Source organism: Electrona antarctica, assembly GCF_951216825.1.
Source record: "Electrona antarctica genome assembly, chromosome: 22".
In the NCBI taxonomy this organism is placed as follows: Eukaryota; Metazoa; Chordata; class Actinopteri; order Myctophiformes; family Myctophidae; genus Electrona; species Electrona antarctica.
In genome coordinates this window covers 20263824-20408002 of record NC_136805.1, presented here as the reverse complement: position 1 = coordinate 20408002, position 144179 = coordinate 20263824, and the positions used below count along the sequence as shown (strand labels likewise).

At 41.9% G+C, this 144179-nt stretch overlaps 9 protein-coding genes and 1 long non-coding RNA gene across 12 annotated transcripts in view; 6 read left to right on the top strand and 4 right to left on the bottom strand.

Annotated features, from left to right (window-relative positions):
* LOC306914765 (carbonic anhydrase 12-like) overlaps positions 1–3586 on the top strand; it is a 4587-nt gene extending 1001 nt beyond the window's left edge. Inside the window, exons 2-5 of the mRNA XM_079491955.1 lie at positions 543–638; positions 727–805; positions 909–1072; positions 3141–3586. Coding sequence (XP_079348081.1) covers positions 543–638; positions 727–805; positions 909–1072; positions 3141–3317 — 516 coding nt within the window. The 3' untranslated portion in view covers positions 3318–3586. The remainder of the gene's footprint in view (positions 1–542; positions 639–726; positions 806–908; positions 1073–3140) is intronic.
* Positions 3587–6849: 3263 nt separating this feature from the next.
* On the bottom strand, positions 6850–17181 carry mmp25b (matrix metallopeptidase 25b; the record flags this gene model as incomplete). The annotated part of the gene is made up of 7 exons (XM_079492269.1): positions 6850–7525; positions 9837–10130; positions 12420–12572; positions 14323–14405; positions 14805–14868; positions 16345–16527; positions 16866–17181. The coding sequence occupies 7 exons, from the start codon at positions 17179–17181 to the stop codon at positions 7272–7274; spliced, it is 1347 nt and encodes a 448-aa protein (XP_079348395.1). The 3' UTR covers positions 6850–7271.
* A 535-nt stretch (positions 17182–17716) lies between these two features.
* Positions 17717–22274, bottom strand: LOC306915445. The gene is made up of 3 exons (XR_013788824.1): positions 22173–22274; positions 18021–18153; positions 17717–17855 (listed from the first exon to the last, which is right to left on the bottom strand). It is a non-coding gene; the product is annotated as an uncharacterized lncRNA (long non-coding RNA).
* A 6502-nt stretch (positions 22275–28776) lies between these two features.
* On the bottom strand, positions 28777–36779 carry LOC306915444 (paired box protein Pax-6-like). Its single transcript, XM_079492769.1, has 8 exons — positions 36695–36779; positions 35487–35703; positions 34285–34503; positions 31882–31964; positions 31207–31363; positions 30973–31046; positions 29576–29708; positions 28777–29369 (listed from the first exon to the last, which is right to left on the bottom strand). The coding sequence occupies exons 2-8, from the start codon at positions 35590–35592 to the stop codon at positions 29272–29274; spliced, it is 870 nt and encodes a 289-aa protein (XP_079348895.1). The 5' UTR covers positions 35593–35703; positions 36695–36779; the 3' UTR covers positions 28777–29271.
* Positions 36780–42695: 5916 nt separating this feature from the next.
* On the top strand, positions 42696–49164 carry LOC306915169 (serine protease 33). Its single transcript, XM_079492426.1, has 6 exons — positions 42696–43170; positions 43319–43431; positions 43819–43898; positions 44352–44623; positions 46189–46349; positions 48569–49164. Exons 1-6 carry the CDS (start codon positions 43134–43136, stop codon positions 48818–48820), a joined length of 915 nt encoding a protein of 304 aa, XP_079348552.1. The 5' UTR covers positions 42696–43133; the 3' UTR covers positions 48821–49164.
* Positions 49165–51096: 1932 nt separating this feature from the next.
* mapk7 (mitogen-activated protein kinase 7) lies at positions 51097–60493 on the bottom strand. Of its 3 annotated transcripts, none has more exons than XM_079492423.1 (7): positions 60363–60493; positions 58179–58462; positions 56988–57153; positions 54671–56199; positions 53444–54567; positions 52165–52298; positions 51097–51837 (listed from the first exon to the last, which is right to left on the bottom strand). In XM_079492423.1, the coding sequence occupies exons 2-7, from the start codon at positions 58456–58458 to the stop codon at positions 51690–51692; spliced, it is 3381 nt and encodes a 1126-aa protein (XP_079348549.1). In that variant the 5' UTR covers positions 58459–58462; positions 60363–60493; the 3' UTR covers positions 51097–51689. The 3 variants fall into 3 exon arrangements, with proteins under 3 accessions (XP_079348549.1, XP_079348550.1, XP_079348551.1); XM_079492424.1 differs by having other exon boundaries at positions 60302–60418; XM_079492425.1 differs by having other exon boundaries at positions 60260–60379.
* A 625-nt stretch (positions 60494–61118) lies between these two features.
* vkorc1 (vitamin K epoxide reductase complex, subunit 1) lies at positions 61119–64294 on the top strand. The gene is made up of 3 exons (XM_079492428.1): positions 61119–61437; positions 61923–62032; positions 62194–64294. The coding sequence occupies exons 1-3, from the start codon at positions 61250–61252 to the stop codon at positions 62403–62405; spliced, it is 510 nt and encodes a 169-aa protein (XP_079348554.1). The 5' UTR covers positions 61119–61249; the 3' UTR covers positions 62406–64294.
* A 10210-nt stretch (positions 64295–74504) lies between these two features.
* LOC306915022 (transmembrane protease serine 9-like) lies at positions 74505–83087 on the top strand (the record flags this gene model as incomplete). Its single annotated transcript, XM_079492268.1, has 17 exons — positions 74505–74559; positions 75195–75357; positions 76968–77236; positions 77360–77505; positions 77729–78113; positions 78229–78391; positions 78534–78802; positions 78914–79059; positions 79388–79694; positions 79895–80057; positions 80214–80482; positions 80598–80743; positions 81018–81432; positions 81577–81739; positions 81887–82155; positions 82265–82410; positions 82731–83087. 17 exons carry the CDS (start codon positions 74505–74507, stop codon positions 83085–83087), a joined length of 3831 nt encoding a protein of 1276 aa, XP_079348394.1.
* A 2795-nt stretch (positions 83088–85882) lies between these two features.
* Positions 85883–95775, top strand: LOC306915021 (transmembrane protease serine 9; the record flags this gene model as incomplete). The annotated part of the gene is made up of 14 exons (XM_079492267.1): positions 85883–85949; positions 88336–88498; positions 88605–88873; positions 89319–89464; positions 89570–89900; positions 90122–90284; positions 91132–91400; positions 92420–92565; positions 92747–93047; positions 93166–93328; positions 94453–94721; positions 94840–94985; positions 95245–95499; positions 95749–95775. 14 exons carry the CDS (start codon positions 85883–85885, stop codon positions 95773–95775), a joined length of 2715 nt encoding a protein of 904 aa, XP_079348393.1.
* Positions 95776–96555: 780 nt separating this feature from the next.
* On the top strand, positions 96556–130919 carry LOC306915020 (uncharacterized protein; the record flags this gene model as incomplete). Its single annotated transcript, XM_079492266.1, has 54 exons — positions 96556–96748; positions 96899–97002; positions 97896–98094; positions 98210–98372; positions 98700–98968; positions 99084–99229; positions 99593–99947; positions 100066–100228; positions 100548–100816; positions 100932–101077; positions 101436–101790; positions 101909–102071; positions 102396–102664; positions 102780–102925; positions 103325–103679; positions 103784–103879; positions 107685–107775; positions 108101–108369; positions 108485–108630; positions 109031–109385; positions 109504–109666; positions 109991–110259; positions 110375–110520; positions 110876–111230; positions 111349–111511; positions 111835–112103; positions 112219–112364; positions 112764–113118; positions 113237–113399; positions 113725–113993; positions 114109–114254; positions 114654–115008; positions 115127–115289; positions 115615–115883; positions 115999–116144; positions 116544–116898; positions 117017–117179; positions 117505–117773; positions 117889–118034; positions 118434–118788; positions 118907–119069; positions 119395–119663; positions 119779–119924; positions 120324–120678; positions 120797–120959; positions 121285–121553; positions 121669–121814; positions 122214–122520; positions 122668–122839; positions 122948–123237; positions 123389–123492; positions 124006–124155; positions 126603–126808; positions 128222–130919. The coding sequence occupies 54 exons, from the start codon at positions 96556–96558 to the stop codon at positions 130917–130919; spliced, it is 14355 nt and encodes a 4784-aa protein (XP_079348392.1).
* Positions 130920–144179: the final 13260 nt, after the last annotated feature.

Below are 144179 nucleotides of genomic sequence, written 5' to 3'. Positions count from 1 at the left end.
ATATGACGTGATGAATATATGTACCAATGCCAGGGTATAATTGGTTATCGATGGTGACGTAACGATGACTTGTAGGCCATTTATGGCCTACTTGTGTGCAACAAGCAAGTAGGCACTCGCAGTTCTAGTTATAATGTAAATAGCACGGCTTGGGTGACTAACGGTCAAGACATGCTCCTTCTGACGTCTTGAAAAAACTGTTATATCGGACAGCTATGCTTTCTGAACTAGTTTGGAGAGTTGGGACATCTGGAGGTGCAGATGTTCTGAGACCGCCCATCAGAACGTCTGACTAAGTAAATTCATAATTATATCTCCTCCCTTTCCATAAACCTCGGAAGGAGCATGTATTGCGCTTAAGTCGTCCGGTAAGTACTGGGAGCTGATGGTAGGTGTTTTTCGCTCCAGTGGCTCCACCTCAGCAATCCATCTCCCAGTGCTCTGTAGCGCATTGTAAAGGGAATAGAGACTCGTCCTTGTTCTTCAAAATAAACCACTCTGACCTGCATACTTACTTATTTCTTTATTTCCCTCCCTCTTAGTTGCACCTTGTCAATATCAAGGCCGCACATAATGGGGATGTAGGTCTCGCTCTCGATGACTCCACTGGACTTGCTGCTCTTGGGTTCCTTATAGAGGTAAAGAAGGGGATTTCCATTAACATCAGGTGTTAATAACGGGACCTGATACATGTGGTTTAATACAGTGTTTACTGCACTTTAACAGGAAATGTCAGGTAACGAAACTGCATCACCTGCAAGCTGGAAGACCTTGACCGACAACTTGGCCAGCATCACACTGAAAGGTAAGCATTTGTTTTTCATAATTTCCCTTCAAATTTGACCTTGTAATGAATTCAATGAAGGATCAGCTGCAGTTCCTTCACCAGTCAGTGCATCTGTCTACAGACCACAGTGCGGACATTGCTGCTGGCCTTTCCCTGGATGATCTGTTAAGTGGAGTGGATCGTACCAAGTACTACCGCTACCACGGCTCATTGACCACCCCCACATGTAATGAAGCTGTAGTTTGGACTGTGTTCAAGGAATCAATCAAAGTCAGCAAAGATCTGGTGAGTTTGATTTTACATGAATCTGTGTGAAGTTTGCATTTTCTCCCTGTGTCCCTAATGCATGTATAGTACCCTCACAAAAACATGCAGTAATCCTGGTCTTTTTACTGCCTCCCCCTGGTCAGCTCGGGTGCCTGATGATGGAGGGCAAAGGAACTGGTTGGAAGTGTTCCTTCCGCCCTGTCAGATGATAAGAAGCTCATTAACTCCTTGTGCAATGAAGGGAGCATGAGCTCAGTTCGGGGCGTTCCCCAGGTTGTCAGAGGGAGAGTAGGGCCCAGGATCACAGCAGTCATTGGCACCTGGTGAAAAAAATGGGCTACAAAATTTGTGCGATAAAATGTATTAAAAAAAAATCACACCCGTGTGAACTGAGTGGTGTAAGGTTTGATATAGCATGATCAGCTGTGGTCTGACGTAATGTCTGACGTAATGAAATTACGGATGTGATTTCACAACTGGCTTTTTTTGTGCAGAAAAAATGAGCATGGTTGCTACGGTCATCCAGTTCACCCGGGTGTGATTTAATTACGTCAGAAATTATTTTGAACATAGCAACCATGCTCATTTTTTCTGCACAAAAAAGCCAGTTGTAGGAGTGGTTTACACCACTCAATAATAATGCAACCGTTTTTAAATCATGACATTATGTTACAGCTCTGATAGGAGGTTCTGTAGTTGGCCGGGTCAGGACTAATGGAAATAAAAATCCGGCGACCCAAGGATCAATTAATAGATACAAAATAATTATATCTATTTTGTAATGCTAATTAGAAAGGACTGTAAATATATACCTTCAATAACCCAGCAGGGAGACCAAATACCGTGCTGTATTTACCTTAAAAATGAGTGGAGTGCCCTTTAAATCTTGAATGACAGTCACGGTACCATAAAAATAGAAAGATACCTTAAAGATGATTTGGAGACAGATGAAATAAAGTTCTGAGAGGAGTTTCAGGTTTTAACTGTAATTTTTGTTGGTAATAAAGTCAATTTACATAGAGAATGTGCTACATGGTTCAGATAATAATAATAATAATAATAATAATAGTACAATACATCAATATAATTTAGAGTATTCAATTGTTCCAATATGGATCCGAACTGAACCTAACTCTTCACAGTATGTTACTGGCATTAATAGTGCATCTGACGTCAGTTGTTGATAAAAAGTTCATTGGCTTGAGACAGTTCATATCCGCAATATCCCACAGTGGTGCTGGTTGTCGAGCACTCATTGGACCAGCACATGGATGATGAGACTGGTATCATTGATGTCACCTCAAACCGGGAGAGCGTGGACGCTGGCGTTGCCAGGCAACCTTTTGATAACTTTCCCTGCACTGTGAACTCTTAACAGAGAAATGCCCGGCTATCTACTTTCTCACTGGGCATCAAGGTCAAATACATGTAGTCTCAAATCAAAATAGGCCTCTCAGTATGCGAGTTAACTTGACTGGGGAAAGTCTAATAGAGACAGTAAATCTGAACTTGGCGTCAGGAAACCCATAATATAAGTATGATAAAATAATATAAAGGATAATATAGGGCTGAGATTATTAGGCACGTGGATGGTGACATGACATAAATAGGATAAGGAGAACAACCCGGAGTAAACAGGCAGTAGGCTAAGAGTAAAAGGATGATAAAAGGGCAAGATGACAAAATATGACCTATATGGAACACGGTCTGGGCCCAAAGTTCTATATGTGTTGACCAACAGAATATGATGGAGTGGCCAACTTGACATGACGTGTAAACAACATATCAGAATGTATCTAACAAGGACCCATCTTTGGGACGCAGAAATATATTAATTCAAAAGATCTTCAAAAATAACAGGAATGAAAATTTTACTTTCAAAAGAATTTAATAATTTCAAATCTTAAAAACTTTTGTGAAAATAGCAGATCTATAATGTGACCCATATTGTGATCTTAAATTGGCTATTTTCACTGGTTGGGTACCGGAGAGAGAGCAAATTTCTCTTTTGGGTCTCGGGATAATAGGTATGGGAAGTTGGAACCACTGCTGTAGTTGATGAACTGATGTGATGTCTTCCCTGCAGATTGACCTCTTCAGCACCATGGTGCATGTTGGCAACTCCACCTCATCAGAGCTGATGACCCTCAACTTCAGAGGCGTTCAGCCGGCACAGCCAGTAACAACCCAGGCCAGTGGATCATCCAAAACGTGTTTCTCTCTAGGCCTCTTGGCTCTTTGCCTACTGATCTGGAGTGCTTAGACCTTAGAGTTATAGGCGCTAACCTCATCATTTTAAAATCAACTGCCACCTGTGACATTGTTGTTGAACAACCAGTGGAGGAAAACAGTTTGTTTAAGTAATTGCTGCTATTTGCATACGCATATCCATCTCCCTTATTATTCCATGTCACCTACTGACTTGTCCTAGTTGCGTTGGGGTGGGAGGGTCTTACAAAGCTCTATAGTCTAGACAGTCTCTAGAGCTTTGTATGACCCTCCTACCCCCACACAACTGCACGATGCTCTTCTATGCATCACTGACCAGTGCTTCCACTCACCAGTGTGATGTTATCTTTTTTGTGACACCATTCTCTTTTAACTAGCAATAGCAGGATCCAACAATGATGACCTCACATATTGTATGTTTAAGTAAAGTGAACACTTCCATTAAAATGTATTTGATAAAATAACTTAATTATACATTTTTCAAATGTAACTTGGATTGCAGCATCACTATCACCCCGGGGGTTGTATTGAGATGCATTCTGGTCACAAGGTGGTCAAATGTAAATGTATTACAACTACAAAGTTGTTGTTTTTTATTTTAGGATTGTATTCATAGATATGTTTAATAAAATATATTAAAATCAATGATGTAGAACTTTGATTTCTGTTTGTGACCTATAGTAACATCACATTTAATCAATCTTGTTGCACTTTTCCATGTGGAATTGAGCCAGACACTTGATATGGGCTTGTCAGAGGTTAGCCTCTGACAAGCGTGTGAAGTGTTCCCAAAAGTTCAACAAATATGACAATAAAAGCCTGTTGTGTGTGTGTCAAAAGCAGGTGGATTCTATTTCAAATAATTGAAAGGTATACCCTGCACATTGTTTATCCAAAATATAGTGGTACTCTATTTTCGCCTAGTTTGGACTGATGGTAGGCTGATTCCATTCTTGGCTTTGCCATTCATTGTTCATTTACTATAGTTTATATTGTTAAGTGATTTCTATCAGCATGCTTGCGGTGTTCCATGAACGTATATTGACTACATGAGTGAAAGGGACAAGCTTGCCAAGTGTTTCAAGTGTCCAACAATAGAAGAAGTGAATAAACATTACTTTGCAAACATCTGCTTCCATGATTAATAAAGGGACACTGATGCACTTTGAAAAGCATCTAAGGGATAAAACCCTTATGGCATGAATTAATTGGACAGTTATTAATAGGTGCTAAAAATGATTGAGGTGGTGCCAACAGTGTTAATATTGAACAAAGTATATTCAGGGTTTTTTCACTCATGGCTGTCAATAAAGTGTGGGAAGATGGCAAATTAGAGGTACTCTTGTTTAAATGTACAGTAGGTTACAGTACACAAGGGTAATCAGCTCAGACTCTTTTGATATATTTCATGAGAGATGTTTCTAGTTCTGACTGGCTCAGTCACAGTTTTATTCGAATTCACAATTCACCAGCAATCCTATAGTGATGTAACCTGACTCCGCCAGATGGGGCAGCAGAGAGTACACTGGGTTGGTGTACTCTCTGCTGCCCCATCTGGCGGAGTCAGGTTAATAGTGATGTACCATCCTGTATTTGAAGTCATCTGCCTAAGTTCTCTTATTTGATTTTCAGAGAGTCCAGGTAGCATTGACTACTTGGTTCATGTTCATCACAGTGACCATCTATAGATTCTATTTCCAAAATGTGGAACGCCCTACCAACTGTCATTAAGACATGCGAATCCCTTGACTCCTTCAAAACCGCTCTCAAAGGGCACCTACGGATGGCTGCAATTCGAAACTGGCCCCCGTAAAATCTGAATCCCCCCCCCGCCCCCCCCCCCTTCTTTCCCCTCACTGTATATATTTCTTTTCCCTTTTTACCTCCTTTTTGATGAATTCCTGTTCTGTCTATAGAAGTGTCTATTTGTACGTCTCTAAATGTTTTGATGATTTGAACATGGTGGACCCTGTTGGAAACAAGTGTAATGCTTAATTGGGTCGTCCACTCACAGTTAACAGCCTTTGTATTGAGTTTGTGCTTGAAATGTACTGTAATTCTGCAAACTGTTAATAAATTCTTCAATCAATCAATCAGACAGTAATATGCAGAGAATGATGATGCACAGTTGGAAGGGATGGTTCTAATAGGGGCAGATATTGATCAACAGGAATGTTACGATCATAAGGCACTGATAACATCACTTGAGAATGAACAGCATGTACAGTACACTGAACAGGTTTGTTGAGCATAAAACCAACATTACAGTAGGACGTAACAGTATGACGTTTGACATTCATCAGAAGTTGAGATGGCTGTGGAGTGGTGTCAGGGACAAGATTAAAAAAAAGTAGACAAGGACCAGGATAAGACAGTATATTGTAAATAATTTGACATTTTAATGTTAAGTTTTCTCTCAACCTAGACATTTGAGACCAATTATCTTTTCTAAATTTTAGTTGGACATTTTCAACTAAAATATGAAGTATAACTTTCACCTGCAACGTGCACCTGATTGCTTTTGATTTAATTTAAGAAAGCGGTAAACTCTGAATGTAAGATACATTAATGAATACTGTAATGCAAAACAATAGTTAAAATATATCTTTTCACTCTCAAGTTGGCTGAACTCATAGAGAGATCAGCTGTGTCCTGATGATTTCTTATTTTATATGATTTATTTATTTTTTATTACACAAAAAATATTCTGAAATATGTGTTGAGGTCTTAAATTATGGACTGTGCTTTGTGGGGTTTAATTGAACCACACAGAGCATGGAAAAATATGACTTTCTGTAATTATGCACAGTAAAATACACTTAACCACGTGAACCATAACATCCCTATTCTCCGGGGCGACAAATAGTGTATCTACTTCTGTATAAGCTATACAGATAACAACAGTGAGCTTGAGTTGTTATGTGAGTGGTTCATTTAACTCTGTGAAAGTGTAAAAATGCACCTGGTTGTGGGACGACCCAGTGGCTCAACTGGTAAGAGTGCATACCACATAAGAAAGGCTATACAGTAAGTAGTCCTTCCTTCAGGTGTCCAAATGTGACCTGGGGCTCTTTGCTGTATGTCATTCCTTCCACACCTACGCATACATCTGATTTAATATTAACATGTTTTTCAGATCCATACTTTATTCAGTGTGCAATGTCGCGCACTGAAAATAGCCAAACCACAAGCTCACGTGTCGTACTTCTAGATCTATTTTCAGTAAACGACACCTGCATGCAAATAAAGCGGGCTTAAGTTGCCCTTGTTTAAATCCATGAAGGGGATGGGATTCTGTTCTATGTTCATTTTGTGCTTTAAACATATAGGTTGTCTTGAAAGTTCTCATTAGGCGGGGGAGTTATGAGTGCTATGTTTCAGGGTTGAATTTCAATACATCATCCTAAACACACTGTCATTAAATGCTTATTCTCGCAAAGGAGAAATTCAATTCTACAGTCTGTAGAGAACAGGAAGCTGTTCACTGCATTTCCTTCCCATAGGGTGATCAGGTTTTTAGTAGGCTGTTTAACAGCAACCATAACCAACACCACCCTCTAGTGGAATAACACACACACACACACACACACACACACACACACACACACACACACACACACACACACACACACACACACACACACACACACACACACACACACACACACACACACACACCCTACTTGAAATAGACATTAATACAAAGGTGGCAACGAAGAGCTACTGTAACAAATACATTATTGCCCCAATTTGCCCACATAAATGCACGGCAGGGTATTATTTATAGTTAATCCTGTCCGTGTGCCTGTCTGTCTGTCCGTCCGTCTGTTAGCTAAATCATTTTAAATTAAATTAAAAAACATGGATTTACATGAAACTTGTCCCGAATATGATTAACTTCCGGGGGTCAAAGGTCAAGGTCACAATCAAGGTAAATGGCAAATATCTCAGGCACGGCGAGACGTAGAACAGTCGACGTGTCTTTGTGTTATTCTCCAATGAACTCATTAAGTGCCCATAGAGCAGACAAGAGGAGCAGCCAACTGCTGTTGACAAATGAAGAGGATCCCGTGATGCTACAGCTACAGTCTTTGGATTTAGGTTTATCCGGAACATTGGTAGTTGCAGGCGCCGGACACCAGAGCCAATCCACGGCTGTGGATTTAGGAGTGACATTATCTTCGCCCATTTCACCTCCTTTCAGCACCAAATAGTAGTTGTCCTTAAATATGTGGGTCTCTCCTGGAGAACAAAAGCAGGGTTAATGTCATTATATAGATAACAGTGAAATGTAGACAGTAGTTATCCAAATAAACCTTATTTTATACTTTTAATGTTTGCCTATAATTGATTGATTGATTGAAGAATTTATTAACAGTTTGCAGAATTACAGTACATTTCAAGCACAAACTCAATACAAAGGCTGTTAACTGTGAGTGGACGACCCAATTAAGCATTACACTTGTTTCCAATAGGGTCCACCATGTTCAAATCATCAAAACATTTAGAGACGTACAAATAGACACTTCTATAGACAGAACAGGAATTCATCATAAAGGAGGTAAAAAGGGAAAAGAAACATATACAGTGAGGGGAAAAAAAGGGGTGGGCGGTGGGGGGGATTCACGTTCAGCTCCGTTAATTTGTTTGTTTTCCTTGGAGGAGCTGCGTTGGGTCCCCAAGTCGGCTCCGTGGCCGTACCTTGAGTTGGCTGTGTGGCCGTGACCGTCTCTTGTGTTGACCTTGCGTTGGGTCCCCAAGTTGGCTCAGTGGCCATACCTTGAGTTGGCTGTGTGGCCGCGACCGTCTCTTGTGTTGTCCTTGCGTTCGTGTTTGAGGGATTCCGATTTTACAGGGGCCAGTTTCGAATTGCAGCCGTCCGTAGGTGCCCTTTGAGAGCGGTTTTGAAAGAGTCAAGGGATTCGCATGTCTTAATGACAGTTGGTAGGGCGTTCCACATTTTGGTGGCATAGGAGCGAAAACAATTTAGTCCCTTGTTTGTGCCGAATCTGGGTTGTACATGGTTCGTTGCACTCCCTCTGGTGTTGTGGGTGTGGACTTCGTTAACATTAAGGAAGTATCTAGACAGGTACATGGGTATCTTGGTGGTGTATCGAATCTTGTGGACCAGACCCATTGCAAGATGCTGTACTCTGTCGTCGACCCTAAGCCATTCCAGCCTGTCGAAGTGGGCAGGGGTGAGGTGGGTTCGGGGGGCTAGGTCAAGTAGGAGCCTGACCAGTTTGTTTTGGGAAGTCTGGAGCCTGGTTTTAAGGGCCTTTGAGGTGCTGTGGTACCAGGAGGTGCATGCATAGTCAAAGAAACCCTGTACAAGGGCTCCTGTTAAGGTCTTCAAGGTGTTTTTGTTGACCAGTGAGGAGATCCTGTAAAGGAATCTTGTTCTATGGTTGACCTTTTTGATTACGTTGGTGGCCATTTTATCACCGGAAAGATTAGCCTCCAGGATGGAACCTAGGTAGGTAATTTCATCTTTACGTGTGATAACATTGTCACCCACTTTAACCAAGAAGCCATTTGCCTTGCTGAGATTACTATTAGAGCCAAAGAGAATGGATTCAGTTTTTCCCAGGTGTAAAGATAGTTTGTTATCAGCGAGCCAGGTGCAGATTCTACCGAGTTCAGAGCTGAGGGCATTTTCAACCTGCAGTTTGTCCCTGTCCGAGACCAGCAGTGCTGAGTCATCTGCGAACAGGAACAAGTTGCAGTCACAAGCTGAAGTCATGTCGTTTACATATATTATGAACAGTAGAGGCCCTAGTATGCTTCCTTGTGGAACGCCACAGCTCACTGGGAGGGGGGAGGACAGTGTTCCGTTCACTTCCACCATCTGTTCTCTCCCCTCCAGGTAGGATTGCATCCAGCTCACTGATGTGCTATCGAAACCAATTGCTTTTAGCTTGTTAACCAGTATGAAGTGGTTCACGGTGTCAAAAGCCTTTTGGAGGTCCAGCATGACCATGCCGCAGTATTTGCCAGCGTCCACCTCTTGTTTGATGTGGTCGCTCAAATAGAGAAGGCATGTGTCAGTGGAGTGGGATGTTCTGAAGCCAGATTGGAACTCGTACAATAATTTATTAGTGGCAAGATACTTTTCAACCTGTTCATAGACTATTTTTTCCATCACTTTCGAGATGGAACTAAGAATAGAAATAGGGCGGTAGTTGTGTCCAAAATGTCCAAAATCGGGATGCCAGGTTGAAAGTGATTTAAAAATGTCATGGTATTTTCATTCTGATCTTGGTCTTATCTTATGGGTCAACATAGGGGACAAGGCAGGGGTTCTCAACGTTTTTGGTTGGGGACTCCCGAAAATGCCACCACCACCAATACATAAATACTGAAACCAGATATAATCATTAAGGAAAGTTTATGCATGCACTATGTGTACTATGCAAACTCAAAATGCAAACTCCCAGCCATTCAGTTGCAAAAAATAATAATAATAATGTGGGGACCCCCCCAAAATAATTTCGGGATCCCCCGAGGGGTTGAGAACCCCTGGACTAGAGCTAGATGTCCTCTCTGGGTTTACCGGTGCCCCAGCTGATGATGTCATCCAGGTCAGAGGGAACTCCCTTCCAGCGGGAGACATCTCGGGGGTAGTCTGACTCAGGCTGCTTGGCCAAACGCTGGCTCCTGTGGCTCTCGTCAAACCTCCAGTACTCTCCTCCGCTGAACAAGTAGGTATGGCCATTGTGGGCCCAGATGAAGGCAGCATCGACCCTGTCCACTTGCTTCCCGCTCTTGGTCTTCATGCCCCAGTCATTCAGGGACCTTGGGTAGCCGTCCATGGCCTTGGTGTCTTTGAACACCCAGTACTGAGAACCTGGACAGAGCAGAGAAGAGGACAGGTTGTAATCCCTGTGCTTTCAGGGTCGTACAAATGTGATTTCAGATTGATTGAATACTATTATTAGTCAAAAATGTACGTGGCGAAAGGGATAACACAAAAACGTCCTGGGAACTTGTTTCCATTGTGGTCCTATCTATGTATTCAATTCATCAACATAGCATGAACATTTCACAAAAATACATGTCATCAACAAATACAAATGAGAAAAAGGGAACAGCAGCAGTGAATAACACTTCCTTTCTATGGGAAATTGCACCCCCTTGTGGTCTCCTGATAGATGTGTAGTGTGTTTTTTCTCAGTACTCCGAATTTCATTTTTCAAGATACACCAATGAATTGAACAGGTACAGTATATGAAACCCATTTAATGGATATGGGAGTTGTGGGACTGTTTTTTATGTTCGAAAGAACATTGGCTGTACGGGTCGGGTGCCATTCATTTTTGCATATTATTATTATGTTGGTTATTTTGTTGTATTATTGGACACTTGGTGGCAGGCTTTAGATGGGACAGGCAGGTGCAATAATTAGGGAAGGCACAGGTAGCACAAACAATTCTTACCATAGACAGAGCCATAATGTTAACTGTACTTCAATAAATACAACCAAACGGCAATATCGACTGGGCAATGGGCATCCTGATCTGTTCTGTTTTTGTGTCTACGCTGCGTCGGATCACTCCCTTGCCCTATAGCCGCAAGCAACTTAGATGCTATAAATGTTATCTGCATCTAAGTTGCAATACCCTCCATTCATGAAACAGAAAAGTCTGATTGTATTAAACAACTGTAGCACTGGCGCTTTAAGGGTAGTGCATAAAAGGTGTTGTCCAGGTTTGAGGCCTCATGTTTGGCCAGAAGCCTGATTTGAGTGTTTGTTGGGGACCTGGAGGCATGAGGTACAGCCTAGCTAGTACTTGGTATGAAAACCTCAAACAAATGTTGATGCTTTGATAATTCATTTTGTTTATATGGGAATATATTTTAATTAGTGTAATTTAATATTCCGAGTAAGTAAGTAATATTCCGAGTTTGGCAGGTATGATGTTTTCTGAGGGGGAGCTCGTAGGGGAATGGCTTTTAAGAGGGTTTTTGACATGGCATCTGTACTTCCAGAGCCTCCAGGTCCTTTCCTGGTTTAACCCCATCCCCATATATTGACTGGGGGTAGGTTTTGGTATTTTGTCCTATATTTTGCATAATGTAATGAATTTGTATTGAGGGGTAACCAGATGTATTGTGATCTATTGTAGGACAACTAATTAACCTACAACCTTTCATAGCCGCAATTTGCAATTGCAACACTAGATTTTCTTATGATGAAATAATGGGCTGAATCTACTGTAGAGTTGCAACACCCTAAACTCACAAATTGCAGAGCTGTGAGGCAAGCTTGAATTATCCTCTCCTTGATGCATGAACTCGAACTAACGGGAGGTCGAACCACAGGTCCCCGTCTTGGCATGGCCATTCTCCCCACCCACATAGTTTGTTGGTTTATTGTTGCAGACTTGCAGTGGAAAAGAAGTTGTTCTATTCTAACGACTGAAGCAGATTTATGAATGGCCAGCGGCAGTGATGCCTATATGTCCTCAGCAACTTTTGTTAGCTTTGTTTAATTGTTTTGTATTTGTTTATTCATACTGTAGATATATTGACTTTTGAGAGCTAATAACATGCCACTCCCAGTCTGCAATCCCCCCACAGGCGTGATCGTGAGGTTATCAGCGGTTATCAGCTCAGTAATTATGTAGAAAATAAAATTATACATTTACTTTGTTTCTCATGATGTTATTTGGAGTGGATATCGCACCAGAAGTCAAAGCACGGTGGTCTCAAGAAAAGTAATTTATGGCTTATATAACTAGTTGGTGTGCATGTAAAGCCCTAACCACACCAAAGGGTCACCATGTAACTCCTTGGGTCCAAACAGTTGCAAGGAGTTAACGCTAAAACTGTCTTAATCCTTGGCCATTGAATTCCATGCGTTGAATCACTAGGGTCAACGTGCAACAAGACATATCACACCGCAGGGACAACGCTAAAACCGTCTTGACCCTTTTGTGTGGTTAGGGCTTAAGAAGTGCGTGGTTGAAACCACACGGTAGTAGATTTAAGGTTGAACTCAGCCGATCAGCCCAAACTTTGCGGAATATATGTCCCACCAAAGTAACAAATAAACCCCTCTTGATTCAGGAGAGAGAGAGAGGGGGGAAGGGAGAGGGAGAGACTCTTCCACATGGAAATTAATCATCATCCTCACCAATAAAGAAGATGATACAACTGTCACTCTTCCTCTCGTAGACAGCATCAATCTTGTTGGTATCTGGTGGGAGGCCCATCCAGAAGTTTTTAATCAGAGCTGGATTGTCTGAGACCAAGGAGCCGTCTCGCTCTCTCCTCCAAAAGTACACACCTGGATAGGAAAAATGGAAGTGAATGACTGATTGACAATATCCCTATTCCCATACTGTGAATCTTTTTTATTTTATTTTTTTTGCATGGTATATTGAGAAATAATACCCATGATTGCTGGGATGTTTTTTTTGTTTCCCCCTCCCCCAATGTATTCAAATTTGACTAGTGCTAACCATTCCATTCATGCCAAGTGCTGATACAGTCACTGTTGATTGTTAGACCATTATACATGTACCCTTGCATTGAGGATAAATCCAACAAGAGTCGGAAACCTTCAACGCTTTAGTCAGCGACGTAACTAGACGTCAGTCGGCCCCGACGCAGGCTGGTCAGCGGGTATGTGCTAGCAGCAGCCACCACCAGGCTCTACCAAACTTTGTTCAACTAAACTGTCATTGCATCTCTGTATGTATTCATCATTTTATTTTACAGACGGCACGGGTGGGCGGCCGTGTGCCCCCCTTGCCTCTGGGCCCCAACGCAGTTGCATTGTCTGCATAGCGCTAGTAACGCCGCTGGCTTTAGTACAACTATTGTGTCACCATAATAATCGCTCAAGTTGGGTATCATCTGCGGCATGAAGGGCATCTCTAAAGCTGAGCAGGTCGCCGTGTGGATCCAGTCTTTCAGCAGATCTGCTCCCATCTCTCCAAGTCATTGGATGAGATGTACAACACTGAAGCCCTGGATAACACAACCATCTCTCCAAGTCATTGGATGAGATGTACGATACTGGATCAGTGGATAACACAACAAAGCCCAACAGACACAAAGAAGAGGGTAAAGCACGGCGGGGGTTGGATGCAGATCATAAGACGGGGATACAATCCGGGGAGTGCTATGGGTGAAATTCCCACCCACTCACCATGGAGCCAGGTTGCGGATGGAAAAGTGAATGTGCAGAATTTAAATGCACGTTGCATGTTCTGTGTGGAAGTGTGGATAAATGTGTTCATAAATGTTCTATTTATTTCAGTTATTTCAAATAACTACTGTAAGTAATCTTTGTAATCCAATGGATTCAGTGTCCTATAAATCCTATAAATCAAACCAAAATGAAAATATGGCTATTTCCGGTTTAAACAGCCATTTTGAAATTTGTAAATGTCAGAAATGGATTCGGCATCCTTAATAACCCCCAAAACCACTCCAATATTGTCAACATCGGCCAATCAGTTGCTGAAATATTGTCCATATAGGTGATTATGCTAATGAAAGCTTATTACCTGTATGCTAATTATGAAAATTGCCCAAAATATGCAAAAATACCTGGGGACCCATCTACTCTACTCTACTACTAAATTTCTAGCATAAAATGTTAGGGTATTCAAGATGCCCTGGTTCACAATGGGGCTCTATGGGCTGACAAGTAGACTAATGGCTTACTTAGTAAAGTTTAAAAACGCAGGTGACCAACATGTTTGGGCTCAGGGGCCTTCACTAGGGTGAACTAAATGTTACAACCTACAATTGAACACTCCAAAGAGGACCTGTTTCAGTTCCTGATAATTATGGACCCACACAGCAGTTCTTCGTGTCTTCATTCAAAATTGATCATTCTATGTATGAAAAGGACAAAAGAGATCTCTGGCAAAGCCTGCTTTTTAATGTTTTTTGTATAGAAGATAAATCCTTCCTCTGTCATGACGGCATGACTCTGGCTTGTGTCCATGAGGAACCCCATCCACAGAGATGGTGGGTGGCAACCTCCTGCCACACTTGCAATTAACACATTTTATTTGACCTACCCTTAAAAAAGAAGACTTCTCCCCTGACATTGGCAACCGCGTCAAAACCTCCCTCACAGCGATCCGGGAGTGAGGGGTCAAACCTACAGCACAAAAAGAACTGGTTAGTTGGATGAATGATCTATAAATGTATGTGTGTGCGTGCGTGTGTGAGTGAGTGAGTGAATGGCCAGTAGGCCAAGGAAGTACATTATTCACATAAATGTTGTATTTGTTTTAAATTGAACTGTTTTTCATAATGGAATTCAAACGTGGTCAGCTCAGGCTGAAACCTTGCCCGATATGGAGATGGCTGACGTCATAGGTGAGTGATGTCGCAGACTGACCACATTAAGTCAGAGATCCACATGGAAGCCAAATTATTACTAGACCCCTTGGCTGTTGTCTATTGTCTACATAGTTTATGCTTACATAGTTCCAATTAAAACAAATCACACAGGTTCATTGTAATTTAAGTTGTTTTTTTTCAGAGCTCAACTCACTTTGGGGGATCCGGATTCGGATCACCAGTTGCCGTTGGATATGTAGGCCTGCCGTCCTTCGCACCTAGAGCACAGCAGTGAGGAGAGGGTTAACTGTAAAAGGCAGTTGGATGTAAACCGTTGTTGTTGTGATACTTGAAAGCTATGTGAAACCTGCTCGGAGGATATGAAAGACAGGATACTCATCTGTCTTAAGATATGGAAGGAAACTGCCATGTGCAGTTGTTGCACACATGCTCCGTGTGATTGCATGTGTGCCATGTCTTAAATGCCAGGAAATATGACCATGTGACAGCACTTCTGCACTTTGCAGCACGCATGCACTACAGTTTTAAGGAATATTTATATATATATATATATATATATATATATATATATATATCAGTGGTTCACATATAATGGTACATTATATGTATTTGGACACGGACCCCTGTCTCAAAACATTATATTAAAAGATTTGCATAAATTGTCACAATTTAAATACAATAGCAGATCTACAGTGCTGCACTATGAGTATATCTTCTATTTTTGAATACCAAAAGCATAAAATGCCACAGATGCTTTCCTGGTTTTAATGGGTTAATACTGTCACAGTTGATAGGAGAATTCACCTTATGAACAGTGCGTGAAACCGTTCCAGATAGCTAATGTTCAGAAGATTTCCCCTTTCATTTTGTTAGTTAAGTATTTAGTGTACTTATTCTACCAAAAAAATAATAAACTCTTTTGAAAGGTCCAAAGTTTGCTGTTGGAAAGTAGGCCTATTGTCTGGGCTGGTCCAGTGACGCCATGGCAGTGAGTGGGACCCATGCCAAAAGACTGCGGCCCAAAGGTAATAACGCTTTAAAAAACACCTGTTTTGCTACATACATACATACATACATACGTATACATACTGACCAGCTAAATAATGTATGTTCACTCCTGGAGGTTGCTGTTTATACCAGGAGATGAATCTTGTTTTAGTTTCACTGATGAGAATGCACCTTTTGGGTGTGTCTAGATAGTAGTTCCGCTAAATTGTAGTGTTTGAAGTAGTCTAACAACCTGCAAAGCTCCCACTTCCATGTCCACCCCATTACTAACCCTATCCCTAGCACTAGTATTGGGATGTTGGACTTATGGGCAGTCCCTGGAGGGAGCAGGGCATTGTGAAGTTCACTTTCGTTTCAACTGCACAACACCCCCTAGTTTGGTGGCACTGATGTACCGTATGGGACATCAGCTACTCGTCCTACTCGACATCGCAGCTCCTCATTGAAATGTCACTTGCCGCAGGTCTGCTGCTAAATATCCTGCAAATTTCCCACAAAGCTATCAGGCCAGATACAAACATTTACCTGCCAGTGGATTTTACTCACCAAATGGGAAATCTACACACATTTAGTTAACATACTGACTAGAGTACAGACACAAGAAACACACTCAAATATGATGAAACGCCATACAGTACACCTGTGCATACACAGGATGCAACAACACATTATTAAACACACTTGCACAACGGGACAAGCCCCAGGCAGTTCAGTAGGACACTCACCATATAGCTGCTGGATGGCGAGCACGTCGTCCAGGGGCAGACGGTAGTTGGGAATGTTTCTCACCGGTCCCTGGTAGTAGGGCCTCATGATGGAGGGATCGGTGGAGGAGTGAGACAGGCCTAGGGCATGGCCAAACTCATGCACTGCCACTGTGAACAGGTCTGTGCCGCCACCGTCCTCTCCTGATGGCGTGAAATGGAACAATGTTAGTCGACTCTCTTGTTCAGTAAGTTTATCTGGATTTACTGTGTTTGGATATATACTATTTGTATACTTTTAATAGCTGTTATCCCTGACACCTTGTCAGATTCATTGTCAAACGATGTATATTTCCATCTGTCCTCATACCAAACTAGTTCACCAAACTATTCATGTAGCCATTGATTCATCCCTCCATCTGTCCAATTATTCATTTATATCCTTCCATCCATTTACCCAGCCATATATCATTCATTCATCCAGTCATCCATCCATCCAGTCATCCATCCATCCATTCACCATGACTTCAATCACCCTGTACCTTCATAGCTCCAGATCTCATCGTCGTCAAAGTGTGTGTCGCCTGCTACTTCGTCTCTGCCGGGAAAGAATGCATGGGCTAGCGTGCCGCCTCGTCCGTCAAAAGGGTACCCGTCCTCATGCAGCGAACGGATAAAAGACACTCTGATGTCCCCTCCAGGGATTGGCCGTCCCCTGTCACTCTGAGGCTGTTGTGTGAAGTGCAGGGGGGCTGCGTCACTCCAGGCTTTGAAGGCGTGAGTCAGGATAGTGTCCACCAAGTTTGGATTCAGTGAGGCTGAGAGGGAGGGTGAGGGGTATTTGTGGACACTATACATACGAAGAGTGTATTAATGATCTGGAGATTTTGTTAGAGCTGATGTGCACCAAATTATTAAAATAAATCTACACAGGTATTAGGAACCAGAAATTAATTAATTCCAAATTTGTTTTGTCTGAAAATCTTTGCCCAATGACATTCTATAAAAAAATGAACCTTGACTCGTGATTCAACGTAGATCGGCTAATTTAGCTATTTATTGTATGAAAGTACTGTATACTGGCTTAGGGCTAAGTTGTTAATTAAACTGAATGCTATTCTAAAAAGTTTACCATGTTTGGCTTTCATCTTGTCAAAAGAAAAAAATAACGCTACCTCTACTGAATTTATTTTAAAATCATTGTTTTGATCACAAGACCCCTTTTGTTCCCTTTACTTACCTGTTAATAGTATAAGTAGATACTAGGTTGTGAATGAAAAATTGTTTTTATGAGTGCATCAGTAATACACAGTAATAATAAGAAACAGTCAGATTCATAATGGTGTCTGTCAGCAGGGATATACTTCTAGTAAGACAGAAAACACACCTCCATGTGAGGTCTTTCTTATCCCACTGAATGCCTGCCAGGGCATATCGTTTCCTCCTCCTCCTCTTCCTCAAGTCCTGCTCGTTCCCGATGATGTCTGGCAGAGAGCACCGGGGCGTAGACATGAGCTTCACGGTGTCATCGTCTGTAAGGGCACAGTTTTAGTCAAGCCTTTCATGTAGTACAGTATTAAGCTAATCATCTGACCCCTCCAAAATAATTTGAGGACCCCCCCCTGGGGGTGGCAACCCTCAGTTTGGAAACCCCTGGCATACACCATATTTACAGACCCAAGATTTGTGATCTTTACCAAGCTCTCCGGTTTCCCTGATTCCGCCGAATCTCTGCATGTCACGGACAGCCTTCTTAATGCCCTCCATGGTCTGCAGTCTATTTGAGCGTGGGTCAGGAGGAGGGAGGTAGCCATACCTGCTCAACCAATCCTGGATGAACGAGGAGGTCAGTGGACAAACTGTGAGACGCTACAGTACACAATATACACATCACAAATATAAGTTCTAAATGTATCTCGGTGTGTCTCAAACATTACTTTGACCCCCAATAAGGGATGATTCAAGTATGTATAAAATAAGGTATAAACGTGATTTTCTTTTAATGCTATATTATTAACCAATTTTACTTGGGACCCTCTGGGACCCCCTGAAGAATCCCTGGGGGTCCCTGGACCCCACTTTGAGAACCACCGCTATTGCTGTAGTACCTCCTTCCTCTTTCTGGGGTTTACTGCACAAAATTGTGGTTTAAACCCATGACCTATGGTACGTCATCATATTTCTCAGGAACAAAACCAAAAAGTAAAAGGGGATTTACACAATGCAGTCCTTCTTTTTTACTTTTATTTTTTACAATTGTGTTTCAGTGTTTGATATACCAATGAATGCTTTTGGACAAGGAACACTGGCTTCCTCAGAGCACAGATTAGAGATATGTCCAGGGGGGTGGCGGGGGTCGGGGGTTAGTGTTTCCGGTGCAGTTTTTCCCTGGTCTGTTCATTCACAAGCCTCATTATCCCAGGGTAGTAACTATTTCGCAGCCTATACCGCCGGTGGTAGTGTGGCTATGGAGCCACTTGCCATGTGGCAGCATCCCTTCACTCTTTTATTTAAGCAAGTATGGAGCATACATAAAGAATATTACAGATCATCTTCAGATTGACTCAGAGACAGAACTTGACAAAAAATAAGATATCACGTCAGCCCTTCCCCCCAATCAATATTTTATGATCCATCCTTGTTGAGTGTTTTTAAGCGGAGGAAAGCTCCATGAAAATATGCATATTGCAATCAGCCTGCTCTAGGCCGTTCATCTATATTTAAAGCATATTTAGCATTAATGACATTTGCATGTGAAGTTCACATGCAAAAAAAATACATGTGAAATGTATCAATTTAGTTCACATTGTGAACTAAATTGATAAATTTCACATGTATTTGTTTTCTTTCTGTGAAGTCATAGTGTAGCCTACACCTCTCTCTAAAAAAAGAAATACAAATATCAGTTATCAGTTACAACGGTTCATTTTGAAACATAAAGACTCCCTAGTTCCTCCCCACCTTTAGGTATCTTTAGTTCAAAGGATAGGCGTTGGCTCAATTCATCAACTGTTTTTGTGGTAGGGTATCTAGGCCTACAATAATGTCATTAAAATATGACAATTTGCTGACAGCAATTTGTTTCAAATACCAGTACAATTTAACTTTAATGCAAGATTGTTCGACTATCTATGCAATAGTTTGAGTTGTCACTTAACCCTTAGAAGATGAAAGACGCCAATTGGCGTCTTCATCAGAATTCCGTAAATGATCAATGACGCCAATTGGCGTCTTCACAGTTTTTGATGAATCTAAACATATTAATATGCTCCGAAGCGCTGTTTAAATTCCTGAGCTTATATTCCAACTACATTACCCAGAAAACCCGTGTCACGTGACACACGTGTACGTGTTGCCATTGGAAGCTGGTCCCACCCCCTGTAAACAGTGGGGGCAGAGGGAGTCTTCATAGTTTTCATTGTTTTGCCTGTTTGCCGTCTCGCCCGAGCGATTTTCTAGCAGAAAACGTTGAAAGCAGTACTATTTATTTGAGCGAGTTTTGTGGTAGTAGTATTGATCCATACGCGTCCCAGTCGCCTTCTCCAGGCGGAGTAGCCCTGGTCCAGTGCTTACAGCGAGACTCGCTGCTCCCTCCCTCCTTTTTTCATTGTCTCCCCATCGTCGTCCGATGAGCTATACCGGGAAACCATTGAAGAAGACGATCAACCCGGAATGTTTTGAGGTAATCTTATTGTAGAAAATGCCCTTCTATAGTGATCAGAAATCATAAGATGATCGCTACAAATAGATGCTTGGATAATTACTACTACTAGTCAGATCATGACTCCAGAATGACTCACCACGATGGCCCCCAGCCATTAGCCAGCACCGAAGGTGCTGGCTAATGGTGTTGGTCGGTGCATTGGTGCTGGCTAAGGGCTGGAGGGGGGGGTTGGTGTGGATCGGTTGGTTGGTGCAGTACAAATGTATCGTAGCAGGCATGCACGCATGGCAGTACAAGTATTTTATATTGTAGCGTGCCTTATAGGCGATCTGATCTTTAGAGTAATGTTCGCTCCTTTTATTTACTGTCTACAAAGACGGAGAACAAACATGCATCGTTTACTGAAGCAACGCGTGGTTATGATGACGTTGCTACAAGGATCGGAGGGGGGACGGGGAGTGAAGCTAACAGTAGCGTATTATATAAGATCTGTATGACGTTTCATTGACGTCTGAGCTTGCATGATAATTGCATTCATTGTATATTGTATACAATCATGATTGTACATTGTTTAGTGTGTCTCCGTGTGATGATGATGATGACGATGATGTCAGATAGCCTACGTCCCCCCCCCCCCCCCCCAACTGGCTATTGGCCGGGCTGACTACAGCTAAATGTTTATTTTTATATATTTAGAACTGGCATCGGAGGAGGAGGATGATGATGATGATGATGATGATGATGATGAAGACGAAGAGTCAAGACTGCGATGGAGTTCTCCGACACTGAACCGGATGCATTCATTCATTTCAGTTGTTGTTTTTTTTTAAATTTAGCCTACACACACACACACACCGTCAAGAACAACTGGAATGCAGTGGTTTGGGGACACTGGGGAGTTTGGGGACAACTGTTTTGTATGTAGGCCTATTTATTTTCTGTAATATTTATTATAATTGTATTATGTTAGTAGTCATAAAAAATAAAAGACAAGCTTTTACAATGAGTTAGACCTGTCATGGCTATTTTGTTCACTAGTCTGAGGTTTATGGTTTGACTAAGCGAGTTTCAACTGTGATTTACTCTGTAACGGTAGATGGTAAGAACCCAATTTTTTTGTTATAATACAGTATACATTCAAGTCTATATTTTGATACATATCATGGGCACAAAGTCATATCAAAACAATGTCCTTGGATGAGTTTTTTATCAAAACTGTTTCTTCACAACAGGTTTTTGAGATACATGCATGAATAGACACGGTACTGGTAAGACTATGTAAACATGGTATATATCAAAATGTGCGTTAGAATGTCTAATTTTACCCCAAAAAAGAATTGAGTTTATATGATGTTCCATTTCAGAGCTAGGGGGACTTTTAGCTGGATAGGTCAGATTGATCATGACTGACCATGCTATTTATAGATGGCAAAATATCTACAGTGGTACATGTGAGAAACTTTTTATTTTATTTTAATTGAACTAGACAACTCACCCTTTAAAATGAGATATTGCATGGCTATGTACGCCCAGCAGAAAAAAAGTTATTTAGAAAATAAAACTTCAACCGGTCATAACTTTTTTTGTTGTCCTAGAAACACTACCCAGTGTAAATGCAGGCTCTTTTAAATGGCTTCCAACACCACAACTAAACATTTTATCAACTCAGTTCATTTTTTTCCTGGAAGCAGACAAGCCAAGCTTTCTCTGAAGGTCTTTCGTTGTCACACATTCACAACAGAGAATTTTCAATAAATCATTCAAAAACGCCATTCTGCCATAGAGAAGTCTAAAAACTATATAGAAATCCATGAAACTCTCAAAGAGTTAAGAACATTCCTGAATTGGAAATTAGATATATGGCATGGCTCATATTAAATTACCTCTTTGACACTAGACATTTTAGTAAAGTTAAGCTGTGGTTAAACGTATTGTTTAAGCCTACTTCAGAGCCCACAGGTTTTTTAAGGCAGATAGCTGGTGAAGTTCTGATGATAAATGATGATGCACCAAACCCACATCATTCCCACTTGACACAATATACTAGTAAGATTCATCACTTTAACAACTTATATAGCATTATTCAATAGGCAGAATTAACTTTTCTTGACCCCACAACTAGACAGTCAGTGACCCAAATCTAGCATCAACAATGTCTGGGTAGTCATCGTCAATTAGGACTTACCAATCGTCTTGTGTATTGGTCGGGCGTTGGTGATGCATTTCCACACCAAGCAACTGCGATCAATGTAATCCATGGCAGAAGCCTAAACTCCATTCCAATCACTGCAAAGTGGAACCATTAACACGGCTTTAGAACACACATGTCTGATTAGATCACGCTGCATCCTATCATGGTCCAACGTTCCCAAATCCTTGATGCTGAAATCACAACCTACCGTATGTTCACCCTTCCCCCGCGGATCCTATGCTCTCATGAGACTAGGCAGGGCAGATCGATCAGCAATGAGCATCCTCTCTCCCTCTCTCTCTCTCTCTCCCTCCCTCTCTCTCTCTCTCTCTCTCCCTCTCTCTCTCTCTCTCTCCCTACCTCTCTCTCTCTCTCTCTCTCTCTCTCTTCTCTTCTCGGGAAAGGAGAAGTTATGGTAAAATATATTGGATCTTACACTTACTGCAACAGGCTAGCTGCTCTTGCAGTTAATTGGTGTTCGCAAGAACTGAGCAAAGTGAGAAATCAAGGACTTTTTCTGGGGGCCGGAACCCAGAGAGCTAAGAGGGACACAGATGCATGGTAGAAATAAACTAGAAAAGAAAATTACATGTTTCAGATTACAGTCGCGTTTGCAGTATAAATTTTAGACAGTGCTCGAGTCAACCCCATACCATTATGCATTTTGACATGATGAAAATTTTATTAAGTTTGTACAATGGGAACAGTTCAACGAAAGGTCAATACAAAATCTGCTAAGAGGATAAAACTAGAAAAAGCACTAAGACTTGTTTACATAAGGGTCCTCCATTTTAAATTCATCAGAACAATTAAAGACATAGGGCCTATACTTATATGCAAAAAAAGGGTCCCGTTTCGAATTGCAGCCACGCGTAAGTGCTCTTTGACAGCTGTTTTGAAGGAGTCTAAGGATTCACATTTCTTAACGGCTGTTGGTATAGCGTGTTCCACATTTTAGTAGCATAGGAGCGAAATTTGTTTAACCCCTTGTTTGAGCCGAATCTGGGTTGAATGTGGTCTGTGGAACTCCCTCTGGTGTTGTAATCATGGACTTTGTTGACATCAAGGAAGTATTTTGCCAGGTACATGGGTATGGTATCTTAGTAGGCCTAGTGTATAGCGAATCTTGAAGACCAGGCCCATTGCAAGTTGCTGTACTCTGTCGTCAAACCCTAAGCCATTCCAACCTATCAAAATGAGCGGGGATGAGGTGGGTTCTGGGAGTTAGGCCAAGTAGTAGCCTGACCAGTTTGTTTTGGGATGTCTGGAGCCTTGTTTTAAGGGCCTTTGAGGTGCTGTGGTACCATGAGGTGCATGCATAGTTGAGGAAACCTTGTATGAGGGCTCATGTTAGGGCAGGGCCGGGTCCTCAACTACAGTAGAAATGCTGAAGGTCCACTATTATTTTTTGAAAAAGACTAAGGTCCGGTCCTATGCCACGCAGCGAGGGCCACACAGCGGCCAGCAGAGAGCGGGGCTCTATATTTTTTAGTACAGTCACACCAAGGCAAGCTTATACAAATCGGATCCCCTCCCAACCAACCAATACTGGGTGCAGAGTATGGAAATAAAATGTTTCACAAATATTCCCCTCTAAACATTCACAGCAAATGAGAGGTATTGTGTTGAGGCACAAAGAACACTTTTATTTTGTCAAGTACAAACAAAAAAAGGGTCCACAGAGAGGTGGTCCGCATTCCGGTCGTGGACCGCGGTCCGCCTATTGAGGACCCCTGTGTTAGGGTTTTCAAAGTATTGTTGTCTTCAAAGTATTTCATTCAGCTATACGACATAAGTAAGTCAAGTATGACATAATAACCAAAACAGTGTTGTTCAATGAGTAAAGCATTGCAGTAAGAGCATTTCCAGAGAAGGCCAGCATGGCATGTAATTTGAGTGAGTCACGTACTTCCCTTCCTATAACTGACAAGTGATGTTGAACACATGATGGACGACATGCATGGCAGAACATCACTGGACATCACGCCAGCGTGGCCAGTGAGAGTGATTCTGTGGTGTAGTAGTTTTTAGTGTTTCAGTTGGCCAGCCAAATGGGTTATTGGTAGGCTATATAAGTGATATTGCACAAATTGTATCTGTTCATTTGGTAATTGTTTATCCCCCCCAAATCAAGAAGACTGGTTTGACATTTGAGACACATAAATAAGCAGATGCGGCTTTGTGTATTCGTCAGTACACTTCTCGTTGTGTTCATAGAATGCAAAACGCAAGCATTTTGAATTCTATGAAAACAAGAAGTGTACACTGAGTGTTGTGAAAACACTAACCAATGCCATATAGTTGTCATAGTCTAGATATAATTCTCATTCCTGTTTGACATTCCAATCAAAACTGATTTGTTTACTCTCAATTGGCCATCTTTGGACAGTGAACACATCGAAACGTAGTGTGACATATTATGACAAAAAATATGTATATGACAGTGTCACTGTTCTGTCTCCGTCTTTCCCCCTCAGTTGCTCTCTCTCTCTCCCCCTTTGTTTTTCAGATCATCATTATAATCTGCACCAATAAGAAAAAAAACGACCCCACTAAAACAACGAAAAGATATGCATATAAATTACTATGTAATATACTTTAGTTGTGTGGCTGTCCAAAGGGTTGGATTGGTGTAAGTCCCTATGTACGACATACTACAGCGCCATGTCCAGATGGTGTATACTTGTACATCATGTCCAGGGGGTGTACTTGTACATCATGCCGCTTAGCTGCCTCACGCTACAGAAACAGGAGATAGGCTCCTGACCTATGGGCCTCATGACTCGGTAAGGTTTACTTATACCCTCCAGCTTGGATGTTTGTTTTGTGTGTTTTATTGTATTTTCCTAGAGAGATACTACACTTTAGTCAGTGCTATTCCAAGCTCAACTGCTCTTAAAACAAAATGTATGTTTTGTTTGAATGTATTTACAGTATGATGTCAAGTCGAGCTCAGTTATTGAAGAAAAAATAGAAACTAGAAAAAGTGCCCTTCTGGGCACAGGTCTCCACCAGGAGGATAGGACTGTGTGAGATGTTTGGCAAAATGTTTAGGAGTCATATAAACATGTTTGCCTTTGATGGCAATTGGATGATTTGAGGCATTTTGTTCCAAAAATGTGTTTTGCAAAAATCAACCTGTTGGTGGCGCTATAACAGGCCAATGTGAAAAGGGTGGGATATATTCCTCAGCCTAGTAAGAAAATGTGTGAAAGATTTCACGTAAATTGCATGCTGCGTTCATGATTTGAGGCTTTTGTTCAAAACGGGGCAATCTTGCAAACTGTGAAAGCCAATTATAGCCAATTAGGATGGAATATGAAATATCGGACAGATCCGACTTGAGCACATGACCATAGAGATACTGTGTAACGATTTGTGAGATTTTTGGACAGAATCTGGAGGAGTAATATCAAAAAATGGGTTTTTACAAAAGTCGGCCTCCTGGTGGCGCTATAAAAGGCAGATGCGGAAAATGCAGGTCAAAGGTATGTCCTTGGCCTCTAGGGAGTGTGCATGCAACGTTTCACGCAGATCGGTGCAGTTTTAGGTAAAAAATGTGAAAAGCTGCCTCATGGTGGCGCTATAACAGGCCGTTCTGGAAAATGCGGGGCAGAGGTTCATCGTTGGCATCCAGGGAGTGTGTGTGCAAAGTTTGGCATCGACCGGGTTAACGGTGCCGGAGATTAGCTGGTAACGGACGGACGGACGGAAGGAAGGAAGGACGGACGGACACACACACACACACACACACACACGGACGGAGTGCAAAACATACTCTCTCCCCATGCCTTCGGCCTGGTGGAGACAAGGACGGAGTGCAAAACATACTCTCTCCCCATGCCTTCGGCCTGGTGGAGACAATAAAGAGGGCCTCATTACATAATGTAACTGAATTGTCACAGGGCTGGTGTCCATAGACTTCACACATGGCAACAGTCCTATGAATGCCTTGCTTCTGTTCTTATGATCTGCAAAGCATCACTGGTGTTATCTTTCTCCTTCCTTTAGTTCCTTCCCTCCTTCACTTCTGCCTTCTTTAATTTCTCTCCATTCCCCCAGGGTCTAAAGTGAGTGATGCCATTAGCACAAGAGCCGGACCACTAATGGTCGGCAGAAGGGGAAGATGCTAGTGTCCATTCCATGCTGTCAATAGTTTAAATCCTACAGCCTGAGTTATACTTACAGTTGGGTGCCACCGATATTGTCCCTTATCATTTGACCCATTTAGGCCTGACCTCAACATTTAAAAAAATCCTTCTAAATCCTCCAGTTTTCTGAAATAAATATTTTCACGATTTTTCAAAAATAGCAGACCTACAAGCTCGTAAGCTATGAGCTTGTAGATCTGCTATTTTTCAATAGCTAAATTATAACATAATGTAACACCAAAAGGGGTTCCCGCCCAAAATGGGTTAACTGTCCTTTTGCGCAGATCACGCAAACCTCAGCAAAAAGAAAAGGACAATATCGATGGCCTCCAACTGTAGTTGCATGCGGGTGTCGCACACCGAAAGTGTCATCGCTCGCCCCCAGCGGTTCTTGTATTTGTTTTACTGAGTTTAAGGTTAGGAATAAGGTTAGCGTTAGGCATAGTTTTACTAAGTTTAGGAATACCTGTTGCCTGGTGGCGACCATTACTAGGTCACTGGATTTGACCCCGGGCGAGTGTGTTTTGGGGAGAGCATTCTTGTATTCCTTTATGGGTAGCGACTAGCGACCTACAAGCATCACCTTTTCACATTTTATGTGACTAATTCCTCCATAAGCAATTATTAGCAGTCCGTTTATATGAATAAAACAATGAGCATGATGGTTCGTACAAAAAAGCAAATTAATGAATTTGATTAATTTCATTACACACTGTAGCGACCTACAAGCATCACCTTTTCACATTTTATGTGACTAATTCCTCCATAAGCAATTATTAGCAGTCCGTTTATATGAATAAAACAATGAGCATGATGGTTCGTACAAAAAAGCAAATTAATGAATTTGATTAATTTCATTACACACTGTTTAATTTTTTGTTAAAAGGGTCCACTGTCTTCACAAAAGGGTTGACTCTAGGTAACTATGTGGTACTAACACAGCAAAGTCGCACAACAATAGAAACCACAGAGAGGGCTTATGTGACATAAATAAGTTGAAAGGCATTTCACAAAAGATGAAGCTGAGATACAGCCACAAAAACGATGGTCTGGGGCAAGCATGGGCTAAAAGCCTGAAAGGTACAGTAAATGTATCTTACAACATGTGATTTTGTTCAGTAAATAACTGATTGTATATATTTTTGGTCATGCGCCTACTGTGGCTACTATTGTATGGATAGTTATCACAGTTCATGGCAGCACAGCAAAATCTTCTGATAGTGTAAAAATGGACATAGATGTACCCGGTTAACTAATGGGGTCCAATAACGGTGTGGATCTCTGACATCACATTGACGTCAGTCTTGCCCAAATATGGAGAGACAATGGAATGTCATATTTAATAATTTATTCTGGTGTATCGATATTGAGTCATCATCTCCAAATGCATCTCTGTTTGCAGCCCGATCGATCCAAGCCCCAATGTCAAATCAAGTCCAATAAACACTCTGAGGATTTTACTGCATGTTCCCACTTCCTATATTTTTGATTGTCATTCACTGAAGTATTTGCACGTGATTGGTTGAACACAACCTCTTCTTTTTTGGTATATAGAAGCTTGATTGTCATGTGCTGACTGATATGTACGTTTACTTACAGGGATGCACAAACACCATCCATATCATAGCCCTAAACGTAGATACAACAGTAGGCTTATAAATGTTATCTGTTGTATGATATTAAGCGCAGATCTCGGCCATATTTACAGTATATCGTTAGTTTGGGCTGATATCAGAATTATTGCACTGTCATACCGGTAAGTCAATTGTCTCCATTAAAGAGATTTAAGAAACAGTTATAGGTGTGAAAAGCAGAAAGCAAGCAAAAGGCAAGTTACTTTGCTTAGATTTCTGGCATTATGGTATTTGATTTAATCATTTGTCAAATTCTTTGATATCAATAGAATCTAGTAATTGGCCAGTATTGGTGCATCCCACTTATTTAATAACTTTAATCTGAGGGTGATTGTACTGGTACTACTAAAGTATGCCCTGTAATGATGGCTGATATTATTTTACCAATATCATCTTCATCATCATCATCATCATCATTATTCACAGATTTCTGTACAAAAATATGCAACCAGTCCAATATTGGCAAGATAGTAAAAGTGTTCTAAATCTTCACAGTAGTATACACAGCGTTACGCAGCTTATGTTCAGGGAAAATACTACCACAATGTCATCGAGCTGCTCAAGTTACAAGAAACAGCACTTTACAGTACAGACATTTGCTGGTATTTACTTATTTGATAATAGTGAGGTATCCCCATACATTGACATATGTATAACGTATAACCTCTACATTGTGTACAGTATGCAATTTATGATCATAAAAAGTCTTAATTGGTATACCTAAACAGTGAGAGGGCCATGTAAAAAGCAAAAAAGAAAGCCTTCACAATAAGCTTTGGCAGCTTTCTTGACTCTTTTTAAACTCAGAACACAAAGTAATTACTTGGTTTACAATAGCATAAAGCAGCCATTTATGGTTAAAGCCTATGTTTAAAACTCCTATTTAGAGGTTTAGAAAACGGCAATCCCCCAATCCTTGCACCCATTGCTCTGTCTTACATTGTGAATAGTAAAATCTCCCCAGCCCTGTGCTTTTGTGTGGCTTCATTATTTTTGGATCAGACAGCTGGTCTAACAAAAGCATAAAAAACATTTACCACAATAATATGCTAAGTAAATACCAGTATGGACAGAGTACTGCAAAGTGCAACCAAATGCTCTTAGCTGAATTTGTAAACATTTAATGCATTTCGGGGTCGGTCTGCAACTCATCGAAGCTGCTCTAGCGCAGTCCTGTGCTTCCTTAAACCTCTGCATCTCTATATTGTTTTTCCACACTTTTTCTATTACTGTACATGTCCTTTGAGCCTTCCTTTTTATGCTGGTTGATAATTGTCTCTCTCTTTTTTCTTTTTCTTTTCTTTATTTTCACTGCAGTCTGGCCCAATATTGACCCAGGTTCTGAATGCTCTGTTGCTCTGCTCCTGGCACCTGGACTGGCACTGAAACACCGGGAGATATGAGTCCTGGGTGGCAGAGAGGCAGACGGGAGGAGGAGGACAAGACAGGACAGAGACAGACAGGGTGAGCCAGTCAGTGACTGAAACAAAGCAGATTCACACACTTTACATTTTAATATCCAAGTGTAGTGTTATGATCTGTCCTCAAGAACAGTGTGTGTCCATGTCTACTGCAGGCAAGACACAAGACACAGGCAGACAGAAACACTCACCCGTGTTGGAGTTGGCCGAGGGTGGAGTCTGCAGATGAGGGGAGGAGTAGGCGGATGACTCAAAACTGCGCGGGGTGGAGGGCGATGGAGGCAACATGCAGGAGTAAGAGGAGGTAGACTGAGGGGGGATGGACTTCACAGAAGAATGAGATGAACGAGAAAGAATTTGGGATAGCGGGGAAGTGGAGATACAGGTTAGATGTTCTGAAACAACATTACCATTGCATTACATTATCTTTTGGCACTGTTTACATAATATGATTACAATAACTTCACCATATGGAAACATTCATCCTTCTGTATGGGTCTGTGTCTACTGTCAACAGTCTCTGTGGCCTGGCAGACCCACTCTCATCACATGATCATAGTAGGCCTACAGTATGCCTTCAGTCTAACCACTTGGGGGTGCTAGAGTAAAGGGGACGTGGTCATGCTACAGTAGATAATAAACTGGTTCCAAGACATTAAATTAATTGCTGGGAAAAATTGTGTCTGGGATTTGCCAGTATGACCCCTATGGACTTCTTAATACACTTTCCAAGGGTGTGCTTTTGTGTGAATGTTTTATTATCACTGAGTGCATCTATTCAATTTCCCAAGCTGGCTTTATCAGTTTATCTTATCTGATATCTGTATTCTATTTGCCTTGATATTTTTATAGTTCTTCAAAGCACTTTGTGGTTATTGTCTCTGGCTTACCCTCTGTCCTTCCGGACTGGAAGGCTAGAGGCGGCGATTATGTTTTCGCCCCTGTGTGTGTGTGTGTGTGTGTGTGTGTGTGTGTGTGTGTGTGTGTGTGTGTGTGTGTGTGTGTGTGTGTGTGTGTGTGTGTGTGTGTGTGTGTGTGTGCATGTGTGCGTGTGTGCGTGTGTGCGCGTGTGCGCGCGCGCGTGTGTGTGTGTGTGTGTGTGTGTGTGTGTGTGAGAGTGTGAGAGAGCCCCACTGGACCGATCAGCAACAAACGTTTTGTGCAGACTAGGCTAACCAACCAGCGTGCTTTATGTTTTGGCCTATAACACTTAAACCATAGGCATAATCAAAATGTCTTGCAACTCCCCATGTAGGACACATTACCACCTATAGATTTTGCATCATTTAACATTTTCTTCACAACACACATGCCAGAAATGTCAATAGTTATGAATGAAATAAAATGCCTTTTCCTCATGCAGTGACAGGAACCCATTTTAGGGTTCTTGTTGCTACAGTATATAGCCATATAAAATGTTTAAAAAAATGTAAAACAGAATACTTAGGTCAGTAGTATTTAGAAGGCATTTTTAGAATTGGCCTTAGTCCCAGATGGGTTAAAGAGTTAAATTAACTGTTCTACCATGGCGGCCCGTTTTTTTGTTAAAGTTCATAAGGTGATGAATAATGCATGTGATGTGACCCACCTGGACCCCAGAGGAGAAGACTGACAGGGAACTGTAGCTGGACAGGGAAGTCTCACCCTGAGTCAACATGGACCCTGGAGAGAGAGAGAGAGAGAGAGAGAGAGACAGTACACATTGATTTAATTTAACTCTGAGAGCACGCACACACGCACGCACGCACGCACAGCATATGAAGTAAAGAGGTAAAGATAAGTCAGCCTCTCTTGCAGAAGTTAGGGCAGCCTAAGTATTTACCTGAACTGTTACCATGGTGTGGATGATAGACAGATGTATTGAAGGAAGTCGTCAGGGGAGCTTGAGTCTGCGAACAGGAAGTCCCTCCTGCTGACCTTCTTTGATTACGTAGCTTCTCCTCCCTCCGCCACTTGGCTCTTCGGTTGGAGAACCATACCTACAGTAGCACGAGATATCAACAATATAAACGTTTACAAAGGAGTGGATCAGTGGACCAGCAGGTGCATGATCTACTACTTCCACTTTAAATGGGCAACCACTCTATTAGTGGTAGCCTAGAGGCCCTAGACTAGTGCCATTAGCCATATTGTGGCTATAGAGATGTGAAAGGCAAATCTATGATGCTAGAGTACATTAGCCACTTAAACGGCTATTTTTGCCGAATGTTCTCCTATTATAAGATGCCTAGAATAGGGATGCTAGGATTCATGTGGTTAAGTATAACTGGTCATACTGAAGTGTAGCCACACTTCTACGTTGGAGGAAACATTGGAAATAGATAGACTGCACTCCCATACATTTAGATCAATGCAAACTGAATCAATGGCGATGAGTTCAGGCTCAACCACACTCATTAGTGAGTTTGTTGTCGGAAAACTATAGGGCTGAAAGGGTATCAAATGTTAGTAAAATATGATAAGAGAAAAATGGATGCTGGATAGAGCATTCACTTACCTGTATTCTGGCCTCTGGTAAATCAATCTTGTTTGCCAGTCTCTCCCGCGCAAAGACATCTGGGTAATGTGTTCTTTCAAACTCTGTGGAACAGATCAAGTTGAGTCACACATGCTCACTCGCACGTTTGTGTGTTTGTGTGTGTGTGTGTGTGTGTGTGTGTGTGTGTGTGTGTGTGTGTGTGTGTGTGTGTGTGTGTGTGTGTGTGTGTGTGTGTGTTTATTTTATATAAAAAAATATAATGAAACTAACGCTTCACAAATGTAATATTTTTCCTCAATTATTGTTTTATAATTATTTATCTATAGAATGTAAAGCCAGTTATCACTGATATCCTCACCCTAATCTGCTAAAAACATTCATGAGTTAAATTGTAACCATTCAAGTTCAAACCGAAGTGGATTTAAGAGGTGACAAAAATGTACCCTGTAGTCTGCACTTTAATTTGCCATTGTACTTTTGAATGCACTGTCCTAGCAGCGTATTCTACATGCAGCATGGACCACCCTAGCAAATCACACAACATGAGGAAGCTTAATGAGTTAACTATTGTCACTGTGTTTTCTCCCTACAACAAGGGCACCGTGGCCCGACCGTCACACATAGGCCTGCAAGGGTTTACATGCATGTATTGGTGTTCCAACTGCTGACATGCTTGTTATGATGTCACGTTCTATAACTGACTCTCTGGTTAATCCTGATGACCTCCATGAAGTTTCATAGTAGTAACTCATTGGTTCCCAAACTTTTTAATTTCTATGAGCCCCCATAACTCTGAGAGTGTACAAATGGAATCAAATATGTACACACTCAGAATTACACTACAGACCTGTAAGGGTCCTTTGGTAGTGACTCACATCACGTGTATTACCAATGATTTTTTTTGAGGGGTCCTATACGCAGGTTTAATGTTTATCTTTAGTTCAATGTTTGTTTTGTAAACGCCATTGACAATGAAGGGAAAATGTATGTCATAATGTGGCTCATTACGTCATATTGTCTCTTTATTGTTAATGGCTTTTGATGTTAGACTTTAATATATTAGCGCCCCTCACTTCACACAGGTGTGATTTATATATATATATATATATATATATATATATATAATGCACTGGCACACTATATTATTGAAGTTTGTTTAATGTCCAATTTTCTAAAACCCAAGTATAAATTGACAACCCCTCTAGCACAGCAAATGCACACAGCAGACAGAGTAGGCTAATACCAATATGCATGAAATATGAAGCTTTGCTGAAAATTGCTGTAATTGGCATCCTCATGATTGCAGTTTGTGTCAACACATGATTGTTATTGTGCCTTGGCTTGTGCATGGAGGTCAGCCGTCCTCATTAATGTCATTTGCACGCAGTTGACCACGGCGATGGGTTTCCACTTGGCTGCACCGTGGTCACTGCGTCCTCATTTAGCTCAAGGGCCCTCAGCAGCCACAACCATTCAAGGGTGCTTTTCTGATCCTTCTCAGTGGCCTGATATCAGACTAAAAAAAAGCCAGATCTCCCTGGATAAAGCCGTAATAACAATGTCAAGATATTTGTGAGTAACTAGTCGCCTGGGGCATTTTGGAACAGATCTGGATTTTTCTTTTTCTTTTTTGAGGGGCGCTAGCCCCTCCTATGCCCAGATTTCCGGGTTTGGGTAAATAGGGTTAGGGTTAGGGTTGAAGACAAAAGTTAAGACAGAAATGTGAGGATGCAAATTGTGAGGCCAGAATGAAATGATGTATAATAAGTCCACATGCTTCCACGTTACTTCCGTGTCAAACTTCACACGGGTGTGAAATGTGAAGTACAGACGAATGTTCTCCAAGCAGCCATTTATGAATAACGAAGATGCATATCCTTTATTTTCCATTGAAGTATATCCTCTGTTACTTCAGCCCCATTTTACACTTTGGATATTTGGGTTAATAGCTGATCTACTAACTAGAGCGCACAGCGCCTTGCAAAACGATATGAGCTTGTAGATCTGCTATAAAAAAGTAATTTGTTTCTATAATGACATATCCAACTTAGGGACACCAGGGTTTCCTTATGAATCCATGTTCCACTATGCTCCAAGTCAGAAATCAGCCACAGTAGCATGTCATGAACAAACTCACATTTGCTTGGATCCTGTTGGTGATGTGGTGTTTTCTAATGCCGCTTGAGGTATGTTTGTGTCCAAGTAGCAACAAACAAGACCCTGATCCACGAACCAGGGTGTTGGCAGAGACAACAGCAGGGCGAGCTACAACGTGACAAGCTCTGGCTAGTGCCCTGGGAGGGCTGTAATTGGTTGAAGCCGGGGGTAGCTGTGTGTGTGTCTGTGTCTGCGTGTGCGTGTGCGTGTGCATGTGCGTGTGTGTGTGTGTGTACACGTGTGTATGTGTACGTGCGTGCTGACCTTTCTCCAGAGCCTCGATCTGCTCCTGGGTAAAGCTAGTCCTGTTCCTCTGCAGTTTTCTCTTCAGCTGTAACCTCAGCTGGGATTCTTCGCCCTCGTCCCTCTCCACAGGGCCTCCACCTCCACCACCACCTTTTCCTCCTCCTCCTCCTCCTCCTCCTCTTCTTCCAACCTCGCCGCCCATGCTGCCCTCTGTGTCCAGCAGACAGCCCTCAGACACTGGCACAGACAGAGAGAGAGGGAGAGGTATATGATTAAATAAACAGGTGGTGGAACGTTGTTGAGAAAGAGGATACTCATTTACTTGATACATTTCATACAAAGCAATACCACATTTCAGTGAATGCAAAATAAGCAACTATAAGGATAATGATGATGCGGGCAGTAACACGTGTTGACCGTGAGTGATGTGTTGATCGTGACCTGTTGAATGTGACGCATTGTAAATTGGGGTGGATTTTGGTTGGATATATGATAAGTCAGCGGCGCCGACTATGTGAAGAAAATAGGAAAGTAGTAACACAACTTAGCACCCCTGAGCTTCCCTTCCCCATGACTGTCGTTTTGTCACGTAGTCACACCTTTACGGGCACAGGCATTCAAATGCTAATATGGTCACTTTTGTTTTAACCTGCCAGGTAGAGTATAAAAGTTGCAGTACAGTAGCCTTTCTTTCTCACTTCTACAATGAAGTACCCAACGAAAAAACAAACAAAAAAAACACCCATGACAGTTTCGCCTCTGTGATAAGTGTTTCTTTCGTTCAACAAATTGCTCTGAACGTGATCCCATTTTATAGTTGTTCATCGTACTCTGATGTGATTATCATAACTATAAAAAAGAAAGAAAGTGATCCCAATGATATTGTTCACCACTGTCGTCATTGTTATAGTTTTGGAGTGGACTCGAGAGTTATCGCTGTAGTTATTCTTGGTGTGTATGGCACTTTAGACTACATACTACTACTAGGGCAGTATTATGCGTGTCTTAAGTACCAGGTCTTATTACTTAACTTAAGACCTGGAGGCGTGGTCAATGCTGTTTGGCCACTCAGAATAGCCAAATGGCATTGATCATGCCTCCAGGTCTTAAGTTAAGTAATAAGACGACACGCATAATACTGCCCTAGAGTCTACTGTTACGCTTAGCACATCACTGGAGATTTATTGCAGGTGTGCCACATGCAGTTAGTTGGAACTCACCTGTGCCGTGTTGCGTCTGCACAGCGGTGGGGTCATGGTACCAGTTGTTGGGCCCGCTCCAGTTGGAGCCGCTTTGCAGGTTGAGCATGGTTAACTTCTCATACATAATACAACTATCCCAGCCGCCACCATGGAGGAGGAACGAAGCAGCCGTGAGCGTCTCTCCACCCCACTCTTCTCACCTTTGAGCCCTTGCCCTCCCTCGTTCTATCGTTTGCTGGACGATAGGTAAAGGGAGCAGAGAGAGGGAGAAATGAGAACGGCTTGACATCGCATGCGTTCACACATGGTAAGCATTGTAGAGAATTAGCCTCATGATGACAGACAGAAATGGAGTTAGTTACACGCTTACTGTCGTTACGAGTATGTGTTATACATTGGTATGCTGGTATACCATAGGGAACAAGGGTACATTAGAACCCACTCTAAAAGGCATGACATTTATTATGCTACGTGCTTTTAGCTCCGTCTGTACTGGAAGCCCCAAGCATGTACGCACACACACTCCCGTATGCACACCCATACACAAGCACATGCATGCATGGACACACGTGTGTGCATGTGTGAGAAGGCACAATGACATACTACAGTATGAAAATGCATTGCACAAATGCTCACACATACACACACACTCATGGGTTTTCCATTAACCAGTTTATGACAACCCATTTATAACTTGTCTTGTTTATAAATTACTTCATTTATTTGTGGTTGAAAGTATAACCCTAACACTCTCACACACACACACACACACACACACACACACACACACACACACACACACACACACACACACACACACACACACACACACACACACACACACACACACACACACACAAACATCTGTCTGAATTTACTCAGTAAGCACAAGTTCATGGGTACTACATGCAGTGACAGCTGTTTGTGACTGTTATGTCAATGTTGTGAAACTTAACACATATTGGAGGTGAACCAAGTCTCTGAAAGTGACACTGCAGTGGTGTTAAGTCAAAGGTCAGACTAACCAGGGTGGTTTATCAAACATAACCCAATTTCCTTAATCAATTTATTTCTCTTTAATGTCATTCTCAGTGGCACTCCAGAAATTACTTTGTGAGTGTATAGTGCCTGTGTAGCAGTAACTTGCCTGACTTAACTAAGTGCTAAAGTATGCAATACACATGTAACAGTGAATATGATGATAGACTGATATGTTTCCAACTTACCAAGCTTCAAAGTATAAGACAGCAGAATCCAAATTATAATTCCTCTTCATAGAGCTTTATTCCCTTGTTCCCTGCGTCCCTCGTTCTACGGCTTTGTTGACAACACTGTGTGTGTGTGTGTGTGTGTGTGTGTAGAGAGAGAGAGAGAGAGAGAGAGAGAGGGAGGGAGGGAGGAGGGGGGCTCTGGAGAGAAATGCGTCTGCAGGCACTCTTGTCCTCCAAGCGATGGATAGAGAGAGAAGAGAAAGAGAGAGGAGGGGTGAGGGATGAGAGAGAGAGAGAGAGAGAGCGTGCCAGCAAGGGGTGACAAAGTGAGTCAACATCAGTGTCAAGTTTGAACTTAACGCCAGCGAGAGGAGGGGTGACTGAAAGAGGAGGGGGAAAAGCACAGATAATGGAGAGATAGTGGATGACAAATAGATGATGGAATAAAATGTTAGCCATAAATTGTACATAAATATTGAGTACGGGTGTATTGCATTTTGACACGGAAGTAACGTGGAAGCATGTGGACAAAATTCCCTTCTGGGCTAAAGGAAATGTTGACACTGTACGATGATATGAACGATATATCATAAAAGTGTTTTTTCCAGCTTTGATAAAGCACATAACCGATGAGGAAATGTAAGAAAAAATAAATGCAATTGCAGCATGTCAATATCACATTAATTATATATAAATTATGTTATTATATATATACACAATTAATTCAATTCAATATAGAAAACTGGTATTTCATAGGCTTATTAAGCTTGCTAGATCAACATATTTGTATATTAAAATATTACACTGATATTATACATGTAGACCAATATAAAATGTAAAAAAATTAACAATCAAAATATAGCCGCAGAACTCTCTAATACTGTTTACTATTAATAACTTTATTTGTATAGCACCTTTGATACAAATATAAGACATTATGTGTAGGGGCCTGCTTTAATGTATCAGGTAACAATTAAGTAACAAATTGAACCCTTTGACAATTGGTGGATTTCAACCTTATTACTTCTAGTTAGTAGTAGTGTTGTTGTAGTAGTAGTAGTAGTAATAATATGTTATTCAGATCATAGCCAAAAGTACTTATTGTGTAAATATATATTAGCAACTTGAAAATCAAAACCCTGATGAAATATATCTGGGCTGATATTAATGACTTAATTAAGAATGTAATGTTGATCTAAAAAATCACACCCGTGTGAAGTGAGTGGTGCAACTCTGTGTGGGGGTCCCTGGAAGTTCCAGACCCACAGGAACGCGCCCAGGGGGCCGGGCCGATTCCGGCGAGCCGCCCCGCGTCCGAAAAGGTTGAGAAATGACAGTTACTGTGTGGGGCTCTACTGTACTGTACTGTACTGTACTGTACTGTACTGTACTGTACTGTACTGTACTGTACTGTACTGTACTGTACTGTACTGTACTGTACTGTACTGTACTGGCACACCCGAAATCATCATACAGTTAATATGTGCGTGTGTTAGGTTGCGCACAGGTGGTGAAAAACAACCATGCTATTTTCGTGCTCATACCCACCCAGGCACCCAGCCTCCCAGCCACCCAGCCAGGCACCCACACATAGCTCTGTAAGGGAGTGGTTGCACCACTCAAAAATGTGTCAAGGTAGCAACAAGTACAAGGGTCAGAGGATTGAGGCTTTATACTAAGTCATACAATTGACAGGAGTTTTTTCCACTTATTACAAAGATATTGTTATCTAAGTATAAAGGTACTGTCCTCCCACCTCTGAGTCATGTGGGACAAGACACTGTCTGACCCCAGAACTGTGTTAAAGGAATATCACAGAGATACCAAAGACAATGGATGCTACACAGTACTACAAACAATCCAATGTATGCACTTGTTCTGCATGTCCATGTTTGTTACTGAACATTTTCAGAGATAAGTTAACACTGATCATTTTTCTGTGCAAGGTCTGAGGCCAGAAGTAAGTAATGACGCTGGTATGACGGTAGCCTTGCGTCACCAGGCTTTCCACACGGCAGCAAGTATGACAGTATGTATGGTAGAGTTAAAGGGCAACAGAGAGAGAGAGAGCGAGTATGATAATAATCACTTGAACGCAGCATCGATATTTTGGTGGGATCTACATGCTCGTCTCGAGGGTTTAAGTGGTTAAAGGGTAATACTCCATCGTATAACAAGCTCACAGTCACAGCACATCGTGAACTTGTAGATCAGCTATTTTCAGTATGTGACACTGGCAAACGATGAAGTATAAATAAATGTGGCTTACATATTTTGCAGTGGAAGAAGGTTGGGGAGAGAGAGACAGAGAGAGAGAGAGATTATGTGACTTTGGTGTGTGTGTGTGTGTGTGTGTGTGTGTGTGTGTGTGTGTGTGTGTGTGTGTGTGTGTGTGTGTGTGTGTGAGAGTGTGAGAGAGTGTGTGAGTGCTGTGGGATGAGGACGTTGCCAGCTTGTTTTATTTCCGGTTGAAAAAACTTTGCGCTCCCTTTCTCTCTGTCATTCCCTCTCTCTCTCAGAAACCCTGACACAATAAAATCATGGGTGTTCATTTAACTCCAACGGTGTAGAAATTGACCCTTACAGGTCCATTGTTTCATAATCAGAGATGACTTGACACTCTGGATTTGACTGTGTATTCTTTATCCACGGCTCCCCTTGCTCTGTGTCTCTCTCTCTCTCTCTCTCTCTCTCTTTCTCTCTCTCTCTAGTAGGCTACTTTCTTCTGTGCCAAGGAGAAGGTGTAAACAAATGGAGGAAAGTTAACAAAACCCACATTGATTGGGTCTTCTTGAAACTCTGTCTTAGAAAGATGACATCCCCCACCCCAGGTTCTTATGTGGATTAGTCATTATGTTCTGTTGCCGAAAGAAAGAAGAAAAAAAATAGTGAAATGCATGGGTTCTCCTTTCCTTCCTATCCGTCATTGGTGGCTTTTGTCGTGTTCCTGCGGTTTGAATGTGGCTTAACCTATATGATCCCTATCCCTATACACAGACTGGTGTGTGTGTGTGTGTGTGTGTGTGTGTGTGTGTGTGTGTGTGTGTGTGTGTGTGTGTGTGTGTGTGTGTGTGTGTGTGTGTGTGTGTGTGTGTGTGTGTGTGTGTGTGTGTGTGTGTGTGTGTGTGTGTGCTTCCCTGCAAAGATTCATGTAGCTTCGGGACATGCTTTTTTTTGGATCTTGTTAGTTCATTCCTGTCACCCCCCCTCTCTCTATCTTTCTCTCTCGCACACCATCCCTTGCTTTTTTAGTGCTGTGGGGGGAGTGGGGGGGTCACCATAGCAACAATGCCATGACAAATTTTCATCAAGTCCTTAAAGTAAAAACAAATGGGAGTCCATTATAATTGCTCTTACTGACTTCACTAGAGATCCTATAATGCATTCATATATTATGACTGAGTGGACTCAAACGGAAGGGAGACTCATGCTTAAAATTAAGTCATTACTGTATGTTAGACAGTGTGAATTGCAGCATAGCGGCATGAAACTAATTTGTGCTGTTGCTGTTCAACTTTATGTTCTTATTTCTTTACCTGTTTGTGGAATTCCTCACTTTTCCCTGCTCTGTTCTCCCCCCTCACCCCCATGTCTCTCTCCTCTCTTTCCCTCTGTCTTTGTCACTCCATCTCTCGCTTTTCCTCTGCTGTTGTGTAGCCTCAGGCGATGCTGTGATGTGTCCTCCCTCTGTCTCCCCCCCTCTCTGTCCCTGTCACCTTCAATTGCTCTGTGAAACTAGACACACCGCCTGGGGTACGTAGAGAGGAAGGGAGGGCAGGGGAGAGAGAGAGAGAGAGAGAGAGAGAGAGAGAGAGAGAGAGAGAGAGAGAGAGAGAGAGAGAGGGAGAGAGGGAGAGAGGGAGAGACAGACAGAGCAAAATTATTATTATTAAAAAGATAGAGATAATTGCAAATATGTAGGGTCATTGAAGACAATACTAAATGTATGTCTTTACACTTTATGTCAAAGGATACATTTTCAGAGATATATATATAACATAACATAATATGACATAAACAAACAAACAAAATGCTTTTTTTCCCTCCAAACCACAAATTTTAATCCTTTTCATTCTACATCAGTTTTCAAGCCTTGCACGCACACACCCACGCAGTTCAGCCAGGACATGATCTACCGCTACAACCCTTCCCACACCTTCAGCTACTACTACAGGATGTCTGTCTGCCCCTTGGAGTGTCTTAAGTGTCCTAGACCTTTCTCCCTCCTGCATGGGTCCCAAGCTGTGGAATGGACCCTATACCCAAACACTGTAATGCCCAAGATTTGAACCTGGGTCTCCCAAGAGGGACACTATAGAGTCACACTTAATCACTAGTAGCCGAGGGAATCCCCCTCGGCCCAGGAGATATTATGCTTTTTGGTATTGAGCTCTGAGCCACTCATTCCCCATTTCCTGCACATATGAAATGCAAACTCGCCTTCAGACTCAACCCATCACAGCCCCTGTAGGCTGACCTACTAGGGCCTGTGTATTCCAGGGACTGCCCTTAAGTCAGACCTCCCGTTAGTCTGACCTGTGCTGCGGGTTACAAATCACCGTGCTGCAGGTTACATATCACCCGTGCTGCGGGTTACAAATCGGCCCTGTAATTTGGGCTGCCAACGCCAATCAGGTGCATTGGGACTTGGGAGCACCTGGCCAGTGTGCTAGGTGTTGGCCAGGCCCACAGCCAGTCCCCCTCTCTTTCCATGATATATATATATTAACTTCCGCTTTAGTTTAGCAGCCATTGGTTTTTACACCATTAAACACCCCACACTACATGATTTACCACACATCCATACATTGCTGAGTGCTGACACTACTGATTCCACTTGAGGACAAAATTAATTTATATAGCCTTTAGCCTATGCATTAGAGTAGACTATTATTATGGACACACTTTGGAGTTCTTTCATTTGCGTGAGCATTAACGTTGTACAAATAAACATTCCCTCAGTTGATCCCTAACTGTTGAAGAACCGGTTCCTTCATTTGAAGGTGTAGGGGCATTGGACCCTGTCAGTGTTGCTAGGGAACAGCTTGTGTTCAGGAGGCATACTTTGGTTAGACAGCATTGGTTAGGCATAGCATTGGTCCGACTGGATTAAGGTTGGTGAGGGGTGCGTTAAAACGACCGGATTAAGGTTGGTGAGGGTTAAGGGTTGGGAGAGGGTTAAGGTTAGGTTTAGGTGTGCTGCCCCGTGGGAGGTTATGTTGAGGGTTTGAGATATCGGACCATAAACTTAGAATATTTATGGTGTGAAGTGTGAAAAGGTCAATAGGGAGCCATAGGACAGGTGTAGTCTGCATTCTAGACTAGAGCACTGTTTACCTAACAGTGAGTGTAAATGTTTGAGTGTAAATATCACCTTTTTTGTTTTCCTACATTTAATTTAAAAAAGTATATATACACACACACACACACACACACACACACTCCACCATCAAGAAGAGATTCGTCCAAAGCAAACTTTTATTTTCGCCACTGCAGCTAGACAGCGCAGCTAGTATAAAGAAGATTGGGTAACACTTGCATTAACTAATGCTTAACTAATGTATTAGTTAATCATTAGTTAATCATTAGTTCATGAACCTTATCTGCAAGTATTACCGAAGATTGTCTGATTATTATAAGTGTACTTTTGTGTGTGTGTCCCGGTGTGTGTGTGTGTGTGTGTGTGTGTGTGTGTGACGTGTCTAAAACTCTCATACTGCCACAGCAGTTCTGTGAGCGCACATGTAGGCGGTCAAAACGGGTGTGGGTGTCCAATTCGACAACAGAGCATCTGGCATTTCTGCCACTGCCAGTAATAAGTAGGCTACTTAAGTAGCCATACCTAGTATGGCCTAGTATTCCTAGTATCAGGAAAACAAGTCAATTAATTGAACAGATTCATTGTAGCCAACCTGTCCTGAAGCCAGGAGACGCAAGGAGCGAATTCATTCCCAACTTTTCCCATTGGCTGAACTGATTTGAAGTGGGTTGAACCATGAGTTGTATTGGTTGCCAACGGTCAGGTACACAGGTGCGGTGGGGAATAATACTAAGCCTCTCCTCCCAGCGGCTTCCATTCCTCCCGGCCGTTACCCTCTCAACCTCGGATTTTCAATCGGTTCTATTCATTTATTTATTTTTCTTTGGTAAAATCCTATCCAAACCTTCATCGGGGAGTGAGTGACTGTAGGCCTGCGGCCTGCGCATCGACTTTGCGAGAAAAAAAACACCTAAAAACGTACAAATCCTTGGCCAGTCAGTCTCAGTCGGATCGTTTGCTGTGGAACAAAGTCGCTATTGTTGTGTGGGGGCTCTGGGCTGATTTAGATAAGAAGATGACCAGCAAACATTCCACAGGTCTCCTCCCAAACTAGGGCAACCTACGAAAGAAAAGTTGGATCCATCTTTTTAAAACCAAAGTCGCTTGTTTTGTTAAGGAATATCGCCCATCGAAATGACGTGGAAATCATCCTTTGTGTGGTGTGTAACAGGTGAGTTCGTCACCGAAACTAGTCGGGAATTAAAAATGTTAATTAGCATATAGGCCTATATGTCCTAGTGTTTGTTTGTAGGCCAATAATAATAAACCGAGCTTCTTCCCACGGACTGATATGTTCATCTTTACACATGATGCTGTAGGTATATTGGCTTCTTATGCCCAAGAATGTGGCCGATCACCGCTCTTAGAAAACAGGATTGTGGGAGGAATGGTCGCCTCTGAAGGTGCATGGCCATGGCAGGTGGATATTCAGGTAAGAAACTACAAATGATCATGTCTTTTAATACTATTTTACTTATTGTGTGTGGCTGTGTGCACTGTAGTGTACACAGACAGTCAAATCCACATTGTTAATGTATCCATGTATACGTTCCTAACCGCCCCCCTCAGGTCCTCCTGCTTTTTTGTTGTTGTTTGCTCTTTACCATTGTTTTATCCTTCTAACTGCTTGCCTGTGTTTTATTGCTATTTTTATGTACTGCACTTTGAGTTGCATTTATGTATGAAAGGTGCTATACAAATAAAGTTTATTATTATTATACCTCAGAGAGGGAGTAAATGTCATGTGATCATCTTTCTGGGATTTGCCTGTGGCCTGTGATGCTGTAATGATTCTTTTTCTCTTTCTCTTATTTCTCAGATGGAGTCAAATGGCCATGTATGTGGAGGAACGATAATCACGAAGGACTGGGTTATTTCTGCTGCTCATTGCTTTCCAAAGTAGGCTATATTTGTTCCTACTTAATTCATAACAGAACTGTTTTTAATTACAGTTGTGGCGACTCATTACATTCAGAACCACACCACACCTTGTTCATGAGCAAAGAGACATTTTCAGTTTCACTGTTTTTAAAAATCTATCTCATTTTATTGTTTTCACCAAAGTAACTTTGTTAAACTTCAATAAACAAGAGTCCCTTAATATTACTTCAACAAACACGAGTAACCTTATCTTTTAATAATTGCATTCTGTGACACTTAAGTACAAACAAACAATGCTTTCAAAACATGGCCAGGATGATCAAATTGCATCTGAATAATGTGAATATGCAGGCTTGCTCTATATACCAGCTGCTGAACACAAACCCCACACAATGGCTTGAAGTTGCCCATAGCATAGGTTTCACATTTCAATGTGAGGTGAGTTTCATTCTGTCTCCTGCTCTCTTTCAGTCCGTATGATGTGGGACCCTACATCATCTATGCAGGCCGCCACAAACTGAACGGTTACAACCCTTATGAGACGAGCCATCGTGTTACCCGGGTGGTGATTCCAAATGGCTACGTGGAACCTCACCGGGGGCGGGACATGGCGCTAGTCCAACTGAGCACCCCAATAATTTGGTCGTATCATGTCCAGCCCGTCTGTTTACCTGCCTCTGGAACCCTGTTCCCGGGAGGCATGCAGTGCTATGTCACAGGCTGGGGAAACATTCGAGACCATGGTAAGCTCTCCCAAATGCAGAGTTGGCACACATTTGTCTTCAACGTAGAGCTGCAAACGTAATTTTATTTTCTCTTTCGATTCCTTTTATTTTATAAATAAATATATTGAGAAGCATGTTTTTTGATAAAATACTTTAAATTGACATAAAATGTCAAATTGAACACAGGATGTCGTGGTTCAATCCCTGGCCAAGTTATTCATACCAAAGACTATACAAATGGTACCCAATGCCTCTATGCTTGGCACTAGGCATCAAGAAGTGTCTGTGACAACATGCTAACGTCCTGTCCAGAAGATGTACATTAAGCCACCTCACCCTCCAGAAACAGAAGATCGGCTCCTGACCTACGGGCCACGCGCCCCAGGAACCGTTTGTTCCCAAGGCTACTTAATATTGTGTCTGTTCTAGGGTTGAACATTATCTGTAGATAAGCAAAAGTATTCAAGTCTATAATTAATGATTCAATAATCATTCAAGTCATAAGGTTTTGGCTGTACGTATAGCAGCAGCATCGCTTACAAGGTTTCAGGTGATCGCTTTTCTTTCAATTCACTGAGCAGTGTACACATCAGCACCCAGTATGTCTGTTACATATAAAAATCCGGCGACCCAAGGATCAATTGTTATGTAAATATTTAAGATAAGGGAAGGATCGAAGACCAATTGTTGCATATAAAATGCAGAAGGGACAATTAATGATTTACTAATGATAAAAAGGACTGTATAATACTGTATTACTTATTACTTCGATAGCCAGAGCTATAACTATAAAACTGTAAAAATACTTTTGAAAAGTAATCAGAGTACAAATAAATACTCGGCCTCACAAATCTAGGCAGAGAGCCTCTAACAATTGGCAAAAATGGTTATTAAACCATTTAGAGGATAAAGTTGAGAATTAGCTTTAACAGGAATACTTTTAAGAGAAAGATCAATATCCAAATGTTACCTTAAGCAGGAAATACTCTTTAGAAAAATACCTTTAAATACCCAATAGAAAGAATGAGTCCACCAGAAAGAAGTGAGTCCAGTCAGAGCAGATATGGTTTTGTCGATTCATTTTCAGTTCGGAGAGCTCAGGACAGATCCCACATACAGCCAAATTACAAAATGTCTCTCTCCCGTGCCACAAAATGGACACGGTATATATATCATTTTAATCAGATAGAATACGCTACACAGAGCAACGTGTCAAACAACCAAAGGATGATTCACTGTCACTTCCTATCTAAACCAGGAAGCATAATGTATGGGATATGTAGTCTTTAAAGGGCAAAATGTAGTTTACAACTGGGTTACGGGCTACTAGTTGAAAACTAGTATAGTTAAAGGGAGACGACTTGTGCGTTGGCAAAGCACCAAGGCCAAAATAACATGTTTTCCCCAGACAGGCAGACAATCAGGAAACAACAATTCTTTATCTTACTCGCTGACTGGGGGAGAATTAATACTTATCTGCAGGCTGGGCAGAAATTAGATGTAACTTAGTGGGATACAGGGCATGAAAAATCTACAATAACTCAAAATTATCCATCAATGTCCAATCTTCTCTTCCTCCTTAGTTCCTCTGCCTGGAACGGCGCCCCTGCAGGAAGTAAAGGTGCCAATCATCTCCCGGTCTTTATGTCATGAGATGTATCAGCTTCATCCAACAGAGAAAGTGGACATTCTATATGACATGATCTGTGCTGGTTATCCGCAAGGTGGCAAGGACGCCTGCCAGGTACTGTGGTGTCATGTGACCCGTTTTTTTGAGTGGTGTAAACCACTCCTACAACTGGCTTTTGTGTGCATAAAAAAATGACCATGGTTGCTATGTTCAAAATAATTTCTGACGTAATTAAATCACACCCGGGTGAACTGGATGACCGTAGCAACCGTGGTCATTTTCTCTGCGCAAAAACAGCCAGTTGTGAAATCACATCCGGGTGTGATACATACATTTATCAAAAATGATAGCTTTTTTTACTTAACATATTTTGTGTGATTTCATTACGTCAGACATTACGTCAGACCACAGCTGATCATGCTATATAAAACCTTACACCACTCAGTTCACACGGGTGTGATTTTTTGAGTGGTGTAAACCACTCCTACAACTGGCTTTTTTTACTTCTATGTCCAGCTTTGAGGGTTTGTGTAACACAAACATTGAAGACAAAAGTGTGTAAACACAAACATTGAAGACAAGTGAGGACGCAAATTTAATTGTGATTGGCCATAATGAGGTGATGTATGTTGACGTATGATGATAAGAGCGCCCCTCACTTCACACGGGTGTGAATCTTATTCTTGCATACAAGAACACACAAATTGGTATAAATATTCAAATTAATATCCATTTACATTAGGTAGGGTAAATTATATTTCTTTGGTTAAAACAAAATTAAATCACTATATTCTGATAGTAATCATTGCTATAGAGCGTTTTCAGGTAGGGTTACAAAATGTCAGCCAATCAGGAGAGAGTAACTATTTATGATCTTAATTTGTATAGTATTCCAGTTACAATTTTGTCATAATCTTTTGTGCAAAACTAATGCTTGAAATGGATTCAGAATCATGAAAACCACATAGTTTGACACGTCACATGTTACTTAAAATTTAATGTTGACATTTTTGCCTTTTATATGGGATGTTAATCGTATGGTCACATATAAACCCCTATAAAACAAATTGCTCAATACCGACAGCCGGTCAGCAAGTGGATTCATGAATGTATGTATATAGACAATATTTTAGGCCAATGGAAAGAACTACAGTGTATATACCAAATTTCCCAGTCCACAACCCCGGCTGCCGGACTATATAGCAATGAGTACTATCACAATATAGAGCTTTTTAACACTTATTTTAACCAAAGAAAATCACTTGCACTACCTTTTTAATTAACTTTGCCAATGTATTTTTCTGATGTAGCACCAGTAAGACGCCTAAGGGCGAGAGGCGACCTCGTAAAGGGCGAGGTCGCATGCACGCATCCGCCTCGTTGACGGCAGACTGCTGGGCGAGCGCTGGCGCTTTGGCATGGGGGGTCAGATCAACATAGAATGAATTCTGTACTGTCCATATAAGGAGCATGTCTTGAGTGTACAGGGTTTGATGAGGTCAGAACTGGTCAGCTCCATATATGGAGATCTAAGGGTGGTAGCGGGGACATTCTCTTGAGTGTACAGGGTTTGATGAGGGCTGTGTTAATTTTCGGGCCTGTTGAGAACTCTAGTTTTCTCTAGTAAGGCAACGAGGGCCATATCATCTGCATACTTGAACAAACAACTGGAATTAATTTGTGTATAAGGAGAAAAGTAACAGGGATAAGATAGTCCCCTGCGAAGCACCAGTGTTAAAGGGATATTTTACTTTAAAAAAAACTTTTGGTCATTTCATCGTCAGTCTTATGTGAACACGCACATCAAATATCTAAATACTGAAATCAAGTAACTTAAACTGTCTGAGGTGTTCACATAAGACTGAGTAGACTATGAAATGACAATGTTTTTTTTTAAAGTGAAATATCCCTTTAAGGCAGCACAGTGATGTTGGGTATCATTCACACAGACCTGTTGAGGACGGTCAGAGAGGAAGTCTGACAAGATGAATAATACCTCCATTTATCCCTATGTCAATGAGTCTGCAGAAGGGTGTGTATCTGCATGCTGTTGAAAGCAGAGGTAAAATCAATAAAAAGGACCCTGGCAAAGTGGGAGGGGACTTGGAGATGCTTTTGACAGGGTGTTAAACAGGTTGATAGTTGCATTATCTTTACCAAGATGATATATTATTATATGGGGGCATTCCCATGTATGGGGATTTTGAGTGATACACTTACGGGAATTGCACGTTTTCATAGTAAATGTGATCTTCCGTCACAACTTGTGTACATTATTTATACTTTATAATAGTGTAGTTTGTGACCTGTTGGATCATTGTCTTCGTCTCTAGGGGGACTCGGGAGGCCCACTCGTCTGCCAGATGGTGAATGGGACCTGGGTACAGGCTGGGGTGGTGAGCTTTGGCCTCGGTTGCGGTGCACCCAACCAGCCTGGAGTCTACACCAAACTGTCCACCTTAGCAGACTTAATCCGCAGTACAGTACCAGGTATCGAGCTGTATGGCCAAGCTAACCAGATCTGGGGTCCAAGGACATCTGTGTTTGTCAGCTGTTTGTCCAGTTTACTGATGCTACTGAGATAGGAAGGAACAAATTTGAAAACTGTCTTGGTAAAGTTGTGTAAGATAGAAAAGAAACCGCACTGTAACAAATGAAGGAAACAAAAAGCTTTCTGCTGATGTTTGGCCAATAATTAAAATATTTATGAATTGATAATTGGCTTAGAATTATCCACTTAGTTTTACTATTTTTTATCTGATATACACACAAAGCCATCATGTACATTTCAATGAAATCTTTTTAGCACCAATTATCTACTTAATCTGATTCACATTCACTTTTGACTTTAAACTTGATTTCACATAATTATGATGTAAATAAGTGACACATGTTTTCTATAATTTAAATAAATTGGTTAAGTTTGTTATGGATGTCTTAAATTCAGTTCATTATTTGTTCTATTCAATTATCTTTACCTGGCTCTTAAGCATGAGAATTGTGTTGTATTTAAGTAATTCTTCCTTTTAATTTTCTTTTTCAAGATTTCAAGATTCTTTTGCTTTTATTGATAGATTACAGTAGCCTGCCGGGGGGGGGGGGGGGGGGGGGGGGTGTGTGACATGCAGCAAAGGATGTCGGGATCGGGACTCGAACACGTGACGCACTGTCAGAATCCAGCCTAGGCCCCCAGACTTAGCCAGCTGGTGTGACTGCCCTTAAGATATGATTCTGATCACAGAAGTGATCCCAATCCAGTTTTTCAGGGGTTTGAACTACCCAAAATCCAAATCTGATCCACTTGGATAGGGATTAAATGGTTTGAGCTAAGACATTCGCTCAAAAGAAACTGTTGATCATTTATCTGTATTCAATGTTACAAGTACTGTAATTAGATCCTTTAAAATGTCTCAGAGCACCGAAGTCTGACGTCACTTTCAGTAGAGGGCGCCAATAGACAGGTTCATGTATTTTTGGAGTGGTGCAAACCACTCCAACTGGCTTTGTACCCGTGTACCCGTGTTTGTACCAAAAAAACGAGCATGGTTACTATGGTCACTGACATTACGTCAGACCACAGCTGATCAGGCTATATAAGACCTTGCACCACTCAGTTCACACGGGTGTGATTTTATTTTTAGTTGCATTGAGATCCCCATAGGGCGATTTTAGGTCGCTTCATATAAGAACTGTTTGAAAAATAAACGACCACCCCGTCCATTCTGTATGTCGTTGATGTCCATTCATATTTGATACAGCCAGTTTCTAGATAAAATAGAATGAATGTGGCCGCAAAAGCCTTTAAACTACATATGAAGGCAATGTCGCTGCTAATATACGTCACGCCCAGCTGTCAACACATTGCGTTCCTGAGATTCCTCGTTGACGTAAGCTCAGCTGGTGGTGACTCGACTCGTACTAACCACGAAACATTAAATATCAATAAAATAAACGTAATTAACATTCAGTTTCTGTTGTGTGACGGGCAGATGCAGCCACCCGCCTATACCGGAAATGTAGTCTCTGGGTTGTTTCACTCGTTTCTAACGCTTTTTGTTACTCTTTGGGTATATTTGTACATTTCCACCTTCAGTCGATGCTTCATATCCATATGAGTGAAAAGGCTGGGGTGATCGGTTTATTTTTCAAACAGTTCTTATATGAGGCGATCTAAAATCCTCCTATGGAGATTACAATGCAAATAAAGTAGACGAACCTGTCGATTGACGCCCTCTACCGACAGTGACGTCAGGACTTCGGTGCTCTATAGGCCAGTAGCTAGCTAGAATTTAATTTGGATTAATTTATTTGGTAACTTAGTAGTAGTATGGCATAAAGTACTGTACCTCGTTTTTATTAGTGATGCACCGAATGGGTGTCATTTATTTTTTTACCAGTTTTTATACCATTGCTGTCATGGCCATAACTTTGCCGTAACTAATTACATTTTGATCACGTCATCACAAAACAGGATATGAAGGGTAACCCCGATTTTATTTATTCGGTTTCTGCTGTAAAATCAACCAAATGTGCATTTTTGCCACTATTCGGCTGAATAGTCGAATATTCTGTGCATCCCTAGTTTTTATTGCACTTTATAACCACCAGACCATACATACAAAACCAGACAAAGCCAGGTGATGACCTGTTTTACTTTATTTGAACAGAAAGCATTACATGAAATGGTAGAAAAGATTCACGTCTTGGTAGTGTGTATTAAAAGAGGCATCTTCCTGTCATTACGTTCAACCTATCAAAGGCAGAAAAGGCAAAAAAAAAAAAAATCAAAAAGAGGCATCTTATTTTTTTCTGTCAGCTTGTTTTCATGCTAGAAATTCCACAAAAGTATCAAAATTCCATGTTATGACTGAGCAGTTTTATTGTCTTCAATAGACCAATTATTTGTATACAAACATAGGGACTGGACACACAGGTGACATGTAACAGATCCCCAAACCTTTTGGGAAGAGCTGGTTTCAGTCCATTCAACCTCGTCTTGTGGGTTGGCTTGTGAGACACACCCTAGCGAGACATATATACTATATCACGCAACGGTATTGGGTGTGAGAATAACTGACATACAAGCTTGTGACCGTTGTGAGATTAGAGGTCTGCCATTCTCTGTGCGCATGAAACCTTCGCAGGACAGATCATAAATTAGGCTGCATGCAGCTGTACAAGCAGGCTCTGGTGATCTAACGACAGCGACTGTGGTTTGAGGACAACTGCATTGAATTGCCATTGTTTACACACAGACTACATATTTCAAGGGCGAGAGATCACAAAATAAGTTAAGCATTCTTCCTCCATACTGGGAGAAAAACTGCATCTGAAAGTTTGATCGGATGCATTTTTACACACGAGTGCTTTTCCATTGCATCTTATGAGCGGTGGGGTTCATGTGGTGATGGCCTGCGCGATCTGGTCTATTCCAGGGAAGGGAGAGGACAGAATTCAGGTGTCTGGAGGAGTGGAGTCAGAGAGGATCATGGGAGAGCCCAGTTGTAATTCCTGCTGAAGTGACTCCAAATCAGCTTGGGTCATGTGGTGAACCTCAAGCCAGTCAGATATGAGGGAGGCAGACAGGGGTCCTGTGTCATAACTGATGGAGGAGGGGGAAACAGTTTATAAAAAGGTAACATAGTGCATGAATTAATATTACTCCGAGTCCTCAAGTCACTCGTAATCTCTTTTGTAGACTAGACTTTATTTACACTTTTTAAAATCTATATTTCTCATTTATTTTGAAGGACACTGAAACAAATTTTCAGGCTATGATACAATTATGACACAATTATGCTGTCATGTTATTTATTAAAGATCTAAGTGCAAATGTCAAGGACAATACAAAACTCAGGTTGAATCGTGAGTTAGCTTTAACCTTCTTCGGTCACTGAGGTTGAACTGTGAGTTTAGCTTTAACCCTCACCTGTCTCTGAGGTCGGAGTGCGGGAGGTCCGTGAGAGACTGGTTAAGGAGGTCGTCCAGATCAAAGCCCACGCCATACCCGGCCCCGCTGCCTTTCGGAGTCACAGAAAACACTGGGGGCAAAACATCATCCACCTGACGAGAGAAGACAAAACATTTCATTTGCTATAGTTAATGTTTAGGTCATTGATTGATTGAAATATTTATTAACAGTTTGCAGAATTACAGTACATTTCAAGCAAACTCAATACAAAGACTGTTAACTGTGAGTGGACGACCCAATAAAGCATTACACTTGTTTACAAGAGGGTCCACCTTGTTCAATTCATCAAAATAAAGTCCAGCAGAAGCCCTATACTGCATACTTCATTGTACTATGAATAGCTAAAATAGCTGATCTACATGCTCTTGTAGATCAGCTTTTTTGATTTATATACAAAAGTTGACCTTTAATGACAATGGCCAGTCATTGTCGTTTCCCAAAGAAAATTTGTGTTGCATATAGCTTGAACACACCCCTCTAGGCCGCAAACAGAAGCCTGTGTGCGGCCTAATTGGCTGCATGGCAGCCAATCAGACATGTCCTTTTTTGAGAAACACTGTCAAACACAACATAGAAATAGACAACCTAGACTAGAGCACAGCCATACCTCCTGCATGAATACACAAACCTGTTTCCCTAAAGCTTCTTTAGCCTACACACACCTGTCGACATGTGGCAGTAGTAAAATCACTCGCAGAGAAATGTGTGGTGTGAGTGGTGACTTTCTTCATCTCATTTAAATATAAAAACTTTGAAATGAAACAAACATGTTTAGGCCTACTTCAGCATCAAAGAAATTAAATTAAATTTTTTTAAGAGTGAAGAGAGCCTACTGTCAGCTGTCCAGCAGTCCAAATATTATTAAATTAAATTTCAGAGGCAAAGTGATGTCGGCAAGGTAAATGTAGGCCTATATGAAAACACAGGCCTGAGGCCAACCATAGCAGGCCTGAGGCCTGAGGCCTACCATTGTGTGGCACATCTATGCACAGAATATCTATATTCACAGTGAAAGGGGGTGTTGTTGAGAAGAACCACACGCCCACTCCCTACGCATGATGTCCTTTGGGAAACCCAGCCATTAACTAACTATAACAAAGGAAATACCCGTGCTGCTGACTCCCTTGATGCAAATAACTCAGGTAAGTAGTAAAGTAAACTTAATATGCAAACAAGTACAGAATAGAAAGCAAGACGACAATGACGTGAAGCAGATAATGAGAAACATGACACAGACCTGTGACTTGGAGAGCTGCAGTGTCACTGTGTGGATGTCTGGGGTGACGGAGGGCCCCGGCTGCCCGGTGTCTGTGAATCCCAGGCTGTGCTGAGGTTGGGAAGGGGCTCCTAAGGCCCCACAGAGAGGGTGTGTTGCCTGTGTTCCAGTCTTCTCTTCTATGGAGGGGCAGAGTTTCTCCATTGGCCCGGGACTTGTTGCTGGGTTAGGGAGGCTATTTTGACCTCCTATACCCACATTTCCATTTGTCTCTCTGGTGGTTATCATTGGGACTTTAGTCAAAAACGTTGCAGGTAGCAGCTGAGGAAGCAGCTGAGTCTGAGGGTGAGGTTGTGGGTGGGAATGAGTTTGACTTTGAGGTTGGAGTTGAGGCTGAAGGAAGCTTGCTTGTGCGGGCTGTGGAGATCTATTTGATTGTGGTTGCAGCGATGCCCTTGCCTCTACATGCTGCCCACTCCAGCTGCCCAGGCAGTTAAAAGCACTCTGTCCCCCACTCTCTCCCTGTGGTTTGAGCATGTTCTTGACAAAGCCACTAGAGGCCGCCATTATATCTATTCCTCCATTCACAGACACAACTCCCATTTCTGCAGGCTTTGTCTGGCTCAAAGAGAAAGAGAAAGGTAAAGGCGCCTGCGTACTCTGAGGCTGAAAAAAAACAGGCAGTCTGGGTTTGACTTGTGGAGTCAACTGCTCATGAGACGGAATCTTCCCTCCCTCTTTGTCAGCTTTTTTACCCACCGATATGTGAGTATTATCGCCAACCCCCACGCTATGGTGCGAGTTCATATTGCAGTCCTTACTCTTTGCACCATCATCATTAGGTGCATGACATTTGTCATTGCAGCTGTCCATCATTTTTTTCCAGCGTTCCAGTAGGCTTTTGTCATTGTCACTCAATAGAACCCCGCCCAGTGAGTCCCCATGCCGGCCTTCCTTTCTCTCCTTTTCCTTCAGCTTTCTCTCTCGCTCTCGTGCTCGTTCTTGCCTCTTCCTTCTCTTCTCCTCTCGCTCCCTTTGGCGCTCCTGGGCTGTGACGGGTCGGCGTGAATCCGGAAGAGACGATAAGGAGGACGACATACTTCCTCCTGCACAAACATCCATTCCAGGTGCAGAAGTAGCTCCATCTGCAATTAAAACATAATGGGATGTACTTCATTCTAGTCATCACCATCACATAGGCATACATCTATCATAAATTATGATTGAAGCTCAACATTTTGAACTTACCACCTCTAGCTTTGTTCCGGAGAGCCGCTATAAGTGCAGCTTTAGTATCTTCTGAAATGGCTCCTTCTTTTCTGGTCCCATCTCCCACAACAGGTTGAGCTCTGGCATTCTTGGACAGTGACTGTGAGAGGGACTGAGACAATGACTGGGCTTGGGCCTGGGAGAGAGACAGAGAAGGCACAGTGATAGGAAGGGGTGTCATAGTCTGTGCTGGGGTTGCAGGCATACAAGTGGACTGGCTCTGGGTGGCCTGTGTCATTACTGCTTGGCTTTTGGGCAGCTGCTCATCCTTGGAACAATCTCGCATAGCTTCTGATGGAGCTTCCTGGCTGGAGCTGACCGGTGTTGTTAGGTCTATAGTCTCTGGCTGACCGCCATCAGGGCTGGCACTGGGCATGTCCACATCAACTGGCACATGGTCAGATTTAGTGAGTAGAGGTAAGTCATGGGTCATTCGTGGGGGAGGCATCTCTGAAAGGGAAGTGGGCTGGTTGTTAAAGGACAACATTTGATTTGGAAATGCCTGGCTTCCTTCTGCTGGTGTGTGGATCGCAGTGTCGTCAATGGTTTTACCCTCCATTGCACGTTGTGGATGAATCTGTGCTGCTTGAGAGAGCTGTGTGTGTTTGGTCAGGTTGGCTGTGGAGGCCTGAGAAGTGCACTGGTTACTGCTGGGCACTCCACCTACCCCAGTTCCACCATTCACCTGTGGCAAGGGTCTGAACTGTAGTCTCGGACGCGGACAGCTTTGTTTTTTTATATGAAAGTCCTGGATCTCTATGAGGATGGCCTCTTTGATCTGTTCTTTGTTCATCTGTAGCTTGTCAAATTCAAAGTCAAACGCTGGCACACAGATGGGCTCATCATCAGAGTCGTGGTACTTGTCCAGGTAAGGATGTGCTAGAGCTTGTGTCACGCTGATGCGCTCACGGGGGTCAAATTGCAACATGGCCCCAAGCAGGTCTAGTGCCTCTGGCTCAGCATGAGGATATAGTTTGGCCAATGGCACAGGTGCACGTGATGGCAGACTCTGAACATAGGAGCGTACCCTCTCAGCACCAATAGCATCAATTACACCTTCAGGAGGAGTGCCTAATACTGACAAGATGAGCTGCAGCTGGTGGACATAGTGTTTACCAGGAAAAATCTGTTTGCGTCCAAGCATCTCGGCAAAGATGCACCCTACAGACCACAGGTCAATGGCCAGGCTGTAGTGGTGTAGAGAGAGCATGAGTTCTGGGGCACGGTACCACCTTGTGGCCACATACTCCGTCATAAATGAGTGGGACTCCTCAGGGTGTGAACTGAGACCCCTTGCCATGCCAAAGTCACCTATTTTCAGCTCACAGTTCTCATTGACCAGCAGGTTAGACGGCTTGAGGTCACGGTGGATGACGTTGGCCGAGTGCACATACTTAAGGCCACGGAGAAGCTGATACAGGAAGTAGCGTGTGTGCTCTGGAGTTAACGGCTGGCCTGAATGAATGATTTGGTGAAGGTCACTCTCCATCAGGTCGAGTACCACGTATCTACACACAAAACAAAAGGACAAGTGAGTAGATGAGACCATGAAGTTAAATACAACAGAATCTTGCCTATTTCTAATATCTGAAATTACAAAATGTTAACTATGATCTAGGACTACTACACAACAGTGGTATAGTGTTTAGTTCAAGAAACTCTGTAATGTTGGCTGATTGATAGCTTTCCATACTAATTTAAACAAATAAATAGAAATCAATACGATTTATTTGCCAATACTCGGGTACAAGCAAAAAAATAGCCGGGTGTGTAATGTCTGTCTGTCTGTTTAGAGTATGAACAGCTGCAATACCGCTGGGTGACCTAAAGTGGCACTGTTGAGCAGCCTAAAGGGTCATTCACACCGAGCACTATAACTATAATTGTAGCCAGCCAGCTGTGTTGTTGAGCAGCCTGCACCGCGGGATTAGACACACCAACGGACCGCCATGCGGAAACAACGGTCGGACATGCGATGCTCCCGTGCTTGCGGTTAGGGTAATAGGGTTTGAGGTAGGTTGTCGGCCTAATGACAGTCGGACCAATATTATGTCAACTAAAGCCTATACCCTGCACCGCTCAGTTCACAAGGGTGTAATCTATAACTGATATTATCAAACATATCAGACAGTCTATATTTCCCATAAGGAAATGCATATATAGAATTCAGTCTGGCCAGAAACAAGGATAAAACATAAGTAATGTGGGGATATTGAGGGGAAGTATCAAAACCAGAGCCATGGAGTTCACCCCCAGCAAATCCAACCCATTATGAATATCACTGTTAAGGACTTACACAGACTTGAAGGCAGAGTGAGGGAGGTTAGGCTGCAGTATGTCTTTGATGGCAATGATGTTGTCATGTTTGAAGTGCTTGAGAATCTTCAGCTCTCGCAATGTGCGTTTGGCATTTGTTAACACTTCAAAAGCATTAGAGATCTTCTTTATCGCCACCTGCTGGCCTGTGAAGAGTAGATATGCCACAATAAAACAAAATGCATAAACAGGTTTGAGCAGTGGCCTTGTTATCACTCACACCAAGTTACATTCAACAAAGTATTTCAGAGATTTACAAGCACCCAAAGGCCAGACAGACTGGCAGTCTGGCAATGTGAGACTATCTTCAAGACAACATAAAAATGTACAGGACATTTTACAAGACATTTTACAAGACAATCTTGTATAGTGTGCTATGTTCTGTAAATTGTTATTGTCCTTCTGGTGTCTTAACCAGAACAAATTCCTGTACGACAGGCATAGCTGAGGGAAGTAGTGGTGCTGGAGCACCCCCTCACCCCAGACACCCCCCTCCCTCCCCCCCTCGGACAGGAGGGGAATAATAATAATAATAATATATAGGCTGTTAAAATTAAAATTTTGATAATCGGCACCTTGCCATACATATACTGTGTGTAATATGTAAATTGCTTTCCTAATGGGTTTCTGTGCCATAGCCTGCATGGTGATTCTGCATTCATTTTATTTATATGTTCAAAACAGATTTCTGTTACTACTAGGCCTAATAAATATGCTGTATCACAGTATCGGCACCTTATCCTGGTTAATTTCCTGTGTCAGTTTGTTCATATAACTTGCGTGTGGAGAGGGAAAGTAAAAGCCACTTTTCCACATGAAAATGCGCGTGCACGCGCTAAGGCACGCAGCCCCCCCTAAACATTCAGCACTTGCTGCTACTGTAAAGTGTAAATACCTTCCCACGGCCCTGATGGCAGGAATAAATGGCAATAAGCGATTCTTCTGAGTTCCGCAGTTATGTGTGTGTGTACTGTAGGTATATATATAATATTGAGAATAGAAATACAACTAAGCTCTGAATTCTGAATAGAAATTAATGAGAGATATTATTATTATTTGATCATCTCTTTTTCAGAATGTATGCATCAGCAGTATTTGTATTCTATAATGCAGTTTCTTTGGAGGGCTGATGCACCACATATGAGAACTAACAAACAGAAACATGTCTTACCATTATCCCGTCTCCTGGCAGAGGAAACAACGCCATAGGCTCCTGTTCCGATGGTTTCAATGACATCATACTCCTCACCAACCTCAAAGGTCACATCTAGAGAGTGAGCTTTAAGAAAAGCCAAGTTCTTGGCTGTTGTACTGCTGTCTGTGTTGTTGCCTGTTGTCTCAGACTGTGCATCATGATGGTCCTTGTTTTCTCTGCTGTTGTCATTGGTCATTACACTTTGAGTCGACATGGCCACAGATTTAGCGACTTCTCCCCCCTCCTTGGTTGACATGGTTCTAAAAGGGAATGGAAAAGTTGAGAAAACAGTTTGCGCTCTTATTAAATAATCCAAGTAATGATCCATAGTGTCATCCATCCAAAAAATGTCAATAGCAGAAACTTTTGGTTAAAAACACATCCTCAGATTCCATTTTAGGGCAGACTGATGGCAAATCTCTGTGAACCTTCTATTTATTGATGTGTGTATGTGAGAGTACAAACATTCCCATTGCCTATTTGCCTTTCACCTAATGAGGAAACGGAAACCAAAAGTTTAAGTCGTCTTTAAGCTACAGCATTAATCTAAATATAGAAAGCAACACGTCATTGATTCGGTTTCAGTCGATTTCATTAAACAGAAATCACAACGGCTTAGGCCGGGTATCAGTGACGTTAATATGAAATGAAGACTCATGTCAGATGCAGGTTGATGGATGCATGAAGCCAACTACAATTGATTAATAACTAGAAAGTTTTCCTCCCCCTGGCCAGCCGGGCGCCTGATGGAGGGGAAAGGAACTGGTCGGAATAACGTGTAACCTCTTCCCTGTCAGGTGAAAAGAAGCCGCTTGGACTCCTCATGCATGGAAGGAAGCATGAGGTCAGTCCGCTGCCCCCCAGGTTGGCAGAGGAAGTGTAGCGCCCAGGATTACATTAGATAATTGACACTGGGTGAAAAATGTGGGTTGCAAAATCGTGGGATAAAAATGTTTAAAAAAAAAATAACTAGAAAGTTTTCTTCTGAACCGTTTCCCAGAACCATCTATCTGGGCTCCCTTCCATCCTTCCCATTCTGTGCAGGTGATTCTTTTTCTAAGTGCTGGAGTTTGGAAGCACTGAACGGCCCAGCGTACCACCTGTTTCGAATTTGCACATAATGCAGGAGGCAGCAGCGTGACCCGTTAACAAAAACGAGTGCTTCCAAACTGCAACACTTAGAAAAAGAATCACCTACAGAGGATGTCTTGACAGAAAGTAGCTCATAACATGTCTACGGGGGATTTTTATGAAAAACAAGCTCGGCAGATTGAAAGAGGATAATTCAAGCTTGGACTACAGCTGCAATGTTTGTGAGTTTAACGTTGTTTAAGACAAGCAGATCACAAACCAAATTGGATGAGTGGGGAGTCAATGGAGGGTATTGCAACTCTAGATCCCATTATAAAAAAATCTAGAGTTGCAAATTGCGGCTAACCTATACCACACACTTTACAAGTTGTAATTAAATGACGTATCCTTGGAATAATGTGTCAGAGATGTGAGTGAAGTAGTGCCCAGTCTCTTCCCAAAAAGTCCCCAGTTTTACCCCAGAACATTCACCTCAAGTGCCCAGGAAAGTGTTGCAGGAAGAAAAAAGATCTCATTTGCATTTCCCAGGTTGACCACCCTGATGCAACTTTTTAGCCACATATAACTTGATTTGATCATCAGAGAACCATATTGTATAGCTACATAATGTACAGCTATATGAGCTTACACTGGACACTGCATTGTTGTTGTTGTTTTTAATACCCATCGAATACCTGCGCTCCAAGCACATTTAGGAATCCTAAAATCCTAAATTCAAGATAGGTCGTTAATGTCAGGCCTGCCTGCCTGGTTTGTTGTGGGCAGAATGGGTGGTTTACACTTGACTTTACAGTCAAACACCCTAAAGGATTTATATAAATACCGGTATACACTACTGGCGAATTGTTCACCTGTAACGGCTTCACCGACATGCACTTGCATATAACACAGTAATTAAACAGACACTACACAATAAAGACCTATCCCACTGTCTCTTTACCCGTATAGGGGCGTAGGCCAGTTACCTGAACAGCCTGCTTTCTAGGAAGGTACGAGCCAAAAATTACCTTTCTCTCTAAATTAGACCAACTTTGATATGGATATAGTACGTATCCACGATATATTCACCTTGTAAACACACCGCAATAGCCAGATGGGTTTTAATCCTGTAACGGCATGACAATTCCTTGTTTGGCGACTGTCTGCTGCTTCCTTGTGCTGTTCCGTCTTGCTTTTAGACTGGCATGTGTTGAACCAATAAGCGAGGTCGCTGTGTGGAGCGACAGTCCAATGGAAACGAGAACTCCATTGAGAGGCGGGACTTCAGAGGTCCTGGGCGGTGCCGACGCATTGTGTGGGATGGCACAAAAGAAATGAATATTATACTGTTTTTATGCCAACTCAACTGTCACACAGCCAGTGCCCCATGGCCATGATCTATCCATAGAATACAACACATTATTTCCTCTTGAATAATCAACTATGGAAATAAATATAATAATAGAATAGAACAGCATAGAGTAGAATAATAGTTCAGACGCAACATTGTCCCATCGGACCCACCAATAGAGAAATATAGAATAGAATAGAATAGAATAGCCTTTTCAACTACTTTTAGGAAAAGACAGTGCTTTCCGCTTTCAACACAACAAATGAAATGAGTGAGCTTTTTGGGGAAACAAACCAGACATGTAGGGATGAGGAAAAAAATACAAAGTCCATTCCTATTTCCTAAAATCCATAAAACCTCTGACAGTGACAGGTCTCCAACCTACTCTCTGTTATCCAATCAAAAGCTTTGTAAAGATCGTTTTGGACCAATCAAAACGTGGAATGTGTTTTTTAGTGTCATGTGAGGTAGCAGCTTGGAGGAGTAGAGCAGAGGCAGAGGGGGATGACGAGCGCAAAGCAAGCATTTAAAAAACCTACCGACTGGCGACTACCGTCCGTCGTTTGTTCCCAAAACCATCTGAAATCGAGCTCCCTCGAATTAAGTTGATAAAGACAGTGAGAACATGGCAGCAGCTGGTGATCACTGTGTGCCTACATGGGAGAGAAAAACGCGCATATTTTTGTGCGCTTTTGGGTTTATGCTGTCTATATATGCTCTGCATGTTGAGGTTTCTCGAGAAAACAACCCGGAATACAGAGCGATGTGCGATTTGGGGGAATCTGTGAGCTGTTCCAAAGTGTTCACATCCAGGTAGTAGCCTACTGCTTGATCACTATTACGAATTGAAGATAACCTAGTCTATGCCATGCAGATACGCTGTACACTACAGTGTATATGTCATGTCATTTTGTTGACATATTAAGTAGGCTATTGCCTTCACTGGCTGCAGCAGTGCAGTTGCACCCACTCAGTGCCACGTGTTAAAGAATAAAGTATCTGGATTCTGGAAGTGTGTGGGTCTGGAATCTGGATACTAGTGCAATTTAAAACATAATTTAGCCTAATAATATTTTTGACCCCCATAGCCAGCTTTTTAAAGTTGGCCATTTGTTTGTGTTCATTCATTCATCCAATCAATCAATCAATCAATCAATTAATTCAAAAAAATAAAATAAAAAGACAGTGATATTAGTCTATCCACGGCAGGCTATTAGTGGCATATATATTTTCCTTGTTTATTGCTTATGTGCTTCAGAATTGTTTGACATTACATTTTACAAAATCTTTTTTGCCAGATGGGGGCGTGGATTTGGTTTGGTCCAGTACTTTGTCGCTGAAGATAGTGCCCTAAACCAGCCAAACAGTATTCTGGGCATCATTTTCTACACTCTAGAGCTGGGCCTAGGTCAGTACAGAGTACACACACGCATATCCACTCTTTCCCTCATACTCATAAGTCCCCATCTCTCTTTCTCTCTCTCTCTCTTTCACACACACACACACACACACACACACACAAACACAGTATGTTAAATGTGAACTCTGTCCCGTGTTACTTTCTTGCAGGATTGTCGGTTTCCAAGAGAGCAGCATTGTTTCTGGTCATCTTTTCCTGGATGTCTGTGGTTGGGTCAATCTACCTGGCATATGTGCTCGCCTTTATTCTGGGGGACTTCTGCCTGGTTTGTGTGTCAACCTACATTATCAACTTTGCCTTGCTTTTCACCAATCTGAAACGAAGGAAAGGTCTGGATGGAGTGAAAGTAAAGTCTGGATAGGTGATGTAGTTTCCGGATGAAGTTCAGTATGTTTATTCAATTAATTTCAAAGGGCTTTCTTTATTGGAATGAGAAAACATACATTTACAATGCCGGAGCAAAAGTGGAACAATCTCTCTCCTCATCTGATGGATCTAGCCTTTCAGACTTGCAACACAGCGACACAATTTTCGACCGCTACCTGAAGAGATTATTTTGTGTGATTTAATAGGGGGAATAAAGCTTTTCTCCCCTTGAAACATCTCACAGGCTTGTAGCCTACCTGTACGCGTGTATACCGTTTTGTATGATACCGTTTGCTGTTTCGATATGACATTGTACACTCATGATGTTCTATAATAGTGCTTCTCAAAGATTTTTGTTGTTACAATATTCAAAATTTGTAAGTAAGTACATTTTATTTATATAGCACCTTTCACAGAGAGGACTCACAAAGTGCTTTACATACAATAAAAATACAGAACAAAGTAAACAAGCATACAATGCAGATAAAACATGTGCTGTACAATTCAGCTCAAACAAGACGACAATATGATAATCATAAATACGTCATAAAACAAAAGGTAGGTTATTAAGTTCAGGTTGAACCATGCATCCACAAATGCTTGTTTAAAAAGAAATGTTTTGAGGCTATTTTTAAAAATGCCCACAGAGGAGGAAAATCTCAGCGCTAGTGGGAGAGCATTCCAAAGTTTGGCTGCTACGGCCTGAAATGATTTGTCACCTTTAGTTTTTAGTTTGGTGGAGGGTGGGTCTAACAGACCCTGTTCTGCAGACCTAAGGGCCCTTCTGGGCACATAACGAGGCACCAGGTCAATCAAGTAGCCTGGGGCCTGACCATGCATCGCTCTGAAGGTGAGCACAAGTACCTTGAACTGAACCCTGAAGTTCACCGGAAGCCAATGCAAGGAGGCCAGGATTGGAGTGATGTGGCAGAATTTGCTGGACCTAGTGAGTAGTCTGGCTGCAGCATTTTGGATCATTTGAAGGCGGTACATGGTGGTTTTATTTAAGCAGGTGAAAAGAGAGTTGCAATAATCAAGCCGTGAGGAAACAAATGCATGGATAATTTGTTCTAGTTCCGTGTGTGAGACTATTGCTCTAAGCTTGGCGATGTTTCTGAGGTGAAAAAAGCATGTCCGGGTAACTGATTTTAGTGTGTCAAAGTGCACGGATTGGTCAAAATTAACGCCAATGTTCCTGATGTTTGGACGCACATTGTGTTTGAGGGGCCCGATGCAGTCCACCACTTTAGGCACAATATTGTCAGGGGCCACAATAAGTACCTCAGTTTTGTCATTGTTTAGCTGGATGTAATTATCTGCCATCCAGGCTTTAATGGCTGATATACATTCAAGTAAAACATCAAAATGAAAATCAGCAGGACACTTAGTGCTAAAAGAATAGTAAAGCTGGATATCATCTGCATATAAATGATGATTTATGATGATTAATAACATTTCTTATGTTATTAAAAGTGCTGATAAGGTGACCTAAGGGTAGCATATAAAGTGCGAATAAAGTTGGTCCCAGGACCGAACCTTGGGGGACCCCACAGGAGAGGGGAACATAGTCTGAGACATGGGGGCCTAATGCCACTGAAAACGACCTGTCTGAGACAGTCTGACAATATCAACCTTTTGAAAATGCAGCTCTTTATGGATGCAAGGCAGAAGGTGTCAGTGTAGTTACTTCTGTAGTTAAGTCTGTCCAGCAGGTGGAGCCATATTACACAAGTTGTTGCATTTGATCAGTGCTGACAGATTTTATACTGTTGGTTGTTGATTTTTCCTGTTAGGAAGTAAATACTGAGAAACTGTTGAATAAAAGTTGATTTTAAAGGATATGTTCAAGAAATATGCGTTTAGGTTCATCGACCTACCAACCCATCACAGTGATAACATGACGACAGAAATGTGTTTGGCTGAAGTTTGACAACATAGGTCAATAAATAGTATATCTATTAATCTCTATGATACTTTATTTATTTTATTTTTTAACATTCCAGCTTTAAAGGTCAGTGATATGTTTTGGTTAAAAGGTTAAAGCACTGTGAAGGAGTTTAAGTTTCTCGGGGTCTTGTTCACGAGTGAGGGGAGGACGGAGAAGGAGATCAGCCGGAGAATCGGAGCGGCAGGGGTGGTATTGCAGTCGCTGTACCGTACTGTTGTGACGAAAAGAGAGTTGAGCCAGAAGGCAAAGCTCTCTGTCTTCTGGGCAATCTTCGTTCCTACTCTCACCTATGGTCATGAAGTGTGGGTGATGATGACCGAAAGAATAAGGTCGCGAATACAAGTGGCCGAAATGAGTTTTCTTTGACGGGTGGCTGGCATCTCCCTTAGAGATAGCGTGACAAGTTCAGTCACACGAGAGAGACTCGGAGTAGAGTCGCTGCTTCTGATTCTGAGTATTTGTGACGCCCACTATTGTGTGTGGTCACAATTGGTATATAATTAATCTTTATCATTTCTTTATGATGTAGCCTACTCATTTCATTACATCTGCCTGTCAAGTAGGGCCAAAGACAAACCTGCCACGTGTCTTCCAAAACGGTAGGGGGCAGTTTTGTCAGTGGTTCAGCTAGAAAAGTAGGCCTTACTTCATTGTTTACACTGAAAGAAAAAAGCAACACATGTCTCTGTCTCACACTATATCCTGATTTTACAGGTTTGTAAGGCACAAAAGTAACACAAATGTCTGTTTTTTTAGTATAACTAGGCAGGTGTTCTTGTGTTGCTAAAAACGTAATGTGAACTACTACTATGAAGTGCTTGAGTGCTAAGTGGCTATATTATTAGCTTTAAGACTCAAGTTTAACTCGGTCCAGCATTATATCATTTCATAATATAAAGTCTGGTGCAGTTTCAAGGAATCAGATGCCCTTTTCGTATAGTGTGATTACCGTATACAAAAGTATTATTATATTAATGTATTGTTGGGTTAATCAGCAGGGTTTTATTCCAAATACATGGTTACTGTTTAATGTGTAATATATGCACATTTGAGGAGTTAATTAATTGCATTGAGAGGTTGATGTTTATTGATTGTCTAGAGAGAATAGCAGTGGGCGTGGTTTTCTAGACCCACTGAAAAATTGGCCATTCATTTTTCCCATAGAGATTTACAAAAATATTTATATAAATTATTTTAAGCCTATAATCCAGCCATCCAGGATCCCCGGTGAATCATGACCATATGTCATAACACCTTTGATTCTGTGAAGAAAGAAAAATGATATACAAATACAAAGGGTAGGCCTACAGTATTTATTAAATGTAGCAGGCTATCATATCATTTTTTGTTTATTTATTTCCCCCATAGAATCAAAGGTGTTATGGTCATGATTCACCATGACTGGATTCTAGGCTGAACATAATTGATTTTTGTAAATTTCTATGGGAAAAATGAATGGCAAATTTTTCAGTGGGTCCAGAAAACCACGCCCACTGCTGCTCTAGTCTATAGGATTTGTGTGAAAGCTGGACATTGTAAAGAAATTAATTTCTACAATACTGTGAAATGGACAATGGACATAATAGCATGATGATGCAATAACAAAATATGGGCTACATGGAAGAAATATGTTTAATAAAACTGAAGTGATTGCGCACACAGCCCTGAAACGGGGGGCTACGCTGGGGACGGAATCGTACCGTGTGCGGAGCGGAATGGAAGCAGCTAGGTGGCTCCATCGACAATTTGTCCGTCCCGCAGGGAGTTCTGTATTTACTGTTTTTTTCCCCTCTGAACTGAAGGCGAGGCGAAGGGGTGCATAACCCCTGCATACAGGGGTTCAGCCCTCCTTTGACTATGCTTGCACCTCTTGGTTCTCCAACATCTCAATGTCACTAAAAACTAAGCTCCAAGCCTCCCAAAACAAACTAATCTGACTACTTTTCGGCCTGGGGCCCATGACCCATCTTTTTGCAACCCATTTTGATAGTCTAGGTTGGCTCCGGGTGAAGCAATTGAAATTGGAAGTGACATTTAAAATTGTAAATGCAGCTTTTCCCTCGAGTACCCGCATATGCATACTGTACCTGTACCTGACTAACTACCTAAAAAAAAGTGAGCCACAGCCACAATACTAGAGGGAGCGAGAACAACGATCTGGTACCACCCACTTTTAAAACAAACATGGGTAGATTCTCCTTCTACAGCACTGCCACCCAAGTGTGGAATGCCCTGACCCCCTCCCTCAAAAAATTTAAATCACTGGCTTCCTTTAAAACAAGCCTGAAAATACACCTTTCAGCAGGCAAAAGGGACAGGAAATGATTGCTCCTCTCTTAGTCAAGTGACTACCCCCCCGCCCCACCTTTATAAGCCCCTCCTTTTTTCCCCCCAACCTGTACATTTTTATACTGAATTTTGTTGTTATTTTTCATGTCATGATTATGAATTGAATACCCTGGACCTGAATGGAAACAACACCACAAGGACCTTTTTTCAGTGATATCCTTTTAAACAAAGTATTTGACTGTACTCTGTAGTGTTTACTTTTCTGCCAATAAAGTATTCAATCAATCAATCAATCAAACATACACATGGAAAAATAGAGCACTTGCGTAAAAAAAAAAAAAGATTTGCAGATTGTGTAAGATTTTGAGCTTACACACCGCAACCGCTCTCTGTGTAGCCGGGTTCCATTGATTATAGCGGCAGCGTACCGTTGCAGATTCCAGACTCAGCCTGAGCCAATTCCGTCCCCTGTGTAGCCCAGCCGAAAGAATGCAACCACTGTCTGTCTCACGCTATTATTTCCTGATTTTACAGAGTACAGAGAGTATACAATGAAATAAATCTGTATATGCTGTCACCTCATTGGGACCTGTTACGTAATCATTGCTATAGACTAGACTAGAGTGACTAAATTGCTAACTAAATTTGCTACTATTCTTTTAATTGATTTGTTCTTAGTTCTGCTTTCAACACTATTCAACGGCATCACATCATCAAGAAATGGCATCACCTCAACATCCCTCCACTCCTCATCCACTGGACTACTGTTTGAGTAATGGACCACAAACAGTTAAAGTAGGTACATAATTCTCATCAACTGTTATCACCAACTCAGGGGCCCCTCAGGGTTGTGTCCCTGGCTTCCACACTACACAAATGACTGTAACCCTTCACCCATATCATCACATACTTTAAATAATCGGACAGCTCCATGACAATAACCCGATTACGGACTATCAGAACACCATTTCTCCTTTTACACAGTGGTGCACTGACACAGCGACTGACAATTACATAGAGTTGAATGTGGACAAAAGAAAATAAGTGGTCATTGAAACAACCCTCCCACTCCTTATTAATGGTAAAGGTTGACAGTTTCACATATCTTGGACTCACTCTGGACAATAGGTTACCCGTATTGCTTCCAAGATCATCGGATTTCCCACACCCACCCTTTCTGATAATATATGAACAATATTATAAGGCCATATCAAATGACACTGATCATCCCCTGTATCGCTTTTTCAACCTCATGCCATCGGGACAAAGATGCAGAACCTTAGCATGGAAAAACCTTCGCTGTTGTAGGAGTTTTGTCCCCTCAGCCATCGCAGCATTAAACTGCCCCGCTGATAGGATGTTCTGTATACATGTGGGGACCTCATGTTTTGTATTGTCTTGGTGATATGTTTTTATGTGCTATGTGTTGTTTTGATGGGGGGATTTGAACAGAAGTCTATGAATATGCTTCGGGACAATAAAGATTATTATTAATGTTTTTATCTAATATGTACATGGTTTTAGTCGATTAAATGTACAGTTGATTTAGTAAACTAAAATGTATTTTGGCTGATTTTACATGTACTGTAGTTCGTTGCATGCTGAAATGGCGATCTACAAGCTCTAGATATGCTATTTGCAAAGCACAGCACCTGAGCAAAACAAAAAATGTATGACTTCATCTGGATTTCTTCTCCACTAGTACCTCCCTAGCATTTTAGTCTAGTTTTTATTTGTTGCTGAAATTGTCAGTATATTTAGTCATAGTTTTAGTCATCATAGCTTGGTTTTTATTTTGGTCAGTGAAAAAAGGTAGTCACATTTTTCGTCAGTTTTAGTCGACAAAATCAACACTGCTTCAGGGACTAGTGAACAAAGTGGTACACACTCTTTTCATAATACATTTTTTTTTTTTTAATTTTATTTAAATGTTTTATCCCACAATTTTGTAACCCATTTTTTCACCCAGTGTCAATTATCTAATGTAATCCTGGGCGCTACACTTCCTCTGCCAACCTGGGGGGGCAGCGGACTGACCTCATGCCTCCTTCTATACATGAGGAGTCCAAGCTGCTTCTTTTCACCCGACAGGGGAGAGTTTCCCCGGCCGGACGTAGCGCGTGGAAGGAACACGTTATTCCGACCAGTTCCTTTCCCCTCCTTCGGGCGCCCCGGCTGGCCAGGGGGAGGTAGTTTAGAGACCAGGATTACGGCATGTTTTTGTGAGGGTACCTACCCCACACAGAAAGGCCCTTTCGCCAACCCCGCCTCGGGTATGGGCACTGATGACGTGGAGGAGGGAACACGCCCCCAGCGCCCACAGCGTCCCCAGCGGGAATCGAACCCAGGACCTTCTAGCTGTGAGGCGACAGCACTACCGACTGTGCCACCGTGACCCCTCTTTTCATAATACAGACAAATGAGACAATAATCCCCACTTGTCTTGGGAGAGGCACTTATTTATCAGAAACGGCACTTCGAATGCTATCAATGCATTTAATCAGAGCATTGAATGCTCTCAGTAGCCATCTACTGACCTATACCAAGAACTCAGTAGCTGCATTCGGTGCGTTGATCACGGCTACTGTTTTGACAGTGACGATGCACGTGGTCAACTGACTTAATTCCTATTCATACTCCAGTTTTAGGTGATAAGGTAGTGAATCAACATATGAATCTCCTCTTCTTTTGGCTGATTCCCATCTGTTTACACCTGGACTGGTTCTGTTTCCTGTCTTCCTTCCTTGTGACTCCTCCCACCTGCATGTCATCCCTCATCGCATTTCAATCCATCTCAACCTCGCCTCTTGTGCTTTATCCCCAAACCATCTAACCTTATTAGGGCTGATCCTATAGTCATTTCTGATCCTGTCTCAACGTCCTGTCCTGCCATATCACTCCTAATGAGAATTTGAGCATCCTCAACTCTGCTACTTCCAGCTCCGCCTCCTGTCCTTTTGTCAGTGCCACTGTTTCCAACCCTTCTGTCACAAGTTCCACCCTGCCTACACTCTCCTCTTTATCTCTATTCCACTCCTCATTACTTTCAATATAAGTAATGAAGAATCAACATGTAGACCATACAACAAATACTTAAAAGTATAATTAAAAGTCTCATGGATGTTTTACATCCATGGTAGCAAAACAGATCATCACATACAGGTTTATATATTTTTTGACAATCACATTGACTTTCAAAGGAATAATGTCACATCTTTGAACAAACAATTATGTCTATATCTGTATCAACAGTGATTTAATAGATGCCACTGTTCTCTGAAGAATAACAAGTATCAACATATAATTCGTATTATTCTGTTCTGAAAATATTATTTCCTAAGAATAATTCATATTGACACTGTGGCGAGCCTGAGCATACTGCAGAACACATAATCACCACCTGTCCCCTGTACAGACCACCTTCAGAGGCCGGCCTTGTTTTGTGTTTGATTGTCCCCAGCACAACACTGTTTGGATGACAGCATATACGTTAGAGTTTATACAGTAGCCGATGCGATGACCTTAGAGAAGACCAGTGGTTTTGTCATAGTTCGTTGACAAGGTGGCCACACTTTGAGACAGTATATACACACCAACCATGTTGTCAGATTAGGACCAAACCCACTTCAATATTTACGTAACTGACCCTTTGTCTCTGTCCATCTATCTCTCTATTTGTCACAGTTTCCATTTCCACATCCTTTTCCTCATACTATATGACAATGGACCATTATTGTCCTAATGACTAAGTGACAAGTCCATCACCACTTTGAACACTTTCATGGTGACACTGTTGTTCATTCATAGTTCTGAAATCTGCCTGGTCACTTCCTTCAATGACTTCAATGATGCCATTTTTTACCATTTAAGCCTGATTTATACTTAGTTAGTTGTATAGGGTGTATCACAACGGCAATAGCCATTGTGTGACTATTTAAACAACACATTGTTTTTGACAAATGGTTAAGTTTATCATCAATGTATACCTTTTGAAGAAGATAGTAATGAGAGTGAATTGTTGTTCAATTACTGTTACTGAGACTGAGATTGTGAAACATGTATAAATAATAGGCCTACTTAATACATGTGTACTTAGGTGTACTATTGTTAACACAATGACATACCTGTACAGTAGCTCCTTTTTCAAGTCCACTGGTCCATACGGACATTCAAGGAAGTACTGTAGGAAACACAAATACTTAACTTGGGTGGGTTGGGTTCCTAAGAAAACACATTTGCGCTTTAAAGGGATAATTGTTTAACTTAAGTTGTATGAAATACTTGCCATTAATATAGTGGTTGCAATTTGCAACTGTATTCATTGATTGCCCAAGTACCGTGGTGGGTTTTCTGCTCTGATTTTGGTGAAAGTTTGTAGGTCATTTTGTGGGGGGGGGGGGGGGGGGGGCACTGGGGCCACTCATTATAAGTAATTGAATCCACAAAACGAACGTCATTTGTATCGTTAACCATTTCTAAAATATTAGCGCAACTTTCGTTCAACTTTGACCCCTCTATCACTTGTAACTATTTTTTGGGGCGTAGTAATATTGACACAAAAAACATAGTTCCGTGTGATAGAGGGGTAAAAAATTAACGAAAGTTGCACTATATGGTAGAAATAGGTCAACAATACAAATGACGCTAGTTTTGTGGATTAATTTACTTTTAATGCGTGGCCCCCTGTGCCCCCCACAAAATGACCAGAACTACTTAATATTACACCAAAACCAGAGAAGAACTCCCACCATGGGACTCAGGCAATCAATTAATACAGTTAACTTGCAACCACTATATTAATGGCAAGTATTTCATACAGCTTAAGTAAAAAAATTCTGAACTATCCCTTTAACCTTTGTTTATGATTTGAATAACCCTGGCCTGTTGTTAATGTTTTATATGATATGAAGAGTGAAGAGGGCAGACATTTTCCACTATTGGTATGCTATGCTATGTATGTAGTATGTATGTAGTATGCTATGCTATGGTATGCTATAATATGCTACCACAATTATATCGTTACTACGACTACTAGTACATTAATAAGAGATCTTGTGTAAATATTTGCCAAATTTAGTTTCAGTGAATTCTGCTGTGCCTATTGTGCTCCTATGAATACAATAGAAACTGTCATAATAATAATAATAATAATAATAATAATTGTATTGAAGTTTTATCACTAAGACATAATGCCTAAGTCAGATGCATCAGCTGCAGGAAATGGATAAGTTGAGGTGTGTGTGTGTGTGTGTGTGTGTGTGTGTGTGTGTGTGTGTGTGTGTGTGTGTGTGTGTGTGTGTGTGTGTGTGTGTGTGTGTGTGTGTGTGTGTGTGTGTGTGTGTGTGTGTGTGTGTGTGTGTGTGTGTGTGTGTGTGTGTGTGCGTGCGTGCGTGCGTGCGTGCGTGCGTGCGTGCGTGCGTGCGTGCGTGCGTGCGTGCGTGCGTGCGTGCGTGCGTGCGTGCGTGCGTGCGTGCGTGCGTGCGTGCGTGCGTGCGTGCGTGCGTGCGTGCGTGCGTGCGTGCGTGCGTGCGTGCGTGCGTGCGTGCGTGCGTGCGTGCGTGCGTGCGTGCGTGCGTGCGTGCGTGCGTGCGTGCGTGCGTGCGTGCGTGCGTGCGTGCGTGCGTGCGTGCGTGCGTGCGTGCGTGCGTGCGTGCGTGCGTGCGTGTATACGTAGGAGCACTAGAGACTATACGCCATGATGCTGCTGTAGGGATGTGGAGTGATCCAGTGATGTCATGTTCAGCAGGGCATGTGGGCTCTATAGTTATAATGGTAATACATGTAGTGCTTAAGTTCACAACGTATAAGTTGTGAACAAAAGGCAATTATCATCAAAGACAAATTATTCCCTGCATGAGGTTTCCCCACACCTGACTACATAGCCACAGTAGTCTAAACAAGACAAAGGTGGACAACCTCTACCACTTTCAGGTGTCATGTAACTGTGTTTAAAAGATTATGCTTTCAGTCAAAATGCATATTTTGTTATATAACAGTCTATAGTGCATGACAGCCGAGACAATACTTTTTTCTTTCATGCTCTTTGTCCTCCGTCACTAATTGCCACCTACAGACTTGTCAGACTAGTTGAATTCCTTCCATTGGGGCTGTTCTTTTGGAAAGGTTCAATGAACCATATATGTCTGTCTGTCTTTCATTGTTTTCCCTTTATCTTGTCACACCATTTTAGAGCATCAGGAAGATGCTTCCACTTGCTCAATCTTTATTGAGCAAGTGAAGACCGTGTTGAGTTGTCCATTCCTTCCTCCACCAACGCACCTGCCACAAAGAGACTTCTTATTAACTCTTTCCCCAATTCATAATTGTTCTTTCTCCATTTTATAATTGTTTTCCAGTTGTTGAGGTTTTTTGTTGTTTCTTTGTTTTGTTTTGTTTTTCTCCTTTTTTCCTCACTGAAAACACAGGCCTACCATGCATCGGTTGCTTGTGCACAATTTGTTGCAGTTCCAATGTTATTTGTCCAATTGTTTTCCCTATTAGTTCAAATACAATTAACCCATTTAGGCCTGACGTCGAAATAAAAAAAACGTTCGCCCTGAAAGAATATATATTCAAAGATGTGTGCCGCATTTTTACGATTTTTCAAAAATAGCAGACCTACAAGCTTGTAGCGCGCCACTCAGTGGCACGCTATGAGCTTGTAGATCAAGCTCAATAGCTAAATTATAACATAATGCTTAGTTAAAACACCAAAAGGGGTTCCCTGGGTTAAGAAGAAGAAACAGAACATACTACAAAACAAACAAATGTTTCAACGTTAGATTATCCTCAAATCTTTCTCGCGTCTCTTAAACACACAAATATACGACTGTGATGACATAACTATAGGGTTCTTTCGTCCCTGAGGCACCGACAGAACTCAATCACATCTGGCATTCTGGAGTGTTGAAAGTATTGAATTGTTCAGCAGATAATGACACTGCATACTTGTTTTGTTACATACTGTACAGTAGCCATGTCATAACTCTTAAGTTGTGTTGTTGTTCCAACCTTAAACCTCTCAATGTCACATAATTGCCCTTTGTCGCACACTTTGGACTGTATACGAATCCTATACTGCCAATAACAATTGCACAGTGTATATTTATACAAATATTTGTATCATTGATACAATAATTATCATGAGCGTACCGGCGGTAGGCTATATAGACACACACACACACACACACACACACACACACACACCCACACACACACACACACACACACACACACACACACACCTCCACCAAAGGTTTATAATATAAATGTCTGATACAAGTGAATCCAACATAATTAGCAAAAAAAATAAATAATTGAGACTAGTCTCAAATATCTCAACGACCACCAGACATTGATGAGACAATCACCTAAATATACTGAGCTAGCTTTGAAAGTTGCTTGGCAGACTTTAAAAAAAAAAGAAGGAAAACAATTTATGTAGCACACAACATGTAGTGGGGGTCCCTGCTCCATTGCTCTCTCTGAAACACATCCCTGCACATCCTGCTTTAAATGAATGCACAAAAAGATCACCTGTCAGGCTGTCAATATTCATATAATTTCCCAAAATGTGAATCTTTATTTTGGCCTAAGTTTGTTAACCATAAATTCTAAGCATCACTATTCAAAGCATACATTTCATTCCTCGTATTAGTATGTATAGGAATGTGGTTTCTAAGATAGCCAAAAATCACAAAACATTCCAGGTAATCTCCTATCTTTGTTTCCTGATGCTATGTCCAATAGGAATAAGGACATTTCTGAATGCTTTGGTTAATATTGAGGAATACCTTATGGGAGGGGCATAAGATGGTATTTAAAGAGTGTTGCAAACATTAACTCTGTAGTTCCACAATGGCTTTGTGGACATGGGCCTGCGTGTTGACTGTGCTGAACTTCTTTGTTGAAGGTGAGTTGGCTCACTGGACTTAAAGTGTGGTAGCCAGAATGAGAGTAGGTGAATTAAAAAACACGATGTATGTCTGGTTCAAATGTCATTGTTTCAAGTTGTCTATTCATATCACAGGTTGTGTTTATTGTAATGCGTTTCAAATATATGATTTGCTTGCATATGGCTGAGGAATGTAATCATATTATAGCCTACTGTTATTTTATATTAATCTGAGAAAATTGTACTGGTTTTAATTTGATTTGAGGAGACATAGATTTGAGATTGGATACAGAAAAACACTTTGTTTGCTTTTGTCAGTGTCAATGTATTGTAACCAGCAATGTGTCACTAGTTGTTCTGGAGGAGAATTTATGTTGTTACACAAATCATTCATGTGCTTAACATAGCTGATCAATTATGTTATGTCTTTCATAGATGCATATTCTCAACTTAATGGTAAGTAGAAAATGATTCATTTCAATTTTCAAACCTGTTACATTTTTCTTGTTTTTCTACTTTATTTGTAGCAGCAGTAATGTTAATGAATGTTTCCAATGCACATTTTCCATAATAAACTTGATTATTCAAGAAAGAAAGAAAATTATATAGTATTTATTGTATGTCATATCAGGATTGAATTATCTCTTTTCCAGTGTGTGGTGCTCCACCACTCAACAGCAGGATAGTTGGAGGTGAGGATGCTCCAGTAGGCAGTTGGCCATGGCAGGCCAGTATTCAGAGGTTTCGCCGCCATGTTTGTGGCGGTTCCCTCATCAACAAGGAATGGGTTCTGACTGCTGCTCACTGCTTCTCAAGGTAAATGAGTAATTTAATTTACCAAATCATCTTTATCAACAAATATAACTTTTCTTGTGACCACCGCGCTCTGACTTATGGTGTGTTACCCGTATAGAAATAAAGGTAATGGGTCGCAGACACCAAGACTGCATTTTTGTTTTTATTCAGCCTTCATCAGTGTAACACTGATGAAGGCTGGATAGCCGAAACGTCTGTCATTGATCCATCATGCAAGAATAAAAACTAAAACGCAGTCTTGGTGTGTGCGACCCATTATACCTTTATTTCTATAATGGCACATGATAGAGCAAACAACTTAAGAGAGCTGTAAAACAGGGAATATAATATTTCAATATTTGAAACTATTTTATGCCTTACTCGTTGCCTGTTCTGTCTGTCTGTCTGTCTGTCTGTCTGTCTGTCTGTCTGTCTGTCTGTCTGTCTGTCTGTCTGTCTGTCTGTCTGTGTCCCTTTTATGCTCATATTATGGCGATCTCCGTATCTGTCTGTTTGTCTGCCTGTAGCCTAGGTACCCAGGCTTTTATTTTCGTTTTCGTCTCTCACATTCCATACGTTTTATAAATGTTTCTTGAAAAGAAGAGAGTCCGCACACAGGATTGCTCCAATGGTGTTCTTTTATTGAAACACCATAGTTAATACACGACGTTACGACCGCAGGCGGCCTTCATCAGGTGATAATTGTTAGTATGTGACAACCTCCCTTTTATCTAGGTCGTCACATCACGTGACTGATGCTGACTGGGTAGTAACCCCAAGTGACATGACAATACATATGACTATTGAGTATGAATAACCGTTAACAGTTTCAAAGCAAAAAAACAGTTTGTTGCAGACTGATTTAATATTTTTTATATATTTTATAAATATTTTAAATATTTTAAATATTTTAAATATTTTAAATATTTTAAGTTTTTAAGATTTCTTTTAAAAGGCTTTTTGTACCAAAAGTAGTTTACAGTTTGGGCAATCTGCTCCGAGAGTCATTGAGTGATGAATCTTCAATGTGAACCTTTATTTATCAGAGCCCGTATACGTCCTCTTTGATATTGTTCTGACCAACACTATTTTGGAGCAGATTGCCCAAACTGTAAACTACTTTTGGTACCAAAAGCCTTTTTAAAAAAATCTTAAAAACAAAAAATATTGCAAAATCTCTCTATTTAAAATATTTAAAATATTTATAAAAAATATTAAATCAGTCTGCAACAAACTAACAAGTTCTCTTGAAACTGTTTTTTTTGCTTTGAAACTGTTGTACTATTGTAAATTGTGGTGGTTATTCATACTTATAGTCATATGTATTGTCATGTCACTTAATGGTGTTTGTAAATTACCTACCCAGTCAGCATCAGTCACGTGATGTGACGACCTAGATAAAAGGGAGGTTGTCACATACTAACAATTATCACCTGATGAAGGCCGCCTGCGGTCGAAACGTTGTGTATTAACTATGGTGTTTCAATAAAAGAACACCATTGGAGCAATCCTGTGTGCGGACTCTCTTCTTTTCATTGTACTTGCCTTGGTCCGGCACCAGCCAGGAACTGGATGTGCGCAAGCCACCTGCCTTTTAAACTTATAAATGTTTCTTACCATTATTTCTCCAGCACTAGGACCTCTCGTTGGCGGATTTCACTGGGGCGACAGAACCTAAGAGGCAGAAATCCAAATGAAGTGTCCAGAAGAATAGCACAAATCATTTTACATCCAGACTATGACAGTGCCACCAGTGACAATGATATTGCTTTACTAAGACTCTCCTCACCAGTCAGCTTCACTGACTACATCAGTCCTGTCTGTCTGGCAGCCAGTGACAGTGTGTTCAACAGTGGTACTGATAGCTGGGTCACTGGCTGGGGTAGAATCCAGGAAGGAGGTAAGTTTAGCTTGTATTTGGAAATAGAAAGAGAAAGATGATTTTGGAAACATATCTCTTGATTAAAGGGAAATACAGTGTGTTGCTAGGTTTAAACAATGTCTTTGTTTCTCTGTCCCTCAGCACCTTTGCCGTTCCCCAAAGCATTACAAGAAGTAGAGGTCCCAGTTGTTGGGAATAGACAGTGTAACTGTCTTAATGGAGTCGGTACAATAACAAACAACATGATCTGTGCTGGTGTGTTGGCTGGAGGCAAAGACTCATGCCAGGTGTGATATTTTACTACTTTTGGTCATTTCAAAATCCATATCTGTGTGAAGCCTGACATTCAATGGTTAAAAGCAGGGTGTTTAACTTGCAATCAGCTACTAGCTGGTGCATGCTGACTTCACTATCTGTTATAGTTACATCTCCTAGCTGGCACCAACACACACAATAAAACATAGTTGATGAGAATTGATAGAAAGTTTGACATATACTTTTGCTTCTCAGGGTGACTCAGGAGGACCAATGGTCAGCAAACAGGGCTCCATCTGGGTCCAGTCTGGAATTGTTAGTTTTGGTTTTGGCTGTGCTCGTCCCAATCTGCCTGGGGTTTATTCCAGTGTGTCCCGTTATGAGTCATGGATCAACTCCTTTATCCAAACTGACAAGCCAGGCTTCGTCCAGTTTAACTCCAGTGGGATAGATGCTGACAACAGCTTCACCTGCCCTGGCCTCCCAGCTCCTGTTACCCCAGTGCCAGGCATCACAACCACTACTACAGAACCAACCCCAGTGCCAGCCATGACAACCACTACCACAGAACCAACCCCAGTGCCAGCCATGACAACCACTACCACAGCACCAACACCTGTAGTTTTACCAAGCGCAGAAGGTAGGTGTGGACTAATACAAGTCTTGTCAGATGTACCAACAGTAAATGTTCTCTTTTTCACTCTTTATTGTACTCTGTAACGGTCTGACTTCCATCAATATTGATTCTTGTCTAGTGTGTGGAATCACTCCATTCAACAACAGGATAGTTGGAGGTGAGGATGCTCCAGTAGGAAGTTGGCCGTGGCAGGCCAGTCTTCAGAGGTTTGGGCAACATATTTGTGGTGGTTCCCTCATCAACAGCGAGTGGGTGATGTCTGCAGCTCACTGCTTTTTCAGGTAAAGAACATCAAAAGCTGGCACCATTTCAATAGCTTTACAAGCACTGATTTATTTTATAGTATTGCTGATATTTCTTTCTCTCACAATAACATAATTATACATACCATTTAAACATATTTCTCACATGTTTTTCTCCCAGCACAAGCACGTCTGGTTGGCAGATTTCCTTGGGGCGACAGAACCTTGATGGCAGTAATCTAAATGAAGTGTCCAGGACAGTAGCAGAAATCATTATACATCCAGACTATGACAGTGGCACCAGTGACAATGATATTGCTATGCTAAGACTGTCCTCATCAGTCAGTTTCACTGACTACATCAGACCTGTCTGTCTGGCAGCCAGTGACAGTGTGTTCAACAGTGGTACTGATAGCTGGGTCACTGGCTGGGGTGCAATCGAGGAGGGAGGTGAGTTTTGTTTGTATTATTAGAAAGATTGTTGTTTTAGCAAAATATCACTTATTGGTAAAACATTGTGTTGCTATGTTTGACCAATGTCTTTCTTTCTCTGTTCCTCAGTACCTTTGCCGTTCCCTGAAACATTACAAGAAGTAGAGGTCCCAGTTGTGGGGAATAGACAGTGTAACTGTCTTAATGGAGTGGGTACAATAACAAACAACATGATCTGTGCTGGTGTGTTGGCTGGAGGCAAGGACTCATGCCAGGTGTGATATTTTATTAGTTTGGATAATTGTTAACATGTAACCAAACCCCAAACCTGAATCTTTGTGAAGCCTGACATTCAGTGGTTTAAATCAGGGTATTAAACTTGCAATCAGCTAGTAGCTGGTGCCAGGTGACATAACATTTTGTTATACTGTACTTACATCTCCTGGCACCAACACCAGCCAATATGAGATGTCCAGGTCAGTGCCCTGATTCTCACAATAAGGGTCTGATTTCAAGCAGATTGGGTTTGGGACTTTGCGTACACTTGAACAAATGTGACAAATGTATAGAACGTTTTACATAAACTATACTTTTGCTTCTCAGGGCGACTCAGGAGGACCAATGGTCAACAAGCAGGGCTCCATCTGGGTCCAGTCTGGAATTGTTAGTTTTGGTTTTGGCTGTGCTCGTGCCAATCTGCCTGGGGTCTACTCCAGAGTGTCCCGTTATGAGTCGTGGATCAGCTCCCTTGTCGAAACTGACAAGCCAGGCTTCATCCAGTTTAACTCCAGTGGTATAGATGCTGACAGCAGCTTCACCTGCCCTGGCCTCCCAGCTCCTGCTACCCCAGTGCCAGCCATCACAACCACTACCACAGAACCAACACCTGTAGTTTTACCAAGTGCAGAAGGTATATATAAGCTATATATATATAGTATATGGAATAATAAAATTATCTTCAGAAGTACAGACATCTTTATATATATACTGCATGTACTGTGTGTATATATATATATATATATATATATATATATATATATATATATATATATATATACTGTAGTACTCTGCAATATTCTGACTGAATTCAATCTATTGATTCTTGTCTAGTGTGTGGAATCACTCCATTCAACAACAGGATAGTTGGAGGTGAGGATGCTCCAGTAGGAAGTTGGCCATGGCAGGCCAGTCTTCAGAGGTTTGGGCAACATATCTGTGGGGGTTCCCTTATCAACAGGGAGTGGGTGATGTCTGCAGCTCACTGCTTTTCCAGGTTTGTATACTGACAATATCAAAAGGTGTCACCATTTCAGTATAATTACATGCACTGGCTGCTTTCTATCTTCTTTTATATTATTTCAAAAATATCATTCTCTCACAATTATTAATAATAAGATTCATATTTTTTTTCTTGCGCTCTTTTCTCCAGCACAAGCACATCTGGTTGGCAGATTTCACTGGGGCGACAGAATCTGGAGGGCGACAACCCAAATGAAGTGTCCATAGATGTTGCCCAAATCATTTTACATCCAGACTATGACAGTGACAGCAATGAACATGACATTGCTGTACTCAGACTGTCCTCACCAGTCAGTTTCACTGACTACATCAGACCTGTGTGTCTGGCAGCCAGTGACAGTGTGTTCAACAGTGGTACTGATAGCTGGGTCACTGGCTGGGGTACAATCGAGGAGGGAGGTGAGTCTTGCTTGTATCATTGGGAAAGATTGTTTTAGAAACATATCACTTGATTAACTGCGAAAAACCTTGCGTTGCTAAGTTTGACAATTGTCTTTCTTTCTCTATCCCTCAGTATCTTTGCCATTCCCCAAAACATTACAAGAAGTAGAGGTCCCAGTTGTGGGGAATAGACAGTGTAACTGTCTTAATGGAGTGGGTATAATCACAAACAACATGATCTGTGCTGGTGTGTTGGCTGGAGGCAAGGACTCATGTCAGGTGTGATATTTTAACTGTTTTGGAAATTGTTCAAATGTAACCAAATGCCAAACCCATATCTTTGTGAAGCCTGACACCCAGTGGTTAAAAGCAGGGTATTGAACTTGCAATCAGCTACTGGCTGGAGCCAGGTGACATAACAATTTGTTATACTTATCTCCTGGCACCAACAGCAGCCAATAAGTGCCCTGATTGAGATTGGTTTTGGGTAAACTTGAACAAGATTGACGAGAATTTATATAAATTGTGATATATGTATACTTTTGCTTCTCAGGGTGACTCAGGAGGACCAATGGTCAACAACCAGGGCTCCGTCTGGGTTCAGTCTGGAATTGTTAGCTTTGGTTTTGGCTGTGCCCGTCCCGAGCTGCCTGGGGTTTACTCCAGAGTGTCCCGTTATGAGTCGTGGATCAGCTCCCTCATCGAAACTGACAAGCCAGGCTTCGTCCAGTTTAACTCCAGTGGTATAGATGCTGACAACAGCTTCACCTGCCCTGGCCTCCCAGCTCCTGTTACCCCAGTGCCAGGCATCACAACCACTACTACAGAACCAACCCCAGTGCCAGCCATCACAACCACTACTACAGAACCAACCCCAGTGCCAGCCATCACAACCACTACTACAGAACCAACCCCAGTGCCAGCCATCACAACCACAACCACAGAACCAACACCTGTAGTTTTACCAAGTGCAGAAGGTATATGAAGTACCGTAATACAATTCTCTTCAGTAGTAGGCTACAGAAATTATAGGCATATCTCTTATTTTTGTAAATCTTTACAGTACCCCACAATAGTCTGTCTGTTTTATCTTATATTGATTCTTTGTCTAGTGTGTGGAATCACTCCATTCAACAACAGGATAGTTGGAGGTGAGGATGCTCCAGTAGGAAGTTGGCCATGGCAGGCCAGTCTTCAGAGGTTTGGTTTCCACGTTTGTGGTGCTTCCCTCGTCAACAAGGAGTGGGTGATGTCTGCAGCTCACTGCTTTTCCAGGTTTGTACTGAGAATATTTAAAGGTGTCACTATTCCAATAACTTTACAAGCACTGGTTTCTTTTATATTCTTGCTAACATTTCTTTCTCTCACGATTATATATTTATACATACGATTCATACATATTTCTCACATGTTTTTCTTCAGCACAAGCACCGCAGGTTGGCAGATTTCACTGGGGCGACAGAACCTAGAGGGCAGTAATCCAAATGAAGTGTCCATGACCGTAGCAGAAATCATTATACATCCAGACTATGACAGTGCCACCAGTGACAATGATATTGCTATGCTAAGACTGTCCTCATCAGTCAGTTTCACTGACTACATCAGACCTGTCTGTCTGGCAGACAGTGACAGTGTGTTCAACAGTGGAACTGACAGCTGGGTCACTGGCTTTGGTGCAATCGAGGAGGGAGGTGAGTTTTGCTTGTATTATAAGGAAAAATTAGGCACACATCACTTGATTAATTGGAAAACCATTGTGTTCCTAAGTTTGACTATTGTCTTTCTTTCTCTGTTCCTCAGTATCTTTGCCGTTCCCCCAAACATTACAAGAAGTAGAGGTCCCAGTTGTGGGGAATAGACAGTGTAACTGTCTTAATGGAGTGGGTACAATATCAAACAACATGATCTGTGCTGGTGTGTTGGCTGGAGGCAAGGACTCATGCCAGGTGTGATATTTTACTTGTTTTGGTCATTGATAAAATGTCACCAAACCCAAATATTTATCAACACTGACATTAAAGTGATCATCTGGTTTGTGTAATCATGGTGCCATTTCAGTACCTTGATTAGCTGTGTGTGTGTGTGTGTGTGTGTGTGTGTGTGTGTGTGTGTGTGTGTGTGTGTGTGTGTGTGTGTGTGTGTGTGTGTGTGTGTGTGTGTGTGTGTGTGTGTGTGTGTGTGTGTGTGTGCGCGTGCCTTTGGCCCAAATGGGTTTAAATATTATGAGAATTGTGACATGTACTTTATAATTGCTTTTGTTTCTCAGGGTGACTCAGGAGGTCCAATGGTCAACAAGCAGGGCTCCGTCTGGGTTCAGTCTGGAATTGTTAGTTTTGGTTTTGGCTGTGCTCGTCCCGAGCTGCCTGGGGTTTACTCCAGAGTGTCCCGTTACCAGTCGTGGATCAGCTCCCTCATCGGAACTGACAAGCCAGGCTTCGTCCGGGTCACCTCCAGTGGGATGGATGCTGACAACAGCATCACCTGCCCTGGCCTACGAGCTGCTTCCCCAGTGCCAGCCATGACAACCAAAAGCTCAGAACCACCAGTATGTCCACATGTATGCACATGTGGCACAACAACCCAAGCACCTGAAATACCAGCCTTGAGTGCAGATGGTCAGTAATTCAATATATATAATGAATGAATAATTCCATGTTTTATATCATAAGGATTTTTGTTTAGCTTAATTGTTTGACAATTCCAATCCAGATGACACCTGGAATCTAATTTTCTGTCTGCAGTTTTCAGTATATTCCCCTCAACACTACTTTCAATATAACTTACCTGTTTTCCAATGTGTAGCTTTTCTAGCTTTCTGTGTAACTAATTCACATAACTTCCAAGTTGGTTCTAATAAAATCTGATCACAATGAAACTATTTCACCATAATGTTAATGATAGAATTAATTCTAACATGTATAGCATGTTTAAAATGTACAATGACACTTGACTAAACAACCTGTGACTGCTGTTTAAATTAAAATGTATTATACATGTAAAGAATAATCAACAATTATAGATAGGGAAACCCTATAACAATTTGACAAAAGGGTATTCCAAACTTTTATCAGGTAATGTGTTTTTTCTGCCATAAACATTTTTGTATCGTGTATATTTAACGACACAATTTGCATATTTGAAGACATTAGAAGAAATAACAATTAGAGGTAATCCAACTTGTATTTTGGTGGTTGACACAAAGCAAACACATGTCCTTTTCTGTTCAATATCATTCCAAGTACAATTAAATGTTATTTGTTGTCCATGCAATAAGAACAGCGATAAACATGATTTCTCTATATTATTTTTGAATACAAAGCATAGCGGAAGCTTGCCAAGCTTCCACGTGCGTCACAGAAGAGGCAATGTAAACGTTTGTTTTCTAATGCCAATAAAGCTCTCTTGGATTGAATTGTCCCGGAAAAGACACGCTGTGATTGGCCAGTAGTCACTTGAGTGGCAGGGACGCAGCGTGCCTTCCGCACCGCCGCTTGACTTCCTCCTTATGCTGGACACACATGGCTCCAATGAACTGTAGCGGCCAATGAGGCATCTATGTTTTTGTAATCTATGATGGAGATGACCTGCTTGAGGGCACACCTCAAAATCATAGACCTGCAGCATTTCAAGCCACTGGTTCAGCTGTCCTTTGGGCTCTTTAGAATGTACCGGTATGCAAGTCAGGTCAGAAATGTGTGAAATTGAACAGGAAGTTGTGTTGATAATATGTGTACAGGTGGGAATACATCACAGGCTTCACAGCTTTCCTCAACTTCCTCTTGGCTTGGTTCAGCTGTTTATCAGCTGTAGTATTTGACCACTCTTTCTCTGCTCAGGCCCCAATCACTGGCATCTGTTGCCATGATGAATGGCATAATGCGGTCAGAATATGCCAGGACCAAGGTTCCAGTTAGCTCCTTCTTTAACTGATGAAAGGCAGTGTGCCATGCCTCATCTCTAAGGACAGGACGCCTGTCCTTATATGTGTCCTTATAAACTGACATTACAAAGTCATGCACAAACAGCAACTGGTCTTGGGTTCCAGAAGGTGGCATATCTGTTTCCTGTTCCAGTTCAGTTTCCCATAGCTTTATTGTATCGGTTTGGCAACATATTTGAACCGGAAACAAAAATTACACCCGTTTCCAATTCAGTTCCAACCAAATGAAATAGAACAGGAAATTGTTATGCCACCTTCTGGAAACCTGGAACTGCAGTTATGCACAGAGCCTATAAGATGCCATGGTCAGGGAGCTGTGTAGCTGTCTGATGTTCTGCGGGCTGACCAGTCTTTTACGCCATTGAGGTAACTTGGCACCTCCTCTAGTTGGTGCACTACTGGTGTGACCCAGCAGTAGGCAATGGTGCATACATCAGGGACCTTACAGCACCTTGTCAATGAGGCGGAGTTTGGGGAGGCAGGTAACTGCCCGTGTTGAGGAATACTTTTAATGTTTCCCCAACACCAAGACTTGGAACTTAGGGATCTGCAGTGTGATTCCCACCGCTTGAGTCATTACTGACTGAATTCTGCTTTGCTGGCATTTTGGCCAGTAGGAGAGTACCATCATCCGGTGAAAAGTGTCTGCTTGTCATCCCACTTCTGACACCAATGTAATGACCAATGAACTATAAGCACACTGAAAGCATAACCCCCTTCAATGCATGCCCATACAAACAGCATCAACAAAATCAGAATTAAACTTTGTCACATCATCATAGTAACATGGGTGAAATTCTTAATTGTGCAGGCCCATCAATGCGGGTAAAAGATATAGGCCTACGGATAATTAGAGCATACAAGTAGAATAATGTGCATACAAAAGTGTCTGTGCATAATAAAGTAAGAGTCATGAAAGAGCCAGAAATGAATGTAAATGAGAGTCCTTTTAAATCACAGATCAGTTCAGTCTGTGCATTAAAAACAGTTCAATTCAATCTGTGCAGTGGCAACAGGCTCTTATTCAGCAGTCTAATTGCTGCTAGATAGAAACTGTTCAGGAGTCTGGTGGTATTGCTGCTGATGCTCCTGTATTGTTTGCCTGGCTGTGCATGCAGCAGCGGTTTGAACAGACCATGGCTGGGGTGGTAAATCCGCAGCCATGGTCCCTGATGATACTTTTAGCCTTAGCCACACATCGTCTCTCGCGTATATCCTAGAGAGGGTGAAGCTCACCCCCCATGATTCGCTGCGCTGTTTGCACCACTCTGTAGTGCTTTGCATTCAGTGGTGGTACAGTTGCCAAACCAGGCAGTGGTGCCACTCTCTTGGGCACTCTCGATGGTTCTGCTGTAGAATGCTCTGAGGATGCGGGGTCTCACTCTGAACTTCTTCAGACGCCGGAGGCAGTAGAGCCGTTGTTGGGCCTTTTTCACCACTTGTGTGGGATGTGTTGCCCACTTGAGGTCCATTGAAACATGTATTCTGAGGAACTTGAAGTCACAGACCTGTTCCACTGCAACATCATTGATGTGAATACCGTAGGTACAGTACGTGCTCTCTCTCCGGTCTTCTAAAGTCCACAATCATCTCTTTGGTTTTATTGACGTTGAGAGCCAGTTTGTTTTCCTGGAAACAATGTTCCAACTTTGTCTCTGTAGGGGATCATCATTGTTTTTGATCAGGACCATCATCGCTGTGTCATCCGCGTACAACTTAATGTTGACATTGGAGCTGTGCGAGGCTGACCCATACAGTCATAGACAGTACAAAATAATCACACAAAAACACAATAACAAATAGCTGCAAGCAGCGATAAGACGGGGTCAAGCCATAAAAGACCCTCTCTTCACAGCGTCTCCTCTTTAAACAGCTGGTTGGAGACTGTAGATGACGTCACTTTTTTTGCTACACTGAAGGGGTTCTCTGTCAACACTGTACTCCCTGCAGCCACCATGCATTAGCACGGTCCAGACTCCACACAAATAAATGGAAATGCGATTTCAAGGGGGAGTGGTTAACCAGGCTATGAAAATCTTTGACGTCCCTTTTTTTACGTCAACAAAGTGGATATGGAGATCATATAATTCATTCATTGGGAGATCTAAAGGTCAGAGGTCTTTTGACGAATGACGAACCCATACAAATCCAATGCACACCCTTTGACCTTACTATATGTTGGCAAATTTAAAGTTGCACTATGTAACTTTCGCCTTCTAACCCCTCTTCTGACATTTTTAGCATTGAGCTAATTTAGCCTGCCTGCTTGCTCAGGGGATAAATTGAATCTTGACCATCAGGTCAAAATCTGTGTCAGATCCGATGTCTAGGTCAGATATGACCTTTGACACAATCTAAGTGTCTCAATAGTCTCAATAGAAGGGCATGGACATCAAATACAACCACCCCGGCCGCCGGTTCGACCCCCGATCCCGACGGCCTTTGCCGCGTGTCTTCCCCCCAATCTCTCTCCCCATTTCCTGTCAGTCTACTTTCATCCGATCAATAAAGACAGAAAACGCCAAAGAAATATATCATAAAAATATATATATACATACATACATACATATATATACAACCACCCCAAGTGTATAAGTTATATAGTATTAACAAAACATACTCTATCATAGTAAGTACTTGGAATAATATTGAACAGAAAAGGATGTGTTTGCTTTGAGTCAAATGATATCAACCCGATAATAAACATGGTTACACTGCAAATGTCCTTAGACCTGAGTGAGATAAAATATTCGGTAACCCTTTCTTTTACAGTACAGTAATAACAGAAATAATAGAAACAAACCACACTTACTGGGTAAATAGCAGGTAATTACCGGTTAAATATTTGTCTAATTACTGGGTAAATTACCAGGTAAGTACCTGTCAATTGCCAGGTAGTTATCCGATTAATATCTGGTAATTACCAGTTAAATATGAGTCATTAACCACCTCACAGTCACTGCACCATACATAAATAAATAATTACTGGGTAAATACCTGGTAGTCATCAGTGAAATATCTAGTAAATACCAGGTACCTGCTAGGTAACTACATGGCCATTGTCAAGTATTTACAGTGTAATTAACTGGTAACTACCTAGTAAATGCCTATAATTTCCTGGTAGTTGTCAGAAAAATACTTGGTAAATACCTAGTAATCACAGGGTAATTTACCTAGTAATTACCGGTTATATTATCAGGTAGTTACCATGTAATTACCTGGTAAATACTCATAATTACCTGGGAATAAACCGGTAGTTGTCAGGGAATTACTTGGATGTTACCTGGTAATTACTGGTTAAATTACCATTGCATTACTATGTAATTACCATGTTATTACCTGGCAATTACCCAGTAAATACTTCTTACTACCAGGTAATTACCTAGTAATTACCTGGTTATTACCTGGTTATTACTGTACTGTAATTGATTGATTGATTGATTGAAGAATTTCAGAATTACAGTACATTTCAAGCACAAACTCAATACAAAGGCTGTTAACTGTGAGTGGACGACCCAATTAAGCATTACACTTGTTTCCAATAGGGTCCACCATGTTCAAATCATCAAAACATTTAGAGACGTACAAATAGACACTTCTATAGACAGAACAGGAATTCATCATAAAGGAGGTAAAAATGGAAAAGAAACATATACAGTGAGGGAAAAAAAGGGGTGGGCGGTGGGGGGGGTTCACGTTCAGCTCCGTTAATTTGTTTGTTTTCCTTGGGGTTACCAAATATTCATTCACTTACTACAAAACCACAAATACAAATTGGATGACCTCGACTATGGGTTCTTCAGGAAAAATCACATTAGGATCAAATCAGAATTACGTGTTCTCCATGGTGTAATCTCAACATAGTGTTCTGTAATGATGTATAAATGCAGGTTTGCCTAACATTTAAACATTTTAAATTCAAATGTTTTAGTATGTGGCACGGCTCAACTCAACAACAGGATAGTTGGAGGGGAGGATGCCGAAGCAGGAAGTTGGCCATGGCATGCCAGTCTTCATCTTTTTGGAGGTCATGTTTGTGGTGGGTCCCTCATCAACAGGGAGTGGGTGATCTCTGCTGCCCATTGTTTCTCCTGGTGAGTGACTGCACAGTGTTTGTATGGATCTATAACATGATATTTGTCAATATTATCTTATAGAAAAGGGAGCAGACACTTTCTAAACATATGAATCTTTCTCTAGCACAAGCACTACTGGTTGGAGGATTTTCCTTGGTCGACAGTTCCAGGAAGGAAACAATCCAAATGAAGTTTTCAGAAAAGTGTCGAAGATTGTTCTCCATCCAAACTATGACAGACAAACCTTTGACAATGATATCGCTCTGCTAAAACTCTCCTCGCCAGTCAGTTTCACTGACTACATCAGTCCTATCTGTCTGGCGGCCAATGGCAGTGCGTTTAACAATGGCACTGATAGCTGGGTCACTGGCTGGGGTAGAATCCACAAAAGAGGTGGGTTTTGCACCAATATAGTCACTATTCATTTTTTTTAAATTGCCCCTTTTCTTTAATTTTTTTACAATTGTGAAATATTTTAAGAACGTTTATTTATAATGTCATAACCAAAATAGGAATGCAGACTGGAGTGGTAAATAAATTATATTATGTATTTTTTTCAATTTTATTGTATTATTTATTTATTGTTACTAGACCGGTGCACACTGGCCTATTCGGGAACAATACTTTATGCAATCTTGCCTACCCATTGTCAGAGTACGCTGTCTGTCTGTGTCCTTTTTATGCCCATATACAGTATGGCGATTTCTCTACCTGTCTGTATCCCTTTTATTCACATATTTTGAGTTCTGTGTCTATGACGTGACGTTTATGGAAATGTGCTGATTTGACCGACTTCCCATCCATCCCGTCCTAATATCTCACTCACTATATTCCTCAGTGTTCCTTCCGCCTCCTCAGCCACTACAGGAAGTGGAGGTCCCAGTTCTGGGTAACAGACAGTGTGACTGTCTCAATGGAGTTGGCACAATCACAAACAACATGATCTGTGCTGGTGTTCTGGCGGGAGGCAAAGATGCTTGTCAGGTACAGTACAAAATAATAGACCCAATATTTATACTGGTCCTCTAGCCTAAAACTTTATTTTTGCTCATTTTGACTTGTGTATGTTCTATTATTATGTGTCTTCAGGGTGATTCGGGAGGTCCAATGGTCAACAAACGGGGCTCTGTCTGGGTCCAGTCTGGAGTTGTTAGTTTTGGTTTGGACTGTGCTGTTCGCAATGTGAGCAATCTGCCTGGGGTTTACACTAGAGTGTCCCGTTATGAGTCATGGATCAACTCCCTCGTTGAAAGTGACAAGCCAGGCTTTGTTCAGTTTACCTCCAGTGGGATAGATGCTGACAGTGACAGCAACTACAGTTGTTCTGGCCAGCCAACCATTTCTACCACTGTGCCTACCATTACAACCCCAACCATAACCACAACCAAGCCACCACCTACAGCTATTCCAAGCATGGAAGGTTTGTGTTTTGATAAGTGGATTTTAGAGCCACTCAGTGCTACACAGTAACATTTGGAGTATTAATTTAACTCTGAGTTTAATGGATCTGAAGGGTCCACACTTGCATGGTTACATGCTCAGATTTTGCTGTACTGTAGTGTACGTAGATTTGGGCTTTGGCTATCAATGCTTATTTGAAAGTTTAATATGATTTCAATCAAGTCTTTATCTCTCATCTAGCCTGTGGAGTTACAACAATTGTAAACAGAATCGTCGGCGGTCAGGATGCTCCAGCAGGAAGTTGGCCGTGGCAGGCTAGTCTGCAAAGGTTCGGAGGCCATATCTGTGGTGGATCCCTCATTAACAAGGAATGGGTGATGTCGGCTGCTCACTGCTTCCAGAGGTTTGTTACTAACATGATAAAGTACATAACATAACAGCTCAGGAGTGAAGGAAGGAAAGTACGTAAATAAGTAAAAAACATCAAACTATCATCTCCCTTAATGATGATCTGTAGTGTTCTTCAGATGATCCGGTGCTCATTGTGATTTAATTTGCTAGAGCAGTTTATTTGTTGCTATAGTCTGGCAGCCAACAGGCTTCTTTTGTTTAAAGTGGTATAGTTTTTTTATTGTCCTAAAATATTGTCTATATACAACATACATTCATGAATCCACTTGCTGACCAGCTGTCGGTATTGAGCATTTTTTTATAGGGGGATATATGTGACCATACCATTAACATCCTATATAAGACAAGATTTTCAAAATTGTATTATGCTTTATGTGACATGTCAAACTAGGGGGTTTTCATGATTCTGAATCCATTCCAATTTGTGATGACGGCTATGGCCGTCATCACTACCTGGTCCAAATTCTGGCACACCCTGGGTTTGATGACCCTGTCTGCATATATTCGGAGAAAGATGAGGTTTGATTTGCTTGATTCTGTGTGGGAAATTAAAACAATTGATGTAATCCTTTGCTATTAGTGATGCTACACGGCTGCCCCAAAGAGTAAATTAAATTTTGGATTGAACAGATTAAAGGTCATGGATGGATTTTCATAAAACCTTTTGTACAAATGTTCAGTAATGGAGAGAGGTATTGTTGAAGACAGGGTTTGCACCTCTAGGTATATTTGTCTTTGTATTTGCTGTTTCCTTTTCAATATGCAACCATTTTTCCATGGATATTTATAACATGTCATGTCTTTGTCTTTTTCTCTCTCTTTTTCTTCTATTTATGTAGTGCAAGTACATTCAGCTGGAAGATTTTCTTGGGTCGACAGAATCTGGAGGGCGAGAACCCAAATGAAGTATCCAGAGATGTTGCCCAAATTGTCTTACATCCAAACTATACTAGAGGCAACAGTGACAATGACATTGCACTTCTGAAACTCTCTAAACCAGTCACCTTCACCGACTACATCAGACCTGTGTGTCTGGCAGCCAGTGACAGTGTGTTCAACAATGGTACTGATAGCTGGGTCACTGGCTGGGGCGACATCGGGGAAGGAGGTGAGAAGCATTGTGGTTCATGTCGCTTGATTAGGCTTTATTTTCTATCACTTTAATTACCACATCACATGGCGAATAGTGAGTTACAACGCATTGCAATGTGATGCGTTGTGAGTAGATCTTCTATTTTCTCTATTTTTAATTAATTTTATTACATTTTATTTTCGACGATAATGGCATGCCCCAAATAGGGACGCCAGGTTGAAAGTGACTGAGAATGAGTATCTGCAAAATCCTAATATTAGTTTAATAATAGTACATATCACAATGAATTACAATATATGATTACAACAGATTGTTTTGTGCAAAATTGTGGAATGGATGTACACGTAACTGCAGCCCTGAATCTTTGACTCACACCACAGAGTAATATAGGAAACAAAAAGCATGAGAATATGGCATTAACATACTGTATCTTCTCATAGTTGTTTATAATCATTAATATAATAATCAATTGTAAAACAAAATCACACCTGTGTGAACTGAGCGGTGCAACTATAGATTTATTGTTATAGTTACTGTACTGTACTGTGCTCCGTACTGTATTGTAGTGTACTGTGCTCTGTACTGTAAAAATCTTTGAGAAATGACAGTTACCGTGTGGGGGTCTCCGGGGGGTCCCTGGAACATCCAGACCCCCAAGAACACGCCCAGGGGGCAGGCCCGGTTCCGCCGAGCCTTCTCGTGTCTGAAACGGTCGAGAAATTACAGAGTTACTGTGTTGGGGTCCCTGGAACATCCAGACCCCCAGGAACATACCCAGGTGGCCGGCCCTGTTCCGGCAAGCCTTCCGGCGTCCGAAAAGGTCGAGAAATGGCAGAGTTACCATGTTGCAGCTTTCCGTGCTCAGACAGACACAGGGACACGTATAGGGACACACATAGCTGTGTAATGGAGCGGAGGCACCGCTCAAAAAAGACAGGATTATTTTACATCAAAGCCAAATAAGAAGATGTGCCGTTTGCTTGTCTTCCCTGTCCAGTAGAGGAGTGTTGGTCATTAGTCTTCTTGTCCCACAGTGACCCTGCCTTCACCTAAAGCACTACAGGAAGTGGATGTCCCAGTTGTGGGGAATAGACAGTGTAACTGTCTTAATGGAGTGGGTATAATAACAGACAACATGATCTGTGCTGGTGTGTTGGCTGGAGGCAAGGACACATGCCAGGTAGGTGGAATACTTTATATTGACCAATAATTGCCTTACAATTTGACTTGCCTTACAATGTTAACTTTACGTTTTCCCAGGATTTCTAAGGAGATCGGATGTCTTATATGATTTGACAATTGTTAAACTGTGTGATCAAGGATTGGATGTGATCAAGTGTTTTTAATGTCCCTTTACTCAGCGTGACTCAGGAGGTCCAATGGTCAACAAAAAGGGCTCTGTCTGGGTCCAATCTGGAGTTGTTAGTTTTGGCTTTGGTTGTGCTCGTCCCAATCTGCCTGGAGTTTACTCCAGAGTGTCCCGTTACCAGTCTTGGATCAACTCCATTATCCAAACTGACAAGCCAGGCTTCGTCCAGTTTACCTCCGTTGGGATAGATGCTGACAACAGCTACACCTGCCTACCAGCTCCTACTACCCCAGTGCCCACCATTCCAACCACTCCCACAGAACCAACAACTGTAGTTTTAACAAGTGCAGAAAGTAAGTATGGAGTGATAAAAGTCTGTCCAGAAGTACAGTAAAATAAAATAAATTGGTAAATATTCATGGTAATGTATTGTGTAATAGTCTGATTTCCATCAACAACATTTTGGTCTAGTGTGTGGAATCACTGCACTCAACAACAGGATAGTTGGAGGTGAGGATGCTCCAGCAGGAAGTTGGCCATGGCAGGCCAGTCTGCAAAGGTTCGGAGGCCATATCTGTGGTGGATCCCTCATTAACAAGGAATGGGTGATGTCTGCTGCTCACTGCTTCAACAGGTTAGTTACTAACCTATTAAAGCATATGACATAACTCAGGAGTGAAGGAAGCTTCTTTATTCATATTTTGCCGTTTGCTTTTCAATATGCAAACATTTGTTTCTTTGGATATGGATATTTATAGCAATATTATTTCTAACACAGGGAAGACTTATTTGCTTTCCCAGATATCGTTCAGTGTTCACCACCCATGTGGCTGTTCTTAAGAAAAGTAACAATATCGATTTCGATTTGATCTCTGACAACCTCCACAATTAATCATAGAAGACCACATTGAATTGTCATTCATGTTTTTGAGTGGTGCAACCACTCCTATTCACCTTTTTCTTACATAGTGCATTGCATTTGTGTGTGCATAAGTTCCTAAATTCTCTTGCTGTGTTGCCAGTTTTGCAAGAGAAGCAAGTGGCCAGGTCTATGAAAACAAACACAAATGAAAATAGCTGATCTACAAGCTCACAGCGACACATTGTGAGGTTGTACATCCGTTATTTAAAAACACATTGAGAATAAATAAAAATATTTTGAATATTTTTAAAACAAAAACAAAATATGTTCAGATGGATGTCTGTGGACAATTACATAGCCTATTAATCTGGGGTTCCTTGATGTGAAGAAATGTTGAAGCAAGAAATAAGCAACTACTATTCACTTTAGAATCAAGCCCAAAAAAAACATCAACCAGCAACTACCAATAATTTATTTGCAAGTAACTTTACAGAAAAAACAAGTCAATGGTTGCTTATAATAAGCAGACATGGCAACATGGCCTGAAGGAAGCAAAGCACACACACAAGGAGCCCCAGTACCTTGGCGGGGAAAAACGTGGATAGACAGCTATGTGTGTGGCTGGGTCTGTCCCTGTGTCCGAGCACAAAATGTGTGTGGCTGGGTCTCTCCCTGTGTCCCAACTGTTGCACAGCCTGACACAGACACACACACAGGCCAGGGAGGAGGGCTTGTACAGTACAGTACAGTACAGTACAGTACAGTACAGTACAGTACAGTACAGTACAGTACAGTACAGTACAGTACAGTACGTATACAGCACAAGTACAGTACAGCACCACTCACTTCAGACGGGTCTGATGTTTTTTCTTGTTTTCTGCTTCTCGTTTATGTAGTGCAAATACATTCAGCTGGAAGATTTCCTTGGGTCGACAGAATCTGGAGGGCGACAACCCAAATGAAGTATCCAGAGATGTTGCCCAAATCATTTTACATCCAAACTATGACAGTGACAGCAGTGACAATGATATTGCTCTGCTAAAACTCTCCTCACCAGTCAGTTTCACTGACTACGTCAGACCTGTCTGTCTGGCAGCCAGTGACAGTGTGTTCAACAATGGTACTGATAGCTGGGTCACTGGCTGGGGTAGAATCCAGGAGGGAGGTGAGTGGCTTGTATTATTGGGATTGATAGAATTGGAATTGGAAACGTATCACTTGATGAATTTGAAAATCAGTTGGTTCAATGGTTTGAAGAATGTCTTTCTTTCTCTGTCCCTCAGTACCTTTGCCGTCCCCCAAAACATTACAAGAAGTAGAGGTTCCAGTTCTTGGGAATAGACATTGTAACTGTCTTAATGGAGTGGGTACAATCACAAACAACATGATCTGTGCTGGTGTGTGTACTGGAGGCAAGGACTCATGCCAGGTGTGATATGTTTTACTTGTTTCAGTAATAGTTAAAATAATACCGAACCCAAATCTGTGTGAAGCCTGACACCCAGTGGTGAAAAGCAGGATATTCAACTGCTCATCTGATTTTGCCTGTTGTGGTGAAGTCACTGTGTTAATCTGACATCAACAGCCAGTAGCACATAGAACAGTGCTTTTCTTTTCTTACATGGTTGCACTTTAATGAATGTCATGTGAATTTTCTGAATGTTTGACATTTTGCTTTTGCTTCTCAGGGTGACTCAGGAGGTCCAATGGTCAACAAAAAGGGCTCTGTCTGGGTCCAATCTGGAGTTGTTAGTTTTGGCCGTGGCTGTGCTCGTGCCAATCTGGCTGGGGTTTACTCCAGAGTTTCCCGTTACCAATCCTGGATTAACTCTCACATCAGCACTGACAAGCCTGGTTTTGTGGAGTTTACATTCAGTGGAACCGATGCTGACAACGGCTACACCTGTCCCGGTCTACCCGCTCCACCAACAACTTCACCAATAGTTACAACAACAACAATACAAAATATTACAGTAACAGTTCCAGTAACAGTTCCAGTGCGTGAGTATTTTTTTCTGTAGTATCAAAGGAATCAAGATCAGCAAGATGTCTGTCTGTCTGTCTGTCTGTCTGTCTGTCTGTCTGTCTGTCTGTCTGTCTGTCTGTCTGTCTGTCTGTCTGTTATCTAACTTTTTCCACACAGTGAAAGAATCTACACTGTATATCTAACTATTTGTTATTTTGTCACATAGGGTCAGTTTGTGGTAGTGCTCCACTGAACAGTCGTGTGGATGGGGTCAGTGGTGCTGCAACAGGGGGGTCCTGGCCCTGGATGGCCAGTCTTAACAAAAAAGGCACCTTTATTTGTAGTGGAACAATTATCGCTGACAACTTTGTCCTCACTGCTGCCCAGTGTTTTTCCAGGTACATTTGTAGTTCTAACCCTAACTTTTGTTTTTGTAAATGCTGTGTAGAGTAGACCAACCGTTATTATTTATTGTTTTATTGTCTCCACCAGGCCGTCAAAACGAATGTTTTGACAGTACACCTACAGATTTTGTCCAAACATTACGCAAATTGGTACACAGTCTCTCTAGAGCCATTCAACGAAACGGGTCTTTCAGATTTTTCAGACTCCATCCTGATTGGCTAAGATTGGCTTCCAAAGTTCGCAGGAGTGCTCCGTTTCAAACAAAATGCTGCAAATCATGAACACATGGTGTGATTTTCGTGAAATTTTGCACGCACATTCCCACTAGGTCGAGGAAGAAATGCCACTTGAATATTTTCACACACACACACACACACACACACACACACACACACACGTTTATATTACTCCTAAACATTTTGCCAAACATCTCACACAATCCTATCCTCCTGGTGGAGACCTGTGCCCAGAAGGGCACTTTTTCTAGTTTTCTTATCCATTCATTATTTATTAATGCCAGTGATGACAAAAAACTGGTCTATAATTTCACAACAGCTTAAATCCAAACATCACTGAGTGGAAGGTTTCCCTGGGCCCACGACTTGAGAATGGTTTGGAGGTGTTTGAGATGTCGACGGACATCTCAAACATTACAATGAGCAACAAGACCGGTTCCAACATCGCATTACTGGAGCTGGCTAACCCAATCCGCTACAGTGATTACATCCAACCTGTGTGTATGGACCTGTCCGCTACTAGAGCCTTTCCTACTGGGACCCAGTGCTGGGTGGCTGGTTGGGGTCATGGCACCAACACCAGAGGTGACAGTACAATTATTATTATTGTCAAAACTTTCTGCTCAGTGAAACCATCAGTATCTTTATTAAAGTGTGCTCATACTGACTGCTTTACTACAGTAGCCATATATTCACACTTTTTAATTTTATGATAATTTAATGTAATTTCTGCAGGGGATGCTGGCTCAGTCCTACGAGATCTTGAGACTAATGTGACAAGTTGTGGGAACAACTCTGACTCTGAAAACATCTGTACATATTCCATGGACATTCAGCAGGTAAATCACATTTCCATTTCCCAGTTCATGTTAACCGGGCAAAAATATCCAATCTACAAGGTCACAATCTGTCACGCTTTGTGAGCTTGTATATCGTCTATTTTCGGCAAAGCGACTATAGAGCGTCGCAGTCCCGCCTCCTACCCTGGACCAGGAAATGAAACCCAATGCATTTTTCCCATAGACATTTCTTAAAGTATTTATTTAAAGACGGTTACGCCGCGGACAAAGCCAACTCGAGTCGTGACAACTCATGACAACACAAACAATATTTTGGACCAAACAAATAATTACAAAGAAGAAAAACAACAAAAAAAGTGTTGTAACCTGCCGTTTTTTTCTTCTTTCTAATTATTTGTTTGGTCCAAAATATTGTTTGTGTTGTCATGAGTTGTCACGACTCGAGTTGGCTTTGTCCGCGGCGTAACCGTCTTTAAATAAATACTTTAAGAAATGTCTATGAGGAAAATGCATTGGGTTTCATTTCCTGGTCCAGGTTAGGAGGCGGGACTGCGACGCTCTATAGCTGTAGAGGAAAAAAATGTAACGTTCAAGTACTGTATAGAGCCCTGGGTGACCTCTGTCAAATACAGTAGGGTATAAACCTTTCCTTTTTATCAGGGAAATAGCCAGCAGTCAGATGCACAAATCTTCATACTTTTTATGAATTATGAATGCCAGATGTTATACAGTCACAATGTAACATACAGTAACATACAGGTTTTAAAACAAGTTATTTACATAATAAGCACCTACTGTACGTGTAGCTATACTTGTATCATGTCAAATAAAGGTCTGAAGAATTGACAGAGATTTCTGGAAATTTTTGTCTGGAAAAGTATGGAATTTTGGAATGGAAAACATTTGTATATTTTGTTGCTATTAACTTATAGGGAGACAAAGGTGGACCCCTGCTGTGCCAGTCAGATTCATCCTGGTTCCAGGTGGCTGTGGTAACTATGGATGACACTGGAAGAAGCACACGTGCAGATATACAGGTGTTTGCCAAAGCATCGCAATTCGGCTCCTTCTTGAAGGAGACAGTGGGTGACCTGCCCACTCCTCCAGTAGTAGTTTTAACAAGTGCTGAAGGTAGGCATGTAATAAAAGTCTGTGCAGAAGTACAGTAAATACTTTATTTCATCTTTGTCAATATTTATTATACCGTATAATAGTCTGACTAACATCAATATTGATTGTGGTCTAGTGTGTGGAATCACTGCACTCAACAACAGGATAGTTGGAGGTGAGGATGCTCCAGCAGGAAGTTGGCCATGGCAGGCCAGTCTGCAAAGGTTTGGAGGCCATATCTGTGGTGGATCCCTCATTAACAAGGAATGGGTGATGTCTGCTGCTCACTGCTTCAACAGGTTAGTTACTAACATGATAAAGTATATAACATAACTCAGGAATGAAGGAAACTTCTTTATTCATGTGTTGCTGTATGCTGTACATGCAGACAATTTGTTTCTTTGGATATGGATATTTATAGCATGTCATAACATGCGGGAGAACTGATCTACTTCTCCCCGATATTGTTCTGTGTTCACCACCCATCCATGTGGCTGTTCTTTAAGAATAGGAACATGCAGTACCTTGATCTCATGACAACTTCCAAAAAGAATCATACAAGACCACTTTGATTTGTCAATCCTGTTTATTCTTTTTAATTTTTTCTCTGCTTCTCATTTATGAAGTGCAAATACATTCGCCTGGAAGATTTCCTTGGGTCGACAGAGCCTGGAGGGCGACAACCCAAATGAAGTATCCAGAGATGTTGCCCGAATCATTTTACATCCTAACTATGACGGTGACAGCAGTGACAATGATATTGCTCTGCTAAAACTCTCCTCGCCAGTCAGTGTCACTGACTACGTCAGACCTGTCTGTCTGGCAGCCAGTGACAGTGTGTTCAACAATGGTACTGATAGCTGGGTCACTGGCTGGGGTAGAATCCAGGAGGGAGGTGAGTTTTGCTTGTATTATTGGGAACGATTGATTTGTAAACGTAACTCTTGATTTTATTAGAAAAACTGTTTGTTCATAGGTTTGACCAATGTCTTACTTCCTCTGTCCCTCAGTACCTTTGCCGTCCCCCAAAGCATTACAAGAAGTAGAGGTTCCAGTTATGGGGAATAGACAGTGTAACTGTCTTAATGGAGTTGGTACAATAACAAACAACATGATCTGTGCTGGTGTGTTGGCTGGAGGCAAGGACTCATGCCAGGTGTGATATGTTTTACTTGTTTACGTAATAGTTCAAATGTAACCAAACCCAAATCTGTGTGAAGCCTGACAACCAGTGATGAAAAGCAGGATATTCAACTGCTCATCAGATTTTGCCTGGTGTGGTGATGTCACTATGTGTTAATCTGACATCAACAGCCAATAGCAGATAGCCAGTACAGTACCATGATACTTATTTTTGAGCGGCGCTAGCCTCTCCTATGCACAGCTCTGTGTGTAGGTGTGTTTGTAGCCAGGAATGTGATGATTTGATTGGCTGATGTATGATGATACGAGCGCTGCTCACATGATGAATGTCATGTGAATTAGCTGAATGTTTGACATCAATACTTTTGCTTCTCAGGGTGACTCAGGAGGTCCAATGGTCAACAAAAAGGGCTCTGTCTGGGTCCAATCTGGAGTTGTTAGTTTTGGCCTTGGCTGTGCTCGTCCCAATCTGCTTGGGGTTTACTCCAGAGTGTCCCGTTACCAGTCTTGGATCAACTCCTTTATCCAAACTGACAAGCCAGGTTTCGTCCAGTTTACCTCCAGTGGGATAGATGCTGACAACAGCTACACCTGCTCTGGCCTCCCAGCTCCTGCTACCCCAGTGCCCACCATTACAACCACTCCCACACAACCAACAACTGTTAACTTAGTGCCAGCCATTACGACCACAACCACAGAACCAACAACTGTAGTTTTAACAAGTGCTGAAGGTACGTATGGAGTAATAAAAGTCTGTGCAGAAGTACAGTAAATACTTTATTTTATCTTTGTCAATATTTATTATACTGTAGAATAGTCTGACTAACATCAATATTGATTGTGGTCTAGTGTGTGGAATCACTGCACTCAACAACAGGATAGTTGGAGGTGAGGATGCTCCAGCAGGAAGTTGGCCATGGCAGGCCAGTCTGCAAAGGTTTGGAGGCCATATCTGTGGTGGATCCCTCATTAACAAGGAATGGGTGATGTCTGCTGCTCACTGCTTCAACAGGTTAGTTACTAACATGATAAAGTATATAACAGAACTCAGGAATGAAGGAAACTTATTTATTCATGTGTTGCTGTATGCTGTACATGCAGACAATTTGTTTCTTTGGATATGGATATTTATAGCATGTCATAACATGGGAGAACTGATCTACTTCTTCCCGATATTGTTCTGTGTTCACCACCCATCCATGTGACTGTTCTTTAAGAATAGGAACATGCAGCACCTTGATCTCATGACAACTTCCAAAAAGAATCATACAAGACCACTTTGATTTGTCAATCCTGTTCTTTTTAATTTTTTCTGCTTCTCATTTATGAAGTGCAAATACATTCGCCTGGAAGATTTCCTTGGGTCGACAGAGCCTGGAGGGCGACAACCCAAATGAAGTATCCAGAGATGTTGCCCGAATCATTTTACATCCTAACTATGACGGTGACAGCAGTGACAATGATATTGCTCTGCTAAAACTCTCCTCGCCAGTCAGTTTCACTGACTACGTCAGACCTGTCTGTCTGGCAGCCAGTGACAGTGTGTTCAACAATGGTACTGATAGCTGGGTCACTGGCTGGGGTAGAATCCAGGAGGGAGGTGAGTTTTGCTTGTATTATTGGGAACGATTGATTTGTAAACGTAACTCTTGATTTTATTAGAAAAAAAGTTTGTTCATAGGTTTGACCAATGTCTTACTTCCTCTGTCCCTCAGTACCTTTGCCGTCCCCCAAAGCATTACAAGAAGTAGAGGTTCCAGTTATGGGGAATAGACAGTGTAACTGTCTTAATGGAGTTGGTACAATAACAAACAACATGATCTGTGCTGGTGTGTTGGCTGGAGGCAAGGACTCATGCCAGGTGTGATATGTTTTACTTGTTTACGTAATAGTTCAAATGTAACCAAACCCAAATCTGTGTGAAGCCTGACAACCAGTGATGAAAAGCAGGATATTCAACTGCTCATCAGATTTTGCCTGGTGTGGTGATGTCACTATGTGTTAATCTGACATCAACAGCCAATAGCAGATAGCCAGTACAGTACCATGATACTTATTTTTGAGCGGCGCTAGCCTCTCCTATGCACAGTGTGTAGGTGTGTTTGTAGCCAGGAATGTGATGATTTGATTGGCTGATGTAGGATGATACGAGCGCTGCTCACATGATGAATGTCATGTGAATTAGCTGAATGTTTGACATCAATACATTTGCTTCTCAGGGTGACTCAGGAGGTCCAATGGTCAACAAAAAGGGCTCTGTCTGGGTCCAATCTGGAGTTGTTAGTTTTGGCCTTGGCTGTGCTCGTCCCAATCTGCTTGGGGTTTACTCCAGAGTGTCCCGTTACCAGTCTTGGATCAACTCCTTTATCCAAACTGACAAGCCAGGTTTCGTCCAGTTTACCTCCAGTGGGATAGATGCTGACAACAGCTACACCTGCTCTGGCCTCCCAGCTCCTGCTACCCCAGTGCCCACCATTACAACCACTCCCACACAACCAACAACTGTTAACTTAGTGCCAGCCATTACGACCACAACCACAGAACCAACAACTGTAGTTTTAACAAGTGCTGAAGGTACGTATGGAGTAATAAAAGTCTGTGCAGAAGTACAGTAAATACTTTATTTTATCTTTGTCAATATTTATTATACTGTAGAATAGTCTGACTAACATCAATATTGATTGTGGTCTAGTGTGTGGAATCACTGCACTCAACAACAGGATAGTTGGAGGTGAGGATGCTCCAGCAGGAAGTTGGCCATGGCAGGCCAGTCTGCAAAGGTTTGGAGGCCATATCTGTGGTGGATCCCTCATTAACAAGGAATGGGTGATGTCTGCTGCTCACTGCTTCAACAGGTTAGTTACTAACATGATAAAGTATATAACATAACTCAGGAATGAAGGAAACTTCTTTATTCATGTGTTGCTGTATGCTGTACATGCAGACAATTTGTTTCTTTGGATATGGATATTTATAGCATGTCATAACATGGGGAGAACTGATCTACTTCTCCCCGATATTGTTCTGTGTTCACCACCCATCCATGTGGCTGTTCTTTAAGAATAGGAACATGCAGCACCTTGATCTCATGACAACTTCCAAAAAGAATCATACAAGACCACTTTGATTTGTCAATCCTGTTTATTGTTTTTAATTTCTTCTGCTTCTCATTTATGAAGTGCAAATACATTCGCCTGGAAGATTTCCTTGGGTCGACAGAGCCTGGAGGGCGACAACCCAAATGAAGTATCCAGAGATGTTGCCCGAATCATTTTACATCCTAACTATGACGGTGACAGCAGTGACAATGATATTGCTCTTCTAAAACTCTCCTCGCCAGTCAGTTTCACTGACTACGTCAGACCTGTCTGTCTGGCAGCCAGTGACAGTGTGTTCAACAATGGTACTGATAGCTGGGTCACTGGCTGGGGTAGAATCCAGGAGGGAGGTGAGATTTGCTTGTATTATTGGGAACGATTGATTTGTAAACGTAACTCTTGATTTTATTAGAAAAACTGTTTGTTCATAGGTTTGACCAATGTCTTACTTCCTCTGTCCCTCAGTACCTTTGTCGTCCCCCAAAACATTACAAGAAGTAGAGGTTCCAGTTATGGGGAATAGACAGTGTAACTGTCTTAATGGAGTTGGTACAATAACAAACAACATGATCTGTGCTGGTGTGTTGGCTGGAGGCAAGGACTCATGCCAGGTGTGATATGTTTTACTTGTTTAGGTAATAGTTAAAATGTAACCAAACCCAAATCTGTGTGAAGCCTGACAACCAGTGATGAAAAGCAGGATATTCAACTGCTCATACGATTTTGCCTGGTGTGGTGATGTCACTATGTGTTAATCTGACATCAACAGCCAATAGCAGATAGCCAGTACAGTACCATGATACTTATTTTTGAGCGGCGCTAGCCTCTCCTATGCACAGCTTTGTGTGTAGGTGTGTTTGTAGCCAGGAATGTGATGATTTGTATTGGCTGATGTATGATGATACGAGCGCTGCTCACTTCACACAAGTGTTTTTTACTTACTTGGTTGCACTATAATGAATGTCATGTGAATTGGCTGAATGTTTGACATCAATACTTTTGCTTCTCAGGGTGACTCAGGAGGTCCAATGGTCAACAAAAAGGGCTCTGTCTGGGTCCAATCTGGAGTTGTTAGTTTTGGCCTTGGCTGTGCTCGTCCCAATCTGCTTGGGGTTTACTCCAGAGTGTCCCGTTACCAGTCTTGGATCAACTCCTTTATCCAAACTGACAAGCCAGGTTTTGTCCAGTTTACCTCCAGTGGGATAGATGCTGACAACAGCTACACCTGCTCTGGCCTCCCAGCTCCTGCTACCCCAGTGCCCACCATTACAACCACTCCCACACAACCAACAACTGTTAACTTAGTGCCAGCCATTACGACCACGACCACAGAACCAACAACTGTAGTTTTAACAAGTGCTGAAGGTACGTATGGAGTAATAAAAGTACAGTAAATACTTTATTTTATTTGTCAATATTTATTATACTGTATAATAGTCTGACTAACATCAATATTGATTGTGGTCTAGTGTGTGGAATCACTGCACTCAACAACAGGATAGTTGGAGGTGAGGATGCTCCAGCAGGAAGTTGGCCATGGCAGGCCAGTCTGCAAAGGTTTGGAGGCCATTGATTGATTGATTGATTGAAAATTTTATTAACAGTTTGCAGAATTACAGTACATTTCAAGCACAAACTCAATACAAAGGCTGTTAACTGTGAGTGGACGACCCAATTAAGCATTACACTTGTTTACAACAGGGTCCACCATGTTCAAATCATCAAAACATTTAGAGACGTACAAATAGACACTTCTATATAGACAAAGAACAGTACAGGAATTCATCATAATGGAGGTAAAAAGGGAAAAGAAACATATACAGTGAGGGGAAAAAGGGGGAGGGCGGTGGGGGGGGGTTCAGATTTTACGGGGGCCAGTTTCGAATTGCAGCCATCCGTAGGTGCCCTTTGAGAGCGGTTTTGAAGGAGTCAAGGGATTCGCATGTCTTAATGACTGTTGGTAGGGCGTTCCACATTTTGGTGGCATAGGAGCGAAAAGAATTTAGTCCCTTGTTTGTGCCGAATCTGGGTTGAACATGATTCGTTGCACTCCCTCTGGTGTTGTGGGTGTGGACTTCATTAACATTAAGGAAGTATCTACACAGGTACATGGGTATCTTGGTGGAGTATCGAATCTTGTGGACCAGACCCATTGCAAGATGCTGTACTCTGTCGCCGACCCTAAGCCATGCCAGTCTGTCAAAGTGGGCAGGGGTGAGGTGGGTTCGGGGGGTGAGGCCAAGTAGGAGCCTGACCAGTTTGTTTTGGGAGGTCTGGAGCCTAGTTTTAAGGGCCTTTGAGGTGCTGTGGTACCAGGAGGTGCATGCATAGTCAAAGAAGCCTTGTACAAGGGGTCCTGTTAAGGTCTTCAAGGTGTTTTTGTCGACCAGTGAGGAGATCCTGTAAAGGAATCTTGTTCTTTGGTTGACTTTTTTGATTACGTTGGTGGCCATTTTATCACCGGAAAGATTAGCCTCCAGGATGCAACCTAGGTAGGTAATTTCATCTTTACGTGTGATAACATTGTCACCCACTCTAACCAAGAAGCCATTTGCCTTGCTGAGATTACTATTAGATCCAAAGAGAATGGATTCAGTTTTTCCCAGGTGTAAAGATAGTTTGTTATCAGCGAGCCAGGTGCAGATTCTACCGAGTTCAGAGCTGAGGGCATTTTCAACCTGCAGTTTGTCCCTGTCCGAGACCAGCAGTGCCGAGTCATCTGCGAACAGGAACAAGTTGCAGTCACAAGCTGAAGTCATGTCGTTAACATATATTAGGAACAGTAGAGCCCCTAGTATGCTTCCTTGTGGAACGCCACAGCTCACTGGGAGGGGAGGGGACAGTGTTCCGTTCACTTCCACCATCTGTTCTCTCCCCTCCAGGTAGGATTGCATCCAGCTCGCTGATGTGCTATCGAAACCAATTGCTTTTAGCTTGTTAACCAGTATGGAGTGGTTCACTGTGTCAAAAGCCTTTTGGAGGTCCAGCATGACCATGCCGCAGTATTTGCCAGCGTCCACCTCTTGTTTGATGTGGTCGCTCAAATAGAGAAGGCATGTGTCAGTGGAGTGGGATGTTCTGAAGCCAGATTGGAACTCGTACAATAATTTATTAGTGGCAAGATACTTTTCAACCTGTTGATAGACTATTTTTTCCATCACTTTCGAGATGGAGCTTAGAATAGAAATAGGGCGGTAGTTGCCGGGGTCTAATTTACTCCCTTTCTTGTGCAGGGGGGTTACTTTGGCCAGTTTGAAATCTAGGGGGACCTGTCCCTGTTTGATGGAGAGGTTTACTATGTGGGTGATGATTGGAGCTATAGAGATGGCTGAGTCTCTGAGAAATTTGGAGGGAATATTGTCATGGCCAGTGGCCTTGTGGGGTTGGAGGGCACTCAGTTTCTTAAGTACCTCATCAGTTGTTACCATAACTCATTTAAAATCGTCTTTACAAACACCTAGGTTACTGTAGAAGGTTTTAATGTGCTCTACACCAAAGAGCCCAGAGTGGGAGGGCAGATTGTTAACCAGCGTTGTTGATATGTTTGTAAAGAAGATGTTCAAGTAGTTGGCCACATCAAGCTTGTCAGTGATGAGAGTGTTGTTCGCTTTAATGTTTATGTTTGAAAACCTGGTTTTCAGTTTCTGACTATAGCCTAATTGGTTGTTGAGTAGCTTCCAGAGCTCTCGAGGATTGTTTTTGTTTTCCTCAGCTTTATTATTAATAAAGTTACTTTTGTCGGATTTGATCATGGCAGTAACATTATTTCTTAGCCTGTTTCGTTGGGTTTTTAGGTTGTCCAGCTGAGCTTGGAGACCCCTGTTGAAGCGCTTGGCAAGCTTTGACTTGCATTTTAGAAATTCAGAGCATTTTTTGTCTCTGGCATTCGTTGCAGTCATTATGTCCGAATTCATCCATGGCTCCGAGCGGGTTTTGACCCTGATGGTTCTCAGAGGAGCCATGAAGTTCAGTACTGATGTAAATTTAGTTTTGAAGCCAAGCCAAGCTTCTTCGACAAGTGTGCTGTTAAGCTCATCGGACCAATCCAGACTCTCCAATTCTTGGTTAAAGACCTCACACGAGTAGGTTTTGAGGTCCCTTGATATGACTGCTTTGTGGCAGCCAGCCTTTTGTTTTTGTTTTTTGCGGGTACAGAATATCATGAAATGATCACTAAGCCCGCATACAATAACACCTTTCTTGGAGATTCTGGATTTGTCCGAGGTCAGAATGAGATCTATGACAGTTTGAGTAGAAACACACACTCTAGTGGGTTGGGTAATAAGCTGGCTAATACTATGCAGATCACAAAACCTACTAAATGATTTGAAAACAGGCGCCTCTTTACGCTGTACGTCTGTATTCAGACCGCCCATCAGGATTTTCTCTGCACCCTCCTCCTCAGCTAAGCAACCCTCAAGAATATCATAAAAGCCTTGCTGATCAGGAGGTCTGTAGACTGTGCCAACTAGTACTGATTTCGCATTTTTGAAAATTAATTCAACCCACACAGTTTCAATTTCAACATGCTGTAAGTCAGTACGGGTAATGAATTCAGTATCTTTGTGGATATACATGCAAACACCACCCCCATTACGGTTTCTATCATTTCTGACTACGGAGTAGTTCTCAATTTCAATCTCAGCGTCCCTGATGGATTCATCTAGTTTGGTCTCAGAAAAACACAAAATGTTTGCCTTGCCGGTAAGGAATAATTCTCTAATTTCGGCCAGTTTGGAATAAAGGCTGTTTACATTGAGATGAAAAAGATGAATACCATTGTTGTTGAGGATTGATTTGTTGATGTCAGCAATTGAGAAGAGTTGATCAGGTCCATTGTCTTTGTTAGTAGCCATGGGTTGAATAGGGGGAAGGGAGCGGGCGTCCTCGGTGGGGGTGGGGGTGGGGGGGGGGAAGATTCACGTTCAGCTCCGTTCCTTTGTTTGATTGCCTTGGAGGATCTGCGTTGGGTCCCCAAGACGGCTCCGTGCCCGTACCTTGAGTTGGCTGTGTGGCCGTGACCGTCTCATGCGTTGTCCTTGCGATGGGTCCCCAAGGCGGCTCCGTGCCCGTACCTTGAGTTGGCTGTGTGGCCGTGACCGTCTCATGTGTTGTCCTTGCGATGGGTCCCCAAGGCGGCTCCGTGCCTGTACCTTGCGTTGGCTGTGTGGCCGCGACCGTCTCCTTTGTTGTCCTTGCGTCCGTGTTCATCAGGCTGCAAATTTGTTTCTTCGCCTGAAGTCTAGTGAATACAGGACCAGGATTGGGTTGGATGTCTCCTGCCATTAACAAGAATATACAACAGAACAGGCGTCTGTCGATCTTGCCAAGCAGGGGTTTGTTTCTTTTGGCCGGATTGCAGGTTAACAGTGCGTGGATTCCAGCCGCGCCGTGCCCATATCTGTGGTGGATCCCTCATTAACAAGGAATGGGTGATGTCTGCTGCTCACTGCTTCAACAGGTTAGTTACTAACATGATAAAGTATATACCATAACTCAGGAATGAAGGAAACTTCTTTATTCATGTGTTGCTGTATGCTGTACATGCAGACAATTTGTTTCTTTGGATATGGATATTTATAGCATGTCATAACATGCGGGAGAACTGATCTACTTCTCCCCGATATTGTTCTGTGTTCACCACCCATCCATGTGGCTGTTCTTTAAGAATAGGAACATGCAGTACCTTGATCTCATGACAACTTCCAAAAAGAATCATACAAGACCACTTTGATTTGTCAATCCTGTTTATTGTTTTTAATTTCTTCTGCTTCTCATTTATGAAGTGCAGATACATTCGCCTGGAAGATTTCCTTGGGTCGACAGAGCCTGGAGGGCGACAACCCAAATGAAGTATCCAGAGATGTTGCCCGAATCATTTTACATCCTAACTATGATGGTGACAGCAGTGACAATGATATTGCTCTGCTAAAACTCTCCTCGCCAGTCAGTTTCACTGACTACGTCAGACCTGTCTGTCTGGCAGCCAGTGACAGTGTGTTCAACAATGGTACTGATAGCTGGGTCACTGGCTGGGGTAGAATCCAGGAGGGAGGTGAGTTTTGCTTGTATTATTGGGAACGATTGATTTGTAAACGTAACTCTTGATTTTATTAGAAAAACTGTTTGTTCATAGGTTTGACCAATGTCTTACTTCCTCTGTCCCTCAGTACCTTTGTCGTCCCCCAAAACATTACAAGAAGTAGAGGTTCCAGTTATGGGGAATAGACAGTGTAACTGTCTTAATGGAGTTGGTACAATAACAAACAACATGATCTGTGCTGGTGTGTTGGCTGGAGGCAAGGACTCATGCCAGGTGTGATATGTTTTACTTGTTTAGGTAATAGTTAAAATGTAACCAAACCCAAATCTGTGTGAAGCCTGACAACCAGTGATGAAAAGCAGGATATTTAACTGCTCATACGATTTTGCCTGGTGTGGTGATGTCACTATGTGTTAATCTGACATCAACAGCCAATAGCAGATAGCCAGTACAGTACCATGATACTTATTTTTGAGCGGCGCTAGCCTCTCCTATGCACAGCTTTGTGTGTAGGTGTGTTTGTAGCCAGGAATGTGATGATTTTTATTGGCTGATGTATGATGATACGAGCGCTGCTCACCTCACACAAGTGTTTTTTTACTTACTTGGTTGCACTATAATGAATGTCATGTGAATTGGCTGAATGTTTGACATCAATACTTTTGCTTCTCAGGGTGACTCAGGAGGTCCAATGGTCAACAAAAAGGGCTCTGTCTGGGTCCAATCTGGAGTTGTTAGTTTTGGCCGTGGCTGTGCTCGTCCCAATCTGCTTGGGGTTTACTCCAGAGTGTCCCGTTACCAGTCTTGGATCAACTCCTTTATCCAAACTGACAAGCCAGGTTTCGTCCAGTTTACCTCCAGTGGGATAGATGCTGACAACAGCTACACCTGCTCTGGCCTCCCAGCTCCTGCTACCCCAGTGCCCACCATTACAACCACTCCCACACAACCAACAACTGTTAACTTAGTGCCAGCCATTACGACCACGACCACAGAACCAACAACTGTAGTTTTAACAAGTGCTGAAGGTACGTATGGAGTAATAAAAGTCTGTGCAGAAGTACAGTAAATACTTTATTTTATCTTTGTCAATATTTATTATACTGTATAATAGTCTGACTAACATCAATATTGATTGTGGTCTAGTGTGTGGAATCACTGCACTCAACAACAGGATAGTTGGAGGTGAGGATGCTCCAGCAGGAAGTTGGCCATGGCAGGCCAGTCTGCAAAGGTTTGGAGGCCATATCTGTGGTGGATCCCTCATTAACAAGGAATGGGTGATGTCTGCTGCTCACTGCTTCAACAGGTTAGTTACTAACATGATAAAGTATATAACATAACTCAGGAATGAAGGAAACTTCTTTATTCATGTGTTGCTGTATGCTGTACATGCAGACAATTTGTTTCTTTGGATATGGATATTTATAGCATGTCATAACATGGGGAGAACTGATCTACTTCTCCCCGATATTGTTCTGTGTTCACCACCCATCCATGTGACTGTTCTTTAAGAATAGGAACATGCAGCACCTTGATCTCATGACAACTTCCAAAAAGAATCATACAAGACCACTTTGATTTGTCAATCCTGTTTATTCTTTTTAATTTTTTCTGCTTCTCATTTATGAAGTGCAAATACATTCGCCTGGAAGATTTCCTTGGGTCGACAGAGCCTGGTGGGCGACAACCCAAATGAAGTATCCAGAGATGTTGCCCGAATCATTTTACATCCTAACTATGACGGTGACAGCAGTGACAATGATATTGCTCTGCTAAAACTCTCCTCGCCAGTCAGTTTCACTGACTACGTCAGACCTGTCTGTCTGGCAGCCAGTGACAGTGTGTTCAACAATGGTACTGATAGCTGGGTCACTGGCTGGGGTAGAATCCAGGAGGGAGGTGAGTTTTGCTTGTATTATTGGGAACGATTGATTTGTAAACGTAACTCTTGATTTTATTAGAAAAAATGTTTGTTCATAGGTTTGACCAATGTCTTACTTCCTCTGTCCCTCAGTACCTTTGCCGTCCCCCAAAGCATTACAAGAAGTAGAGGTTCCAGTTATGGGGAATAGACAGTGTAACTGTCTTAATGGAGTGGGTACAATAACAAACAACATGATCTGTGCTGGTGTGTTGGGTGGAGGCAAGGACTCATGCCAGGTGTGATATATTTTGCTTGTTTACGTAATAGTTCAAATGTAACCAAACCCAAATCTGTGTGAAGCCTGACAACCAGTGATGAAAAGCAGGATATTCAACTGCTCATCAGATTTTGCCTGGTGTGGTGATGTCACTATGTGTTAATCTGACATCAACAGCCAATAGCAGATAGCCAGTACAGTACCATGATACTTATTTTTGAGTAGACACCTACACACAGCTCTGTGTGTAGGTGTGTTTGTAGCCAGGAATGTGATGATTTGATTGGCTGATGTATGATGATACGAGCGCTGCTCACATGATGAATGTCATGTGAATTAGCTGAATGTTTGACATCAATACATTTGCTTCTCAGGGTGACTCAGGAGGTCCAATGGTCAACAAAAAGGGCTCTGTCTGGGTCCAATCTGGAGTTGTTAGTTTTGGCCTTGGCTGTGCTCGTCCCAATCTGCTTGGGGTTTACTCCAGAGTGTCCCGTTACCAGTCTTGGATCAACTCCTTTATCCAAACTGACAAGCCAGGTTTCGTCCAGTTTACCTCCAGTGGGATAGATGCTGACAACAGCTACACCTGCTCTGGCCTCCCAGCTCCTGCTACCCCAGTGCCCACCATTACAACCACTCCCACACAACCAACAACTGTTAACTTAGTGCCAGCCATTACGACCACAACCACAGAACCAACAACTGTAGTTTTAACAAGTGCTGAAGGTACGTATGGAGTAATAAAAGTCTGTGCAGAAGTACAGTAAATACTTTATTTTATCTTTGTCAATATTTATTATACTGTAGAATAGTCTGACTAACATCAATATTGATTGTGGTCTAGTGTGTGGAATCACTGCACTCAACAACAGGATAGTTGGAGGTGAGGATGCTCCAGCAGGAAGTTGGCCATGGCAGGCCAGTCTGCAAAGGTTTGGAGGCCATATCTGTGGTGGATCCCTCATTAACAAGGAATGGGTGATGTCTGCTGCTCACTGCTTCAACAGGTTAGTTACTAACATGATAAAGTATATAACAGAACTCAGGAATGAAGGAAACTTCTTTATTCATGTGTTGCTGTATGCTGTACATGCAGACAATTTGTTTCTTTGGATATGGATATTTATAGCATGTCATAACATGGGAGAACTGATCTACTTCTTCCCGATATTGTTCTGTGTTCACCACCCATCCATGTGACTGTTCTTTAAGAATAGGAACATGCAGTACCTTGATCTCATGACAACTTCCAAAAAGAATCATACAAGACCACTTTGATTTGTCAATCCTGTTTATTGTTTTTAATTTCTTCTGCTTCTCATTTATGAAGTGCAAATACATTCGCCTGGAAGATTTCCTTGGGTCGACAGAGCCTGGAGGGCGACAACCCAAATGAAGTATCCAGAGATGTTGCCCGAATCATTTTACATCCTAACTATGACGGTGACAGCAGTGACAATGATATTGCTCTGCTAAAACTCTCCTCGCCAGTCAGTTTCACTGACTACGTCAGACCTGTCTGTCTGGCAGCCAGTGACAGTGTGTTCAACAATGGTACTGATAGCTGGGTCACTGGCTGGGGTAGAATCCAGGAGGGAGGTGAGTTTTGCTTGTATTATTGGGAACGATTGATTTGTAAACGTAACTCTTGATTTTATTAGAAAAACTGTTTGTTCATAGGTTTGACCAATGTCTTACTTCCTCTGTCCCTCAGTACCTTTGTCGTCCCCCAAAACATTACAAGAAGTAGAGGTTCCAGTTATGGGGAATAGACAGTGTAACTGTCTTAATGGAGTTGGTACAATAACAAACAACATGATCTGTGCTGGTGTGTTGGCTGGAGGCAAGGACTCATGCCAGGTGTGATATGTTTTACTTGTTTAGGTAATAGTTAAAATGTAACCAAACCCAAATCTGTGTGAAGCCTGACAACCAGTGATGAAAAGCAGGATATTCAACTGCTCATACGATTTTGCCTGGTGTGGTGATGTCACTATGTGTTAATCTGACATCAACAGCCAATAGCAGATAGCCAGTACAGTACCATGATACTTATTTTTGAGCGGCGCTAGCCTCTCCTATGCACAGCTTTGTGTGTAGGTGTGTTTGTAGCCAGGAATGTGATGATTTTTATTGGCTGATGTATGATGATACGAGCGCTGCTCACTTCACACAAGTGTTTTTTACTTACTTGGTTGCACTATAATGAATGTCATGTGAATTGGCTGAATGTTTGACATCAATACTTTTGCTTCTCAGGGTGACTCAGGAGGTCCAATGGTCAACAAAAAGGGCTCTGTCTGGGTCCAATCTGGAGTTGTTAGTTTTGGCCGTGGCTGTGCTCGTCCCAATCTGCTTGGGGTTTACTCCAGAGTGTCCCGTTACCAGTCTTGGATCAACTCCTTTATCCAAACTGACAAGCCAGGTTTCGTCCAGTTTACCTCCAGTGGGATAGATGCTGACAACAGCTACACCTGCTCTGGCCTCCCAGCTCCTGCTACCCCAGTGCCCACCATTACAACCACTCCCACACAACCAACAACTGTTAACTTAGTGCCAGCCATTACGACCACGACCACAGAACCAACAACTGTAGTTTTAACAAGTGCTGAAGGTACGTATGGAGTAATAAAAGTCTGTGCAGAAGTACAGTAAATACTTTATTTTATCTTTGTCAATATTTATTATACTGTATAATAGTCTGACTAACATCAATATTGATTGTGGTCTAGTGTGTGGAATCACTGCACTCAACAACAGGATAGTTGGAGGTGAGGATGCTCCAGCAGGAAGTTGGCCATGGCAGGCCAGTCTGCAAAGGTTTGGAGGCCATATCTGTGGTGGATCCCTCATTAACAAGGAATGGGTGATGTCTGCTGCTCACTGCTTCAACAGGTGAGTTACTAACATGATAAAGTATATAACATAACTCAGGAATGAAGGAAACGTCTTTATTCATGTGTTGCTGTATGCTGTACATGCAGACAATTTGTTTCTTTGGATATGGATATTTATAGCATGTCATAACATGCGGGAGAACTGATCTACTTCTCCCCGATATTGTTCTGTGTTCACTACCCATCCATGTGGCTGTTCTTTAAGAATAGGAACATGCAGTACCTTGATCTCATGACAACTTCCAAAAAGAATCATACAAGACCACTTTGATTTGTCAATCCTGTTTATTGTTTTTAATTTCTTCTGCTTCTCATTTATGAAGTGCAAATACATTCGCCTGGAAGATTTCCTTGGGTCGACAGAGCCTGGAGGGCGACAACCCAAATGAAGTATCCAGAGATGTTGCCCGAATCATTTTACATCCTAACTATGACGGTGACAGCAGTGACAATGATATTGCTCTGCTAAAACTCTCCTCGCCAGTCAGTTTCACTGACTACGTCAGACCTGTCTGTCTGGCAGCCAGTGACAGTGTGTTCAACAATGGTACTGATAGCTGGGTCACTGGCTGGGGTAGAATCCAGGAGGGAGGTGAGTTTTGCTTGTATTATTGGGAACGATTGATTTGTAAACGTAACTCTTGATTTTATTAGAAAAACTGTTTGTTCATAGGTTTGACCAATGTCTTACTTCCTCTGTCCCTCAGTACCTTTGTCGTCCCCCAAAACATTACAAGAAGTAGAGGTTCCAGTTATGGGGAATAGACAGTGTAACTGTCTTAATGGAGTTGGTACAATAACAAACAACATGATCTGTGCTGGTGTGTTGGCTGGAGGCAAGGACTCATGCCAGGTGTGATATGTTTTACTTGTTTAGGTAATAGTTAAAATGTAACCAAACCCAAATCTGTGTGAAGCCTGACAACCAGTGATGAAAAGCAGGATATTCAACTGCTCATACGATTTTGCCTGGTGTGGTGATGTCACTATGTGTTAATCTGACATCAACAGCCAATAGCAGATAGCCAGTACAGTACCATGATACTTATTTTTGAGCGGCGCTAGCCTCTCCTATGCACAGCTTTGTGTGTAGGTGTGTTTGTAGCCAGGAATGTGATGATTTTTATTGGCTGATGTATGATGATACGAGCGCTGCTCACTTCACACAAGTGTTTTTTACTTACTTGGTTGCACTATAATGAATGTCATGTGAATTGGCTGAATGTTTGACATCAATACTTTTGCTTCTCAGGGTGACTCAGGAGGTCCAATGGTCAACAAAAAGGGCTCTGTCTGGGTCCAATCTGGAGTTGTTAGTTTTGGCCGTGGCTGTGCTCGTCCCAATCTGCTTGGGGTTTACTCCAGAGTGTCCCGTTACCAGTCTTGGATCAACTCCTTTATCCAAACTGACAAGCCAGGTTTCGTCCAGTTTACCTCCAGTGGGATAGATGCTGACAACAGCTACACCTGCTCTGGCCTCCCAGCTCCTGCTACCCCAGTGCCCACCATTACAACCACTCCCACACAACCAACAACTGTTAACTTAGTGCCAGCCATTACGACCACAACCACAGAACCAACAACTGTAGTTTTAACAAGTGCTGAAGGTACGTATGGAGTAATAAAAGTCTGTGCAGAAGTTCAGTAAATACTTTATTTTATCTTTGTCAATATTTATTATACTGTATAATAGTCTGACTAACATCAATATTGATTGTGGTCTAGTGTGTGGAATCACTGCACTCAACAACAGGATAGTTGGAGGTGAGGATGCTCCAGCAGGAAGTTGGCCATGGCAGGCCAGTCTGCAAAGGTTTGGAGGCCATATCTGTGGTGGATCCCTCATTAACAAGGAATGGGTGATGTCTGCTGCTCACTGCTTCAACAGGTTAGTTACTAACATGATAAAGTATATAACATAACTCAGGAATGAAGGAAACTTCTTTATTCATGTGTTGCTGTATGCTGTACATGCAGACAATTTGTTTCTTTGGATATGGATATTTATAGCATGTCATAACATGCGGGAGAACTGATCTACTTCTCCCCGATATTGTTCTGTGTTCACTACCCATCCATGTGGCTGTTCTTTAAGAATAGGAACATGCAGTACCTTGATCTCATGACAACTTCCAAAAAGAATCATACAAGACCACTTTGATTTGTCAATCCTGTTTATTGTTTTTAATTTCTTCTGCTTCTCATTTATGAAGTGCAAATACATTCGCCTGGAAGATTTCCTTGGGTCGACAGAGCCTGGAGGGCGACAACCCAAATGAAGTATCCAGAGATGTTGCCCGAATCATTTTACATCCTAACTATGACGGTGACAGCAGTGACAATGATATTGCTCTGCTAAAACTCTCCTCGCCAGTCAGTTTCACTGACTACGTCAGACCTGTCTGTCTGGCAGCCAGTGACAGTGTGTTCAACAATGGTACTGATAGCTGGGTCACTGGCTGGGGTAGAATCCAGGAGGGAGGTGAGTTTTGCTTGTATTATTGGGAACGATTGATTTGTAAACGTAACTCTTGATTTTATTAGAAAAACTGTTTGTTCATAGGTTTGACCAATGTCTTACTTCCTCTGTCCCTCAGTACCTTTGTCGTCCCCCAAAACATTACAAGAAGTAGAGGTTCCAGTTATGGGGAATAGACAGTGTAACTGTCTTAATGGAGTTGGTACAATAACAAACAACATGATCTGTGCTGGTGTGTTGGCTGGAGGCAAGGACTCATGCCAGGTGTGATATGTTTTACTTGTTTAGGTAATAGTTAAAATGTAACCAAACCCAAATCTGTGTGAAGCCTGACAACCAGTGATGAAAAGCAGGATATTCAACTGCTCATACGATTTTGCCTGGTGTGGTGATGTCACTATGTGTTAATCTGACATCAACAGCCAATAGCAGATAGCCAGTACAGTACCATGATACTTATTTTTGAGCGGCGCTAGCCTCTCCTATGCACAGCTTTGTGTGTAGGTGTGTTTGTAGCCAGGAATGTGATGATTTTTATTGGCTGATGTATGATGATACGAGCGCTGCTCACTTCACACAAGTGTTTTTTACTTACTTGGTTGCACTATAATGAATGTCATGTGAATTGGCTGAATGTTTGACATCAATACTTTTGCTTCTCAGGGTGACTCAGGAGGTCCAATGGTCAACAAAAAGGGCTCTGTCTGGGTCCAATCTGGAGTTGTTAGTTTTGGCCGTGGCTGTGCTCGTCCCAATCTGCTTGGGGTTTACTCCAGAGTGTCCCGTTACCAGTCTTGGATCAACTCCTTTATCCAAACTGACAAGCCAGGTTTCGTCCAGTTTACCTCCAGTGGGATAGATGCTGACAACAGCTACACCTGCTCTGGCCTCCCAGCTCCTGCTACCCCAGTGCCCACCATTACAACCACTCCCACACAACCAACAACTGTTAACTTAGTGCCAGCCATTACGACCACAACCACAGAACCAACAACTGTAGTTTTAACAAGTGCTGAAGGTACGTATGGAGTAATAAAAGTCTGTGCAGAAGTACAGTAAATACTTTATTTTATCTTTGTCAATATTTATTATACTGTATAATAGTCTGACTAACATCAATATTGATTGTGGTCTAGTGTGTGGAATCACTGCACTCAACAACAGGATAGTTGGAGGTGAGGATGCTCCAGCAGGAAGTTGGCCATGGCAGGCCAGTCTGCAAAGGTTTGGAGGCCATATCTGTGGTGGATCCCTCATTAACAAGGAATGGGTGATGTCTGCTGCTCACTGCTTCAACAGGTTAGTTACTAACATGATAAAGTATATAACATAACTCAGGAATGAAGGAAACTTCTTTATTCATGTGTTGCTGTATGCTGTACATGCAGACAATTTGTTTCTTTGGATATGGATATTTATAGCATGTCATAACATGCGGGAGAACTGATCTACTTCTCCCCGATATTGTTCTGTGTTCACTACCCATCCATGTGGCTGTTCTTTAAGAATAGGAACATGCAGTACCTTGATCTCATGACAACTTCCAAAAAGAATCATACAAGACCACTTTGATTTGTCAATCCTGTTTATTGTTTTTAATTTCTTCTGCTTCTCATTTATGAAGTGCAAATACATTCGCCTGGAAGATTTCCTTGGGTCGACAGAGCCTGGAGGGCGACAACCCAAATGAAGTATCCAGAGATGTTGCCCGAATCATTTTACATCCTAACTATGACGGTGACAGCAGTGACAATGATATTGCTCTGCTAAAACTCTCCTCGCCAGTCAGTTTCACTGACTACGTCAGACCTGTCTGTCTGGCAGCCAGTGACAGTGTGTTCAACAATGGTACTGATAGCTGGGTCACTGGCTGGGGTAGAATCCAGGAGGGAGGTGAGTTTTGCTTGTATTATTGGGAACGATTGATTTGTAAACGTAACTCTTGATTTTATTAGAAAAACTGTTTGTTCATAGGTTTGACCAATGTCTTACTTCCTCTGTCCCTCAGTACCTTTGTCGTCCCCCAAAACATTACAAGAAGTAGAGGTTCCAGTTATGGGGAATAGACAGTGTAACTGTCTTAATGGAGTTGGTACAATAACAAACAACATGATCTGTGCTGGTGTGTTGGCTGGAGGCAAGGACTCATGCCAGGTGTGATATGTTTTACTTGTTTAGGTAATAGTTAAAATGTAACCAAACCCAAATCTGTGTGAAGCCTGACAACCAGTGATGAAAAGCAGGATATTCAACTGCTCATACGATTTTGCCTGGTGTGGTGATGTCACTATGTGTTAATCTGACATCAACAGCCAATAGCAGATAGCCAGTACAGTACCATGATACTTATTTTTGAGCGGCGCTAGCCTCTCCTATGCACAGCTTTGTGTGTAGGTGTGTTTGTAGCCAGGAATGTGATGATTTTTATTGGCTGATGTATGATGATACGAGCGCTGCTCACTTCACACAAGTGTTTTTTACTTACTTGGTTGCACTATAATGAATGTCATGTGAATTGGCTGAATGTTTGACATCAATACTTTTGCTTCTCAGGGTGACTCAGGAGGTCCAATGGTCAACAAAAAGGGCTCTGTCTGGGTCCAATCTGGAGTTGTTAGTTTTGGCCGTGGCTGTGCTCGTCCCAATCTGCTTGGGGTTTACTCCAGAGTGTCCCGTTACCAGTCTTGGATCAACTCCTTTATCCAAACTGACAAGCCAGGTTTCGTCCAGTTTACCTCCAGTGGGATAGATGCTGACAACAGCTACACCTGCTCTGGCCTCCCAGCTCCTGCTACCCCAGTGCCCACCATTACAACCACTCCCACACAACCAACAACTGTTAACTTAGTGCCAGCCATTACGACCACGACCACAGAACCAACAACTGTAGTTTTAACAAGTGCTGAAGGTACGTATGGAGTAATAAAAGTCTGTGCAGAAGTACAGTAAATACTTTATTTTATCTTTGTCAATATTTATTATACTGTATAATAGTCTGACTAACATCAATATTGATTGTGGTCTAGTGTGTGGAATCACTGCACTCAACAACAGGATAGTTGGAGGTGAGGATGCTCCAGCAGGAAGTTGGCCATGGCAGGCCAGTCTGCAAAGGTTTGGAGGCCATATCTGTGGTGGATCCCTCATTAACAAGGAATGGGTGATGTCTGCTGCTCACTGCTTCAACAGGTGAGTTACTAACATGATAAAGTATATAACATAACTCAGGAATGAAGGAAACGTCTTTATTCATGTGTTGCTGTATGCTGTACATGCAGACAATTTGTTTCTTTGGATATGGATATTTATAGCATGTCATAACATGCGGGAGAACTGATCTACTTCTCCCCGATATTGTTCTGTGTTCACTACCCATCCATGTGGCTGTTCTTTAAGAATAGGAACATGCAGTACCTTGATCTCATGACAACTTCCAAAAAGAATCATACAAGACCACTTTGATTTGTCAATCCTGTTTATTGTTTTTAATTTCTTCTGCTTCTCATTTATGAAGTGCAAATACATTCGCCTGGAAGATTTCCTTGGGTCGACAGAGCCTGGAGGGCGACAACCCAAATGAAGTATCCAGAGATGTTGCCCGAATCATTTTACATCCTAACTATGACGGTGACAGCAGTGACAATGATATTGCTCTGCTAAAACTCTCCTCGCCAGTCAGTTTCACTGACTACGTCAGACCTGTCTGTCTGGCAGCCAGTGACAGTGTGTTCAACAATGGTACTGATAGCTGGGTCACTGGCTGGGGTAGAATCCAGGAGGGAGGTGAGTTTTGCTTGTATTATTGGGAACGATTGATTTGTAAACGTAACTCTTGATTTTATTAGAAAAACTGTTTGTTCATAGGTTTGACCAATGTCTTACTTCCTCTGTCCCTCAGTACCTTTGTCGTCCCCCAAAACATTACAAGAAGTAGAGGTTCCAGTTATGGGGAATAGACAGTGTAACTGTCTTAATGGAGTTGGTACAATAACAAACAACATGATCTGTGCTGGTGTGTTGGCTGGAGGCAAGGACTCATGCCAGGTGTGATATGTTTTACTTGTTTAGGTAATAGTTAAAATGTAACCAAACCCAAATCTGTGTGAAGCCTGACAACCAGTGATGAAAAGCAGGATATTCAACTGCTCATACGATTTTGCCTGGTGTGGTGATGTCACTATGTGTTAATCTGACATCAACAGCCAATAGCAGATAGCCAGTACAGTACCATGATACTTATTTTTGAGCGGCGCTAGCCTCTCCTATGCACAGCTTTGTGTGTAGGTGTGTTTGTAGCCAGGAATGTGATGATTTTTATTGGCTGATGTATGATGATACGAGCGCTGCTCACTTCACACAAGTGTTTTTTACTTACTTGGTTGCACTATAATGAATGTCATGTGAATTGGCTGAATGTTTGACATCAATACTTTTGCTTCTCAGGGTGACTCAGGAGGTCCAATGGTCAACAAAAAGGGCTCTGTCTGGGTCCAATCTGGAGTTGTTAGTTTTGGCCGTGGCTGTGCTCGTCCCAATCTGCTTGGGGTTTACTCCAGAGTGTCCCGTTACCAGTCTTGGATCAACTCCTTTATCCAAACTGACAAGCCAGGTTTCGTCCAGTTTACCTCCAGTGGGATAGATGCTGACAACAGCTACACCTGCTCTGGCCTCCCGGCTCCTGCTACCCCAGTGCCCACCATTACAACCACTCCCACACAACCAACAACTGTTAACTTAGTGCCAGCCATTACGACCACGACCACAGAACCAACTACTGTAGTTTTAACAAGTGCTGAAGGTACGTATGGAGTAATAAAAGTCTGTGCAGAAGTACAGTAAATACTTTATTTTATCTTTGTCAATATTTATTATACTGTATAATAGTCTGACTAACATCAATATTGATTGTGGTCTAGTGTGTGGAATCACTGCACTCAACAACAGGATAGTTGGAGGTGAGGATGCTCCAGCAGGAAGTTGGCCATGGCAGGCCAGTCTGCAAAGGTTTGGAGGCCATATCTGTGGTGGATCCCTCATTAACAAGGAATGGGTGATGTCTGCTGCTCACTGCTTCAACAGGTGAGTTACTAACATGATAAAGTATATAACATAACTCAGGAATGAAGGAAACTTCTTTATTCATGTGTTGCTGTATGCTGTACATGCAGACAATTTGTTTCTTTGGATATGGATATTTATAGCATGTCATAACATGCGGGAGAACTGATCTACTTCTCCCCGATATTGTTCTGTGTTCACTACCCATCCATGTGGCTGTTCTTTAAGAATAGGAACATGCAGTACCTTGATCTCATGACAACTTCCAAAAAGAATCATACAAGACCACTTTGATTTGTCAATCCTGTTTATTGTTTTTAATTTCTTCTGCTTCTCATTTATGAAGTGCAAATACATTCGCCTGGAAGATTTCCTTGGGTCGACAGAGCCTGGAGGGCGACAACCCAAATGAAGTATCCAGAGATGTTGCCCGAATCATTTTACATCCTAACTATGACGGTGACAGCAGTGACAATGATATTGCTCTGCTAAAACTCTCCTCGCCAGTCAGTTTCACTGACTACGTCAGACCTGTCTGTCTGGCAGCCAGTGACAGTGTGTTCAACAATGGTACTGATAGCTGGGTCACTGGCTGGGGTAGAATCCAGGAGGGAGGTGAGTTTTGCTTGTATTATTGGGAACGATTGATTTGTAAACGTAACTCTTGATTTTATTAGAAAAACTGTTTGTTCATAGGTTTGACCAATGTCTTACTTCCTCTGTCCCTCAGTACCTTTGTCGTCCCCCAAAACATTACAAGAAGTAGAGGTTCCAGTTATGGGGAATAGACAGTGTAACTGTCTTAATGGAGTGGGTACAATAACAAACAACATGATCTGTGCTGGTGTGTTGGCTGGAGGCAAGGACTCATGCCAGGTGTGATATGTTTTACTTGTTTAGGTAATAGTTAAAATGTAACCAAACCCAAATCTGTGTGAAGCCTGACAACCAGTGATGAAAAGCAGGATATTCAACTGCTCATAAGATTTTGCCTGGTGTGGTGATGTCACTATGTGTTAATCTGACATCAACAGCCAATAGCAGATAGCCAGTACAGTACCATGATACTTATTTTTGAGCGGCGCTAGCCTCTCCTATGCACAGCTTTGTGTGTAGGTGTGTTTGTAGCCAGGAATGTGATGATTTCTATTGGCTGATGCATGATGATACGAGCGCTGCTCACTTCACGCAAGTGTTTTTTACTTACTTGGTTGCACTATAACGAATGTCATGTGAATTGGCTGAATGTTTGACATCAATACTTTTGCTTCTCAGGGTGACTCAGGAGGTCCAATGGTCAACAAAAAGGGCTCTGTCTGGGTCCAATCTGGAGTTGTTAGTTTTGGCCGTGGCTGTGCTCGTCCCAATCTGCTTGGGGTTTACTCCAGAGTGTCCCGTTACCAGTGTTGGATCAACTCCTTCATCCAAACTGACAAGCCAGGTTTCATCCAGTTTACCTCCAGTGGGATAGATGCTGACAACAGCTACACCTGTCCTGGTCTACCCGCTCCACCAACAACTTCACCAATAGTTACAACAATAAAAAATGTTACAGTAACAGTTCCAGTAACAGTTCCATTGCGTGAGTATTTTTTTCTGTAGTATCAAAGGAATCAAGATCAGCAAGATGTCTGTCTGTCTGTCTGTCTGTCTGTCTGTTATCTAACTTTTTCCACACAGTGAAAGAATCTACACTGTTTATCTAACTATTTGTTATTTTGTCACATAGGGTCAGTTTGTGGTAGTGCTCCACTGAACAGTCGTGTGGATGGGGTCAGTGGTGCTGCAACAGGGGGATCCTGGCCCTGGATGGCCAGTCTTAACAAAAATGGCACCTTTATTTGTAGTGGAACAATTATCGCTGACAACTTTGTCCTCACTGCTGCCCAGTGTTTTTCCAGGTACATTTCTCGTTCTAACCCTAACTTTTGTTTTTGTAAATGCTGTGTAGAGTAGACCAACCGTTATTATTATTTTTTATTACATTTTTTTATCCATTCATTATTTAGTAATGCCAGTGATGACAAAAACATCTTAAATCCAAACATCACTGAGTGGAAGGTTTCCCTGGGCCCACGACTTGAGAATGGTTTGGAGGTGTTTGAGATGTCGACGGACATCTCAAACATTACAGTGAGCAACAAGACCGGTTCCAACATCGCATTACTGGAGCTGGCTAACCCAATCCGCTACAGTGATTACATCCAACCTGTGTGTATGGACCTGTCCGGTACCAGAACCTTTCCTACTGGAACCCAGTGCTGGGTGGCTGGTTGGGGTCATGGCACCAACACCAGAGGTGACAGTACAATTATTGTCAAAACTTTCTGCTCAGTGAAACCATCAGTATCTTTTTTAAAATGAGGATTTTTGCAGTGTGCTCATACTGACTGCTTTACTACAGTAGCCCTACGTATATTCACACTTGTAATTGAATGTAATTTCTGCAGGGGATGCTGGCTCAGTCCTACGAGATCTTGAGACTAATGTGACAAGTTGTGGGAACAACTCTGACTCTGAAAACATCTGTACATATTCCATGGACATTCAGCAGGTAAAACATCTGTACATATTCCATGGACATTCAGCAGGTAAATCACATTCCATCATCATCCTCCAGTCCATGTTAACCGAGCAAAAATAACCCATCTACAAGGCCACAATCTGTCACAATGCGATGCGTTGTGACTGTGAGCTTGTAGATCGTCTTGTAGATCGGCGAAGAGATTATAGCTGTAGAGGAAAACATGTAACCTTCAAGTACTGTATAGAGCCCTGGGTGACCTCGGTAGTATACACAAGTATAGACAGTATTTTTAACAGGAAAAGCAGTCAGATGCACAAATCTTCATACTTTTTTTGAATTATGAATGCCAGATGTTAATTTATACAGTTAGAATGTAACATACAGGTTTTAAACATAATAAGCATTTACATGTAGCTATACTTGTATCATGTCAAATAATGGTCTGAAGAATCAACAGAGAATTCTGGAAATTTGAATCTGGAAAAGTATGAAATTTTGGAATGGAAAACATTTGTATATTTTGTTGCTATTAACTTATAGGGAGACAAAGGTGGACCCCTGCTGTGCCAGTCAGATTCATCCTGGTTCCAGATGGCTGTGGTAACTATGGATGACACTGGAAAAAGCACACGTGCAGATATACAGGTGTTTGCCAAAGCATCGCAATTCGGCTCCTTCTTGAAGGAGACAGTGGGTGACCTGCCCACTCCACCAGTTAAGACCACAGGAAATGCTGCGTTTTTCTCTGTGTCTGTTTTTCTCTCTTTCACTGTCCCCATTCTCTCCATGGTGCTGGTCACGGGATTGTAATATGTTAACAAGCTTGTGAGGAGTAGGCCTAAAGCACTTTATTCATTACACTTATGTAAAGTCAAGACACTGATATTGTATGAGGTGTTAGGGCTGGACAATAGACCTGGGCGATACGGGAAAAATACCTCCATTTCGATATTGTGACGATATCATATTGTTACGGATGGTCATATCACTTTTGTGACGCATTGTAAGCTTGTAGATCTGCTATTTTGTTAATCAACAAAGCAATTACTGAGTGAGATTTCTGAAATACTTATATTAAGAATGCCAGCTAGAAGGTCCTGGGTTCGATTTCCACTGGGGACGCTGTGGGCAGTGGGGGCGTGTTTCTCTCCTCCGCGTCATCAGTTCCCATACCCGTTGGCAATAAAAGGGCCTTTCTGTGTAGAGTTTGCATGTTCTCCCAGAGAGAGACTCGCTGTAAGCACTGGACCAGGGCTAGTTCTCCCCGTGTCCCCTAGGGTAGGTACCCTCACAAAAACATGCAGTAATCCTGGTCTCTAAACTGCCTCCCCCTGGCCAGCCGGGGCGCCTGATGGAGGGGAAAGGAACTGGTCAGAATAACGTGTTCCTTCCACACACTACGTCCGGCCGGGGAAACTCTGTCGGGTGAAAAGAAGCAGCTTGGACTCCCCCTCCCCTCCCCCCCCTTCCCCCCAGGTTGGCAGAGGAAGTGTAGCGCCCAGGATTACATTAGATAATTGACACTGGGTGAAAAAATGGGTTGCAAAATCGTGGGATAATTATTTAAAAAAAAAGAAAAGAATGCCAGCTGATAATGGCTCTCCGTGACCATTCAGTCCAATGATGAACACCAACTACTACAAAATGCGCCATGTAACCAAATTTTTCCATGTCACACAGCACTACTTCATGTGTAAGAGTCAGTGGTGTAAGTACTACTCAAGTAGGCCTACAATGTACTTTTTTTATATACATATATTTTATACATTTGTAAAATTGTGAAATGGGACATTCTGCATAATTATAATTTTCTACTTTTGGTACTTTTTTATACTAAGCCTATAGCTACATTGAAAACAAGAAATTGTTTTTATTTTTTAAGGAAACAGCAGAACCTCAATCTTGAGATAATGTAATTATTAAAACTATGAAGGATTGTTCTGTATTGTCTGTGACATTAAATATTTACATTGAAGCATATGCGCTCTTTATTCTTTACATTATTTCACACATCACACGCACGCGTGCTCGCACACACACACACACACACACACACACACACACACACACACACACACACACACACACTGTATATTCAGTATACAGATTTTCACTTTTCAGTAAAGCAATCTCCTGCTGCCTGCTGCATTATGTGCAAATTCAAAACAGGTGGTACGCAGGACCGTTGAGTGATATCCAACGAGCACTTTCAAACTCCAACACTCCAATCACCTGCAAGGAATTTCTTGGCGGGACATAACGGTGGATGTTTATGAAACAAACAATTTGCAGATAGAGGATAATTCAAGCTTTTTGTAGCTGATGTTGGTGAGTTTAATGTTTAATTCAATCAGATAGGACTTTTCTGTTTGGATGTAAGGGCTGTCAATGGGAAATTGCATGTATTTACCACCTTGCTGGCAAGCTAGTGAGTCTACCTGCTTCCTCTTTACTTCCTTTCTGCCAGAGCCATTGAGCAAGACCGAGTTACGACAACTCCGTTCACTTCATGGGGCCAGTCCAATGACTTCTATTGGCGAATAGGGACACAGAAGTTTACGGAATTGGAGTCTATGGGCTCGCACAAGTACATATCGAACCACGAGACCGGGCTGTTTGCTACAAATAATAACTACAAATAAAGGTAAGAAAGCCTTCTAGCATGGAATTATCCTTTAAACCTGTCTGAGCATTTATCATTATCATCAATTACACACCCCATGAAGCCTTGAATTTATGGAGATGGTTTTCTTTTTAATTGCAGTCCTAAATCAATATTTCGGTCTCCTGCTGACTGATGATCCGGTCATCAAATTATTGGCTTAGGAATGCGAAAATAAAAATAAAATCCATGAATTCAAGGCTTCATGGGGTGTGTAATTGATACAAATTATTTTTTGGGTGAACAGTGAACTACTCCTTTAAGGCATTAAATGCCAGGCAAGTGAAGGGTTGCACTCGGATTCGGACTCGAATGACAGGATTAAACGTTTATTTTAGTTCTCCATATGCGACTTAGATGCTGCGGCTATCCAGCCTCCGTCAGACACTGACGAACCGGATAACCGGACACCCACAAGGCCACAACACACATTTCTAATACTAGCCTAATGTTCCTAGTTTCCTCTCCTGTCCAGGTGGAGACGACCAGCACCAGTGCTGGTGACGGTGTGAAACATCATGGGCGGCAAGGTAACCCACATGGGCGTGGACCCCAGCGACAGCATCACCTCGGTCAAGATCTGGATCACCAACACTGGTCACCACTGGTGCTGACGGGGCCATTCTCATGGTGGAGGATCCCCCTCCTTGAAACACCATCCAAGTCCTTAGAACTCTCGAGGCAAGAATTACTCTCAATCATACACTGTGTAGGTGCCAATTGTCAATGTTTTATGTTTAAGTGAATTCATGATTAAGATTAATAATTATTTTGGTAAAAAAAGGTTAAAAAGCTATGCTGGATATTTGATTGCATTTCATGAGTGTCATGTGTGTTTAAAAAGGTCTAGCTGACCTGATCTGAGTGTGACCTAATTATCCTTTGATGTTAATGGGAGCCAATTTGGACCAGTTGGAGGCACCTGTGTGTATTTCTGTTTGATGTCACAGTCTTGTAGTCAGTTGGAGTCAGACATAGAAGGAAGCAACACAGTTTTTTGACCATACATTGGACTCTGTAACTTTTGGTGTTTTTTCTCAGTAAAACCTTTTTAAGAAAAGTTACTTTTGTCTTGTCGTTTGCGTACAACTACTGTTTTGTGTTTTTGTGAGGTCTACTCCACCAAGTGGTACATTTTTAAGAACATTTAGACGGAGTGCCACTACATTTAGTCAAAAAACTGAGCTAATGAGCTACAGTTGGAACTTGCCTGGACATTTTTTGGAGGAAAACAAGTTCACCTGAAGGAAAGGCAGTAACAGGGGTAATCTTTTGGAGTGATTCCCAAGACAAGGTATTAAAAATATAATTTTCCATGTGCTTTGTGACACGAAGATACTACCTGGATTTGGATTTCTCTTCTATGCTATATTGACTGTGGCTCTCTCCATGTGAGCATAATTTCAAGCTTTCATTCAACCTATGTGGAGTTTTGCATCACTTGAGAAGTTGTTTTGCACTGGTTTGATTAAGAAGAGTGACTATAAAAAGTGCTTTTAAGCTTTTGCATGCAACTTGAGCATTCTACTCTGCAATTGATATGATGGCTGATGAAAAAGAAAATGGACCTGAAGGTGTGGAGGGAGGAAGGTCACGCAGACAGTCTCGCAAGACTGAGAAAGCAGTAGAAGAGAAATTGCAAAAAAGCATTGCATTAAGGAGACAGAGATTGGGAGCTCTGACAAGTAAAATGAATGAGATAGAGCCATTGATGGATGATGTTCAAAACTTGCAACATGTGAAGGATGTGTACAAAGGTGATTTTGCACATGCTTATGATGAGTTCTTTCATTTCAATAACGAAGTTGCAAGTCTTTTGCCTGAGGATGAAAGAATAGCGGATCAAGATATGTGGTTCGAACCCAAAAAGGCAAATCTACACCAGTTCATGAACACAGTTACAAATTGGATTGCAAGGCAGGATCAGTTAACAATGATCAAAGGTTGTGATAATGAAAATAACCTGCAAGATGGAGTTAAACCAAGTGATAGTGTATCACAGGTTAGTGTCAAGGACACAGGAGGTGCCCGCAAAGGTGGGTCTCAAGTAAGTCGTGCTTCAACAGTGTCAAGAGTGTCGTCCACACGTGTTAGACAAGAGGCCGAGCATGCAGCACTGCTTGAATTTTCCTCTGCACTCAAGAAGAAACAGCAGCTTGCAAAAGCAGAGGCTGAACTTAAAGTAGCAGCGGCTGAAATTAAAGCTAAAAAAGAGGAGCTCGATTTGGAGACTGCATTAGCAGCAAGCAGTGCAAAAATAAAAGTACTCAAAGAGCATGAAAGACAGGAAGATGGTATGAATAGCTATCTGGCATCACAAAGACCACGGCATGGGAGTGTGAAGCAGGAAAGAGCCAGCAGTGCTCAACCAGTAAATGTACACTTTCGGGCACAGTCACAAACGTCGCAGTCACAAGTTTCACAAGGAGATCATCACAATTTCAATCAGGGCACCAGAGGTGATGGCATAATAGAAGTCCTGCAGAAACAGAATGCAATAACGGAGTTGCTTGTAAGCCAACAGAAGCAATCCCAGTTACCAAAAAAGGATATTCCTGTGTTCAAGGGTGATGCATTGCAGTACAAATCTTTCATCAGAGCGTTCGAGCACTCAGTGGAACAAAAGACTGACACTGATCAAGACAAGTTGTACTTCTTGGAACAGTTCACAGCTGGTGAACCTCAAGAGTTAGTTCGCAGCTGTGCTCACATGCCGTCGAGGAAAGGTTACCAAGTAGCGAAGCAACTTCTCCATAAGCATTATGGGGATGAACTAAGGATCGCCAGTGCGTACATTGATAAAGCCCTCAAATGGCCGACGATCAAGTCCGACGATGGAAAGGCTTTAAGTGCCTACGCAATGTTCTTAGTTGGATGTCACAACACTATGGAAGACATAGACTATTTGGAAGAGATGGACAATCCAACCAACCTGCGAACGGTGGTGTCTAAACTACCATACAGAATGAAAGAACGTTGGCGTGATGTAGCCTACGATGTCAAAGAGCGACAGGGCAGAAGAGCGAAGTTTGCGGATTTGGTCAGATACATTGACCGGCAAGCTAAAATAGCTACGGATCCCCTCTTTGGTAATATACCAGACAGCCGCCCAGTCACGGCTGGACAGAATGATCAAAGAGAAAGACCTCCTGTGAAGAGAGAATTTCGTGGAAGTAGTTTCGCAACCAACGTTTCAGGTGACAATCAGCAGCCTCAAGGAACATATTGGAAGCCAGAAAGAACAAGCAAAACAGTGAATGCTTTTGAGAAGCCGTGTTTGTACTGCCAGGAAGATCACACACTAGCTTCGTGCAACAAGATCAAGAAGCAGCCACATACAGAACGTGTGGAGTTCTTGAAGTCAAAGGGCTTATGTTTTGGGTGCTTAACTTATGGACATCTGAGCAAATTCTGCAAGAAAAGAGCAGAGTGTATCGAATGCAAATTAAAGCATCCAGACATTCTACACACAGAAAGAGAAGTTTCTGTCTCACGTGAAGCTTCACCTGAAAAGGATGACGGTGCACAGGGAAGTGAAGTTTGTGCACAAGTTTCTGTCACACAAGAATCCTGTAACGTCACAGGGGCCGGAGAACTTGAATGTGTTCTGTCAATAGTACCGGTGAAGGTCAAGACAAGAAAGAGTGACAAGTATGTGGAAACGTACGCGTTCATTGATCCGGGAAGCACCGGAACGTTCTGCACGGAAGCTCTGCAAAAGAAACTGAACGTTAAGGGGAAGCCAACCCAAGTACTTATCAGCACCATGGGCCAAGACACGCCTGAAGAACGGAAACTCCTGAGCAGTTGTGTGATATTGGATCTTGAAATATGTGGGCTAGAAGAGAACAAGTATATTGAGCTTCCGAAGGTGTACACCCACAGCTACATACCTGTTCACCCTGAAAACATACCGAAGAAATCTGATATCCAGAAGTGGCCGTATCTCAGCGAAGTACACCTGCCAGAATTAGAAGCAGACGTTGGCCTACTCATTGGAGCGAACTGTCCACGAGCAATGGAGCCATGGCACGTTATCAATGGTCAAAATGGAGGACCGTATGCTGTGAAGACTGCCATCGGCTGGGTCGTGAATGGACCTATAAGGAAGGAAATGAGCAACACAGAGATAAAACGTCCTCAATATTCATTGAACAGACTCTCTGTGGTGGAGATTGAGAAGCTACTGGTTCAAGATTTTCCAGAGCGCAACTATGACGACAAAGAGCTGTCCCAAGAGGACAAACAGGCTGTGCAGAAAACCACAATCTTTGAGAACGGACATTGCAGCATTGAATTGCCGATCAAGAAGAACGCAAAGCCTACTAACCATGTGGTTCAGCCTACAGTCAGTTTGCTTAGGAAGTTCAAGAAGAAGTCTCACGGCAACGGCTTCAAGGACACCATTATTGGCAAAGACTGCACTGTTCAAGTTTCAACAGATGAACCGAGTCGTGATGACTGCACCATGATCTACATACCGCACCAAAGGGTGCATCACCCTAAAAGGAAAAGGATACGAGTGGTCTTCGACTGCGCAGACTCGTTTCAACCTGTTCAACTGAAAGAAACCCTTCAAGATGATCCTGAGATCAAAGTCAAAGCTAACATGGAGCCAAGGAACGAACTGATCGAGTACTACTCAGACTGGCACAAGCTCGCCTGGATTCTAAGGCTGAAGAAAACTTTGCAGCAACTGAAAGAGAAAAGAAAGGAGTTATCACAAACAATCAGGACACGAAGATCATCAGTGACATTTAAAAAGACCCTGCAAAGCAAACGACGAAGATAATCCAAGACTATAGACTCTGCTCTCTGTTGCAAGAAGCCAGGCCAGAAGAAAAGGACCTAACTGAGAAGAGGACAGGAAAAATGAAGATTTGATTAAAAAGAACAAGTTTAAGTTTTTGATTGTTTATGGACATGAACAGTAATGTGGCTCTGAATGTTTAAGTATGATAATTGCTTAGCCCTCCTGCCTAACCAATTAGGGGCCGGGTAATGTAGGTGCCAATTGTCAATGTTTTATGTTTAAGTGAATTCATGATTAAGATTAATAATTATTTTGGTAAAAAAAGGTTAAAAAGCTATGCTGGATATTTGATTGCATTTCATGAGTGTCATGTGTGTTTAAAAAGGTCTAGCTGACCTGATCTGAGTGTGACCTAATTATCCTTTGATGTTAATGGGAGCCAATTTGGACCAGTTGGAGGCACCTGTGTGTATTTCTGTTTGATGTCACAGTCTTGTAGTCAGTTGGAGTCAGACATAGAAGGAAGCAACACAGTTTTTTGACCATACATTGGACTCTGTAACTTTTGGTGTTTTTTCTCAGTAAAACCTTTTTAAGAAAAGTTACTTTTGTCTTGTCGTTTGCGTACAACTACTGTTTTGTGTTTTTGTGAGGTCTACTCCACCAAGTGGTACATTTTTAAGAACATTTAGACGGAGTGCCACTACACACTGACATACTGATACTAAACATTCAGCCATTGAAGAGTTTTTATTTTTCTCAACACGTTTGTCCACAGGGAGGCAGTATGATACACACATTTAACAATTTCTGCAAGGACTCCAGTTTAGTTGTCAACATTACAGTCAATATTAGCCACAATAAAAAATATGTTTTGGGTGATTGAAGAGAATTGTTTTAGGAAAGATCTAACTTTGAAGTCCAATGTTGGACCACACAAAATATTACAAATTATTTTCAATTTTGAATTCTGTTTTGTCATATTAATCTTCGATCACAAAGAAAGAAAAGCTAACATTTTCAAATTCTACAGCTCAAGTTGTTCTACATGCAGCTAAATAAGATCTTTAGAATAGACTGGCACCTCTGAACAATGACTGACTATAGAGGGTATGTGCGTGACATCATCATCATACCCAGAAGTTATGCGGGAATGCCAAAAAACTACTTTCTGGCCTTGACAGCCCATACATCCAAACAGCAAAGTAGTAAGTAAGTAAATTGTATTTATATAGCACCTTTCACAGAGAGGACTCACAGTCCTTTACATACGGTATGCAATTCTACAAGACTAAAACAAAGCAGATACAAATTGCCGTACAATTCAGCTCAAACAAAATGACAATACAATGATGAATCAATAAATATAAGATAAATCAGCAAATTCAAGTTGCACCAAACCATCCACAAATGCTTGTTCAAACGTTTTTTTAAGGCTGTTCTTAAAAATGTCCACAGGGTGCAAATCTCAGGGCTAGTGGAAGAGCATTCCAAAGTTTGGCCGTTAAAGCCTGAAAAGCTTTGTCACCTTTGGTTTAGGGTTAGGGTCTAACAGACCCTGTTGGCCTGTTCTGCATCTAAGGCCCCTTCTGGGCACATATCGTACGTGGCACCAGGTCAGTCAAGTAACCCAGGGCATGCATGGCTCTAAAAGTGAGCACCAGTATCTTAAACTGGACCCTGAAAGCGGAAGCCAGTGCAAGGAGGCCAGGACTGGAGTGATGTGGCACAGTTTACTGGACCTAGTAGTCTGGCTGCAACATTTTGAATCAGTTGGGGGCGGTCCATGGAGGTTTTATTTAGACAGGTAAAAAGAGAGTTGCAATAGTCCAGGCGTGAGGAGACAAATGCGTGGATAATGAGTTCCAGTTCCGTGTATGAGACTATATATAGATCTAGCTTGGCGATGTTTCTGAGGTGGGTGCCAAGGGGCATTGATTGATCAAAATTGACGCCAAGGTTCCTGAGGTTGGGACGCATGTTGGATTTGAGGGGCCCAATACAGTCTACCACCTTTTCGAAAAGTCCTCTTTTATTGCATTAAACTATATGTTAAACTCACTTTGCCACTCGATTTGCCACTAACTTTATGCATGCGCACACCCTCTATGCCTGTGTCAATGTATGGTAGAATAGTTAAATTTATCAGCCACACACCTGAAATATTCCAGCACAGTCCACACAGTGTTTCCCAAACACAGGACTCATTTTGGGTTCGCTGTGCTATTTTTATGGGTATAGTAGATATGGATATTTCTTAGCTTACGCATGTTTCTTGATAAATGCTTTTTATATATGTGATGTATTCCCATGCTTTTGTTCTTGCTAAATAGTGGAGGAGTTAGTGCAGAAAATTAAGCTGTTAACTTCAAGTCATGCTACAGAGGTCCCCTTTGGTATGGAAGTACCTTAGGGTCATAGGAAAAGTTTTATCCAAAGAGACGAGTTGCTACACCCTTCATTTTGGAAATATTCACGTTTTTCAAAATGGCCGCCACCAATTACAGATATACAGCAGAACGAATATCTTTGCTTCTGTTAAAGCTATAATAATAAAATTGGTGTCAAAGTGTAATTTTTTGGGGTCAAGCATTCCAATTTTATAGGTTTCAAGGCAAAAAATCCCAATCATTTTCTCGTTACCATGACAACATGGGTAAAATATGCAAATTTCATTCGAATAAATATGTTTTAACAGGGTAACTTCCACCCCCTCATCCCCTAAAACTTTTATTTAGTTTTCCCTTTGGCATGGAAGCACCTTAAGGCAATAGGAAAGAAATTATCCAAAGAGACAAATAACATCACTCTTCATTTCTGAAATACATGCATTTTTTAAGATGGCCGCCGCCATATACAACAATACAGCATAGCCCATATCTTTGCTTCCGTTAGAGCTATGATAATAATATTGGTGTCAAAGTGTACAATTTTGGGGCCAAGTAATCCAATGCTATAGGTTTCAAGGCAAAAAAAACAATGCTTTTCTTGTTACCAAGGCAATAGGGGTGAAATATGCTAATTTAATTTGAAATAATACGTTTTAACAGGGTAACTTTCCACCCACTCATCCCCTAAAACTTTAATTTAGTTTTCCCTTTGGCATAGAAGTACCTTAGGGCAATCTAAAGTAAGATCACTCTTAATTTCTGAAATATATACATTTAAAAAATGGCCGGCACCATTCACAGCAATACCGCAGCTGCAGAACCAATATACTGTATTTGCTTCTGTTAAACTATAACTAAAAAATGCATGGATGCACCTGGGATGTATCCTCAGTGATGTATCCTGAGGTCATCAGTGTTTCGGATCTACCAACCTCATACCCCTCACTCAGGCGACCCAGCCGGGGTGATCAAGTCTCGACTTACGTCCCAGTAGCTACCCTCAATCAGTCCCACTAGGGCAAGACCAGGGCCACACAATCCGTTGGAACTACTCTAGAACTACTCTGCCAAGGCTGGGAGGTACGCTTCTGGCGCATGGAAGGACTAGGCTCTGTGGGTTGACTCCTGTCCAGGCCCCTCCTACGTCTCACCAGGTCCACTCCTGCTCTCACCAGGCCCAGGACCTGTGCATGCACCAGAGTCCCAGCACCAGACACTTCATTCAGGAGTGGTGGGCAATGGTTCCGCAGACTCCACCCGAGCGGGAAGGTGGTGCTGCGGGCTCCGCTTGCTGCTTGAATGGCCCTCCTAAAGGCCTCACCGAGGTGACCACCGTCTCTCCGGTGGTCACCAGACTATACCTGGTTGTCACATAGTCTAGTCACTATAAATTCAATAATATAAATTATTAAATGATATACTCCTAAAATAATATTGGACTCAACGTGTACATTTATGGGGTCAATTAATCAAATTAAATAGGTTTCCAGACTAAAATAACAATGGTGGTAAAAAAAACTTCTTCATATGACTATTTACTCTGTGTTTCTGTCTGACTGTATATTTATCTTTCTGACTGCTATCACCTGAGAGTTACACCTGTTGTAAGAAGAACTTCTCACCCTATCTCTAAGAGAGAGGCCGGCGCCGGCAACCCGTCTCATTTTGGCTGCTTACAGTATATCCGCGATCTTATTCTTTCGGTCATGACCCACACTTCATGACCATAGGTGAGAGTAGAAACGAAGATTGCTCAGTAGACAGAGAGCTTTGCCTTTTGGCTAAGATCTATTTTTGTCACAACAGAGCTGTACAGCGACTGCAATACCACTACTGCTTCTCCAATTATCTGGCTGATCTCCTGCTCTGTCCTCCCCTCACTCGTGAATAAGACTTAAACTCTTTCACCTAGGGCAAAGTATTGTTCCCTGCCCAGTATGCACAATTCAGCGGTTTCCTGGTCTCAGATTTGGAGATGCTGATCCTGATCCTAGCCACTGTGCACTCAACCAAAAAAGAATCCACTGAGAGTTGAAGGTCTCGGACAGATGGGTCCGGATAGGTGACAATGCGCAGCCCTGGCGGAAGCAAACCCCCACAGGAAACAAATCCAACTTACTGCCCAACACACGTGACAATGTTCTCGCTTTGGGTGTACAGAGATTGGATGGCCCTCAACAACAAATCCCTCAACCCATATTCCTGCAACCTGCATCTACAAAACACATGTAAACTGGATATGCCTACTCCCAGGCCTCTCCAGAATCTCTGAAAGAGTGAAGAGCTGGTCAGTTGTTCTACGGCCAGGACAGAATCCACATTACTCCTCTTGAATCTGAGGTTTGACTATCGGCCGGACCCTCCTTTCTAGTACCTTGGTGTACACCTTCCCAGGAAGACTGAGCAATGAGAGACCTCTATAATTGGCACACACTCTCTGGGCCCGAGGGGTCGAAATGTCGAAAAGATGCACAGCGTGAAAAGAGGAGTTAACGGGCAATTATGGGCACTTGCTCAAGTTTAGCGGGCATATAGTTAATATACGGTAATATACAGGTGTGTTGGTACAATTCGGGAGTTTACCGGAGTTTGTTGGAAAGTTTAACGGGAGTTTCCGGCAATATACACATCCATATTCCATGCTTTTTGCGCAGTGATGTCTCAACCAAGCCCCTCAACACCCAGAGCCTTTAGTATTTATCGATGGATCTCATCAATCCCTGGGGCTTTGCCACTGTGGAGTTGCTTAACTGGCTGCTGACCTTCAGGCCTGTCGGCACCTTGCAACTGCTGGAGTCCCCCGGGATAACATACCCCGATAGGAGTCCTTCAGTCGGACAGCTTCCCTGGCCACCAGGGTGTTCGAAGACCTTCTGACCACAGCTCACAGCCGCAGCAATACAAGCTTTGAACATTGCCCATTCCCATTCAACGTCCCCAACTTCCACATGCAGGGATGCCAGAGAAGTCCTGCCAGAGGTGCCTCCTCCCAACGTCTCCAGTTCACCCGCGCTAGACGCTTGGGTTTGCCAAGTCTGTCCAGACTTCACCCTCACCACCAGATGGTGATCGGTTGACAGTTCAGCCCATCTCTTCACCCGAGTGTCCAGAACATACTGCCTCAGGTCAGCTGATACGATTTCAAAATCGATCATCTTAAGCCATAGGCTGCTCTGCTACCAAGTACACTTATGAGCATATGTTCGAACATGGTGTTTGTTATGGTCTGTCCATGACTAGCACAGAAATCCAATAACAAGCCACCACTCGGGTTCAGATCAGGGAGATTGTTACTCCCAATCACACCACTCCCATTGATTGATTGATTGATTGATTTACTAGGATTTGCAACCTCATTGTAATGACCCTAAAAATTTACACTTTGACAAGAACTGTACCATTATAGCTTTAATAGAAGCAAAGATCCATACCTTTGCTTCTGTTGTATTACTTCAAATGGTGGTGGCCATTTTTAAACGCATATATTTTATAAATGAAGAGTGATCTTATTTGTCTTTTTGGATAATTTATTTTTATTTCCCTGCTAAGGTACTTCCATACCAAAGGGAAAAGTAAATAAATGTGTTAGGGGGGAGGGGGTATGTTACCCTGTTAAATCACCCCTGTTGTCATGGTAATGAGAAAACTATTGGATTGTTTAGTCTTGAAACCTATTTAATTGGATTCCTTGACGCAGAAATGTACACTTTGACACTAATTGTATCACTATAGCTCTTAAGCAAAGATATATATGCTGTATTGCTGTATATGGTGGCGGCCATTTTTAAAAACACACATTTCTGAAATGAAGAGTGATCTTATTTGTATCTTTGGATAATTAAGGTAACTAAGGTACTTCCATGATGAAATAGAAAACTAAATTAAAGTTTTATGGGGATGGGGAGGGGGTGGAAAGTTACCCTGTTAAAACGTATTTTGAATGACATTTGCATATTTTACCCCTGTTGTCATGGTAACGAGAAAAGGATTGTTTTTTGTGCCTTGAAACCTATATAATTGGATTACTTGGCCCCAAAAATGTACACTTTGACACCAATATTATTATCATGGCTCTAACGGAAGCAAAGATATGGGCTATGCTGTATTGTTGTATATGGCGGCGGCCATTTTTAAAAATGCATATATTTCAGAAATGAAGAGTGATGTTATTTGTCTCTTTGGATCATTTCTTTCCTATTGCCTTAAGGTGCTTCCATGCCAAAGGGAAAACTAAATTAAAGTTTTAGGGGATCAGGGGGTGGAAAGTTACCCTGTTAAAAATATTTTTTTGAATGAAATTTGCAAATGTTAACCCTGTTGTCATGGTAACGAGAAAATGATTGGGATTTTTTGTCTTGAAATCTATTTCATTGGATTCCTTGACCCTAAAAATGTACACTTTGACATCGATATTATTATTATAGCTCTAACAGAGGCAAAGATATGTGGTCTGGTCTAATAGTGGTTCATTGTCGGTGGCCATTTTGAAAAACGTGAATATTTCCGAAATGAAGGGTGTAGCAACTCGTCTCTTTGGATAAAACTTTTCCTATGACCCTAAGGTACTTCCATACCAAAGGGGACCTCTGTAGCATGACTTGAAGTTAAAAGTGTCTTAACTCCTCCACTAAAATGTAAATCGCTCTGGATTAAGAGCGTCTGCTAAATGCCTAAATTGTAAATTGTAAATTGTAATTGGATATGGCACTTTTCTTTCCTTCTATTTTTTTTTTCAAACGTTTTCCAATAAAAATACAAATATTTCAGAAAGAAAATGTTTTTCCAAAGAATTTCAGAAATAATATCAAATTCCTGCCTGCACCACTAGGTTCCATCCACATCCCAAAATAATTGAAATCGCTCCTTTCTACCAATAAAGTTTTTTCCCCCGCTGTATTTCATCAGGCTGACACAGGATGTAAACCAGGTTTTGGTCCATTATGTAATGTCAGAATGAGGGAATAACATTCTTACTTATGCAATGCTATTATAAAAACAGCTGAGTGATAAGCACACACAGACACGGGTGCTTAGAGCATAGATGCATATCAAAGAGAAAGATTATGCAATATCATAATGCACCCTGGAAAACCTGATAATCCTTACGATTGATGGGTTTTGTATATGCAATCGTGCTGGCTTTAGTCAGATGGCGAAGTGAGAGGGTCCACCATAAATAAATAGAATATCGTTGCTGGCGTGTGGAGACCTTGTATGTTTTAACATTTTAAATTAGTGAAAATAGCTACAAGCTTGTGAGCTTGTACAACTTCTATTTTTGTATCATAAAGTAGGGCATTAATTTAGGCCTACAAAAAAATCTTAAAATGAAATTTGCATGGATATACAAGATTTCTGCAACAATATCTTTTATGAGTTGAGTGTGGTTAAGAAGAATCGGTTTTAATTTTTAGAATAACGTATTGCATTGGGAGTAATGATGACAGATCTAGTAGACCCTAGACTACATGAACAATGAAAAATGCTTTCAGGATTAGTGCTGGATATCATGATTTTGACTAGCCCTGGTCCAGAGCTCATTAACGGTCTGGACCAGGGCTATAGTTTTTGACCAAATACCTCAATATTTTATTGTGACAATAATACTGTGCGTGCGTGCATGCGTGCGTGCGTGCGTGCATGTATTGATATATTGCCCAGCCCTGAATGCCCTTGGTTTGGATGGTTTTTATTCTGTCCACAGTTCTGGACCACCTGAAAGGTTTGCAGAACAACAGCCTACACTGATAAAGATAAAATCACTTCCACCAGACTGCTTTTTTCTCAGCGATGATGTCACACTTGAGTTGAGTCATGCAAGTGTTTGCACAGCTGGCATCATCAGTCTGTGAAGGGGAATTTATACTTAGTTGTGCACCGGCGTCGGCACCAAAAGTGCAATGTATTGTGCGCTTGTAGATCTGCTATTCGGTGCATCATGACTGCATGCACGCAACCGAGACTAAATCCAGTGGTGGAATCTTGGAATGTACATGTACTTAAAGCAGCACTATTTATTCATCTACCCCGGATTTGAACCTAAAACATTTTTAATACAAGACGTTTGCTTGGACATTTAATTAAGTAAAAAATCTGACTACTACTTCCAGCACAGTATAAATCAGGCATGACGAATTGTGAGCGCTGCTCTACTGAATGTACCCTCTCATCATCTGCAGTTGGAGACACAGCAAACTATCAGCGCTGTCGGTCATTATTACAGAGATCTTGGCTTCTTGGTTCCCTTGATTGCAATCTTCCTGTAACCTCCATAGTTCTGCTTTCATCCTTTAGAATCCTTTTTAGAAAACTTTCAGCACTTTTGGCGAGTTGTATTTGCCACATCCACTCATTCAAGTCTAGCACTCGGTGAACTTCGTGGTCATAGACCGTCTTCTGCTTTGTAAGTCCTTTTACAATTTTTTATTCTCTTTGGCCAAATGATAAATAATATGCAAATTCTTAAACTGAGTGGGGCTTCGTTTGAAAACTACGCTACAATAAAATAATCTCAACATTCAACATTAAGCATAATTGCGATCCATTTCCATCGCTTTAATGATAAAATATATAGATAGACATTTTGCTCCAATTCCACTGACTTCACAATCATTCAAAACCCTGTTCTGAACTTAAATTGGTCATGCTGACCTCTGCCCTCTTCCAGATGACAGATGTGCCTCAGGGTGAAGTGTTAAAACCTACTGTAGCACACAAGATTCAAATATCTATGTCCTTCATCATCATTCTTTCCTCTTCACTGGCGGAAACATATATCTGAGGGCATATATCGGGGGGTCTTGTGCCTCTCGTCATCGATAGGCATGTCGTTTAGCAGGACAACTGTAACTGCATCTACAGCAGTCTCATTGATTTTAACCTCGCTTGTCCTCTGTCTTTCTCCCTCGCTTTTCTTTCTCCTCTGGTTTGTTTCTAACTCAGCTGAGTCCATATTCCTGTCTTTGTACTATTTTCACTCTCTAAAAGCTCACTCTCTTTCTGTCTATCTGCACAGTAAAATCCTCAGTGTTCAGTGCATCTATGTTGTATCCATTTGATAGAACTCAATCTGTGCTCTTCCTGGATCCATTGTTCAGGATAATGAACGGCGAATACTGAAAATAATATGAGCTCTGTACACAGAAGAGCTGTTGCTGTGCAGATCTCTAATTTGTGTCAGGACCCTGTAAACTTGAATTAAGTGGCGTCAGAGGTCAAGAGCCATGCTTTATGCTGTAAAACAGTTTTTTGAGGAAAGAAAATGCTACTGTATGTATGCTTTGTCAAATCCTTTTAGCATTTTGGAGTCATTTGACACTGTAAAATCTTTACTGTTAATTAGTGGCCATGGTTAATCTAGCAAATCACCAGCACCCAATGTTGTGTGCACACTACTGCACATACAGTATTGTGCGTATTGTTTTCATATTTTATGAATTCATAATCTCGGATCGATCGTCCCGCCATCCCTCCATACAGTATGTGGGCAGGCCTTATATCACCAATAAATGTAGTAGCAATAGGCATTTAGCAGACTCTTAATCCAGAGCGATTTACAGTAAGCAAGAACAAAATAACATGGTAATACATAAAATACATAGAAATAGTCATCAAGAATCTGTAAAATAAGAACCTAACAGTGGAATATCTATATAATTGCGAACGCAGTGAGCATTTACTATGAGACCCAGCAGATCACGTCTGTGTGTGTGTGTGTGTGTGTGTCTGTGTGTCTGTGTGTCACGCTGTAACACCACCCGCCCACCACCAGAGGGCGCAGCTGTATCACACACAAAAACACACACATGCACGCACGCACACACACACACACGCACGCACGCACGCACGCACGCACGCGCACACACACAAAAAACTTAACTTAAAAAAAAACTTAACTTAAAAAAAAACGTAACTTAAAAAAAAAACTTAAAAAGGAAAAACGCACACAAAAAAGTTAACTTAAAAAAAACTTAACTTAAAAAAAAACTTAACTTAAAAAAAAAACTTAAAAAGGAAAAACGCAACACAAAAAACTTAACTTAAAAAAAAACTTAACTTAAAAAAAAAACGTAACAAGGAAAAACGCACACACAAAAAACTTAACTTAAAAAAAAACTTAACTTAAAAAACTTAAAGGAAAAACGCACACACAAAAAACTTAACTTAAAGAAAAAACTTTACAAAAAAAAACCTAAAAAAGAAACACGCACGCACGCACGCACACATACACACACTAAAAAAATAACTTGAAAAAACATTTAATTTAAAAAAACTTAACTTAAAAAAAACCTTAAAAAGTACGTAATTTATTCTAATTGTTGTTATTGCAATTTACGAGCTGCGTTCGCTTCCCGCGTTTGCGCGTCTTACTTGTAATAGAGTGAAGAGGTGGGTTTTCAGACTACGTCAGAAGATAGAAGAAGATAGAAGCCACGCCATTATTAGACCCTGTCTTGTTTATTTCTGCATGTAATTCTGGCACCCGGAGACTGGAGGTCCTGTCAAATGTGATGTTGTCAGGGAGCTAGGTAATCACATTATAGCTACTCTCTGGAGAGCAGGTCATTGGTATAAACCACAGCTCAGTAGGCCTATATACGCGTGCGTGCGTGCGTGCGTGCGTGCGTGCGTGCGTGCGTGCGTGCGTGCGTGCGTGCGTGCGTGCGTGCGTGCGTGCGTGCGTGCGTGTTTTGCCTGCCCATAAACTATACTCCGAGTTGAAATAAAGGTTATGAGGATGATGAAACTTTCATTTCAGTGACCCACATAAGCCACATTTGTGTGGCTTTTTTGAATCTCTGGGAATCTAATCTACTACAGTATGTCATCCTCGGACGCATCACGGATTCAATGTGTTGTGAGCTTGTAGATCTACTATTTCCGCTGTATAAATCAAGCTTAAAGAGTGAACACTACTTGCAATGTCAAATCCAACATGTTACCTCTTACCATCCATTGTAAACTATCCTCTAAAACAGAAGTTGTTGTGGAAACTATATATTACTGGCAAATTTGCTCTCATTGTTATTTGATGAGTGCTCAGTGCGGTTAATCCTTCCACTCATTTCCTTTGCTATTAACACAGATTAAGTGTGGTGTGTGTGTGTGTGTGTGTGTGTGTGTGTGTGTGTGTGTGTGTGTGTGTGTGTGTGTGTGTGTGTGTGTGTGTGTGCGTGTGCGTGTGCGTGTGCGTGTGTGTGTGTGTGTGATCTCATACAGTATAAGCTTTCCCATTATTTTCATATGAAACATTTGGTTCCGTGACACATTACTGTCATAGATTAGTACTACGGACATTACAGATCTTTTTATTTGTGTGTCTGTTGCTGCCCCGGAATGGGCTCTGTCTAATCTAGGTCACATGACTGATGCCATGGAGTTATTATCAGAAATCTGTGCACGCCATACAGTAGGTACAGTACAGTTTTCACTATAACTCCATAGGATTAGGCACCAAATGGGACAGTGCAGTGTGGGTACAGTAGATGGGTAATTGGACCGATAGAAGAGGAATGATGCTGTGATTATGGATGGATTCATTGTTGGTCGTGCGGGATACATGGATGATATGGCTGCATGGTCGGATAGGAAGGTTTGTGAGAATGAGCTTGACAACACAGAGTCCTTACATAACCATTATCTGGGCAGACTGCGCGTGTGTGTGCGTGCTTGAGAGTATGTGTGTATTGGTAGATTATATTGTTGGCTTGCTTGGCCTTAGCCATCTGTCCATGTCTTGAAGGAGAGAACACAGAAGCAGCTGTCTGGTTTTGTTTCTTACAATTCTGATGATGGAGATCGAGAGAGAGAGAGAGAGAGAGAGGGAGAGTCAAAAGGAAGCAGAGGGGAAAGTAGGAGAGAGAGTCAGAGGAATGAGATGAAGTGACTAGATGAGGAGATGATGCAAGCGGGAGACTAGAATGTTTACTGATGACATAGAGGTTAAATGGTGCATTTATATAGCGCCTTTATCCAAGGCGCTTTACATAGATTGTGCATTAGATTCACCCATTCACACACACATTCATACACTGATGGCGGCGGAAACCATGCAAGGTACCAACCAGCACATCAGGAGCAATTAGGGGTTCAGTGTCTTGCTCAAGGACACTTCGACACTAACTCTGGGGGAGCCCGGGTTCGAACTGGCGACCTTGCGGTTACCATCTGGAGACTCTACCCCTGAGCCACCGCCGCACTGGTTGCACTGAGGTTGCACTCAACGGGATACTAAAGAGTGACTGGGCTGTCTCATAGGGGTCAACACTTATAATAGAATTATTCATTGAACTATTCATCATTCAGTATTCATTAAGCACTTTTCAAATCAAAGCTACAAATAGGCCCTGCAATAGGCCCTGCTCGCCCTCCGGCCTAAAGGGAACACACCGCCAACAAACCTCCCTGAGGCCGTCACCAGCAGCTCCGCCGGGGGAGCCAGACGGAGGAAAACCAAGGAGGTAAAAATCTGTATTAACAGCAAGAAAGTGGCTTTTAATAATGGGGACAGGGGGGGCATGGCTGCGGCCCAAAAGGAGCTAAATCGGATGTTGTCACTGGCCAAAAGAAACCATCGAGCTGCACTGGAGGAGAGTGTCGGCACCATGAACACTAAGGGTTTATGGGATCATATGAAAAAGATAACGAACTTGAACACAAACCGAAATCCTATTGCTACACTGGATGAACTAGCTAAAGCCAATGAATTGACTAACTTTTTTCTCCGTCATGACACTGACTCCTCAGAGCAGGATTCTGTGGACTTTAACATTGATTTTATCATGTGTAATGCTTCTGATCGACTTGTCATTGATCCTCAACAGGTCCAGAGTGCAGGAGTGATTTAATGGTGATGTAAAACAAATGGTGCAAACACAAACATTAAAGGCCATTAACAATAAAGAGACAA

Bases quoted from the DNA above. Each gene is read 5' to 3' on its own strand.
- LOC306915444 (XM_079492769.1), bottom strand. From the start codon at position 35,592: ATGTATGAGAAGTTAACCATGCTCAACCTGCAAAGCGGCTCCAACTGG. The intron at 34,504-35,486 runs GTGAGTTCCAAC...TGTCTGTGCCAG, and splicing joins GCAGACGCAACACGGCACAG to TGTCTGAGGGCTGTCTGCTG. The intron at 29,370-29,575 runs GTGAGTGTTTCT...TCTGCCACCCAG, and splicing joins CTCGGCCAACTCCAACACGG to GACTCATATCTCCCGGTGTT.
- LOC306915169 (XM_079492426.1), top strand. From the start codon at position 43,134: ATGACGTGGAAATCATCCTTTGTGTGGTGTGTAACAG. The intron at 43,899-44,351 runs GTAGGCTATATT...GCTCTCTTTCAG, and splicing joins GCTGCTCATTGCTTTCCAAA to TCCGTATGATGTGGGACCCT. The intron at 46,350-48,568 runs GTACTGTGGTGT...CTTCGTCTCTAG, and splicing joins GTGGCAAGGACGCCTGCCAG to GGGGACTCGGGAGGCCCACT.
- mapk7 (XM_079492423.1), bottom strand. From the start codon at position 58,458: ATGTCAACCAAGGAGGGGGGAGAAGTCGCTAAATCTGTGGCCATGTCG. The intron at 57,154-58,178 runs GTAAGACATGTT...TACTCTTCACAG, and splicing joins TGCCAGGAGACGGGATAATG to GCCAGCAGGTGGCGATAAAG. The intron at 51,838-52,164 runs GTGAGGGTTAAA...CTCCTCCATCAG, and splicing joins CACTCCGACCTCAGAGACAG to TTATGACACAGGACCCCTGT.
- vkorc1 (XM_079492428.1), top strand. From the start codon at position 61,250: ATGGCAGCAGCTGGTGATCACTGTGTGCCTACATGGGAGAGAAAAACG. The intron at 61,438-61,922 runs GTAGTAGCCTAC...CTTTTTTGCCAG, and splicing joins TCCAAAGTGTTCACATCCAG to ATGGGGGCGTGGATTTGGTT. The intron at 62,033-62,193 runs GTCAGTACAGAG...ACTTTCTTGCAG, and splicing joins CACTCTAGAGCTGGGCCTAG to GATTGTCGGTTTCCAAGAGA.